Genomic DNA, 131,176 nt, shown 5'->3' with positions numbered 1-131,176 from the left:
CCTGCCTTCTCTCCTCTCCCCTTCTCGCCTGTCTGCTTCTTTTGCATCAGTGGTGCAGGGAATTACTTATTTGTTTCTCGCTGTTAACTTGACGCTGGCAGCTTCATCTTTGAGCCTTGTATCCTGATGAACCGTTGTATCGATCCAAGTTCCTTCTCTCTTACAATCTATCTCATTGTAGTACTACTTGACAGTCCCTGTCGTGACAAACACATTCCCACACACACACACTCACCCACACACTCACACATACACAATGACACCCTATTCCCTATGTAGTGCACTACTTTTCACCAGGGCCCATAGGGACGCAGCCAGGGACTGTCTAAAGCACTCAGAATGAATGGGGCTCAAGGGTGGGGTTTCACTGACTGCTGAATGATGTGGTTAAGTACATGGCCACCGGCAGTTACCTAAGCCAATGACATTACCACTAGCATTTTACTGTGCCGTTGTCAGATCTCTGTGTGGAGAAAGAGACATCGAGTGACTAGAGGGCTGCTCACATAGATTTTTAACTCAGGACATGTACATGACTGTAAGCAGACATAGTACATGCGTGTACACACACACAAAAAAGACTCATCACAATTTGTATACTTTTATTTATTTTTATTTATATAAAATGGACAATAACCTACTTTTATCAAACTTACTATACTTAACAATTTGCTATCCTATCTTATCTTGCTACTACTTCTACTAAATAAATCAGAGATTCACAGGAAGCCCATCTCTGTAGCCAACTCCAACACCCCTGGAATGGCTTCCAGCTTCTACATCAGTAAAAAGGTTGCCAGAGCTCACACACTGCTCGTATAACTCAGTCCTCACTCTCAACTAGGGCTGTCATGGCTATTAGGCTTCTTTCTCCAAGCTCTGATGCTGCTGCTTGCTGGTCATTAGTAACCTACCAAACTTGCTAATTGCCTGGTACTCAGCACTCTATTGTCCCTCTAATCACTCTGACATCAATGCAAATGTAATCGAAAATCTAATCAAATACTTTCTAATCAAATACTTTCATGAGAGCCCATGAGCTCATGATGCGCAACATTTCTATAGGCTATGCAATTGCGTGAGAAAACAGTGATGGCCTCTATTAAAAAGATGAGCATCCCATCAGCTTTCAATAGGCTAGGCATACTATATTTATTTCTCAACTTTCCTAATATTAAGCATATTGCTACGCTTTACAACAGGAGTATAGCCTACCTGGCTGGCATGAAAATGAACCACAGGAAAAGCGTCCTCCATTAACTATTTAAGTGCATAGGTGACATGTATTTTCATGTCATGGTCCATTCTAAATCAAAACAAATTTCACACATAATATTTAGTATATGTAAAGACAAGATTCAATCAAGAATAGTCTGATGGGTGACAATATTAGCCTGTCACTTGTGAATGATATATTATCACTTGTGAATGGTTCCCAGATTGTGTGCAGTAAGGCAAAAAACAACGCATGCCTCTTTTTGTTGCATACCGGTAGTCGCATGCCTCATGTAGCCTAGCCCATAGGCCTATATGTTTTGATAAGGTTTGTATCACAACTAAAGTGGCCAAATAGCTTCTTAAAATGAAGCACATGAATCCGCTTTACAACAGGTGTAGAGCCTAAATGGCATACATATGCAGCGCGTGAATTTAAAGTTTAGCGAATACATTTTTCACCATAAAATTACACCTTTATAATAAAAGCATTACATGCATAGTCACATTTGCGGTCACTTTTGAGAATGGTGTTTCCCTCTAATTGATTGCATTTTGGAACATTTGCACTTATATTACATTTACATTTAAGTCATTTAGCAGACGCTCTTATCCAGAGCGACTTACAAATTGGTGCATACACCTTATGACATCCATATCCTACTGCCATGTGTGCATTGCTGCACTTCTAATGTGAAGAAACACTTTAAGCTCAACGTTCTGATCTGTTGCGTCAGCCTCATTGCTTAAAAAATCATTTTGGATGCTAGTGGTTGTATTCATTTGGGATCTATCACATCCCACAACTGTCCCAGACTATGTTTGTAGTATTTATTTCTTGCACAGAATAGAATAGGTCAACATTTGTACTATGGGGGATAGTAGATTGATATAGGCAGCTTATGTCAATATACTATACCCCATAGTAAAACAGTTGATAGGCTTTTGCTGTTCGTTAGGCATACTCAAATTGCTGTCTGACGAAAAGTAAATGTGTTCTTCCAATTTTTAATTTAGCCTTTATTTAACTAGGCAAGTCAGTTAAGAACAAATTCTTATTTTCAATGACAGCCTAGGAACAGTGTGTTAACTGCCTTGTTCAGGGGCAGAACGACAGATTTTTATCTTGTCAGCTCGCGGATTTGATCTTGCAACCTTTTGGTTACTAGTCCAATGCTCTAACCACCAGGCTACTTGCCAATATGCACCTCGGAATTGGATAAGGAAAAGCGCAGTTGTGTCCCCGGTGTGTCTGTCTTGATTTGTAGCCTGTGAGAAAGACCCGATCAGGTGACCAGCATTGACTAATATGAATTGAGCTATCTGAGAGAGAGATTTGAGTGAGAGGTGCTTCGGAGCACGCAGCCGGGAGAAGGGAATTATAATGATTTTATTCAATCCAAGGGCACAAATGTATTTTTTAAATGTGCATGAGAGACTGATGAAGTGTGTACAGACAGTGCAAATAACAAAGCAGACATCATGCCTTTCATGCAACTTTTCATGCAGCCTTAGAATGTATTAAAAATCAAAACATATAGCCCAAAGTTTGTATCACTAAAGTTGCATAACTTACTCTATATTAATCATATAGGAGGATCTGTTTTTTAGTCAACCGCTTAACACAGAATAGCCGCATGTGCATCACTCCCTCAAATCGTTTGGACAAAATATACCTTTTATTTTATACAGCTATGTTCAAATGTATTCTTCATACTATAAAATAATATAAAATAATGCCACGGAATTCTAAGTAAATCTGCTAAATGAACTAGGGTAGCCCACATCCATTTGACATAGCCAGATCAGGACCAGAGCCAGATGACAACTCAGAGTATGCTCTTCTGTTCTTCTGAAATAGACTACATTTTCATATCATGTTCCTTTAGACCTGTCTAAAATAAATAACAGATTTATTGTGATGGTGTAGGCTATATTACATGGATTTATTGTGATGGTGTAGGCTATATTACATGGATTTATTGTGATGGTGTAGGCTATATTACATGGATTTATTGTGATGGTGTAGGCTATATTACATGGATTTATTGTGATGGTGTAGGCTATATTACATGGATTTATTGTGATGGTGTAGGCTATATTACATGGATTTATTGTGATGGTGTAGGCTATATTACATGGATTTATTGTGATGGTGTAGGCTATATTACATGGATTTATTGTGATGGTGTAGGCTATATTACATGGATTTATTGTGATGGTGTAGGCTATATTACATGGATTTATTGTGATGGTGTAGGCTATATTACATGGATTTATTGTGATGGTGTAGGCTATATTACATGGATTTATTGTGATGGTGTAGGCTATATTACATGGATTTATTGTGATGGTGTAGGCTATATTACATGGATTTATTGTGATGGTGTAGGCTATATTACATGGATTTATTGTGAAGGTGTAGGCTATATTACATGGATTTATTGTGATGGTGTAGGCTATATTACATGGATTTATTGTGATGGTGTAGGCTATATTACATGGATTTATTGTGATGGTGTAGGCTATATTACATGGATTTATTACATGGATTTATTGTGATGGTGTAGACTATATTACATGGATTTATTGTGAAGGTGTAGGCTATATTACATGGATTTATTGTGAAGGTGTAGGCTATATTACATGGATTTATTGTGATGGTGTAGGCTATAGAACATGGATTTATTGTGATGGTGTAGGCTATAGAACATGGATTTATTGTGATGGTGTAGGCTATATTACATGGATTTATTGTGATGGTGTAGGCTATATTACATGGATTTATTAGACTTTTTCAAATGTAGATGTTCCAAAGGTCTGTATCAGTGGCTTGTAGGCTACGTGTGGAAGCCAATAGATGCTAAATGGGTTTATGTTAATTAACGGTCAATTACCGTGAGATCGGCAGGTATTTGCTTGACAAGCACCGGTTGACAAAATGTCATGACCGCCACAGCCTTCCTATGACTCTTAACATTGATGACGATAGAATCTGATGGTCTTGCAGGAAGATGCTGATGTCCCTGTGCTGGTCCACTCCAGACGGATCACATCGCTGGCTTTAGAAGCTCATTGATTAGAGATGGTCCACTCCAGACGGATCACATCGCTGGCTTTAGAAGCTCATTGATTAGAGATGGTCCACTCCAGACGGATCACATCGCTGGCTTTAGAAGCTCATTGATTAGATCACAGACGGATCACATCGCTGGCTTTAGAAGCTCATTGATTAGAGATGGTCCACTCCAGACGGATCACATCGCTGGCTTTATAAGCTCATTGATTAGAGATGGTCCACTCCAGACGGATCACATCGCTGGCTTTAGAAGCTCATTGATTAGAGATGGTCCACTCCAGACGGATCACATCGCTGGCTTTAGAAGCTCATTGATTAGAGATGGTCCACTCCAGACGGATCACATCGCTGGCTTTAGAAGCTCATTGATTAGAGATGGTCCACTCCAGACGGATCACATCGCTGGCTTTAGAAGCTCATTGATTAGAGATGGTCCACTCCAGACGGATCACATCGCTGGCTTTAGAAGCTCATTGATTAGAGATGGTCCACTCCAGACGGATCACATCGCTGGCTTTAGAAGCTCATTGATTAGAGATGGTCCACTCCAGACGGATCACATCGCTGGCCCACTCCAGACAGATCACATCGCTGGCTTTAGAAGCTCATTGATTAGAGATGGTCCACTCCAGACGGATCACATCGCTGGCTTTAGAAGCTCATTGATTAGAGATGGTCCACTCCAGACAGATCACATCGCTGGCTTTAGAAGCTCATTGATTAGAGATGGTCCACTCCAGACGGATCACATCGCTGGCTTTAGAAGCTCATTGATTAGAGATGGTCCACTCCAGACGGATCACATCGCTGGCTTTAGAAGCTCATTGATTAGAGATGGTCCACTCCAGACGGATCACATCGCTGGCTTTAGAAGCTCATTGATTAGAGATGGCCCACTCCAGGCGGATCACATCGCTGGCTTTAGAAGCTCATTGATTAGAGATGGTCCACTCCAGACGGATCACATCGCTGGCTTTAGAAGCTCATTGATTAGAGATGGCCCACTCCAGGCGGATCACATCGCTGGCTTTAGAAGCTCATTGATTAGAGATGGTCCACTCCAGACAGATCACATCGCTGGCTTTAGAAGCTCATTGATTAGAGATGGTCCACTCCAGACGGATCACATCGCTGGCTTTAGAAGCTCATTGATTAGAGATGGCCCACTCCAGGCGGATCACATCGCTGGCTTTAGAAGCTCATTGATTAGAGATGGTCCACTCCAGACGGATCACATCGCTGGCTTTAGAAGCTCATTGATTAGAGATGGTCCACTCCAGGCGGATCACATCGCTGGCTTTAGAAGCTCATTGATTAGAGATGGTCCACTCCAGACGGATCACATCGCTGGCTTTAGAAGCTCATTGATTAGAGATGGTCCACTCCAGACGGATCACATCGCTGGCTTTAGAAGCTCATTGATTAGAGATGGCCCACTCCAGACGGATCACATCGCTGGCTTTAGAAGCTCATTGATTAGAGATGGCCCACTCCAGATAGTAAGTTTATGTCTAGTCTTGCGGTTGTTGCCACCAAAAGTGAGTTCCACATCAACACGGGTGCCTTCCAACCGAACATTCTAATATCCATCATTCTATTAAAGTTGCTCTTTTCAATTGGAATGTCATCATATTCCAGTGTAATTGTGGTCTTATGAAAGAATCAGACATTGTGTTTCAAATCAACACTGTTGCTCTAATCAACCAAACATTCTAAAATTAAACATTCTTCAACTTCAACTTTGGTTGATTTTGTATTGCAGAATTGCCATGACAATGAAAAATATTGAAATCAATGGATGTACTGTGCATCATGTAAAATCAGTTTTATTGAACACAACACGCAAATAAACTAATTACCCAGATATTTGTGATATGCAATCTGTTTCTGTGCTTTATTATAGAATTATAAAACATACATGAACACACATAGACGTGCGCTCACACCGACTCTCTCTCACACACACACACACACACACACACACACACACACACACACACACACACACACACACACACACACACACACACACATATACACACACACACACACTCTCTCTCACCATTTTTTATTTCAACCTTTGAACAAATGAAAGCCATTTTGAGTGATACTTAATTAAAATGTAAATGTTACCGCCCAGTGAGAAAAAGCAGTTTCTCATTATAGAGAATAGATAGGCTATTAGGATGAACCTCGGTGCTGCACTTATATCCTTTGTGTCTCATCAAACCATTGACTGAGGTGGCCTGAGGCCAGAGAGGAGAGGGAGAGACACAGACATGGAGAGAGCAGAAACGAGCAAGCAAGGAGGATGCAGTGTGTGTGTGGGGGGGAGATTTCCTTGAGGTACAGGCTGTTCATTCCCCTTTCAAATTGGTGGTGTGTTTAATAGCCTGATACACACACCTCACTAATACATTGTTTGTTAGACTATTCTGCCCATAGTGGGTGAAAACGTGCTTAGGTGATGACATACAATACATTTTACCAAGACAAATGGGACTCTTCATGTTCTGAATGGTTCAGTGGGGTCTTTCTCCAGCATATCATTAACATTATACCCAAAAAGTAGGATTTCGGAACCTAATACATCCGATAATAAACACCAGGCTCTGTCGCTCTGAGTGGTGCTGCGTTATCGCCAACATTTTTGAGGATTTTACATTTAGTGGCCATCATCTTCCAAGTTGTTTCCACTGGTTGCAAAATTAGCATGATATGTGCTGAATTCAGTTTAAAAGGATTTGGAGGAAAAAAAGCTTGGGGTAGGTTCAGTGCTCTGTTGACATTTCACAGAGATATGCTTGTTTTTGTGAAAAAGAAACTTCACAGTAACTTGAACAGCATACATGAAAATACTACAGTGAACAAAAATATAAACTCGACATGCAACCATTTCAAAGATTTTACTGAGTTACAGTTCAAAAGGAAATCAGTCAATTGAAGTACATTAAATAGGCCATAATATAATGATTTCACATGACTGGGAATACAGATATGCATCTGTTGGTCACAGGTACCTTAAAAAAAGGTAGGGGTGTGGATCAGAAAACCAGTCAGTATCTGGTGTGACCACCATTTGCCTCATGCAGCTCAACACTTCTCCTTCGCATAGAGTTGATCAGGCTGTTGATTGTGACCTGTGGAATGTTGTCCCACTCCTCTTCAATGGTTGTGCTAAGTTGCTGGATATTGGTGGGAACTGGAACACACTGTCGTACACGTCTATCCAGAGCATCCCAAACAGGCCCAATGGGGAACATGTCTGGGCTGTTTTTGTGTACAGATCCTTGTGACATGGGACTGTGCATTATCATGCTGAAACATCAGGTGATTGTGGTGGATGAATGGCACGACAATGGGCCTCAGGATCTCTTCATGGTATCTCTGTGCATTCAAATTGCAGAAATGCAATTGTGTTCGTTGTCTGTTGCTTATGCAACACATAACTTAACCCCACCACCACCATGGGGCACTCTGTCCACAATGTTGACATCAGCAAACTAGGATTCATCCATGAAGAGCACACTTCTCCAGCATGCCAGTGGCCATCGGAGGTGAGTATTTGTCTACTGAAGTCGGTTACAATGCTGAACTGCAGTTAGGTTAAGACTGGACGAACAACGAGCATGCATAGAAGCTTCCCTAAGACCCCAGGTGGTGAGGGTAGGCAACAACATCTCCACCCCGCTGATCCTCAACACTGGGGCCCCACAAGGGTGCGTTCTGAGCCCTCTCCTGTACTCCCTGTTCACCCACGACTGCGTGGCCACGCACGCCTCCAACTCAATCATCAAGTTTGCGGACGACACAACAGTGGTAGGCTTGATTACCAACAACGACGAGACGGCCTACAGGGAGGAGGTGAGGGCCCTCGGAGTGTGGTGTCAGGAAAATAACCTCACACTCAACGTCAACAAAACTAAGGAGATGATTGTGGATTTCAGGAAACAGCAGAGGGAACACCCCCCTATCCACATCGATGGAACAGTACTGGAGAGGGTAGTAAGTTTTAAGTTCCTCAGCGTACACATCACAGACAAACTGAATTGGTCCACCCACACATACAGGATCGTGAAGAAGGCGCAGCAGCGCCTCTTCAACCTCAGGAGGCTGAAGAAATTTGGCTTGTCACCAAAAGCACTCACAAACTTCTACAGATGCACAATCGAGAGCATCCTGGCGGGCTGTATCACCGCCTGGTACGGCAACTGCTCCGCCCACAACCGTAAGGCTCTCCAGAGGGTAGTGAGGTTTGCACAACGCATCACCGGGGCAAACTACCTGCCCTCCAGGACACCTACACCATCCGATGTTACAGGAAGGCCATAAAGATCATCAAGGACAACAACCACCCGAGCCACTGCCTGTTCACCCCGCTATCAAGGCAAGGTCAGTACAGGTGCATCAAAGCTGGGACCGAGAGACTGAAAAACAGCTTCTATCTCAAGGCCATCAGACTGTTAAACAGCCACCACTAACATTGAGTGGCTGCTGCCAACACACTGACTCAACTCCAGCCACTTTAATAATGAATTGATGGGAAATGATGTAAAATATATCACTAGCCACTTTAAACAATGCTACCTAATATAATGTTTACATACTCTACATTATTCATGTCATATGTATACGTATATACTGTACTCTATATCATCTACTGCATCTTTATGTAATACATGTATCACTTTAACTATGCCACTTTGTTTACATACTCATCTCATATGTATATACTGTACTCGATACCATCTACTGTAGAGCCTATGCTGCTCTGTACCATCACTCATTCATATATCTTTATGTACATATTCTTTATCCCCTTACACTGTGTATAAGACAGTAGTTTTGGAATTGTTAGTTAGATTACTTGTTGGTTATTACTGCATTGTCGGAACTAGAAGCACAAGCATTTCGCTACACTCGCATTAACATCTGCTAACCATGTGTATGTGACAAATAAAATTTGATTTGATTTGAAGACCATTTCTGACTATTTTTGCAGAAATTATTCAGTTGTGCAAACCCACAGTTTCATCAGCTGTTCAGGTGGCTGGTCTCAGATGATCCCACAGGTGAAGATGCTGGATGTGGAGGTCCTGGGCTGGTGTGGTTACCTGTGGTCTGCGGTTGTGATGCCGGTTGGACGTACTGCAAAATTCTCTACAACGACGTTGGAGGTGGCTAATCATAGAGAAATTAACATTAAATTATCTGGCAACAGCTCTGGTGGACATTCCTGCAGTCAGCATGTCAATTGCACACTCCCTCAAAACTTGAGACAGCTGTGGCATGGTGTTGTGTGATAAAACTGCACATTTTAGAGTGGTCTTTTATTGTTCCCAGCACAAGATCAGCTTCTTGATATGCCACACCTGTCTGGTGGAAGGATTATCTTGGCAAAGGAGACATGATCATAAAAAAACTACTGTAAAATGACAGTGAAAATAACAGTAGCAAGGCTACTTAGGATCTGAGGACCCATGACAAATCGTTTCAGTCTCATGAGGGGGAATAGGTTTTGTCGTGCCCTCTTCACGACTGTCTTGGTGTGTTTGGACTATTCTAGTTCGTTGGTGATGTGGACACCAAGGAACTTGAAGCTCTCACAGGAGTGATGGTTGCTGATAATGGGCCTCTGTACGCCTATGTAGATGTTTCATTAAAAATCTGACATTTCCAGCTACAATAGTCATTTACAACATTAACAAAGTCTACACTGTATTTCTGATCAATTTTATTTTATTTTAATGGACAAAAAGGGTGTTTTTCTTTCAAAAACAAGAACATTTCTAAGTGACCCCAAACTTTTGAATGGTAGTGTACATATTTTTGACATAGAAGTTTACATAATGGTTATGGCTCTAGATGAAAAGCTGTTTCAGGTATTTGAAAAATGAACATTTCGCTTACCACCCCCCCGGCCATCCTCCCTCACTTTGTGCCCCCTCAGGTTTTGGGGTGCATGACGCCCTTGGTGGCCAGTTTCTGCTCTGCTTGCTTGTACAACTCAGAGAAAGAGCACAACACGTCCTAACAGCAGCGGCCAAACAAACCCAACTGTTCTGAGGCGTCAGGATCGTTCTGAAGCACACATATGCACACATTCTTTTCACATAAAAGGCACTTTTCTTCTACCTTTTGCAGCATGTGTGTTGAGTCTCTGTCACTGTCATCTATCTCTGTGTTCTGTTTCCTTCAGGATTGAAGACCTACCTGATCTCAGGGAGAAAGGTGGAGCCGTGCTACTGTAGCTGTTCCCAGCTGGGCCTGGTTGGCCTGGAGCCTGGGGGGGACACCCGCTGTCCCACACCCCGTGCCCACACCCCAGATGGAGCCCCCAGAGCCCCCTCAGCCTGTGGCCTACCCCAGAGAGGGGCTCCCGACAGGGCCAAGGTGAGGACATGGTATTCTGCAGGGTAAAGGGGAGATGGGGGTCAGGTGTGTGCTCATTCCCCTCTTTGGTGGTTTTCTCTGTGTAACTTGGATAGACATATTCTTTGGTTGTAATAGCATACTGTACTTTGACTTCATTTAGAAAATGGTCATAGTGTAACACATGTTCAGCTCAGTAGACATGTCTTCAGAACATAATTGTAGGGCGGTGTGTTTTGAGCAGTATGTGACATGAGATCCTGTATTTTAAGCCTTATCCAGAAATTAAAATTACGCAAAAAATATAAGGAATTGTTTGAGGATGGTGTTGGACCATTTGACCTAAAAAGTTCATCAAAGTTTAAATGAAGGTTAAAATCCAAGCATGTTACATAATTGCACAAAACACAGGCCCTAACTTAACAAGATATCTACAGTTGAAGTCGGAGGTTTACATCTTTATCTTTATTTACATCTTATACATTTAAACTCAGTTTTTCACAATTCCTGACATTTAATCCTAGTAAAAATTCCCTGTCTTAGGTCAGTTAGGATCACCACTTTATTTTAAGAATGTGAAATGTATAGTAGAGAGAAGGATTTATTTCAGCTTTTATTTCTTTCATCCCATTCCCAGTGGGTCAGAAGTTTACATACACTCAATTAGTATTTTGTAGCATTGCCTTTAAATTGTTTAACTTTCAAAAACAAAAATGTTTCGGGTAGCCTTCCACAAGCTTCCCACAATAAGTTGGGTGAATTATGGCCCATTCCTCCTGACAGAGCTGGTGTAACTGAGTCAGTGTTTTAGGCCTCCTTGCTCGCACACGCTTTTTCAGTTCTGCCCACAAATCTTCTATAGGATTGAGGTCAGGGCTTTGTGATGGCCACTCCACTACCATGACTTTGTTGTCCTTAAGCCATGTTGCCACAACTTTGGAAGTATGCTTGGGGTCATTGTCCATTTGGAAGACCCATTTGCGACCAAGCTTTAACTTCCTGACTGATGTCTTGAGATGTTGCTTCAATATATCCACATAATTTCCCCTCGTCATGATGCCATCTATTTTGTGAAGTGCACCAGTCCCTCCTGCAGCAAAGCACCCCCACAACATGATGCTGCCACCCAGGTGCTTCACGGTTGGGATGGTGATCTTCGGCTTGCAAGCCTCTCCCTTTTTCCTCCAAACATAACGATGGTCAATATGGCCAAACAGTTCTTTTTTTGTTTCATCAGACCAGAGGACATTTCTCCAAAAAGTATGATCATTGTCCCCATGTGCAGTTGCAAACCGTAGTCTGCCTTTTTTATGGCGGTTTTGGAGCAGTGGCTTCTTCGTTGCTGAGCGTCCTTTCAGGTTATGTCAATATAGGACTCGTTTTACTGTGGATATAGATACTTTTGTACCTGTTTTCTCCAGCATCTTCACGAGGTCCTTTGCTGTTGTTCTGGGATTGATTTAATCTCTAGGAGACAGAACGCCTTGAAATACATCCACAGGTACACCTCCAAATGACTCAATGATGTCAATTAGCCTACCAGAAGCTTCTAAAGCCATGACATCATTTTCTGGAATTTTCCAAGCTGTTTAAAGGCACAGTCAACTTAGTGTATGTGAACTTCTTGTCAGGATTTGGCCTGGGTTGTTCCGGTTTTTGGTCACTATGCCCCCATTGTGCCTTTTGACCTTTTTGTTTTCCCTTGATCCCCATTATTATTTGCACCTGTGCCTCGTTTCCCCTGATTGTATTTAAACCCTTTGTTTTCCTCTGTTCTGTGCTCTGTGTTTGTATGTTAGCACCCAGCCCTAGTTCTCTGAGAACTCTTGTTGATCCCGGTGGACTCTCTTGTGGAATTTTTTTTTTTGTTCTTGTTTTTGTTTGTTTGTTTGTTTGTTTTTTGAGTATCTTTTGAGGCTTTTTGTGCTATACCTTCCACCTTGTGGATTTACCTTTTTTGTCTTGGAGGATTACCTTTGTTCTTGTAGGATTCCTTTTGAGGTTGTGGAGTTACATGTTTTCCTGAAGAACTTCACTTTTTACTTCATTAAATACACCGTCTCAAGTACTGCTGTGTCTGCCTCATCTTCTGGGTTCTGCCGACTATTCGTGGCTCAGTTGGTTAAGTGACTGTTTCTCACTCCGGAGACCTGGGTTCGTAACCGGGTCCTGGCACTTCTGTCCCACTGGAATTGTGATACAGTGAATTATAAGTGACATAATCTGTCTGTAAACAATTGTTGGAAAAATGTATTGTATCATGCTCAAAGTAGATGTCCTAACTGACCAAAATGGTAGTTTGTTAACAAGACATTTTTGAAGTGGTTGAAAAACGAGTTTTAATGACTCCAACTTAAATTGTACATTTCCGACCCTTGCTTATCCACAACGCATATAATGTAATATTCACCAACAGAGACAATTCTCTACTCTCTTACTGTTAATTGATAAGTGTAGGAGTGTTGACCTAGGATCAGGTCACCCCTGTCGATATAGTCTTATTCATTATGATCTAAAAGGCAAAACCTGATCCTAGATCAGCAAGCCTACTCTGAATACGGCCCATGTTGACATTAGTATAAATCGGTTTTGGTCCCTATGGTGAGTTTAGTGTCATGATGGATTTAGTGTCATGATGGAGTAATGAGGATCCATATAGAGACAAGATACAATACGTTCAGAACGTATTCAGACCCCTTGATTTTGTTACATTTTGTTACGTCACAGCATTATTCTAAAATTGATTAAATAAAGCATGTTCCTCATCAATCTACATACAATACCCCACAATGACAAAGTGAAAACAGGTTTTTAGAATTTTCTGCAAATGTATTAAAAATTGGAAAACTGATTGCATTTATGTAAATATTCAGGCCTTTTGCTATGAGACTCAAAATTGAGCTCAGTTGCATCCATTTTCCATTGATCATCCTTGAGATGTTTCTACAACTTGATTGGAGGCCGCCTGTGGTAAATTGAATTGATTGGACATGATTTGGAAAGACACACACCTGTGTATATAAAGTCCCACAGTTGACAGTGCATGTCAGAGCAAAAAGCAAGCCATGAGGTTGAAGGAATTGTCCGTAGAGCTTCGAGACAGGATTGTGTTGAGGCACAGCCTCCAAAACATTTCTGCAGCATTGAAGGTCCCCAAGAACACAGTGGCCTCCATCATTTTTAAATGGAAGAAGTTTGGAACCACCAAGACTCTTTCTAGAAGAAGTTTGGAACCACCAAGACTCTTTCTAGAGCTGGCCGCCCAACCAAACAATTGGAGGAGAACGGCCTTGGTCAGGGAAGTGACCACTAACCCTATGGTCTCTCTGACAGAGCTCCAGAGTTCCACTGTGGAGATGAGAGAACCTTCCAGAAGGACAACCATCTCTGCAGCACTCCACCAATCAGGCCTTTATGGTAGAGTGGCCAGACGGAAGCCACTCCTCAGTAAAAAGCACATGACAGCCCGCTTGGAGTTTGCCAAAAGGCACCTAAAGGACTCTCAGACCATGAGAAACAAGATTTTCTGGTCTGATAAAATCAAGATTGAACTCTTTGGCCTGAATGCCAAGCGTCATGTCTAGAGGAAACCTGGCACCATGCCTACGGTGAAGCATTGTGGTGACAGCATCATGCTGTGGGGATGTTTTTCAGCGGCAGGGACTGGGAGACTAGTCACAATCGAGGGAAAGATGAAATGAGCATTATACAGAGAGATCCTTGATGAAAACCTGCTCCAGAGTGCTCAGGACCTCAGACTGGGTCGAAGGTTCACCATCCAACAGCACAACAACACTAAGCACACAGCCAAGATACTGCAGGAGTGGGATCTGCTCTCCATCCAACCTGATAGCGCTTGAGAGGATCTGCAGAGAATATTGGGAGAAACTCCCCAAATACAAGCAGAGCTTGTAGCGTCACACCCAAGAAGACTCGAGGCTGTAATCACTGCTAAAGGTGCTTTAGTTAAGTACTAAATAAAGGGTCTGAATACTTGTTTTAATGTGATATATTCTAGAAACCTGTTTTTGCTTTGTCATTATGGGGTATTGTGTGTAGATTGATGAGGGAAAAAAGCTATTGAATCCATTTTATAATAAGGCTGGAACATAACAAAATGTGGGAAATGTCAAGGGGTCTGAATACTTTCTGACTGTAGCGTATATTTACTCTGCTGCTACACCTATATCCAGTATTCACTACTCTCCTCAGTCATACAGTACGCACACAGACTTGCTTTATAGATACCAATTAGCCCCCACAGTTCCACTGTAATCCTCCCGTACCACCACTACATCTGCCAGTGCTGGTCGTGGGGGTCTTAGGGAAAGGCGGATGAGAAGTGAAGAGGGGAGAGGAGTTTGGCAGGGGGTCTTTAGGGAAAGGCGGATGAGAAGTGAAGAGGGGATGAACTGCTGTGTCCTTGGCATTACATGAGGTAACACACGTGGAGAGATGTTAGAAAGCCCTTCACATGGACTCACACACTTCACTGGTACAAACCCTCACTTCATTGACTCTCTCTCACACACACACACACACACACACACACACACACACACACACACACACACACACACACACACACACACACACACACACACACACACACACACACACACACACACACTTCACTGGTACAAACCCTCACTTCATTGGCTCTCTCTCTCACACACACACACACACACACACTTCACTGGTACACCCTCACTTCATTGGCTCTCTCTCTCATACACACACACACACACACACACACACACACACACACACACACACACACACACACACACACACACACACACACACAATTCACTGGTACAAACCCTCACGTCATTGGCTCTCTCTCTCACACACACACACACACACACACACACACACACACACACACACACACACACACACACACACACACACACACACACACACACACACACACACACACACACACACACACACACACACACACACAATTCACTGGTACAAACCCTCACGTCATTGGCTCTCTCTCACACACACACACACACACACACACATCACTAGGTTGACGCCTCTTTGAATCCGTATCCTTTCTGTGGGCTTCTCATCCCTCTCAAACACTCACTTGTCCTCGGAGCCTGACTTGGCTGAGTGTGTGTGTGTGTTTTTCTCTGTGTATCAGGCTGTGTGTGTCGCCTGAAAGTGAGCCAGTGTTCACAGTATTGTCTGCCTGTCTGTTTTAAGTCTGTAGGTGTATGGGTGCGCACGTATACGCATGTGTGTCTGCATCACGATGTTACCAAGTACCTTGAACAATCCTTTCAGGGCCAGTGCCTAATCATCAGATGAGTGTATATCTGTCTCTGTCCATTCCTTCAGCCTTCCCCAGCCTCTTCTATGTCATCCCTATCTCCACCTCTATCACCATGGCCCTGTCTCTCATCCCTCTCTCCACATCTCCTCCTCTATCACCCTGGCCCTGTCTCTCATCTATCTCTCCACCTCTCCACCTCTCTCATCCCTCTCTCCCCATCTCCTCCTCTATCACCCTGGCCCTGTCTCTCATCCCTCTCTCCACCTCTCCTCCTCTATCACTCTGTCTCTCATCCCTCTCTCCACCTCTCCTTCTCTATCACCCTTTCTCTCATCCCTCTCTCCACCTCTCCTCCTCTATCACCCTGTCTCTCATCCCTCTCTCCACCTCTCTTCCTCTATCACCCTGTCTCTCATCCATCTCTCCACCTCTCCTCTATCACTGGCCTTGTCTCTCATCCCTCTCTCCACCTCTCCTCCTCTCACCCGGGCCCTGTCTCTCATCCCTTTATCCACCTCTCCTCCTCTATCACCATGTCTCTCATCCCTCTCTCCACTTCTCCTCCTCTCACCCGGGCCCTGTCTCTCATCCCTCTCTCCACCTCTCCTCCTCTATCACCCTGTCTCTCATCCCTCTCTCCACTTCTCCTCCTCTATCACCCTGTTTCTCATCCATCTCTCCACCTCTCCTCCTCTATCACTGTCCTTGTCTCTCATCCCTCTCTCCACCTCTCCTCCTCTCAACCGGCCCTGTCTCTCATCCCTCTCTCCACCTCTCCTCCTCTATCACCCTGTTTCTCATCCATCTCTCCACCTCTCCTCCTCTATCACTGTCCTTGTCTCTCATCCCTCTCTCCACCTCTCCTCCTCTCACCCGGGCCCTGTCTCTCATCCCTCTCTCCACCTCGCCTCATCCTGGCCCTGTCTCTCTATAGGGCTGCTATTGTGGTTGGTGTTGTATCCATTTAATCTGATTGTGTATCATTGTGATTCTAATTAGTGGTAAAATGCTGAAGTGCTGAGTTCGTGCTCTCTCTCTCACTCTCGCTTGCTCGATCTCTCTCTTGCTCGATCTCTCTCTTCCTCTCTCTCTCAATGGGTCCATTTATTATAATATTTTGTCTGTTTCTCTCCCTGTCTCACTCTCTCTGCCCTCTCTCTCTCTCTCTCTCTCTGTCCTGTTTCTGCCAAACAGTTTCTCTCATTCATTATTTCAATTTTTCTCCTCCCTCCCTCTACTCAACTCTCTTTATTTCTCTCCGTTATCTCTTCACCCTCAATTGACTCATTCTTTACCTCTCTCTCCTTCCCCACTCTCTCTCCCTCCCTTCCTCTTTCTCTCTAGCTTTCTCGCTTTCCACCCCCCCTCAAATTAAAATTGGAATAGAATAATAGTGAAGACATCAAAACTATTAAATAAATTAGTAAGCAAAAAAGTGTTATATATTTTAGATTTGAGATTCTTCAAAGTAGCCCCCCTTTGCCTTGATGACACTTTGCATTCTCTCAACCAGCTTCACCTGGAATGCTTTTCCTACAGTATTGAAGGAGTTCCCACATATGCTAAGCACTTGTTGGTTGATTTTCCTTCACTCTGCGGTCCAACTCATCCCAAACCATCTCAGTTGGGTTGAGATCGGGTAATTGTGGAGGCCAGGTCATCTGATGCAGCAATCCCTCAGTCTCATTCTTGGTCAAATAGCCCTTACACAGCCTGGAGGTGTGTTGGGTTATTGTCCTGTTGAAAAACAAATGATAGTCCCACTAAGCGCAAACCAGATGGGATGGTGTATCGCTGCCAAATGCTGTGGTAGCCATGCTGGTTAAGTGTACCTTTATTTCTAAATAAATCACTGACAGTTTCACAAGCAAAGCACCATTACACCTACTCCTCCATGCTTCACGGTGGGAACCACACATTCGGAGATCATCCGTTCACCTGCTCTGTATCTCACAAAGACACAGAGGTTGGAACCAAAAACCAAAGGACAGATTTCCACCGGCCTAATGATATTTCCACCGGCCTAATGTCCATTGTTCGTGTTTCTTAGCCCAAGCAAGTCTCTTCTTCTTATTGGTGTCCTAGTGGTTAGTGCGTTGGGCCAGTAACCGAAAGGTTGCTGGATCGAATCCTGAGCTGACAAGGTTGTTCTTCCCCTGAACAAGGCAGTTAACCCACTGTTCCCTGGTAGGCCATCACTGTCAATAAGAATTTGTTCTTAACTGACATGATTTAAGACATGAAGGTCAGTCAATGTGGAAGATTTCAAGAACTTTGAAAGTTTCTTCAAGTGCAGTTACAAAAACCATCAAGCGCTATGATGAAACTGGCTCTCATGAGGACCGCCACAGGAAATGAAGACCCAGAGTTACTTCTGCTGCAGAGGATAGCATTACCCGCCTCAGAAATTGCTTATTTGAGCTGTTCTTGCCATAGTACGGTCTTGTTATTTTACCAAATAGGGGTATCTTCTGTATACCACCTTGTCACAACACAACTGATTGGCTCAAATGCATTAAGAAGGAAATTAATTCCACTAATTCATTAACCAAGCACACCTGTTAATTGAAATGCATTCCAGGTGACTACCTCATGAAGCTAGTTGAGAGAATGTCAACAGTGTGCAAAGCTGTCATCAAGGCAAAGTGTGGCTACTTTGAAGAATCTTAAATCTAAAATATATTTTCATTTGTTAAACACTTTTTTTTGCTTACTACATGATTCCATATGTGTTATTTCATAGTTTTGATGTCTTTATTAATATTCTACAATGTAGAACATAGTAAAAATAAAGAAAAACCCTTGAATGAGTAGGTGTGTCTTTTGACTGGTACTGTATATATATAAACTCAGCAAAAAAAGAAACGTCCTCTCACTGACAACAACTTAAAGTGTAAATATTTGTATTAACATAACAAGATTCAACAACTGAGACATAAACTGAACAAGTTCCACAGATGTGACTAACAGAAATGGAATAATGTGTCCCTGAACAACGGGGGGGTCAAATCAAAAGTAACAGTCAGTATCTGGGGTGGCCACCAGCTGCATTAAATACTGCAGTTCACCTCCTCCTCATGGACTGCACCAGATTTGCCAGTTATTGCTGTGAGATGTTACCCCACTCTTCCACCAAGGCACCTGTAAGTTCCTGGACATTTCTGGGGGGAATGGCCCTAGCCCTCACCCTCCCATCCAACAGGTCCCAGACGTGCTCAGTGGGATTGAGATACGGGCTCTTTGCTCGCCATGGCAGAACACTGACATTCCTGTCTTTCAGGAAATCACACACAGAATGAGCAGCATGGCTGGTGGCATTGTCATGCTGGAGGGATATGTCAGGATGAGCCTGCAGGAAGGGTACCTCATGAGGGAGGAGGATGTCTTCCCTGTAATGCACAGCGTTGCGATTGCCTGCAATGACAACAAGCTCAGTCCGATGATACTGTGACACACCGCCCCAGACCATGACGGACCCTCCACCTCCAAATCGATCCCGCTCCAGAGTACAGGCCTCGGTGTAACACTCATTCCTTCAACGATAAACGCAAATCCGACCATCACCCCTGGTGAGACAAAACCGCGACTCTTCAGAGAATAGCACTTTTTGCCAGTCCTGTCTGGTTCAGCGACGGTGGGTTGGTGCCCATAGGCTACGTTGTTGCCGGTGAAGTCTGGTGAGGACCTGCCTTACAACAGGCCTACAAGCCCTCAGTCCAGCCTCTCAGCCTATTGCCGACAGTCTGAGCCCTGATGAAGGGATTGTACATTCCTGGTGTAACTCTGGCAGTTGTTGTTGCCATCCTGTACCTGTCCCGCAGGTATGCTGTTCAGCTGTACCGATCCTGTGCAGGGTTTTTTTTAGAGTAGAAAGATCTCTTTAGTGTCCTAAGTTTTCATAACTGTGACCTTAATTGCCTACCGTCTGTAAGCTGTTAGTGTCTTAACAACCGTTCCACAGGTGCATGTTCATTAATTGTTTATGGTTCATTGAACAAGCATGGAAAACCGTGTTTAAACCCTTTACGATGAAGATCTGTTATTTGTATTTTTACGAATGATCTTTGAAAGACAGGGTCCTGGAAAAGGGACGTTTCTTGTTTTGCTGACTTTTTATATATCATTGTTAGTAAGGATTGTGCTTTGTTGAGTTTGAACCAAATGTGGGTGTTACCCTTTTTGATCTGCTTTAGTGAAAGGTCCGTTTATACCATATGATCAATCCTCCCGAGTCACTACCCTGTTTTATGTCTTCATGTTTGAATGATGGAAGTAACATTTCCCTATAGCCTGGAGGACATTGAGTATCTATGACACCACGTTTCTAGAATAATTATTATGTCAAGACTTTGCTATCTTTAAGAATATCTGGGTTTGTGGTTTTAAGACCTAAGCTAGAAGAGTACAAGCCCTGGATATAAATACCTATTTAACCGTGAACATATGTTTGCATGTTTGTGAATGAAGAATAATAAAACTGTTTTGTGTTTGCGTGCGTGTGGTTGATGCACCCAATCAATACTTAGGCTAAGCACACTAACCACACACAACACAAGAGTGAATGTGTAAACTACAGTATGAGAATTTGTCAATGCTAGGATTGAAGAAACTGTAAATGATATAAATAGACAAATACCTCTCCTTCTCTCCAGTCTCATTGTCTCTCCTGCAGTGCGGCTGTAGTTCCAAAGGAGGATCAGGTTCTGGAGAAGGGCACGGTGCAGAACGGTTGCCATGACGATCACACGACCAATAGCAGCAAGGTTTGCCTCACTTTACCTCACTCAAGTAAACGTTTGACCTTTGAACCTGGCCGTAACCTTTACTCATCCCAACCTGACTGCACTTAAATCCAGCCCCAGTTCATAAAACCAGGCTTAGTGTTCATCATATTGTATTTCTGAAGTATTTATATCGCCATACTATACATGATGGAATGACGTGAACCTAGCCAAACGGAAATGTCTGATTCATTTGGCTTCACTAACTAAGTCACTAATCACTCTTATCCAAGACCTCAGGTCTAACACTTCTCACTCTCCACTTTCTGTTTCAGCACGCACGCACGCACGCACGCACGCACGCACACACACACACACACACACACACACACACACACACACACACACACACACACACACACACACACACACACACACACACACACACACACAGCTTCTCACTAGCCTCTCTCCTCTCAACTCCCCCAGGACACCTCATCTCTCAAATGTCCCTCCCAGGCCCCCTTAGGCTGCAGCCCTAAGGCCCTGAACGGTCTGCTGAGCCCCAGGCTGGAGGAGCCCCTGACCAACAGCCAGACGTCCCTGTGTGAGATGCTCCAGGAGAAGGAGAAGAAGTGGGGTGGAGGGGCCATGGGGATGGACCACTCTGCTCTCATCCCCCTGCGCTCCAAGAACTTCAGAGAGAGGAGCGACGCTCACTTTGTGGATGTTATCAAAGAGGACAGGTGAGGGGATGGATGGATGTTACACAAACTGATCTGGAACCAGGCTTGATGGCTGTGATGGAGCTTTTGGGGGAGTTGGCAGGACAGCACTAATAGATCTGAGACCAGGCTAAGGGAATCAAAGGATAAGATTCTGAATGCTGAAGGCAGAACTGTTATGTAAGAAGCAGACCCACACGTATCTGGTATCAATGTCTGTTTTGGTACAGTGTGTCTATTTACAATGTGCTTTATAGAACTAGTCTTACAGAGATTCCCTTCCTTTCCCTAAAATCCCCAGTTTTATAGAAATATGGGTTGGAGGATCTGGATTTCCTGCTTATTCCCCCTGATTCTGGGAATTCTCCAACTGGGATAAAGAAATATATATATACACTGCTCAAAAAAATAAAGGGAACACTTAAACAACACAATGTAACTCCAAGTCAATCACACTTCTGTGAAATCAAACTGTCCACTTAGGAAGCAACACTGATTGACAATAAAGGTAACATGCTGTTGTGCAAATGGAATAGACAACAGGTGGAAATTATAGGCAATTAGCAAGAAACCCCCAATAAAGGAGTGGTTCTGCAGGTGGTGACCAGACCACTTCTCAGTTCATATGCTTCCTGGCTGATGTTTTGGTCACTTTTGAATGCTGGTGGTGCTTTCACTCTAGTGGTAGCATGAGACGGAGTCTACAACCCACACAAGTATCTCAGGTAGGGCAGCTCATCCAGGATGGCACATCAATGCGAGCTGTGGCAAGAAGGTTTGCTGTGTCTGTCAGCGTAGTGTCCAGAGCATGGAGGCGCTACCAGGAGACAGGCCAGTACATCAGGAGACGTGGAGGAGTCCGTAGGAGGGCAACAACCCAGCAGCAGGACCGCTACCTCCGCCTTTGTGCAAGGAGGAGCAGGAGGAGCACTGCCAGAGCCCTGCAAAATGACCTCCAGCAGGCCACAAATGTGCATGTGTCTGCTCAAACGGTCAGAAACAGACTCCATGAGGGTGGTATGAGGGCCCGACGTCCACAGGTGGGGGTTGTGCTTACAGCCCAACACCGTGCAGGACGTTTGGCATTTGCCAGAGAACACCAAGATTGGCAAATTCGCCACTGGCGCCCTGTGCTCTTCACAGATGAAAGCAGGCTCACACTGAGCACATGTGACAGACGTGACAGTCTGGAGACGCCGTGGAGAACGTTCTGCTGCCTGCAACATCCTCCAGCATGACCGGCTTGGCGGTGGGTCAGTCATGGTGTGGGGTGGCATTTCTTTGGGGGGCCGCACAGCCCTCAATGTGCTCGCCAGAGGTAGCCTGACTGCTATTCGGTACCGAGATGAGATCCTCAGACCCCTTGTGAGACTATATGCTGGTGCGGTTGGCCCTGGGTTCCTCCTAATGCAAGACAATGCTAGACCTCATGTGGCTGGAGTGTGTCAGCAGTTCCTGCAAGAGGAAGGCATTGATGATATGGACTGGCCCGCCCGTTCCCCAGACCTGAATCCAATTGAGCACATCTGGGACATGATGTCTCGCTCCATCCACCAACGCCACGTTGCACCAGACTGTCCAGGAGTTGGCGGATGCTTTAGTCCAGGTCTGGGAGGAGATCCCTCAGGAGACCATCCGCCACCTCATCAGGAGCATGCCCATGCGTTGTAGGGAGGTCATACAGGCACGTGGAGGCCACACACACTACTGAGCCTCATTTTGACTTGTTTTAAGGACATTACATCAAAGTTGGATCCGCCTGTAGTGTGGTTTTCCACTTTAATTTTGAGTGTGACTCCAAATCCAGACCTCCATGGGTTGATAAATTTGATTTCCATTGATAATTTTTGTGTGATTTTGTTGTCAGCACATTCAACTATGTAAAGAAAAAAGTATTTAATAAGAATATTTAATTCATTCAGATCTAAGATGTGTTATTTTAGTGTTCCCTTAATTTTTTTGAACAGTGTATATAATCTTTTTTTAATGTTTTGAGAAAGTTACTGGAATGTTGCAATCCTATATACAACACACTGCGGTATGATCTGCTCCGTGCTATTTTGTTTGTAGTGATCCTTATGCTTCTGCCCACTGAATAAGCCCCTGGGCCCCTGGGTCAGGCACCAAATGGAAGAAAACATACATGATATATTTGATGGACTATCTGGACTTGTCCAGTAAGAAAAGCTCATTTTCATTTTCCATTGCAAAATGTTTGGTGCCTTATGAACACGGACGGCCCTGGTGGTATGATAGGTTGGTGTAACTCTCTCCCCGACAAGTCTGTCTTCTCTATACTGACTGACATCTGTTGATCTGCCCATCTCCCAGTCTGATGAAGGACTACTTTTTCAAGCCTCCCATCAACAAGCTGAGCCACACCTTCCTGGACAGAACCCTGGAGTCTGCCTACAGGACCAGCTACCAGGAAGAGGTGTGTATCCCTCCCTGTCTGTTACTCTGTCTCTTTGTCTGTGTGTGTCTGTCTGTATCTGTATTCCTCTTATCTGTCTTTTTGATGTCCCACTTCCTCTCTGTCTACTAGACTACACCTGGTCTGTCTTTCCTTGTCTGTCCCTCTGTCTCCCTATCCGTTTCACCCTGCCTGTCTAGCTCTTTCTCTCTCTGTGTGTGTGTGTGTGTGTGTGTGTGTGTGTGTGTGTGTGTGTGTGTGTGTGTGTGTGTGTGTGTGTGTGTGTGTGTGTGTGTGTGTCTCTGTGTGTGTGTGTGTGTGTGTGTGTGTGTGTGTGTGTGTGTGTGTGTGTGTGTGTGTGTGTGTGTGTGTGTGTGTGTGTGTGTGTGTGTGTGTGTGTGTGTGTGTGTGTGTGTGTGTGTGTGTGTGTGTGTGTGTGTGTGTGTGTGTGTGTGTGTGTGTGTGTGTGTGTGTGTGTGTGTGTGTGTGTGTGTGTGTGTGTGTGTGTGTGTGTGTGTGTGTGTGTGTGTGTGTGTGTGTGTGTGTGTGTGTGTGTGTGTGTGTGTGTGTGTGTGTGTGTGTGTGTGTGTGTGTGTGTGTGTGTGTGTGTGTGTGTGTGTGTGTGTGTGTGTGTGTGTGTGTGTGTGTGTGTGTGTGTGTGTGTGTGTGTGTGTGTGTGTGTGTGTGTGTGTGTGTGTGTGTGTGTGTGTGTGTGTGTGTGTGTGTGTGTGTGTGTGTGTGTGTGTGTGTGTGTGTGTGTGTGTGTGTGTGTGTGTGTGTGTGTGTGTGTGTGTGTGTGTGTGTGTGTGTGTGTGTGTGTGTGTGTGTGTGTGTGTGTGTGTGTGTGTGTGTGTGTGTGTGTGTGTGTGTGTGTGTGTGTGTGTGTGTGTGTGTGTGTGTGTGTTTACTGAGTAACCTGTAAGCACTGCACTATGTATGGCCTGTCAGGACTGCGGCAAAGACAGGGAAATCACTGCAGGACATCGATAGGAATGTCCTCTTAGCTTGTGATGCCCTCTGCTGGTACAGTGGGGAACTGCATGTTCAACTTCACTTCTGGATAATGTTTCGTTCAGTTTCATACTTATTACTTAATCACAATGAGACAATTGTATTACTGTTTTGTTAAGACTTCCATTCTTCATGCTTCTCTATTCTCTCCCACAACCTTTGTTCTCTCTCTTTTACCCTTTCCAAACCCTCTCGCTCTTTATCTCTTTACACTCTACAACCGGACCCAGGAACCATTCATTGCCATTGTGCCTTTAGTAAGGCACTTAACAGCGGCTAACGCTGTGCTGCTCTCAGCCTTGTGTGTCTTTGTGTGTGTGTGAGGTTGACTATTGTGACAGCAAATCAATCCATTTCTGTTGAAAAATGACAAAGTATCTATTCCCTCCCGTCCCCAGGTGGAGACCCAGGCAGCGGTACAGACCTTTGCCAGCCCTACCTTCAGCTCTTTCCTGGACATGGTCCTGTGTTGCTCAGTGTTTCTGGCCCTCTCCCTGGCCTGCCTCCTCCGGCCCCTGCTCTCCCTCCCTGGGGCCCCCCTGCCTGCCCCGGCCCTCGCCCTGGTTGCCGTGGCCACCCTGCTGGAGGCTCTGGCGCTGGTGCTCTCTATACGGTAAGACGGTTGAGGGAGAGAAGGAGAGGTGGAGAGATGGAGAGGAGGAGGAAAAAGGGGGAAGAAGTTGGGAGGGATGGAAGGAGGAGGGAGAAGAGGGGAAAGGGGGTGGGGGAGGGATATGAGGAGTGGGTTGGAACTGGGGAGGAGGGAGAAGAGGGGAAAGGGGGTGGGGAGAGGGATATGAGGAGTGGGTTGGAACTGGGGAGGAGGGAGAAGAGGGGAAAGGGGGTGGGGAGAGGGATATGAGGAGTGGGTTGGAACTGGGGAGGAGAGGAAGAGGGGAAAGGGGGTGGGGAGAGGGATATGAGGAGTGGGTTGGAACTGGGGAGGAGGGGAAAGGGGGTGGGGAGAGGGATATGAGGAGTAGGTTGGAACTGGGGAGGAGGGAGAAGAGGGGAAAGGGGGTGGGGAGAGGGATATGAGGAGTGGGTTGGAACTGGGGAGGAGAGGAAGAGGGGAAAGGGGGTGGGGAGAGGGATATGAGGAGTGGGTTGGAACTGGGGAGGAGGGGAAAGGGGTGGGGAGAGGGATATGAGGAGTGGGTTGGAACTGGGGAGGAGAGGAAGAGGGGAAAGGGGGTGGGGAGAGGGATATGAACTGGGGAGGAGGGGAAAGGGGGTGGGTTGGAACTGGGGAGGAGGGGAAAGGGGAAAGGGGGTGGGGAGAGGGATATGAGGAGTGGGTTGGAACTGGGGAGGAGAGGAAGAGGGGAAAGGGGGTGGGGAGAGGGATATGAGGAGTGGGTTGGAACTGGGGAGGAGAGGAAGAGGGGAAAGGGGTGGGGAGAGGGATATGAGGAGTGGGTTGGAACTGGGGAGGAGAGGAAGAGGGGGGAAGGGAGTGGGGAGAGGGATATGAGGAGTGGGTTGGAACTGGGGAGGAGAGGAAGGGAGAGAACTAAGTGAGGTGAAGTTTGAAGATGGGGAAAAGGGGAGGCCATTAGCCTGTTTTCAATGGGGTTGGATTGCAGTACATGTACTGTCTATCAGCCCTCTCTGAGCAAACCTTCTCTCCCAGGATGGCCTTCTACCTGGACAGCGTGATGAGCTGCACTAGAACCCTGCTGAGGGCCATCTCTGGCTGGGTCCCCCGTCACCTGATAGGGGCCGTGCTGGTGTCCCTGCCCGCTGTGTCCGTCTTCTCACACGTCACCTGTGACATGCACCTCTCCATACAGGTGAGTGTATTCTGTTCATTTGCCCTGGTCATTTCCTCCAGAGTTTGCTAATGCTAACGATGGTTCCTTCCTGTGTCTCTATCTGTGTCTCCCAGTTCACCATGCTCACCTGCTGTGCAGTGATCATTGCCATCATCCAGTACTGTAACTTCTGCCAGCTGAGCTGCTGGATGCGCTCGGCCATGGCCACGGTGGTGGGACTGGTGCTGTTCGCCCTGCTCTTCAGCCCGCCCTGCAGGTCAGACACCTTATAATGGATTCTATTTTTTAACACATTTATGGCCCTTTTTTGTTGGTCGGAAAGGACCTTAAAGGGGCATCTGCAGTTCAAACAATAACAACACCTGACACCCTGTCACTGTTTTGGTAAACAACTGAGGAACAGAGCTGGAGAAATGTAACCACCCTCAAATTTGTATATTACCCATTTAATCCACTACCAATGCACTCACTGAAGTTCGATAGGATATTGTATACAATATTACCACAATGTCATAATTTAGTATGACTTGTCCTTTGTGCTGACACTGTGTGTAATTTCATTTGTCGTGGACCCGATTAATCTCATCCGACCGTGTCTCGTGTTTTTGTCTCCTCTGTCTTCCAGTTCTGCCAACAGTATGTTATTTTGGTGAGTAGAATGAAGTTATCCATACAACTAAGATTATAAATATATCTCTCACTCCACCTTTCCTTAACTCCTTCCTTCCCTCTCTCTTTTTCTCCATCCCTCCTTCCTTCTCTCCCTCCCTGCCTACATTTCTCTCCATCTCCACCTCCCTACCTCATTCTCCAACTCTCCATCCCTCCCTTCTCTCCTTCCTTGTTTCTCCACCCTCTCTCTTTCCCCTTCTCTCTCCACCTCTCCCTCCCTTTCTCTCTCCTCCAGGTCTGGCGACGCCACCAACAACAGTAACCGCAGCAGTGTTGTACATGGTCAGCCTGAGCCCGCCGCTGACCCCGTGCCCCGCCTCCAGGACCTGCTGGGCCCCGAGGTGGGAGTGGCCTTCTTCCTGCTCCTCCTGCTCGTCTGGTTCCTCAACCGCGAGTTCGAGGTCAGCTACCGCCTCCATTACCACGGCAACGTGGAGGCCGACCAGCACCGCATCAAGATCCAGAACATGAGGGACCAAGCCGATTGGTTGCTTAGGAACATCATCCCCATCCACGTGGCAGAGCAGCTCAAAGTGACTCAGAGTTACTCCAAAAACCATGGTAATGTTGGTGTGATTTTTGCCAGTATCGTTAACTTTAGCGAGTTCTACGAGGAGAGTTACGAGGGCGGCAAGGAGTGCTACCGCGTGCTCAACGAGCTCATCGGTGACTTCGATGAACTGCTTCGCGAGCCGCCCTTCAACAACATCGAGAAGATCAAGACCATTGGTGCCACGTACATGGCGGCGGCTGGGCTGAACGCGCAGCAGTGCGCCGAGACGCCGCACCCTCACGGCCACCTGCGGGCGCTGTTTGACTTCGCACTGGAGATGATGCGCGTGGTGGACGACTTCAACAAGAACATGCTGGGCTTCAAGTTCAAGTTGCGCATCGGTTTCAACCACGGTCCTTTGACTGCAGGGGTGATTGGCACCACTAAGCTGCTCTACGACATCTGGGGCGACACTGTGAACATCGCCAGCCGCATGGACACTACGGGCGTGGAGTGCCGCGTGCAGGTGAGCGAGGAGAGCTACTGCGCCCTCAGTGCCATGGACTACAACTTCGACTACCGCGGCACAGTCAACGTCAAGGGCAAAGGTCAAATGAAGACCTTTCTGTTCCCCAAGAGTGCCGACAGCGGCGCCCCCGTGCCTCAGTACCTGCTCTCCGTCTCGCCAGAGATCCGGGTGCAGGTGGACGGGAGTATCGGGCGCTCGCCAACAGATGAGCTCTCTAATATGGTGCCTAGCTCCATCTCTGGTGTACCCAGTACCACCAGTCCCTCGCTCAGCTCTGGGGTGTCCACGGGTCTGCTGCGGCCTGAGAGGGGGGTGGTGGAGGCTGGAGATAGGCCAGACAGTCGGCAACAATACTACTGTAGCCCTACTACTACAGAGACCATCGCAGCCAGACGCTCCTCCTCATCATCCTACGTTGGTCTAGCCTCCCTGCCTATCACTAGTCAAGCTGGAGCTACTTTGAAAGTCAAACAACCAAATCTGTCCATCACTAATAAAGATGAAACTCCTTCAACCAGCGTCCAACAACCAAGTCTACCCGCCACTAGTCTAGCTGGAGCTCTTTTGACAGTCCAACAACCAAATCCACCCATCAATAATAAAAGTGAAACTCCTTCAACCAGCGTCCAACAACCAAGTCTACCCGCCACTAGTCTAGCTGGAGCTCCTACAACAAACGTCCTCCAACAACCAAAACCTGTGGTGCCTGCCTCCCTCCAGTCTCTCTCCCCTCAGAATGCCACAGCAACTGAGTCACGGAAGGAGGTGGAAAAAGAGAAAGAGGAGCAGGACGATGATGACATTATTGGCGAGCTAACGAAACTCTAAGACTGTTATGTCTGCGATAGTTTTTTGCATCAGCCTTCAGCCCTTTAAGCACGGCCTTTCTTGCATTCCTGCCAGTTGAAGCTTATTATGGAACAGTCATATGTGACGAGAAGGCATACAGGAGGGAGCACCTAAATGGCAGACTGTAAGAAACCAGTTTCTGGCTCCTCTGTTGTCAATTCCTCTCCAGGTTCGTGCTCATTAGGACACACCTTTGTTAATCTTTTTGCAACTGTATGCGAAAATGAGCGTTTCTTATTGAACAAGTTCAGATACTACGTCTGTTTTCTTCCCGTTCATGTCCACTGAACACGACCGATGTATCTGGTGGCCACAGTAAGAGTGAATAAGAAGATAGGGAAAGTACGATGGGCGCTATTACTGAACTTATGTTGCTATAGAAACCCAGCCTCCTATGATCTACTTGATTCTCACTAACATCTTTAGTCTTTTGTTGTTGTATGTTTTTGGCTTTTTTTTTCTCGCCTTTGTTTTTTATGTCTTGATTAAGTGCCTTTAGCACAAAATAATGTGTAGAACAAGCTGGTCTGGACGAGGAAGGAAGAAGAAGCAGAAAGGGGAAAGAACACTGGGAAAGACTGCTACACTACCAAACTGTGAACCTTATGTACATTTTAAGGCAAAAGCTTGGTTTCTGTCAGTTTGTTATAGTTGTCTTTGGTCTGTGTAGCTATGAAATTGCTTGTATTACTGTAGTTAAGGAGTTTACAAGAATCGGAGCAATAAGAAATGCCACAGTGAAGAGTGAATGATGGGTTACAAAGGGAAGCAAGATGGAGTCGTCTTTTCACAGTGAATCACTTTGTCTAAGAAAAGCACAGGCCTCGCACAACGCTCTCAGACAAACCCACAACAATATCGACAACATCAGTCGGAAGGCTTGACTGTGTGCTTGTGTCTGTGCGCTACACTACAGTAATAACTGCCATCCACGGCCTCATGCGGAGAGGTGGCTGTAAGTTGTCATTCTGCAACTGATGAAACCGTGGGGAGAAGGTGGGGAGTGTGATTAAGACATAATGAAATCCCTCTGGCTGATGTGGTATCTTTTCTCCTGGCCCTGGTTAAAAGTAAGGACCTCTGTCTTACTAGCCTCAAGCCGTCAACTAGACCTTGGTAATAGTAATTAGGGCTGAATCCTAACTCCCACTTAAGTCTGTTTTAAGTCAAAGTCTCCAATTGACATCAATGCATGACTAAGTGAAAATGTTTAAGTTAGGACTTGACCCTAACTCTTTAACATATCACTAATTAGCTTCAGCTGCACATTAGCTCTGCAAGTCTATAAAGCTAACTTTTAGCACCACAGGTTGGTTCATGTGCCATAACCTCTTCCTAGTATTTTACAGGAATGCAATCTGTTGTTAGGCTACCGTTGTTGAGTTTTGAAGTGCACCCCTCTAGGTAGGCCTCCTAATAGGTAGTTTCTATTGAACGTGCTGGTGTGCTTACAATACAGTTAACAATCTGCTCAAATTGTTACATGTGCGTCATGTACATATCATGTGGAATAGGCAAGAGCACAACCAGATCCGGGACCAGGCTAGTAGTCTCTTGTGACGGACCTGAGTTAAGATGTTGAGTGATCCAGTTTAACGGAATGGTAGATTGGTATATTGACCTTCAAATAGGACTTGATCTGCTATCGCCACGCCCCCCTCTGTTACTCTACCGTCCGGCTATTTAGAAATACATGCAAGGGGGAATGCCACCGATTCCTCTTGTTACAGCATTCCTGCCAAATTAGATCCTGGATAATAAGGGACGTTTCTAACATGTGTCATGTAAACAACATATACAAATAAACATGTAAAGTCTGCATGTTCAGTGCTACATATTTTCCTATTTGTTTTGTGTGGTTTGTTTTGTTGAAGTTGAGATCTTGTTGTTTTCTTTTTATATATATACATGTACTGTATGCATTGTTTTATCAGAACCTTTCTGGAGATAATTGAGTATGGTGAACTGTACAGTGCATATCCTCCAACTGCAAGTCTAATCATCCCTGTCACTTTCTCTCTGTTTTAGTGAAAGGGCTTGGGTGCTCGGGGGAAATAACAAAACAAGTCATGGTACTACTAGGTTTCCATCCAATTGGCAACAGATTGTCTTGTGAATATTCTAAAATCTACATGAAGAAAACCTGCGTATTTTTCCACCAGTGGTGTGTTTCCACCAAACGGACTTGTTGAGGATAAAAATCAGTGCAGGATGACAAAGTGCACACAAAATATACTTTTTCACTTTAGTTTTCACGTACCAAATAAAAATCTAAAGTTCAATGTGTTTCCATTGCATTTTCAACTCTACCAATAGTTTTGTTATAAAAAAAAACTGTTGGGTAAAATAGCAAAATTGCCTACTCTGGTCTTGTCACCAGAATCAGACCCTGGAGATTTATTGGAAAGGAGCATCACGATCACTGTGCACTTTCATCACCCTGTGAAGTTCTTCATAAGTTAGGCCTATTTCATCTGTAGCCTAATAAACTGCTTATCATCGCGTGACTCAAGGTCTACTTCGATATGATTATTATATGAATATTTACCTTTAAAGGCGTTTCCACTGCCATTTCTCGCATAATTAATAAAAAAATGACCAACACAGAAAGATCCCACCCCGTCGAACAAACAAATGATCTTTTGGCATTTATAAAATTGTACCTAAACTTCCTGTTTCCATCACAGATGTCGTGATTTTAAAAAATGATACGGTATGACCTTACTCACATAAAAACTGGGGATGGAAATGTCTTATATTATTTGTGACCTCAGACATACTTTGAAACCTCAAAGGTACAATATCAAAGCGTTCTGAATTAGGAGAATAACTTGGGAAGTAAATGTTCATAGTAAAAGACTCCAAAGCAACATGTTTTAGTTTAGTAAAGATGGAGATACTCAGGATATCCCAGCAATCATTTGGGTTTTAAGTGCATCTTTCAACTTTCAGTACTTAAGTTTCTCTTTTGTAGTGCCATAATTGGTTTTACTACAGGTTCCTTGTGTGTACTGCAAGAGTTTGCTAGTAGTGCCTTTTCAGTCATAGGGAAATCCTCTCTAAATCAACTCTGATATCATTTAATTAAGATTGCCATGTTTTGTTTCTCAAACTTCCTTGAATACACTTTTTTGTTGCTTTTTGACATGTGTACATATTTTTCTCATCCAAGTTCTTTAAAATGTTTATATGAATTTGACATGTGCCTTTTCTACTTCATAACCTGCTGAGCAATTGTTTCCAACATTTAGTATCACTGATATGAGTATGAAACTCAATATTGCAGTTCATTGTCACTTTTTGGTACACAGCTGCCACTTATTTGTTCTGATGTGGATTTAAAAACAGGGAATAACAAAAATGTAGTTTTGCTTTGTTTGACTGGATTTTGTTGTACTGTGTAGAATTGCTTGAATGGGGTTAGGCCCATTTTAAGTGCATTATTCTACAAACGGGATTGTTTTCAAATTGTTAAATGTATTCTTGCCGATTATGAGCGTGCAACCCTTGTTGTAACCTACCCAAATTGCATTGATTACAATAAAGGGACATATTGGAAACAATCAGTTGAAATCATAAACATCACACAGTGTTATGTTGCTAAATGTCCCAAGGAAGGAGAATCTGCATAATTGAGGTCTGGACACATGAAAGGAAGATAAAACCCAGATATTAGCTACAGCTTATCTTATTGCTTTTTAGAAACTCTGCTTATCAACCTATGGATTCCTGGTGTTTTATCGTGTTGATGCTGGATAAGTAGCGCTCTTTAGAAAGCGAAGGGAAATAAATAGTTGAATTTAAGGCTAACTCTTATAGAGTTGTTGGAGCTCAAATCTTGAGCCCAATTCAGTCCGAACCGTACTGTGATGATGGCTCTATTTTCATTTCACACTGCAACTGTGGTGAATGTGTTACTGAACCAGCTCAGTTCAGCTCGGTTGGGCTCAGGAGTGTGAAAAAGGAATTGTGTTCCCTACTTCAAAAAAAGCTTAGGGTTTTTTGTTGTACTAACTTGCCTTCGTGCAAAAAGGACTTCATGAATTGACAATGGGATGGAAACGTTGTGAACTAACAGAATGGCACATTGGGACTAGTTTTGATGCCAAATAGAGATGTTATTGATTGGATGTATGTTTGGCCTTATTTCCCCTCTTTAATTTGCCCGGTCTTGTCGTGCATATTGATGCCGGGTTGTTTCTATACTCACTAGTACGATATGTATGCAGTATCTATACATTTTGCACAAAGCACTCACTCTGTATGTATATATGCATTTTATATTTTGTATTATTTATACAGGTGCCATTGTTGAAGGGTTGAGGAATACATGGACGGTTAGATAAACGTTAGAACACTGTTACAATTACATCCAAATGTCATGTTTGCCTGCATGTATAGTATGTGTGTGTGTGTACCTACACTGTACGAATGTTTGTGTACCTGTATGATTGTGGGAGAGGGATGCTCTAACTTACCCCAGTAGGCCTAGGATTGTGTGCTGCCTGAACTTGTCCATTTCTTTCCACCTCAGTATGTCAAAGTCAATTTACATTTGAGTAATTTAGCAGACACTCTGATCCAGAGCATACATTTTTTCCCATACTGGTCCCCCATGGGAATCGAACACACAACTTGCCATTGCAAGCACCATGCTCTACCAACTGAGCCACATGGGACACTGACAAGGACCTGTAAGGACATTTTCCTGCCACCACTACTTCTTTATAGGCCTAGGCGACAGATCTCTCCATCCTAAGGGATCCCATGGTATTCCCCCATGAGTAGCCTGGTCGGTCTCAGATTGGTTTGTGCTGTTGGCAGCTCCTATGGTCAATGTAACAGCAAACAATGACCGTAGGAGTTGACGAGACTGTGCAAACAGATCTGGGACCAGGCTACATCATCAACACCCTGCAAGGTAAAATCACACTGCTAGATTTCTGTTCATGTTTTCAGACCCTGTTTCATATAGGCCTACTGATAGTTGTGGCTGGTAGATGTTTGGCCTCCCTCCCACTGTATTTTATATAGCCTATAGCACGCTGCATTTTTGGAGGGGTCTGCAAATGAAGGGAAAAAAAAAAAGAATAAAGTGATTTTTTTCCTGAGATTTGTTTGGATGGTTCTGTTTGCATTGCTTGATATTTACCCATTATTACAACTTTTGATGATGCATTTACAATTGACATGTAAACTTCTGTTGCTTGGCTCCTTAAATTGATACAAATGTAGTTGACTAGATGAATGCACAAGGGTGAAGTGCCCCAAAATGGTCTTATGAGGGTTGGTGACTTGGTGACGCATAATACACAATGTATATGCACAATAACTGCTCACTTGTACATTGTTCTGTAACACTTTAGGTTAGAAAGTGCTTTGACAGCTACTTAATTTTTTGGGTTATTCCACCCCTAGAGGCTTGTTGATGTACGTCCACATGACGCACGGCAGGGCATAGGTTTGCGTAGGGCGTGATTGCACAGCCCCTCCCCCCCACAGTCGAGCTAGAAAGAAAAAAACTTTTTGTATCGGAGGAATCAACAGCCGCCATCTTGACGCGGCTCAGAATCAGGATTTTGGGAGAGCATTATTTTTTAGACCGAAACGAGCCATTTAGACCGTGCTCAAACGGCTTTATTCTGCAGAAAATCGAAGTCTTTATTCCTTCGGAGAGAATTGTTGAGAAAAAACGAGGATTGGATCAGTTTTTGTCGTCTAGAGAGCCCCTCGTATATTTGATTTCCCCTTCAGAGAGCGCCGCTTCTCCGTATCTCCGTTCCGAGACGATGCATTTATCGAGAGACAGTATCGAGAAAAATACATCGGCGCATACAAAATATTTTTGGAAATTTCTTGTCTTTATTGGAGGCGAAAATTGAATTTAAGGCTGTTCATTTGGACCGGGAAAAGGCGCTTATTTAAAGATGCCCATCTAGGGATTTATGGAGAAAGGGACTTGAATCCACACTATATACTTTTTTTTGCTACTATTTTAATTTATTTTCCGTGAACCGAAATATTTTTTGGCCATAATTATTAACGATAATTATGTGGGTGTTGGGTGTTGGATTATCATGGGGTGATTGTCAGCGGCGAAGCGTGGCGCTGTTGCCTTTATTTTGAAACATTCTACTCGGCTGACTAGTGCAAGCATTTTTCTATCTTGCCAGCTAGTTGGTTAAATACCCCATACGTGGGGTGTGAGTAAGAAAGAAGATTGTTGCCATAAAAAAATCTAGCTGGAAGGAGTCGAATTTCATTTTGCATCATTATTTAGTGATCATTCTTACCGATCAGAATGGCTGAGAATTTGCTGGACGTCGGACCTCCCAACGCAAAGCGACCGAAACTCAATTCACCTGCGCTTTCAGCGTCAGATGGTCCAGGTAAGCACCAAGTAGGGCCTATTTGGTCGTCAGTCTATTGGTAAAAAAAAAATATGCTAACAGTGCATTAGTTATTTTAGTGATAATGAAAACTGTACTTTTATTGTTTGTCTGGTGTTGACTGCTTTCGCTCGTGCACAATGTTCCTCACTTGGAACTTTCATATGTCAGCTCTCGAGCTTTGCAGTCTAGTTGCTCGTGGTATTAAATTGTCACACCCGACTGTCACTGAATCTACAGTCACCCGTCTCTAGTAGCCAATCCCCCCCGCTGCTCTCTTCTCGACTTGCCCATATGCCTTGGTAGTAAAGTCAGTCTACTGGCGGTGTTGGTATTGCACCATGTGCTGATGTGTCTGTCGCTCCTTCTCGGTTTACTAGCTACGCCTCTAAAAACTTGTCACCCCTATGTTCCGGATAATGTCATTGTGGTGGAGTGAGTTGGAGCAGCGGTCCGAACGCAGACGAGACTTGTGATATAGCCGCCGCCGCGTCTGTTCAAAAGAAAAGTGCAACCTGTTGAATTTGGTTAATTTCAACACTGATAGACACTTGTTAACCTACCGGTATAGGACAATTGTATGAGCACAGACAACAGAAGTGTCAACATGAACTTGAAGGTAAGTTATAGAAATGCTCATATGGAGTGAAACCGATAGCAATTTTTTGGACGCTGCCCTTGAATAGGGGCCCTGCAGTGAAGTTTATGGACAGGTCTCCTGTGCTCATAAACCTAGCCTCCCAGACAATTACAATAGTCTACCACAGCGCTGCCTTGGTTGGTTTTTATCAGAGAGAGAACATTAAGTCTACCACCACACTGTACCCACCCAAACACTCGGGAAACAACAGATGGCGCACCCCCCTATCCACATTGATGGGACCGCAGTGGAGAAGGTGGAAAGCTTCATGTTCCTTGGCGTACACATCACTGACAAACTGAAATGGACTACCCACACAGACAGTGTGGTGAAGAAGGCGCAACCGAGCCTCTTCAACCTCATCGGGCTGAAGAAATTTGGTTTGGCACCTAAAACCCTCAACTTTTACAGATGCACAATTGGGAGCATTCTGTTGGGCTGCATCACCGCCTGGTACAGCATCTGCCCTCCAGGACACCTACAGCACCCGATGTCACAGGAAGGCCAAAAAGATCATTAAGGACAACAACCACCCGAGCCACTGTCTGTTCACCCCGCTATCATCCAGAAGGCGAGGTCAGTACAGGTGCATCAAAGCTGTTTTTCAGTATCTCGGTCCCAGCTATCTCAAGGCCATCATACTGCTGAACACCAATCACTAGCACATTAGAGGCTGCTGCCTATAGACATAGACCAGAAATGACTGGCCACTTTAATAAATGGAACACTGGTGACTTTGTTTACCTATCTGGCATTACTTATCTCTTATGTATATACTGTATTCTATACTATTCTACTGTATTTTAGTCCATGCCGCTCTGACATTGCTCATCCATATATGTATATATTATTAATTCCATTCCTTACTTAGATTTGTCTATTGGATAAATGTTGATAAATTGTTAGATATTTCTTATTAGATGTTACTGCACTCTCGGAGCAAGAAGCGCAAGCATTTCGCTACACCCGCAATAACGTGTATGTGACCAATACAATTTGATGTGATTTGAACCTGCACAACTTCCCCTGGCTCCTGACCTCATCGCTAGCCGCAGCTAGCCAACATATCGTTTAACATGGGTATTTAACAACCAGACATATTTTATGCTTAACATTCTATGACGTTGCTGTGGCAGCTGCACCACTCCCTGCCTCCGCACAATAGCTAAGTGATTAGTGCTTTTTAATGTCTGGTTCGGTTCAATTATTAAATTTTTAAAACTTTTTTTGGTTTCCATTATTTCTTTGACTATGCATTATGTGGGTTATATGCTGTAATAGAAAATAAAACGACTAGGGCAGTCCCTGTCAAAATCTTTGACAATAGTCACCTGTTCTTTCAACAAATTGATTGAAATGATAAAACATCCTATGTGTTTGAATCAAATCCATGATATGCACTGAGCTTGTCTTATGATTTAAGCGCACTGTTTGATGAAATAATTAAGACACAAAAATAACTAGAGGGAGTCCGACCGCAATTGATTTGCTTTTGCCAGGCCGGGCTCAGGCTTGCTGCTCTGTGTTAAAGAAAAATGACAGCGAGTGACTGTGTGACCAGTACCGGTTGTTTCTCTCCTCCCTGCTGCAGCGACCACTACAGAACATCAGCAGTGTTTATTGCGCTGTCCGTGTTGCAGAAGCTGCAACATAATTACAGTGATTTCTGACTGAAAAGTTCTGTTACCGAAATCCCACATTTGTTTAGTAAAAACATTCCCTCAACCCCTTGCTCTCTTTACAAGACATATTTATTCATCTCATGCACTTGACCAATAGGGTCTGACCTATAGCATATCATTATCACATCAATTAATTGGTTATAACAAACTCTGAAAACCGTAACACGATTGAGAGAGAGATGGATGCTGAGGACATGACAAACTCAAAACGGGGTAATGTTTACTGGTTACTTGGGACGGAAAAGTCAGATTTGTGGAATAAATATGACTAGTTGTGGAAAATACTGGAGATGAAGAAAAATTAGGTACGGGGCAAGCACTGCATATTGTGTGTGCCAAACAGCTGCTGTTAGATGACAAAATCATTGTTCCAAATAGACAAAAAAAAAACACAAATTATAAGCGTACCAGAGAGTCTGTAACGTTTAGCTTTTTTGGAAAGCCTTAATTTCAGCAAAGACCAAACGTGAATGCGATTTCCAAAATGAAAGTTTATTTAGCGTTTATGCAAATTATTCAATGTTTGATATATTTTATTTTAAAACTAAAATGCTTGATTGCATTTCAAATCATGAATGACTTGTACAAATTAATGATTGATTGCAGTTGCCTAGAAGTATTGAAATGTATGCCTAAGTAAGTTATGGTATAAGACTAAACAGGATGCGCTCTAACATGCTGACCGCACCACTCGTGTCGCGTGAGATGCTAAATTAATGTACACATGCATGTTATTCAATCATTGCACCCACACTGCTCGTGCTCCTCAGCGAGCATATGCATGGCCAGACACTAAAATAGAAGTAGGTTCTATTTGTGAAGCTCAATGTTCTGCAAGTCCGGCCTCTCAAATCTCCTTATTGGTTTTTGGAAGCGTATACCCACGTGGGTGGTTGAATGATGAACTGACTTCCACACTCCAGTCGGTTCTAGTAATGCCCTGTAAAGTTGGTTGCCAACCGCCATATAAAGTCCAAAGAAGAAAAATAAGCCTGTAGGAAGGAGTAGAGAACTGTAAACTAAATTTGTTTTTCTCGTCATCTGTGGATTCATTGTCGGAGTAGAGGACCTTGTGCATTTCAGGTAAAAAAAAACAACCCAATGTTTTATATCCCTGGACAAATTAGATAACAACAGCTAGCTAGCTAGATTGCGATAAATGTTCAATGCTTTTCGACCTGTCCACAAATTAATATAATTGGTTCAGTTAGTTTTATGTTTTAACCTGCGTGTCCTGTTAACTTCTGGTCTGGGTGCGTCCGCGATGGGGCGCATCCTGTTTGGTCAGAATGTTAGGCCTATAGCTCAATGGTGGTTATACAAGGCTGCTGTACTAAGCCTACTAATGATAATGCCATTACTTATTATAATGAGATCAAGAAAAGGGAGGGTTAATGTTTTTGACAATTTGGAACATTGTAAAAAATACCAGAGAGGCTGTTCTTAACTTAAGAAAGCAAAAATAAAGGCTTTATTACAGCATATCAAATATTAAAAACAGCCACATTTATGAAATTGTTATCTGGCATGTTGCGGTTGCATCAGGCTTGATGCTCCCAGAATTATTAGCTATTTAACAAACACTCAAACAGGCAAAAAAAGCAGGATCTGATTATATATAAATATATATATAAATAAATAAATAAAAACCAGGCACAATTAGGGTATTTCTAGGCCTATTTTTATATATATATAAAAAAATATATATGTGTGTGTGTAAAAATAAGTCTCTTGGTATCCAATTGGTAGTAGTTAGTCTTGTCGCTGCAACTCCCATACAGACTCGGCAGAGGCGAAGGTCGAGAGCCGTGCCTCCTCCGAAACCCAACCAAGCTGCACTGCTTCTTGACACAATGCCCATCCAACCCAGAAACCAGCCGCACCAATGTGTCGGAAGAATCACCGCTCACCTGGCGACCTGGTCAGCATGCACTGCGCCCTACCGGCCAAACCCTCTCTAACCCGGATGACGCTGTGCCAATTGTGCATCGCCCCATGGGCCCCCCGGTCACGGCTGGCTGCGACAGAGCCTGGACTCGAACCCAGAATCTCTGGTGGGACAGCTAGTACTGCGATGCATTGCCTTAGACCACATATGTCAGAGTCAAGGCCCGCGGGCCACATCCGGCCCGCGAGAAGGTTTTTTACGGCCCCTGGGATGATCTTGATTTATTATTAGAACCGGCCCGCAGACCGCAGCAAGCCGGCAGCCCGCAGATCTTTTACACGCACCAATACTACATTTCCCACAATGCAATGGTGACGCACCGAGCAGTAGGCTGCTTCATTTCAATATTTATTGGCACAGCAGTTGTCAGCATCACAGTAAAATTAACTTTCAGATACCCATCAAAAATGGCAAAACGGAAGGTGGACACTGAGAACCGGGGTTTCAAACAAGGTGGGAGTCGGAGTATTTGTTCACGGAGGTAGCTGGAAAACCTGTGTGTCTTCTGTGTGGAGAAAGTGTGGCGGTACTGAAAGAGTATAATCTGAGACGACATTATGAAACGAAACACGCGGACAAAAACAAGAATATGGACATGGAACAAAGGCTACAAAAGGCAGAGGAATTAAAACGAGGCCTCAAATCTCGACAGGCTCTGTTCAAAAAAGCCAAATCACAAGGCCAGGCTGCTGTCAAGGCCAGTTTTATTTTGGCAGAAGAGATCGCTAAATCAGCCCGGCCATTTACGGAGGGGGATTTCATCAAAAACTGCATGATTAAAGTTTGTGACGAAGTTTGCCCAGAAAAAAGGCAACTCTTTTTAAATGTGAGTCTGAGCAGAAACACCATTGCCGAGAGAGTAGACCAGTTGTCCATCAATCTAAAAGAGCAGCTTGTGAAAAAGGGAAAAGATTTCATTGCATATTCCTTGGCTGTGGATGAGAGCACCGACATTTCTGACATTGCCCAGTTGTCAATTTTCATCCGCGGAGTGGACTCCAGCCTAAGCGTGACAGAGGAGTTTTTGGCTTTACGTCCTATGCATGGCACAACTACGGGGCATGATTTGTATGAAGAGGTGTCAAGATGTGTAAATGAGATGGAGCTGCCTTGGGAAAAACTCGTGGGTTTGACAACCGACGGAGCACCTGCGATGTGTGGACACAGGAGCGGACTGGTGGCGAAGATACGGGAAAAGATGCAAGAGGAAAACGCGACAGGTGAGCTGACAGCTTATCATTGTATCATACACCAGGAAGCGTTGTGCGGTAAAGCCTTGAAAATGGAGCATGTAATGAGCATCATCACGCGCACAGTTAACTTTATCAGAGCCAAAGGTTTGAATCACCGCCAGTTCAAGGCATTTCTGACGGAGTTAGAAACGGAGCATGGTGATTTGCCTTATCACACAGAGGTGCGATGGCTAAGCCAGGGAAAGGTGCTTCAAAGATGTTTCGAGCTTCGTGAGGAGATTTGTCTGTTCTTGGACAGCAAAGGGAAAGACACAACACAACTCCGAGACTAAATGTTTCTGTGTGAAATGGCTTTTCTGTGTGACATTACGAGTCATCTGAATGCAATGAACTTGCAGCTGCAGGGTCGGGATCGTGTCATCTCTGATATGTACAGTACAGTGAAGGCATTTAAAACCAAACTGACTCTGTGGGAGACGCAGATGCGGAAAGAAAATTTGAGCCACTTTCCCAGCTGCCAGACCATGAAAGAGAAGCTCTCTACCAGTGCGTTCCCGAGCGCACAGTTGGCTGATAAAATAGGTATGCTTGCCGCTGACTTTCGACGCCGATTTGCTGACTTTGAAGCACAAAAAGCAGGTTGGAACTGCTCGGTAACCCATTTGCTGTTGACGTGGAAAGCTCACCACCAAACCTCCAAATGGAGTTGATTGACCTCCAATGCAATGATGCACTGAGGGCAAAATATGCGGCAGTGGGTGCTGCGGAGTTCGCCCGTTTCCTCCCCCGACACAATGCCCCAGCTGCGCATCCAGGCTGCTCAAACGTTGTCTATGTTTGGCAGCACATACCTGTGTGAACAACTGTTTTCTTTGATGAACTTGAACAAAACATCACACAGAAGTCGACTTACTGCTGAACACCTCCACTCAATTCTGAGGATTTCCTCAGCTCAGAGCCTTACCCCGAACATTGATGAACTTGTGGAAAAGATGGGACACCACCAAGTATCACCCTCAACCTCAAACAAGTGAACATTACTGTGCAATCACATATTTAGAGTTTTTACTCAGTTCAAGTTTAAAAGTTAAAGTTTAATATTTGTTTTCACTGCATGTTACTTCTCCTTAAACAAAGTGTTGTTTTTGATTAATAGATTTTTGCACTTTATTTTATTGTATTTCAATCCAATTATATTTTAAAAATATTTCAGTTGAGTGGATGATAGAAAATTGCTATTATTGTTTTTTTCTTTGAAGTAAATTTAGCCCACTTTTGCTAAAATAGAAAATATAGGCTACTGATGGTGCCTTGAATACCGGTTTCTTTCATTTAATGTTCATGTTATGGGGATTTTTATATAAAGGAAATTTGTCTTTTGTGTCTGTTGAAAATTAAAGATTACTGACAGAGCCATAAGAAAATATTGCTTTATTTATCTGATCATATTGGAATATATTTGTTAGGTTTTCAGTAGGTTCAATTAGGTTCACTAGACTATATGCGTCATTTAAAATTTTTTCAATGAACATTCGAACAGTCCGGCCCTCGGCTTGTAGCTAAATTTTTATTTGGCCCTCCGTCCATTTGACTTTGACACCCCTGCCTTAGACCAATGTGCCACCCGGGAGGCCCTCATTATAGGCCTATTTTAAGTTGGTTTCCGCTCCTCACTTTTCTTAGAGAAGGTAAGACCTGTTTTCTCATTTTCAATATGCTGTTTAACTTTGCTATTTTGCACATAGCAACATGGTCTTGGTGATTGTGCCAATTCGGCAGCACGCTGATGTGTTTCAGAACCGCGGAAAGCGATTATTATATCTCCAACGTGGGAGAGAGCGCGATAATGTTGCACTACTGTTCTGACTTAATATAATCGTATACCATTTCAGTAGCACATGTCTTGAAATGGACTGTGCCATCCCCACGACCTCCACAATGGTTCAGTCCACTCAATGCGAATCAGACAGGTGTTTTTTTTACTACTGCTCGGTTAAATACATCTCGGGCGACCAACAGCCTAACAATCGACCAGTCGACAAAATTGGGTCGGTATCATAAATGCACTATATTATGTGGGTTGACTGCTGTAAGTCCCATGATGGTGGTAACTGCCTGTTACTGATGATCACCTATTAACCACCATTTATTACCATTACTGTACAATATTTCAGTTGTCTATATTACATTTGTTTATTTGATAACTTTGTTATTTCATTCCAAGTCATATCATCTCTATACAGCTGCTGTTAATGCTGCTGCCTGTCCTGTTGGTAGTGCTGAGCAAAAAAATAATCTTCAGTTTTTAAACAACTAATTGACCGACATGTGTTCAAGTATTATTTTAATTCCATTTAGTTTTGTTTTTTTGTGAACTAATTTCGCACATTGCACAGTTTCTCTAGAGATAAATCAGATCAAGCCTGAACTGTGTTATGTAGTAGGGAGTTGTAGTTTCCAATAGGCCAATATTCTATGTAGTTTAGTGCATAAAATGTTCTAATTAACTACAATGGCCATAATCCATTGCGCATCTACTTGTCGGGTCTGTGTTTTACGCCTGCTATGGAAGAGAGAAGAATGCGCAATGGTGAGGTGATATAGAGAGCATCTGTTGCTTCACAAGGTATATCTACCTGAACATGCATGATCGACGGGATTGATAGATGGTATTTAGCAGTCATAAAAGTATGCCTGATTTACTTTGAAGAACTACTAAAATAGTGATTTTGACAGTCAGCATAGGCAGCAGCTCTATAGAGATGATTTTGGAATTAAATAATAAAGTCATCAAAAAAAAAGAAGTAATATAGACAACTGAAATATTTTAAATGAATGTGAATAAATTATGGTAAATATTTAATGGGCACTCACTACCATCATGGGACTTATTTATTTATATAAATAAAAGTATGCCGACCGATGTCAAAAAGCAGTAATCACTCAGTACTACCTGTTGAAAACTGTTGAAAAAATTACATTGCACAGTTCAGGCTTGATCTGATTTCTCTGCAGAAACTGCACATCGAGCTCACAGAAAACCCCAGAAATGTAACCGACGTTGGTCAATTAGTTAAAAAATGAAAAAAAAAAAACCCAACATTTCGGTTAATCTCTTAGCACTACCACACACATACACACACACACCCCTATGCTGCACATATGTCCTGAAGTGTGTGGAGTGTGTGGTTGGCTGTACTACACTTGGCTAAATTATATCCTGATAAGTTGAATTGACCCTAAGTGTTGGTGTTAACCCCAATCAGGACTTACTTACACCAAATGGTGGCTTTGGGGGGGGCTTCCTGGGTCAAGCAGTTTATAGAACATTGTTTTATTGATTTGGTGGCTCCTAAATAAATTGTCACTCACAACCCCAAAAAGTTAATGTTCCATTGTATTGTCCGGTAGCTCCGATGAAACGTGGTTAGGATACCCATGCCTGCCTGGAAGAGAAGTCGGCTTTAAACCCCTGCTACATGTTGAGTTGTTCCCAGGGGCGTGGCTGACTGCCTCAGAACCAGCTGCTGGTGTCTGATGTCAAAGCCAAGACTAGAGAGTAGCCTAAATGGAGGCCGGGAGTCTACGGGAGGGCTGCAAAGTTCAGAGGGCAATCTATAACCTTCAGTGCTATCAGATTATCTTGTCGCTGTAAAATGCACTTTAAATAATGTGCCTTAACCTGAGTGCTCTCTGACTTTAGTGAGGGCGCTTTGTTTTTATCTCTGTATTGTATATAGCAATGCCATGTGTACATCCATTGTAGAGTTGTGGTAGTGAATTGCGTTCGGGGTTCATTGTGCAGTCGGTAGTGAATTAATATTTCCATTGTGCAACTGTAAATTCTCCACCACTATCAAACGTTGGGGGGAAAAATGCAAACATCTCAAACTAGGCCAAGTTGGGTATTACAAGTTGGGTATCTTACACACACGCACCCCTCTAGTGAACTGCCCAGCTGACACAACCACACACACAAATCCTCTGATAGCCCAGCACTACACTCACTCACCAACTTCTCAGCGATACATGGCATAGTGTGCCACAGACCTGCTTTCCTTTGAAGTTGTGAAGCGGCACGGGGTCCTGAGTACACTGAGAAGATTTAGAGCCACAGATTGCAGATGGCAGCGGAGACAAAATAGGGGTTTGTTTGACTTGAAAAAGCCCAATTCCCAGAAATTCCTCAAGCAGACCTGTGAAAAGAGCAGATTCCTCTCCTCACTCCCACTCACTCCTTCTCGCTCCCACTCAGCCCTAGAAAAAATTATGCTGGGAGGGAGGGTTATGAGGAGCGAGTAGGAGACTGCTCTCTCTTGGAAGTGTTGAAGATGAATAGACAACCTGTATGAATGGATGTGTGAATGATGGGTGTTGCCTTAGTGTTTTTGACAGGTTTTGACTTCCTGATGAGAGTTCTAGTCTATCTAGCTAGACTGTGTCCAACACTCTGGATCTTTTTGTTTAGAGAACTATCAATGCTGAATCGCTTTTTCCTGCTTAGCCACAAATTAAACCATACACCTTCTTTCCCCCAATTTTGAATGTCCCGATTTAACCTATAGCAGTGGTTCTCAATCCTGGTCCTGGGGACCCAAAGGGATGCACATTATTGTTGTTGGTGAGTCGTGCTCGGGGAAAAACAAAAAATGTGCATCCCTATGGGTTCCCCAGGACCAGGATTGAGAACCACTGGCCTAAAGTAAATGGATTCACTGCATAAACGCATAGTGTGTGTTGTCATGGGTTTGGCTGGCTCAAGTCATGTTTTTGAGGCCCATTATTACTGTGGTAGACCGCAAACGCACGCTTTGCTCCACCCCAGCCCTTCAGAGCACCTTGCAGCCTGTCAGCCAGTGTAGGCGGGACGGCTGTCCCGGGTTTGATGTGAGTGTTAACCTCACTAGGGTATGTGGTACGCTAGCGTACCACCTCGTCAACGTCCAGTGAGATTGCAGAGCGCCAAATTCAAATACAGAAATACTCATTATAAAAATTCAGAAAACAAAACATATTTTACATAGGTTTAAAGATTAACTTCTTGTGAAACCAACCACGGTGTCAGATTTAAAAAATGCTTTCCGCCAAAAGCATACCGTACGATTATTTGAGAGCATAGCCCAGTAGACAAATCATTACAAACAGTAACCAGCCAAGCAGAAGAGTTAGAAAACTCAGAAATAGAGATACAATTAATCCCTTACCTTTGATCTTCATATGGTTGCACTCAGAAGACATTCATTTACTCAATAAATGTTCCTTTTGTTCGATAGTCTCTATATCCAAAAACCTCTGTTTTGTTTGTTTTCTTCAGTAATCCACAGGCTCAAACGCAGACAAAAAATACTAATTGTATCCGTAAAGTTCATAGAAACATGTCAAACGATGTTTATTTTCAATCCTCAGGTTGTTTTTAGCCTAAATGATCTATAATATTTCAACCGGACAATAACGTTGTCAATATAAAAGGTAAACAAGAAATGCACTCTCTCGGGATTGTGCATGAAAAAGCTCTGACACATCAGGGTCCACTCATTCAGACGGGTCTTACTCCCTCATTTATCAAAATACAAGCCTGAAACAATTTCTAAAGACTTGACATCTAGTGGAAGGCACAGGAACTGCAATTTGAGTCCTAAGCCAATGGATACTTTAATGGCATTGAATAGAAAACTACAAAACCAAAATAACTTCCTGAATGAATTTTTTAAAGGTTTTCACCTGCCAAATCAGTTCTGTTATACTTTACTCCCAGACACAATTTTAACAGTTTTGGAAACGTTTAGTGTTTTCTATCTAAATCTACCAGTTGTATGCATATCATATCTTCTGGGCCCGAGTAGCAGACCGTTTAATTTGGGCATGCTTTTCATCCAAACTTCAGTATGCTGCCCCCTACTCTAGAGAAGTTAATGTGTGACAGATTATGCCGTGTATGTTTGATCCATGGATGCCAGCCAATGGCTGTTTGTTTTGATCTGTACGCCAGTGGTTGTGTTCACTGTGTGTTAATGCCTGTCTTAAGAAATTGGCTCCAGACAAGTATTCTTCAGGCACATTGCTTACCTAGTGGGTGTTCTCCTCCGCCTGGGCTCGGTGAATGGGCACCAACCCCTGGGTGGGTGAGCATTATTCCACCCATGTTAGCATTAGTGTACATACAGCCAAGCGTAAAAACACTGCCTTCAGTTCCACCCGCTTCAGGGGAAACGGTCCCAGGCAGTGTGTACGCTGTGTGGGTTAATGTATCTGCTGAAGTGGAACTGATTAGAATGGGATGGAGGGGTGTGTGGGGTGAAGGGGGCACTACTGCAGATGTCCCCTCAAAATAGTAGTGGGACCAACGGAGCCCTGCTGCACAGTATGGGTGTGGGCGGTATCCAGATTTCCGTACCTTTTTTTATACAGTATTACCAGCGGTACACTCAAGGTGTGCTATTTCCCAAGCTATAGCCACCTTTCCATACCAAGTTAGCAAACCAATTGAATAGTTAGAGAAAATGTGTTTTCTCCATCTTAGATAACTTATAGATAGATTAACTTAAGATACTCAGTTGACAAACAGAAGGGGCCGCATTCAGTTTAAGAAATATGCATTTTCAAAAGAGACCATAAAAAAATCTGAATTTTAAAGCATTTCACCTGTGTTTTTATATTGAAAACCAAGTGTTTTTAAAAAAAAATATCAATAGAGCGATAAGGGGTGGGCAACTACTTTTTCTAAACACAAAATACATTAGTGCCACACATTTGACTGAAAATACTTTATCAGATGACAACAGAACTGCAATGCTATTTTATTAGCGATCAAATGTATTTATAAAGCCCTTCATACATCAGCTGATGTCACAAAGTGCTGTACAGAAACCCAGCCTTAAACAGCAAGCAATACAGGTGTAGAAGCACAGTGGCTAGGAAAAACTCCCTAGAAAGGCTAGAACCTAGGAAAAAACAGAGTGAACCAGGCTATGAGGGGTGGCCAGTCCTCTTGTGGCTGGGCCAGGTGGAGATTATAGCAGTACATGGCCAAGATGTTCAAATGTTCATAGATGACCAGCAGAGTCAAATAATAATAATCACAGTGGTTGTAGAGGGTGCAACAGGTCAGCACCTCAGGAGTAAATGTCAGTTGGCTTTTCATAGCCGATCATTCAGAGTATCTCTACCGCTCCTGCTGTCTCTAGAGAGTTGAAACGACCGGTGAACAGGTCAGGGTTCCACAGCCGCAGGCAGCACAGTTGAAACTGGAGCAGCAGCACGGCCAGGTGGACTGGGGACAGCAAGGAGTCATCAGGCCAGGTAGTCCTGAGGCATGGTCCTAGGGCTCAGGTCCTCCGAGAGAAAGAGAGAATTAGAGAGAGCATACTTAAATTCACACAGGATACCGGATAAGACAGGAGAAACACTCCAGATATAACAGACTGACCCTAGCCCGCTACACACAAACTCCTGCAGCATGAATACTGGAGGTTGAGACAGGAGTCGGGAGACATTGAGGCCCCGTCTGACGATACCCCCAGACAGGGCCAAACAGGCAGGATATAACCCACCCACTTTGCCAAAGCACAGCCCCCACACCACTAGTGGGATATCTTCAACCACCAATTTACTGTCCTGAGAAGGTATCACACACACTTCAGTAAATTAGCTAGTTTAGAATGTAACAGCTTGTTACTTTTTGCAATAACGATGGGTGGCCATCATATTTCTAATGTCTATCATAGAAAAAATGTAGCCAGCTACATTTCCTGATGTTTTGTCCGAAGTTAATCTAGCATTTTAACATTATCCCAAAAAGTAGCCTACACATCAGTCAGAGAGCTATCTGGTGATCTAATGATGGGCGCAAAGATATTTCCTTTGAATGGAGAAGTGCAACTGAAGCATGAAATTAGTCCTTTTACATTCATGCTTTGGTGCGAGCCCTGGCTAAAGCTGAGAATTTACAATAAGAATAATTTTAGAACTGCGTCTAGCAAGATTTCTTTCTGCATTTTATTTTCCCCTTTCTGGCAGAATCCTGTATCAACTTTACCCCAGATTAGTAGTGAATTTATCACGTTTGCTGTTACGTTTGCTCCATGTGCTCTTTGTGACTGGCTCAATTGAATTTTTGCGTGCTTAAAATCATACCGTTGGTATACTGCCCAATCCTCTTCCTCACCTCTATCCTTCCTTACCCCTCATCTCTTCCTCTGCCTCCCGACATTACCTCTCCACCCCACCTCTCCTCACCTCTGTTCTCCTCTGAACACTCTTGGTCTGCAGGGTGCTAATACTCTCTGATGTGAAACAGGCAGGATTTTGTCGATCAGCGTGGGCATTTTTCATTTAAACCTCTGAGTCTGTCTGTTAAAGGGCTGCGGGAGAAAAAACTGTCACCTCTCCAGCTGTCTGCAGCTCAGACCTCCTCTCAAAGACTGCTTAGTTTAACCCTGTCTCAGATTGTTCTCCCCTCATTTTTCTTGAATGGCTGGCTGTTTGTTCATAATGGCGATTCAGCAAATGGATTACAGTGCGCCACTAATTCTCCACATCTTGAAGTCATCACACCTCAGTCTTATAAGGTAGTATTACAGTTTTTACACCACAGTCTCTCTCAAATCAAAGCCGAACAAACCCGCCTCCTGGAATTAAATGTGATTTTAAAGCATACCAGACTGATGAGGTGTAGGTGTCCTGTTAAATTAGCTCTCATCTCACCGTGTGTGTGTGCGCGGTGTTGTCTTTTAACTGACACAAATATCCCAGTATCTCTGAGATTCTGACCATTGTAGCTGGTGATTGATTTGTTACTTGTCAGATGCATGGAAGAAATATACAAATTAAATCAATGACCATCTAATTTTATTGGTCACATACACATGGTTAGCAGATGTTAATGCAAGTGTAGCGAAATGCTTGTGCTTCTAGTTCCGACAGTGCAGAAATATCCAACAAGTAATCTAACAATTCCACAACTAACTAATACACAAATCGAAAGGGATGGAATAAGCATATGTACATTTAAATATATGGATGAGCAATGACCGAGCGACATAGGCAAGATGCAGTAGATGGTATAAAATACAGTATATACATATGAGATGAGTAATGTACGATGTGTAAACATTAACTTCTTACGGATGCAATCCCGTTAACGGGAGAGTGATATGACAACAGCGAAAATTGCAGGGCGCCAAATTCAAACAGGGATTTCATAATTAAAATTCCTCAAACATACAAGTATTATACACCATTTTAAAGAAACTTGTTGTTAATCCCACTACAGTGTCCGATTTCAAAAATACTTTACGGCGAAATACATTGCGATTATCTGAGGTCAGCACCTAGTCACAGAAAAACACAGCCATTTTTCCAGCCAAAGAGAGGAGTCACAAAAAGCAGAAATGGAGAAAATGAATCACGAGCCTTTGATCTTCATCAGATGACACTCATAGGACTTCATGTTACACAATAAATGTATGTTTTGTTCGATAAAGTTCATATTTATATCCAAAAATCTGTTTACATTGGCACGTTATGTTCAGTAATGTTTTCCTTCCAAAACATCTGGTGATTTTGCCGACACCCACATCAATTTACAGAAATACTCATCATAGATATTGATGAAAATAAGCGTTATACATGGAATTAAAGATAATTCTCCTTAATGCATTCGCTGTGTCAGATTTCAAAAAAGCTTTACGGAAAAAGCACACCATGCAATAATCTGAGTACAGCGCTCAGACACCAAAACAAGCCATACAGATACCCGTCATGTTATGGAGTCAACAGAAGTCAGAAATAGCCTTATAAATATTCACTTACCTTTGATGATCATCAGAATGCACTCCCAGGAATCCCAGTTCCACAATAAATGTTTGTTTTGTTCGATAAAGTCCATTTATGTCCAAATACCTCCTTTTGTTTGCGTGTTTAGTTCACAAATCCAAATTCATGAGGTTGCAGGCACACTTAGTCCAGACAAAAAAATACAGTTCGTAGAAACATGTCAAACGATGTATAGAATCCATCTTTAAGATGTTTTTAACATAAATCTTCAATAATATTCCAACTGGACAATTCCTTTGTCTTTAGAAATGAAAAGGAACGCAGCTAACTCTCACGGGCGTGTGCGATACTGAGCTCATGGTATTCTGCCAGACACCTGACTCAAACAGCTCTTATTCTCTCCCCCTTCACAGTAGAAGCCTGAAACAAGGTTCTAAAGACTGTTTACATCTAGTGGAAGCCTTAGGAAGTGCCAGTCGTACCATATTTCCACTAAGTTGGATAGGCAAATACTTAACCTACAAACCTCAGATTTCCCACTTCCTGGTTGGATTGTTTCTCAGTTTTATGAGTTATACTCACAGACATATAAACAGATCACAGTGTTTTCTATCCAAATCTACATATAATATGCATATCTTAGCTTCTGGGCCTGAGTAGCAGGCAGTTTACTCTGGTATATAGTATATGCATATGATTAGTATGTGTGGATAGAAAACACTCAGACGTTTATAAAACTGGTTAAATCACGGCTGTGACTATAACAGAACGTGCGTTTCATCGAAAAGTGCAGGAAAATCTGATCACTGAAAGTGGAAAAATATATCCATCCGCCACTTCAACCCATTGTTATGGGCGAACGACATTAAATAGGGCTGAGGTTGCAGTACCTACAGCTTCCACACGATGTCAACAGTCTTGTCATTTGCCAATTCTTTGTTTCTTGGTCAAACGAACAAGAGACAGGCTTTTTCTTCAGGTCTCCGACCGGATATTATTTGTGCGGTTTGTGTAGCGCCGACTATACTAATTATTTTGTTTACGTCCCCTGCGGGTCTTTTGGGGTGTTACATGCTATCAGATAATAGCTTCTCATGCTTTCGCCGAAAAGCATTTTAAAAATCTGACTTGTTGCCTGGATTCACAACGAGTGTAGCTTTAATTCAATACCCTGCATGTGTATTTTAATGAACGTTTGAGTTTTAACTAATACTATTAGCATTTAGCGTAGCGCATTTGCATTTCCAGAGCTCTAGATGGGACGCCTGCGTGCCAGGTAGGAGCAAGAGGTTAAAGTGGCCAATGATTCGAGTCTGTATGTAGGCAGCAGCCTCTGAGTTAGTGATTGCTGTTTAGCTGTCTGATGGCCTTGAGAGATGCTGTTTTTCAGTCTCTCGGGTCCCAGCTTTGATGCACCTGTACTGATCTCTCCTTCTGGATGGTAGTGGGGTGAACGGGCAGTGGCTCGGGTGGTTGTTGTCCTTGATGATCTTTTTAGCCTTCCTGTGACATCGGGTGCTGTAGGTGTCCTGGAGGGCAGGTAGTTTGCCCCCGTGATGCGTTGTGTGAACTCCAAGCCTAATTTCTTCAGCCACATGAGGTTGAAGAGACTCTGTTGCACCGCCTTCACCACACTATGTGGGTGGACCATTTCAGTTTGTCCGTGATGTGTACGCCGAGGAACTTAACTTTCCACCTTCTTCACTGATTGATGTGGATGGGGAGTACTCTGCTGTTTCCTGAAGTCCATGATCATCTCATTTTGTTGATGTTGAATGAGAGGTTATTTTCCTGGCACCACACTGAGTGCCCGCACCGCCTCCCTGTAGGCTGTCTCGTCGTTGTTGATCAAGCCCACTACTGTTGTCGTCAAGAAACTTGATGATTGAGTTGGAGGCGTGCATGGCCACGCAGTCATGGGTGAACAGGGAGTACAGGAGGGGACAGGAGAGACTGAGCACGCACCCTTGTGGGGCCCCATTGTTGAGGATCACCGGAGTGGAGATGTGGTTTCCTACTTTCGCCACCTTGGGGCGGCCTGTCAAGTTCAGGACTCAATTACACAGGGTGGGTTTGAGACCCAGGGCCTCAAGCTTATACACTTGAAGGACACTATGGTGTTGAATGCTGGTCAAATTGGTCAAATCAGGTGGTTTTTATTTGCATTAGTCTTAAACTTTATAAACAAATATAAGTTTATATTAGGCAAAAGTTTATTATATATTTTTCTTACGAGTCTTGGCCCACTGTTTACTCTCTGAGCTAGGCTAGCTAAGAGCTGTGTATGGTTGAGGTATTGGTAACACACGTCACTAACTGCAGTGTTTATCGCCCCTCGCCTGGTAACCTTTGGGAGAGAAGCGTGTGTGTGTGTACGCCTCTGTGTGAAGGAGAGGTCTTACCTAGGTTTGGAGACTCCCTTTGCTCCATCCCCTTTGACCGATGCTGAATGCTGCGCCGCCAGCAGCTAATTGGCCATTCAGGCATACGCTGTGGCAGTGGTGGTTTTTGCATTCTAAATTCTCCCGGCTGCGTGTAGTCTGAACCTTTTAAATCTAATCAGTCCCATTAGCGCCACGATCTATGTCTTTTTCTCCCTTCCCCTCCCCTGCCTGAGTCAGCTGTCAGGAGCTAGAGGAAGGAGTTTCCTGGCCCCTTAGGCACAGTTTACCCTCTCCAAATAACCATAACTGGTGGGCATGCCAAACTGCCCCCAGGTCAGTGTCAGTAGGGGCGAGTCAGGATCCATCAGAAGAGATGATACTGAGGGATATTGGCAGGTTCACAAACACACTGAGTCCTTCTGAACTCTCCTGATCAGAACAATGCATTTGAGGCCTCTCATTTCAGGCTTGGCTTCACTAGACTGTCTGCTGTCATATGCAACAAGGCTGAGGTAGACTAACTGTTTCAGTGAAGCTGAGCTAGAAAAGTCTCATTCTAACCCGGCCTGAGTCCAGGCAGCTCAGTAGGCAGGGCAAATAAAGCCTGTCAGTGGAGTACGGCTGAGGCTCAGTTGTTTTAATGGAGCTGTGGCTGAGGAGTGTCTCCCTCTCTCTGACCTGTCTGTGGACCAGAGTGTTTTCCTCTCTCCGACCTGTCTGTGGACCAGAGTGTTTTCTTCTCTCTAAACGGTCTGTGGACCAGTCTCTCCCTCTCTCTAACGGTCTGTGGACCAGTCTCTCCCTCTCTCTAACCGGTCCGTGGACCAGTCTCTCCCTCTCTCTAACCGGTCCGTGGACCAGTCTCTCCCTCTCTCTAACCGGTCCGTGGACCAGTCTCTCCCTCTCTCTAACCGGTCCGTGGACCAGTCTCTCCCTCTCTCTAACCGGTCCGTGGACCAGTCTCTCCCTCTCTCTAACCGGTCCGTGGACCAGTCTCTCCCTCTCTCTAACCGGTCCGTGGACCAGTCTCTCCCTCTCTCTAACTGGTCCGTGGACCAGTCTCTCCCTCTCTCTAACCGGTCCGTGGACCAGTCTCTCCCTCTCTCTAACCGGTCTGTGGACCAGTCTCTCCCTCTCTCTAACCGGTCTGTGGACCAGTCTCTCCCTCTCTCTAACCGGTCCGTGGACCAGTCTCTCCCTCTCTCTAACCGGTCCGTGGACCAGTCTCTCCCCCTCTAACCGGTCTGTGGACCAGTCTCTCCCTCTCTCTAACCGGTCCGTGGACCAGTCTCTCCCCCTCTAACCGGTCTGTGGATCAGAGTCTCAGCCTTCCTGCGTGCTGAAACCTGACTATTTTTACCTCCGGTTGGAGTGTGTCTAACGGAGGATGTTCAGCTTCAGTCGTAACAAAGACCAGGGTGAATCATCATGTCGTGGCCCAGCCGACACACTTCAGCTTATACAACCTTGAGGACTCTCAGGATTTTTGATGACTCAAAATGTCAAAGTATTTTCAAATCGTTCTACTTTTATGTCCCGCCTGGCTGCACTTGGCATTCTGCTGTCTCCTGGATGGGTTTTGGCTTCTCGCCCATGGAACTTTAAAAATAAATGGTTGTCAGATGGATGTGTGGTCTATCAGAATGCTGGTACAACAGCTGGTCTCTCTTTCTGTAAGTCACGTCTCCTGGTCTCACTCTCTAGACATGCTCAGTCTGTAACAGGACTGACTGCTGCTACTAGACGTGTCTGAGACAAAGGTGCTTGCCTTCATAGTATATGTGTATATTGTACAGACCAAGTAGACATATTTCTTCCCATTCAGGGATCCACTGTAGCTCAGTTGGTAGAGCATGGCTCTTGCAATGGCAGGAACATGGGTTCAATTCACGGGACCACCCATGTGACCTATGACTAAGTATTTTTGGACAAAAGCGTCTACTAAATGGCAATTACTGATATTATTATTATTCAGTGACTGCCAAATTAATAAAGGGGTTAAGTGGTGTCAAGCTCAACCCCTAAACTGACCGTATATCTTCATTTGAGTTCTCTGACAGCACTGGTCTCACCTCACTAACAGACTATCCCATTACAACCTGGCAACCTGTTCAGGCGCTCCCATTCTGGAAGAGGGAGGATCTCCGACTTGAGAACCTGACAGTCAAGGCACTGCGCTGGGCGTGCGACGGTTTGCCTCTCATGCCATTGTTATCTTTTTCTGAGCGTGCACACACACCCTTACGTGCAGGACCTTGACATGAGCATGTGATTTGGACTCTAGGCCTCATTAGTGCTCTCTCTATTTGCGTGTGTGTTGTGTTTACTCAGCGCTCAGAGTTCATTCCTCCCAAAGGCCCTAGCCAGCCACAAGAATGCTCCCTGCTGCTCTGGAGACTGGAGAGGGAAGCCCAGAGCCCAGGCTCTTGTGTCAGTCACCCTTCTCTGCATACACGCACACAATTATTCTTGAGTTCCCCTCAACGCTCTGGTCAGTCCAGCTTTGGGCCGGGTTCACTTGGACGAAAATGCTCCAACTGAGTGAAAGAGGGAGGTGCTTTATGGACTTGTCCAATATGTTTTTTATTTTTAAAAAAAATTCATTTTTTATTGAATTTATTTATTTATATATATATGTAGAAATCAATAAAAAATTTGGAACTTTATTTAACGAGGCAAGTCAGTTAAGAACACATTCTTATTTTCAATGGAGGCCTAGGAACAGTGGGTTAACTGCCTTGTTCAGGGGCAGAACAACACATTTTTACCTGGTCAGCTCAGGGATTCGATCTTGCGACCTTACGGTTAACTAGTCCAACGCTCTAACCACCTGTCTCACGAGGAGCCTGCCTGTTACGCGAATGCAGTAAGAAGCCACGGTAAGTTGCTAGCTAGCATTAAACTTAAAAATCAATCATTCATAATCACTAGTTAATTACACATGGTTGATATTACTAGTTTATATAGCGTGTCCTGCGTTGCATATAATCGATGCGGTGTGCATTCGTGAAAAAGGACTGTCGTTGCTCCAACGTGTACCTAACCATAAACATCAATGCCTTTCGTCAAATCAATACACAGAAGTATATATTTTTAAACCTGCGTATTTAGCTAAAAGAACAGTTAGCAGGCAATATTAACCAGGTGAAATTGTCACTTCTCTTGCGTTCATTGCCGTTTGGGCCGCCTGGCTCATTGCGAACTAATTTGCCAGAATTCTACGTAATTATGACATAACATTGAATGTTGTACAATGTGACAGCAATATTTAGACTTAGATAAAATACTGAACGGTTCCGTATTTCACCGAAATAATAAACGTTTTGTTTTTGAAATTATAGTTTCCGGATTCGGCCATATTAATGACCTAAGGCTCGTATTTTATCGTTATTATGTTATAATTAAGTCTATGATTTGATATTTGATAGAGCAGTCTGACTGAGCGATGGTAGGCAGCAGCAGGCTCGTAAGCATTCATGCATTTTGCCAGCAGCTCTTCGCTGTGCTTCAAGCATTGAGCTGTTTATGACTTCAAGCCTGTCAACTCCTGAGATTAGGCTGGTATAACCGATTTGAAATTGCTAGTTAGTGGGGTGTGTGCTAATAGCTTTTCAAACGTGACTTGGAGTGGTTGTTCCCCTTGCAGAGGCTTTTGTGGAGCGATGGGTAATGCTGCTTCGAGTGTGGCTGTTGTCGATGTGTTCCTGGTTCGAGCCCAGGTAGGGGCGAGGAGAGGGACGGAAGCTATACTGTTACACTGGCAATACTAAAGTGCCTATAAGATCATCCAATAGTCAAAGGTATATGAAATGCAAATGGTATAGAGAGAAATGGTCCTATAATTCCTATAACAACTTCAACCTAAAATTTCTTACCCGGGAATATTGAAGACTCATGTTAAAAGGAACCACCAGATTTCATATGTTCTCATGTTCTGAGCAAGGAACTTAAACGTTAGCTTTTTTACGTGGCACATAATGCACTTTTACTTTCTTCTCCAACACTTTGTTTTTGCATTATTTAAACCAAATTGAACATGTTTCATTATTTATTTGAGGCTAAATTGATTTTATTTATGTATTATATTAAGTTAAAATAAGTGCTCATTCAGTATTGTTGTAATGTTCATTATTACAAATAAATATACAAAAATTGTCCGATTTAATCGGGATCGGCTTTTTTTGGTCCTCCAATAATCTGTATCGGCGTTGAAAAATCATAATCGGTCAACCTCTACTTTTAATAGATCGCAAAGCAGCATACAACCGGGCTAAACGTTTGGAAGAAGTTCACTTTCTCATCCATAGCCTAAAAACTCATATCAAATGCAAGTTAGCTGTTTAGCTCCCATCTGTAGGCTGGGGGCATTTAGGATGTCTTCTACTGCGGATCGCTGGAATAACCTAATGATTATGATCACACTTCTTCAATTCAAATATTATGGCAACACTATACCAAAGATGGTTTGGTTTAGGAACTTGGGAACCAAGCTGGAGTTATCAGTGTAGCCTGTCATCGCCTGGACTTGTTGAAATATCTCCCCTCCTAGAGAAAAACTTCTGTTAAAAAACAAGTTAAAATTACAGGTGACAGTTTGGGGGAGAAACATATATCCAATCGTCCTCTGGAATAATGGGCATTCTGGGTTATTAAATACATAACCAATGTTCTCTGGTTATACTTGGTCCTGTGCAAATAGCAAATATTATTCACAAAATGTAGGCAAAAAAATGCATCTTTAGAGAATGCAATGCTCAGATACGATCTGTAGAAAGGCTATCTTCAACATAAAAGCTGATTTGAGTGTTTCAACACAATATGCATCGAAGCCCAACTGAAACCTTATTAGAAACACGTCGGGTCGTTTTCACAGCCTTTTCTTTGCAACTGGTCAAATTGTGCACATTTTTCAAATGACATCAATCTTTGTTTTTTCTTTCTGCTTTGTGTTTTCTCCCCAGGCCCTAAACGTCTTTGCTCCGCGAAAGAAGACCGAGAACTTTACCGTCGTTAACTAGATTTGAAGCATTAATTCTCTTTATATATTAAATTATTCTTGTTGAGCAAGAGTTTATTTAGTCTTCTAGGGCAACATATGTCTATAATTAGATAAACGTAGCTTCTCTTTTGTCAAGGTGACTAACAAATAGCCTACCAAATTGTCTAAATCAGGAAAAACAATATCCTGCACTCGTTTTGCAGTCTGACTGTAGCCTCGAGTGCATTTTCCTATACAACCCTAACACGTGTTCGGGTTGGGCGTGGGCCTCAGATTTTCACTGTATCACATATAGTCGGGTGGTTGCGGATGGGTTATTAGCGATGTTGAGCGGGTGAACAAACAGCGGACCCGTGCACCACTAACACGCACAGTTTACAGAACCTAAGAAGAACATTCAATGGGACAGTGCGAGAGCTGCTGCTTCAACTCCAACGTATCGTTCGTTGCTGCTGGAGTGCAACATGGTTTTAGAAGCCCAATCATTGCCCAACAATTCTAAGTACAATTACTTGTTAAAAACAGTTTTAATGGCCATGGTTTGAAAATATATACGATGGTAATTGAAGCACGCTTTTCAATTCGCCATTGAAATGCACAGGCAACGATAGGCAGGCTTCAAGTGCATCACATAGCACTTTGCAATGAGCATTGCAGTATGCTTTTTGAAAACGTACTTCATTGTTTGAAACCTGACCGTTTTATGAGGCATGTCTTACCTTGCTTCAAAGTACACTATAGTGTAATTTCACCTCAAAATATATTATATTTAATGAATGTGGCATTTGACCCAAACTGTTTTTGTAACAATGAGTTAGACATGATGAATCCAATGAAATGGTCCAAAGTCACCTCTGGACCCCCCCCACACCCCTTGCCAATCCCCCCAACAACGAGTGTATATGATCAGTTCTCTGTCAGGCAAGTAGTATGGAGCTGCGGCTTGGAATATTGCCTCATCCTATGTAATGTATTCTCAGTAAAAACATTTTTTTAGATACTGGAAAGAAATTAATTATTGATATCGTTAGGTTTATTTTTGCGTCATACATCCTTATATTACCACCTAGATGGAGTTGTTCCTGCTATTAGTTGAACACTGAGATGTATTCTCATTGAATATAATTTATTTTCTCTGGTGAGAGAGATTAGTAATGAAGTTGTTAGGTTTATGTCCCATCCGACATCCTGGTATGACAAGGTTCTGACCTCTGACAGATATCATTCTGAGCACCGTGGGTTGATGACCTAATTGGGTTATGCACCCAATGCACATGGGTCCGGTAAATTTAAAAAATGTTAGGCACATGTAAAATGCTGCCAGTCAAATGTCAGGCACCACATTTCCCCAGTGGAAACCCAGGTACATGGCTAGGCTATTTTTAGGAATTGCCTTGGGACCTCTATGCAGTGAACAAGGGGGAGCAGAAACCCCCACACACACCCAGTCTTGGCACAGCTTCCAAGCAGACTGCAGTTCTTCAGTCCTAGATTAGCATGTGGGCTACACTCCAGCAGCAGAGAGAGGAAGGGGTAGATTAAGCTAGCATATCCAGCAGCTGGGATTGTGTGTCGGTCTGTGTAGGTTGTGTGTGTGTGTGTAGATTATGTGTGTCGGTCTGTGTAGGTTGTGTGTGTCGGTCTGTGTAGGTTGTGTGTGTCGGTCTGTGTAGGTTGTGTGTGTCGGTCTGTGTAGGTTGTGTGTGTGTAGGTTGTGTGTGTGTAGGTTGTGTGTGTGTGTGTGTGTGTGTGTCGGTCTGTGTAGTTTGTGTCTGTGTGTGTCGATTGTCTGTGTGTGTGTAGGTTGTGTGTGTCGGGTCTGTGTAGGGTGTGTGTGTGTGTGTGTGTGTAGTAGAGCTCGACCGATGTAATGGTTTTCATAACAATTGGAAATCTGTATTTTTGGGCGCCGATTTCCGATTTTTATTTTTATACCTTTTTTATTTAACTATGCTAGTCAGTTAAGAACACATTATTATTTTCAATGACTGCCTAGGAACAGTGGGTTAACTGCCTTGTTCAGGGGCAGAATGACAGATTTTCACCCTGTCAGCTCAGGGGTTCCAATCTTGCAACCGCACAGTTAACCAGTCCAACGCTCGAACCATTGCACTCCATGAGTAGCCTGCCTGTTAAACGAGTGCAGTAGAAGCCAAGGTAAATTGCAAGCTAGCATTAAACTTAACTTATAAAAAACAATCAATCATAATCACTAGTTATAACTACTCATCCAGTTTAGCAGGCAATGTTAACCAGGTGAAATTGTCATTTCTCTTGCGTTCATTGTGTGCAGTGTCAGGGTATATGCAACAGTTTGGGCTGCCTGGCTCATTGCAAACTAATTTGCCAGAATTGTACGTAATTATGACATACATTGAAGGTGTTGCTATGTAACAAGAATATTTAGACTTAGGCATGCCACCCGTTAGATAAAATACAGAACGGTTCCGTATTTCACTGAAATAATAATCGTTTTGTTTTCTTAATGATAGTTTCCGGATTCGATCATATTAATGACTAAAGGCTCGTATTTCTGTGTGTTATTATGTTATAATTAAGTCTGATTTGATAGAGCAGTCTGACTGAGCAGCAGCAGGCCCGTGATCATTCATTCAAACAGCACTTTCGTGCTTTTTGCCAGCAGCTCTTCGCAAGCACAGCGCTGTTTATGACTTCAAGCCTATCAGCCTAATGGCTGGTGTAACCAATGTGAAATTGCTAGCTAGTTAGCTGGGTGCGCGCTAATACTGTTTCAAACATCACTCGCTTTTAGATTTGGAGTAGTTATTCCCCTTGCGCTGCAAGGGCCGTGGCTTTTGTGGGGCGATGGGTAACGATGCTTCGAGTGTGGCTGTTGTCGATGTGTTCCTGGTTTGAGCCCAGGGAGGGGCGAAGGTGAGGGATGGAAGCTATACTGTTACACTGGCAATACTATAGTGCCTATAAGAACATCCAATAGTTAAAGGTATATGAAATACAAATGGTATAGAGAAAAAGTTGTATAATTCCTATAATAACTACAACCTAAAACCTCTTACCTGGGAATATTGAAGTCTCATTTTTGAAAAGGGAACCCCAACTTTCATATGTTCTCATGTTCTGAGCAAGGAACTTAAACGTTAGCTTTTTTACATGGCACACATTGCTTTCCTCTCCAACACTTTGTTTTTGCATTATTTAAACCAAATTGAACATGTTTCATTATTTACTTGAGGCTAAATGGATTTTATTTATGTATTATATTAAGTTCAAATAAGTGTTCATTCAGTATTGTTGTAATTGTCATTATTACAAAATAAAAAAGTAAAAAATTGACTTATTTTTAAAATCGGTATCAGCATTTTTGGTCCTCCAATAATCGGTATCGGCTTTGAAAAATCATAATCGATCGACCTCTACTGTGTAGGTTGTGTGCGTGCGTGTGTTGTGTGTGTCGATCTGTGTAGGTTGTGTGTGTGTTCTGGTCTGTGTAGGTTGTGTGTGTGCCGGTCTGTGTAGGTTGTGTGTGTGTGTCGGTGTGTGTTCGTCAGTACTAAATGTGACTTTCAGTAAGGGCGTGTTTGTGTATTGTGCAAAGTCAGGACTGTCGTCCGTTCTGTTCCTGGACTATATTTGGTAACTTTTGACAGCCACGCTAACAGTCAGGCAGGCTGATGGTAAACTGGCCTAAGCCTTTATCTCACTCTGACTGCCGTTTTGACTATCTGTGAATTGGATACTATTCTGTTCTGTGGGGACTTTCCCTTCATTTTAATGTTGACAGCAACCATTTGATTTTGACACTGCAGTTTTATTTTTTGCAAAGCAATGCTTCTGCCCGGTTGGAGTATGACAGGTACAGAAGGTGTTTGTAGTGTAGAAATCGTTTGATGGTAATTTGTTCATTTGTATGAGTGTTTTTTCCTCTGGACAGTTTCTTGTCAAACAAGCACAACAGACAAGTCATTACTGAAAGTTACTGAGAGAACAGGTGTAGAAACCACGCCTTCTAAACTACATTTTTCTCCCATTAGACCTGGTGTCGCTGTTCGACCTGGAGAATGACCTCCCAGACGAGCTGATCCCCAACGGGGACCTGGGTGGCCTGATGGGCATGCCCTCCAACGGTGCCCCTGGTGGGGGGGGAGGAGTGCCTGGAGGAGGTCCCCGGGGCCTGGGCTCCATGGTCCCTGATGCTGCCGCCAAACACAAGCAGCTGTCTGAGCTCCTGAGAGCGGGCGGTGCTGGGTCCGGTGGCATGGGCCCCATGATGGGGAAAGTCCCCATGGGCCAGGGCTCGCCCAACCAAGCCCAGAAAGGAAGCCCCGCCAGCGGACAACAAGGCAACGGCTCCATGGCGGGCTTCAACCAGGCTATGATGAACAGCCATGGACACGGGATGCCGGGCCAGGTGATGAACGGGGCCCTGGGGCCGGCAGGACGGGGCAGGCTGGGGCTGCAGCAGTACCAGGTCCAGGCCATGCAGGGTGCTGGGGGGGGCGTGGGGCCGGGAGGCAGCAGTGTGCTGGCTGAGACTCTGGCTCAGGGAGGAGGGCAGATGGGAGCTCACAACACCATGAACGCCCAGCAGGCGAGCAACATGAATAAGGTGAGTGTTGGTGCATGTACTGTCTGTTTACTGTCTGGCTTCACTCGGGACCGAGGGTTTTGACTAGTCTGGTCAGGAAAACTCATTGCCATGGCCTATGATTTGTGATTGTAAAACTGGAGTAAATACATTGGTCATTTATATATACAGTACCTGTCAAGTTTGGACACATTTACTCATTTGAGGGTTTTTCTTTATTTATACTATAGAATAATAATGAAGACATCAAAACTATGAAATAACACATATGGAATCTAGTAAACAAGAAAGTGTTAAACAAATCAAAATATACTTAATATTTTATATTCTTCAAAGTAGCCACCCTTTGCCTTGCTGACAGCTTTTGCACACTCTTGGCATTCTCTCAACCAGCTTCACCTGGAATGCTTTTTCAACTTTCTTGAAGGAGTTCCCACTTATGCTGAGCACTTGTTGGCTGCTTTTCCTTCACTCTGCGGTCCAACTCATCCCAAACCATCTCAATTGGTGTTTAGGTCGGGTGATTGTGGAGGCCAGGTCATCTGATGCAGCACTCCATCACTCTTATTTTTGGTCAAATAGCCCTTACACAGCCTGGAGGTGTGTTTGGTCAATGTCCTGTTGAAAAACAAATGATAGTCCCACTAAGCGCAAACCAGATGGGACGGCGTATCGCTGCAGAGTGCTGTGGTAGCCATGTTGGTTATGTGTGCCTTGAATTCTAAATAAATCACTTACATTGTCACCAGCAAAGCACCATCACACCACCACCTCCGTGCTTCATGTTGAGAACCACACATGTGGAGATAATCCATTAATCTACTCTGCATCTCACAAAGACACGGCTATTGGAACCAAAAATTGGACTCATCAGACCAAAGGACATATTTCCACCGGTGTAATGTTCATTGCTTGTGTTTCTTGGCCCAAGCAAGTCTCCTTTTCTTACTGGTGTCCGTTAGTAGTGGTTTCTTTGCAGCAACTCGACCATGAACGCCTGATTCATGCAGTCTCCTCTGAACAGTTGTTAAGATGTCTGTTACTTTAACTCTGTGAAGCATTTATTTGGGCTGCAATTTCTGAGGCTGGTAACTCTAATGAACTTATCCTCTGCAGCAGAGGTAACTGGGTCTTCCTTTCTTGTGGTGGTCCTCACGAGAGCCAGTTTCATCATTGAGCTTGATGATTTTTGCGACTGCACTTGAATAAACTTTCAAAGTTCTTAATTTTCTGTCTGAAAGTAATGATAGTCTGCCATTTCTCTTTGCTTATTTGAGCTGTACTTGCCATAAGATGGGCTTTCTTCTGTATACCACTCCCGCCATCTCACAACAACCGATTGTCTCAAACATTAACTTTTAACAAGGCAAATCTGTTCATTGAAATGCATTCCAAGTGACTACCTCATGAAGCTGGCTGACAGAATGCCAAGAGTGTGCAAAGCTGTCATCAAGGCAAAGGGTGGCTACTTTGAATAATCTCAAATATAAAATAATTTTTGGTTACTACATGATTTCATAGTTTTGATGTCTTCACTATTATTCTACAATGTATGAAATGGTACAAATAAAGAAAAGTTGTCAACTTTTGACTGGTACTGTATATTTATCTTTTATTTCATTATATTCATCCAGGCTTGACACCGATGGGAGTGGGAAATGATGTCCTTGCTTTACTGTGTCCCACAGTCTTCCCGTGCTCTGGGAGCAATGCTTTCTAACTGGCTTGTTCATGGCATCATGGCTGTCTGTTTCATGCGTGCTTTGCATCAGTACATCTGTCTGTCCAGATAGGAAGCTTGTTGTTGGTTTGGTGACAGAATCGTCGGTACAGCTCTGGTTTCCCTGCTCATATCACTGTTGAGCTATGAGATTCAAAGTCATGTCTCCGTTTGGAACAGGGATTCCCTGCTCAGTGTGAGTGTGCATTGTTCTTGTACCGATTGAGCGCTATAATCCCTGTTGGTCAGTACATGTACACATGCATCTGTTGGGTCTCTCTCTCTCTGATGCATCCTTGTCTCCCACCCACCATATGCACATCCTGTAATCTTACCCTGGGATTTTGGGAGGAACATGACACCCAGCTGGAGTGTTGAATACATCCCTCCAGGACAGCAGAAGTGACCTTTCATAGCATGTTAGGTGCACAGGCTGACCTCCGAACAGTCTTTTCCAATAACGGGATTTTTCCTGTAGCTACTGTAGTCAACGTTAGCATTGATCCGCTATGGAGAACTCTATCTACTGGATTCCCTTGCTTGGCTAGCTGGTTGGAGCAACTGGAGTCAGCCTGCTGTCTGCTCTGAGGTCAGTGTATTGGGTGAATAGGTGTTCCCCTGCCTGTCTCGCTTGTAGGTAAGGCTGAGGCTAAAGCATGGAGAGAGAGGCCCATATAAATATATTTAATTTGAATTCTATGGTTAGGCCTGTAACTTGATTCTAGCTTGATATTTCATTAGTATCCCATAGACTTAGGCCTACTATTGACCTGCTTTGAGTTGTTTTGGAATGTGGATATAGGTGGGTGAAGGGAGATTGTTTCCTTTGCAGAAACGTACTGATGACAAGTCTGAGAAAGCATAGTAGTGTTTAGAGAAGGACAGCTCTATCTGTTGATTTGTGAAAAGTGTGTAGTAGTTGTGTGGTAGTGCTAGTTTCAGGGATGTCTACGGGTTTTCTCTGCTACTGTTGTGGCTTGACAGGAAACTACGGGGAAACCAGCTTGCTAGTTCATACAGACTCGACACATGCAGGCCGTCACCACATAAAACAAACCCCCGGGCTCGCTGACACGCGTGACTGTCTGGCGTTGCTTTCTTACACAGTACTGACAGGGATTAACATCATGTCTCCAGTTCTCTGCGAATGTTCCATAGTTAGGCCCCAGCAACAGTAGCAGGGTCAACCCTGGGTGTATCTTCACCATCTAACCTACTGCCAGGAGAAAGAGGGATTTCAAACTGTGGAGGATAGTGTGTACATGCCATGGTACGTTGGTTAGGCTGTGGTTGCTAGATAAAAGAGCTGGCTCTGGCAGTATTGACATTGCACAGCTGCCACAAGACTAACGCATGCTGCTGAAGTGTGGCAGACACCAGAGTGTCAGCCCAGCGTTCTTAGTATCTGTCTGAATCAGCATCAGGTTTGGGGTCAATTCCATTCACTCAGACAGTAGACCAAACAAAAATCTTCATTCCAAATGTTTCTAATTGAAGAGAAAAGTCATTTCAGTGTACTTCCTGAATTGAAATAGAATTCATCCCCACCTTGATGAGCAGACGTGCTTTACATACAGCACCCCCGCTAGCTAGAGTACACCTACTGTTTTCATTCACAGAGATGTGGTGGTCTGTGAGAATCAGTAGGACGGTTCAGTATGCACAACATGAGACAACTTCTAGTAAAAAGAGGAAGGGAAGTGCTGCTAAGGTACACAATAGTAGATTTTGGAAGACAGAAGGTGCTCTTTGGTTAACATCTTGGAGCCACCCCCCTACTTTTTTCAATTTCCGCCTGAAGACATACCCAAATCTAACTGCCTGTAGCTCAGGCACAGAACCAAGGATATGCATATTCTTGATTTAATTTGAAAGAAAACACTGAAGTTTGTAAATGTGAATTGAATGTAGGAGAATATAACACAATAGATCTGTTTTAGATAATACAATGAAAAAAACATCTTTAAAATGAACAAGACAAAACAAACATTCAGATATGATGATGGGGACAATTTCAGTGAAAAGTATGAGGGCAACAGTACTTGTGCAACGTTTCAGAATGATAACTTCCAAAATGTGTGCTACATGACATTTATCATGAAGTCACCCAGGTGTCCCACACAAGTAGCCCAAATGTACCCAAGTGGCCAAATTGGTGAAGTTATACATTTTGAATGGAATAACTATACAAAATACCAAAATGGTATTCTAAATACCAATTTTTTTTGGAGAAAAAAAAACTTTTTTTTTTAAATAATACATTTACAAAATAACACTTTCAATATTTGGAAGACCCTCAGTCCTCTACACAATATTGTGCTGCTGATGCCAGGTGCCACAGCAGTCTCTTTCTGCTGTAAAGCAGAGGGTCACCAAGCTTGTTGTGCAGGTGATGGGGGACTTCATTTTTGCAAAGAACACAGCGACGCCTCCATGCTGTGCCCTTTTGGCCCTGAGGCACATCCATGCCTGCAGAAATAAATTTGGCAGGAGCTGGATGAACCAGCTTCAGTGGGGGATGGACACCTTGGCACTGGGGGCTCCCATTCGGAGTCAGTGTCACTGTAAAATAAAATGTTCAGTTAGAATAGTTTCACATATGAGCCCTGTATCAAAAGGTATAATAAACAGATATATATAAAGTACAGGGAACATAAGGTTGAATATATTATTATGACCTGCTAGATCTACTGTCTATTTTATATTATGACATTTCAGCTAGATCTACTGTCTCTATTATATTATGACAGACCAGGTAGATTTACTGTCTTTATTATATTACAACAGACCAGCTGTATCTACTGTCTCCATTTCACTTTGGCCATTGTTGTGGGCCTGCCCTCCCCTCAACAGCCTCAAATAGGCTATTTCATTTCACAAATAATATTTTACATTATTAATTTCAAACAACGGCATTGGCATGAGAAACTTACCAGTCCAAAACGATGTCCTCTCCGTTCAAAAAATATTCCTCCATTTGGGAATCGCTAAATGAATCGTCCTACAACAGTCTGTCTCATTTTCCCGATCAATTTCTTCTAAAATTGTGTGTACATCTGTATATCTAGACTCCAATTTAGCGTTCCCTGACTTAGTCGCCATACTGATTGATATATAAACAGCTGAAGATGCGCTTTACCAAAACAAAGTTGTGCGTAACATGCGTTGCTCCTTCCGGTATGAAACTTCAATGACCCTCTTTACGCCAGAGTTTACTACATGGATTGGTCTTCCAACACATAAACATTACATATTGCCGTTTACCTCAGCTCATTGGCTATCTACCCAGCTAGATTTCAAGATGATCAGTGGTCATTGGGTTAAAATACAGTCAATCAACGAAACAGCGGTCATATCATTGGTGCACAATGATGTCATTACTTGTTGTCTTCAAATCGGTTTCTTTCAGTCAATACATCCCGCGAAATGACCCATCAGGTTTGGTTGTGTTACAAACAAACCAGTTGATTGCAATGAAACCAAACATGACTGGAAAAGTCACGTTCTGTGTGGGTTATTTACCTGGAATGTGTCGTCAAAAATGGAATGAGACGGAATTCACGACACAAGCGGTTCACAAAATGTTTCGTGTTAGGCTATAAAAATGGATTTGATCAAATAAAAGACCATTGTGTAACAATGAGCATTGGGATTGCAAACAGAGGAAGATCGTCAAAGGTAAACAATTTATTTTATTGCAGTTTGATTGTTACGCCTCTGCTGGTTGAAATAGTTGTTTTTTATGGGGCTCTATCCTCAGATAATCGCATCGTATTCTTTTGCAGTAAATACGTTTTTAAATCTGACGACGCAGTTGGATTAGCAAGATTCTAGGCTTTCGACCCATGTGAAACACTTGTATTTTCATGAATGTTTAATATGACTATTTTTGTAGCGTTCACCGTATGTTGTCGAATTTCAGCCCGCTAACGGGTTCGGTGCGCAGAGAGGTTAAAGGGGCACATTGGTCATCAAAAAACGAGGAGGACCAAGGCACTTCATATAATGAATTAAAATGCCTATCTGTATGGCATGTTCAATGGAAACTAAGTTATTTCTGACGCATTTCCTCTGCATGGTCTTCCTCAGGGAGTACAAAGAAATGATAATATCCTCTTTTGAACAGCTTTTCCAGTCATCTCTGATTTGAAGGGGGAGTGTTTACAGAATTCATTGGACAACATCTAGTAAGCTTTACTATACACATTAAAAAGTTAAATACTTTACATATGTAATCAATAAATTCAACTCCAAGCAAGAAGCATCAGAATGCCTAGAAAGGTAGTTCTAACCTTAAATGTGACTGGGCAAAGTGTCAAGAATAGGAGAGCTGTCTATTCCATAGTACACTGGAACACATCAAACATGGACAACAGTCTAAACATAGCTGAGGGCAATAGAGCAAAATGTCCACTAGACAGAAAATGGACCTCTCACTACCTTACAGGAAAGGTGAAATCCCTATCTTCATTTAAACCAGGGTACTTAGTAGCATGTAATTTGTAAATCCCTATCTTCATTTAAACCAGGGTACTTAGTGGCCTGTAGTTTGTAAATCCATATCTTCATTTAAACCAGTGTGCTTAGTGGCATGTAATTTGTAAATCCATATCTTCATTTAAACCAGTGTGCTTAGTGGCCTGTAGTTTGTAAATCCCCAAACTTTCCCTTTGGTTTATCTGTTTAAGATGGTCCCCTTTTCTAATTGAGGCCGGAGCATGATCAATACCCACAACTTGTAGGGAGGCAGGGTTGCCATGGTGTAAGGACTTGTAGTGCCTTGCCATGGGGTCGTCTTCGTTGCCTACCCGTATGCTGTACTTGTGTTCCGCTAAGCAGTCTTGAAGGCGTCTCTTTGTCCGTCCAATGTAGAACACCTTGCACTGTGGACATTCCAATCTGTAGATGACATGAGTGGTTTTACAGTTAATGAAGTGCTTGACTTGATACTCCATTTTAGAAGCTGTCAACAGAATACTTTTCCTGTGCAATAGTTCTGCAATGGTGGCACTGGTTGCACGTAAAAGAGCCTTTGGGTTTGTGGTCTGGCCATGAGACAACCTGGTATACTCTCAGGTCTGTCGTTGTTTCCGGTAGCTACAGTACTGCTACCAATGCCATTCAAAGAAATTCAAGCGGTACACCCCTGGTTTGGCATAGGGCATGTGAACTCTCATTCTCTATTTTTGTTTTCTTTCTCATTCATTCTCCGTGAGTCCTCTTTCTCTCTCGCTGTCCCTCTAACATTCTCTTCCTCTGTCTAGTTTACCTTCATTCTTTTTCTTTCTTTCTTATTTTCTTCTTTCTCTTCCAATTGTGTGTGTGTGCTGGCCCTCCCTGGCCCCTTGGCTCATAATGGAGCTGTAAATCATGTTAAGGGGACGTGTGTGTGGAAGGAGAGAAAGGAGGAGGAGGGAGGGATGGAGAGGGGGAAAGCGGCTATTTCAGAGGCCGTCTCCACATCTGTCTGGGGTGTGTTTTGAATGTATTACTTTTAAGTGCATGTTCGCTCTAGTTAGAATTTGGGAGTTGATTCCCCTGCGCTGTACTGTATACTGGAGTATTTTGAAATGCCAACTGTATAATCTTCAGTACCGGTATGATAAAAAGAGTGTGTGTTGGGGCGTCCTAAAGCTCGGGGGGCTGTTGTGACTATGGAAGATGTGCTAAATAACAGCTCAGGTAGGAAGGAGTGTGTGTCGGAGCTCGAGGGAGAGCCAGTCTAGAGTTGGCCTGCATGTAAAAAGTTCAAGCTTGAAGTGTGTCAGCTAGTCAGTAAGCCTGTGCTAGCCCAGGCGCGTGAGACTGTTTGTTTGTGGGAGACTATAGTGAACGTGAGGCAGAGAGGAAATCAGCACGTCAGAGCTCCACTGTATGTAGGGGGTGGGGCAGACTAGAGCTCAGCTGTTGAGCGTGGCTACACGGCTGCTGGTCTCCGGCTCTTTCATCTGTCTGCTGGAGCGCTGACAACGGCGGGAGAGCCTCCTCACCACTAAGCACAGCGGAGCACAGTAGAGGAGCATGCTGCTAGAGCAGAGCAGGCAGGGCTGTGTACACTTGCACACCAGGAGAGGGATGGACTAGAAATGGGGATTAGGTCATTATGCTCGATTGCTAGTCATCCAACATACAGAAGTGGCAATCAGCAGTTGAAACGATAACAAATGATCTCCTTGCCCCTGTTTCGGTAAAAAGCTGAGGGATTGGGCTGGGGAAATGTAATCACTCTCCAATTCAAAGACAGAGCTATGGATGCAAGGACTGTCTTTGATATCAAAAGTATAGTTTTAACAATGATTTGTGGCTAAACAGTGTTTGTTTACAATTAATTTGTTTACAAACATTGGGGTAAAACAAGCTTATATTTTGGGTTCTGATGGGGTACGACATTGTAAGCTGGTGAGGTATTTATTGGGTACATATCCATATCATAAAGTCCAAAAATGGATGAGGTAACTGCTGATTGACACTTGAAGACCTGAGCTATACACTGACAAAACATTAGGAACACCTGCTCTTTCCATGACATAGACTGACCAGGTGAATCCAGGTGAAAGATATGATCCTTTATTAATGTCACTTGTTAAATCCACTTCAATCAGTGTAGATGAAGGGAAGAGACAGGTTAAAGAAGGATTTTTAAGCCTTGAGACAATTGAGACATGGATTGTGTATGCGTGTCATTCAGAGGGTGAATTGGGAATACAAATGATGTACAGTCCATGTGTAAAGTATTCAGACCCCTTTTCCACATTTTGTTACGTTACAGCCTTATTCTAAAATGGATTAAATAAAAATCTTCATCAATCTACACACAATACCCCATAATGACAATGTGAATTTTTTTTCTTAAAATTTTAGAAAATGTATTTTTATTTACATAAGTATTCAGACCCTTTGCTAATAGACTTGAAATTGAGCTCAGGTGCATCCTGTTTCCATTGATCATCCTTGAGATGTTTCTTCAACTTGATTGGAGGCCGCCTATGGTAAATTGAATTGATTGGACATGATTTGGAAAGGCAAATACCTGTCTATATAAGGACCCACAGTTGACAGTGCATGTCAAAGCATAAACCAAGTAATGCGGTTGAAGGAATTGTCCGTAGAGCTCTGACAGGATTGAGTCGAGGCACAGAGTGGCCAAACGGAAGCCCCTCCTCAGCGGCAGGGACTGGGAGACTTGTCAGGATTGAGGAAAAGATGAATGGAACAAAGTACAGCGAGATCCTTGATGAAACCTGCTCCAGAGAGCTCAGGACCTCAGACTGGGTCGAAGGTTCACCTTCCAACGACTCTAAGCACACAGCCAAGACAACGCAGGAGTGGCTTTGGGACAGTCTCTCAATGTCCTTGACTGGCCTGGACTTGAACCCGATCGATCATCTGTGAAAATAGCTGTAGCGCAACGCTCCCCACCAACCTGACAGAGCTTGAGAGGATCTGCGGAGAATGGGAGAAACTCCCCAAATACAGGTGTGCCAAGTTTGTAGTGTTTTACCCAAGAAGACTCAAAGGCTGTAATCGCTGCCAAAGGTGCTTCAACAAAGTACGGAGTAAAGGGTCTGAATACTTTTGTAAATGTCATCTTTCAATCTAAACCTGTTTTGCTTTGTCATTTTGGGGTATTGTGTGCAGATTGATGTGGGGGGAAACAATTCTATGCATTTTAGTATACGGATGTAACATAACAAAATGAATACTTTCCGAATGCACTGTAAAGGCCTTTGAATGGGGTGTTTGCAACGCTGCTGTGGTTTTCACGCTCAACAGCTTCCCGTGCGTATCAACATCCAGCCGACTTGACACAACTGTGGGAAGCATTGGACTCAACATGGGCCAGCATCCCTGTGGAACGCTTTGGACACCTTGTAGAGGCCTTAGCCTGAATTTGTCAGGGCATGTGGAGGGCAAAAGGGGTTGCAACTCAGTATTAGGAAGGTGTTTCTAAGATTTGGTATACTCATTGAAGTTGTCACAATTGCATGTTTTAAACCTTATTGGTCATATTGCAAGATCAAAATGTGTTTTTTTATTTATTCTAAAGAGATTGTAGCGGCGCATGCCTGCAGCAGATCTTGCACCACCCATTGGCTCTGAAATAGTGTATTTTATGTGTTCAACTCACATTGAGAAGCTAGTCAAGGAAGTTTAATGATGGTAGATGGATAGATAAATGGATGGGATTTGGCAGCCACTCATGGGTAAATGTTTCTTTCATACCTCTGTTTCCTTATTTGCCTGATTTTGCAGTTTGGCAGTTATAACGATGGGGGGGACAAAGACCTGTTGAAATAAGTCACACTGCATCTGACCGCTCTCTCCTATTTTCATCCATTTCAATGAGCTCCTCCACAAGATCCGACATGTATAATCATCTACAAGTAACTTGTAAGACATATATTCATATCTATACCTAGCCTGTGTTAGTAACCAAGGGAGCACCTAAACCTATCACATGTTGTGGTTGAGAGATGGCGTGATTTGGGGAGGCCTTGTAACAGGGACCACTTCCTCTTATCTCAACCACGGAGAGACAGATGTCAACCGCCAGACCCGCCATTGCACGCCATTCTCCCCTTCTAGACAATCCCCACAGAATCAGTGCTAAAATACCAGGCTCTTTGGTATTGTGTGCAGTAGGGAAACCTGTGGCTGGGCTTTGCAGTGTTGGGGCCCAATTTCGTTTGAACCCAATAGGTTAGTTTCACGGTTTTACAGTCCCAAATCATACATGGTCCTGGTCCTTCTTGACCCATTTTGAAACTCATGAACAGAGACCTGGTTCACCTCAGAGATGGTCCTAATCCCTTGTCTCTCTGTAGATGGGTATGGCTGGCAGTCCTTTTGGGCAGCAGTACGGTCAGGGCGGGGCCCAGCAGCAGATGGGGGTGAATGCCCAGCAGCAGCTCCGGAACAAGGCAGCCCTTGCCAACAGCCTGCCCCCCTTCCCCAGTGACCTGAAAGGGGCCAACAGCCTGCCCCCCTTCCCCAGTGACCTGAAAGGGGCCAGCAGCATGCCAAACCTGGTAAGTTCCTCCAACTTTGTAGAAAAGGAGAAACGCAAACCTGCGGTAAGTTTACACGATGACCTAAACGGAGGGTTCTGGGAAAGATCTGTTTCCATTTGGATCTCGAGCCTCTTCGTCTCGCCCCCTTAAACAGTTGGATTCCGCTAGCTGTCGGGGGCCACAAAAATCAGCTCTCAGATCTGATGTGGTCCCCATGCCTTTGTGTTTCAGACTTGTTACCTTGCCCCTACCCTCTTGGTGTTCTCACATATGGAAGTACTGACTATACAAAAGATATGTTGGAATCTCCACTCAGTTTATCAGAGAGTTAAGTGAAGCCATCATCATATTAATGTGCACACCTACCTAGTCCTTTCAGATGTTTGAACACTGAAGAGATTAGATTAGGCCCTAGTTAGAGGACTGGTCTCTAAAACCCCTATCATTGACCCCTAGATCCTACGTACTATGAGAGGATTGGTTGAAGCAATACGGTGAAAATTACCCCCAGCCTATCAAATCCTTTCAGATTTAGTCTCGCGTAGTGACAACTCTCCTGAAGTCCATTAGTCTCTGCATTGACTTTGAATAACGCTGCTGTTCCCAATGCCACAGTATTGGAACAATTATTCTGACACATTTCTCTTCCATCTCCAAAAACCAGGCCTGGAATGCAGAATGAGAGATTGTTGGAAGGGGGAAACATTTGTTAAAAGGCACTCCACTCAGAATATTGTTGTACAGAGAGAGAGAGAGAGAATGAGGGAAAGAGGAAGAGAAAAAGAGAGGGGTCTCTTTCAAGCACTGAGTAAATACTGCATGCAAATCTCTCTCCCAGGAACAGGAAAAGGGCCTAATGAACTCATTACAGAGGAAATAGTTGTGTTTCTATTTTGGTTAAAGGTTAATGGAGTCTTATGTGAAATAGTTGGATGTTTACCAGGCCTTTTGGGGGGGGGGCTTTTCTTTCTTTTTTGATTCATTCACTGGCTGCCTCCCATTATTCTGTCTGGGAATCGTTCTTTCTCCGTTCACCACTCTTCCCCTGCCGCTCTTTGTCTTTCTCACACAAATGTTTTCCCTCTTTGTCCCTAATCAAACCTCACCCCGTTGATCTCGGCATAAATGTGTTGTAGATCAGCTTTTCTTTTTCAAATTGTGAAAGTAATGTACTTGTATAAGTAGGCTTAATTACAGGGTTTGGGTGATTCCATTTCAATATAAAGGGATCCAATTCAAGCAACCCAGTTCCAATTCAAGTAATTGGGTTCAAGCTAAGTTTCAAATAAATCCAGTCTGCCTCACTTATTTGTTGCGTTTCCCTCCCAAGGCCCAGATGCAGCAGGTATCCTCCATGGTCCCTGGCGGTGGGGTGTCTGCAGCGACGGCGAGCCACACGGCCGACCCAGAGAAGCGCAAGCTCATCCAGCAACAGCTGGTCCTGCTGCTCCACGCCCACAAGTGCCAGCGGCGGGAGCAGGCCAATGGGGAGGTGCGGGCCTGCGCCCTGCCACACTGCCGCACCATGAAGAACGTCCTCAACCACATGACTCACTGCCAGGCCGGCAAGTCCTGCCAGGGTGAGTGTCTGGGGAAGGGGGGTTGTGGTGTTGGTTGCTGGTTAAGTGTTGGGGGCCTGAGCCTGTGTGAATATGAGCACACACTCGTTAATGTCCAACGGGATATCGGCTTTACTCCATTTAATGTAAGAAGTCAAGTTGGTTACCTTTCTCTGTGCTGCTGTGTCCAAAGCCCCTCTCTCCTCCTTCTCCATGGCTCAATCTGAATGGGTCTTTCTGCTATTCCTGGCATCCTATCTGCTCAACTACTTCTCAACCGTATTGGAGGAGAAGGTTGAAGGTCCCTGCCCTCTGACCTTCTCTGTGTGTTTTGAGGAGGAAGTGAAGAGAGGATTTGCAGAATTGAGGAAAGATTCACTTGGAAAGAACCATAGTCTTCCATTCCCTCCCTCCTGTTTGCCCCGGTGACTGACTGAAATCCCGCTCCAGCCTATATTAATAGTGAGGACACCAGCAGCTATTAATCCCGGGGCTTGTTTTAAAAGCCTGTCTGGGTGCTTAGGCCTAATGTAAATACTCGAGTGGCTTTAGTCTCCACACTGAGTCTCTGTCTGGGTGGCTACGGTGCTTTCCTCCCGCCCGTGCTGCTCTGGACATTAAAGGGTGTCTCTAGGTCGATGGCCTCTGACTTTTAACCCCTGAGGTGCCAGTCATATTGGTAATTTGTTTTCATGGCTATGGGGTCAAATGAGGATATATGATGTTCTAGGTCTCATCCGGTTTTAGTTGGGTTGTGCTGTTTACGTGTTTTTAAAATGGCTTATATTAGTGATTATTTGTTTAAAATTCCTTGTTGTTGTTTGGGTTTGCCGGTTCCAATGTTGTATTTGTTTTAACATTTTGTGGTGTAATATCTCATGTACCGACTAGCCCTGTGGGATAGCCCGCTAGCAATTCAAATAAATGATCGTAATATTAAACATTTATGAACGTACAAGTATCTTATCATTTAAAAGCTTAAATTCTTGTTAATCTAACTGCATTGTCCGATTTACATTTGGCTTTACAGCGAAAGCATACCATGCAATTGTTTGAGGACGATGCCCCAAAACATATTTTTCAACCAGCACAGGTTTCATGAAATCACAAATGGCAATTAAATAAATCACTTACTTTTGAAAATCTTCCTCTCTTTGCAATACCAAGTGTCCCAGCTACAACATGAATGGTTGTTTTGTTAGATAAAATCCGTCTTTATATCCCAAAAGGTCTGTTTAGTTGACGCCATCGATTTCAGTAATCCGCTCTTTCAACATGCAACTCCACTCTTTCAACAGACAAAGGAATCCAAAGACCTACCGATAAACTTTGTTCAGACAAGTCAAACTACGTTTCTATATAATCCTCAGGTACGCTAAAATGTAAATAAACTATAATTTTTCATACGGAAAGAAGTTTTTTCAATAGAAAAGTGAAATTGGCAGGCGCGTGTCCTCTGTCTCGCGCAAACAAATTGATTTTCTACTGAGACTCTTTGTGCTAAAACTCCTAATTCTTACTAATTTTGTAAGAAACAAGTCTGAAACCTTGAACAAAGACAGTTGACGTCTAGTGGAAGCCATATGAATTGAAATCTGGGAGCTAGAATTGCATAGGACCCATAGCTTTCCATTGTAAGAGCCTGGGACATAAAAATAATAATAATTATGGTTGGTTTTTCTTTAGATTTTCCACTACCGTATCAGTTGTGTTATAGTAGCATACATTATTTTAACATTTCTACAAACATCAGTGTTTTCTATCCAATGCTACTTATATGCATATCCTGGCTTCTGGGCCTGAGTAACAGGCCGTTTACTTTGGCCACGTCAGTCAGGCAGAAATTCAGGAAAATAAACCCTAGCCCTAATTATTAATGATAACTCAAATACTTGAGGCTTTTCTTTAATTAATATAAACTCTGGGATGAGACTTATTTGATGTTCGCAGGAGTAGAATGACCTCTTTTATACTCTTGAAGGGATGAATGTTAACTTCCACTTAAGTTAATGCATTGATATCAGTAGGATGTTCACCACCGTGTGTCTCTAATGCCCCTAATCATGCTGTTATTGGAGTCTTCCTCCTGAGCAATCACAACCATTTACTTCCATTCCCTGGGTCTAAATCAAATCTATTACAGAAATGATCTGACTGTGTGAATACAATGGTACCTTTCTGTTAGTCCACAGGGCCCATTAGGCAACAGTCACATTAGGCTTGGAATAGTTACTAACTTTTGATTTCTGTTGTTTTTTTCTTTGGCTCTGTGATTTACTGGGCAAAAGCATATTTTATGTGCCCGGGTGTTTATTTGCCCAGCTTATATGGTGTCTTGGACAGGAAGTGGTCATCTTGTCACAGCTACTGTATGTGTTTTTCAATGACTCTTTGCCTTCTCTCTCCTCCTTCTGTCATCCCTCATCTTTCTTGTCTTTTTCTTTTTCTGTCTCTTTCATTCATCATTCTCTCCCCTCTCTCTCTTCCTCTCCCTCTCTTATCCTTCTATCCCCTCAGTGGCTCACTGTGCATCGTCCAGACAGATCATTTCTCACTGGAAGAACTGCACGCGGCATGACTGTCCCGTCTGCCTGCCGCTGAAGAACGCCAGCGACAAAAGGAACCAGCAGCGTGAGTACCTGTTGTTTTACCCTAGGACCCGTAGTCCGTCACACGTGTGTGTGTGTGTAATGTTGGGGTTTGTGTAATATCCTCCCACACAGGTGTTTTGGCATTAGCATAGCCATTCAAGTAGATACAGTGCATTCGGAAGGTATTCAGAACCCCTTTTCTACATTTGGTTACGTTAGAGCCATATCCTAAAATTGATTCAATTGTTTTGGTTCCTCATCAATCGACACTCAATATCCCGTCATTTTTGCAAATGTATTTTAAAAACATAATGGAAATATAGCATTTACATAAGTATTCAGACCCGTTTATTCAGTACTTTGTTGAAATACCTTTGGCAGCGATTACAGCCTTGTCTTCTTGGGTATGACGCTACAAGCTTCGCACACCTGTATTTGGGATGTTTCTCCCATTCTTCTCTGCAGATCTTCTCAAGTGCTGTCTTGTTGTATGGGGAGTGTCGCTGCACAGCTATTTACATGTCTCTCCAGAGATATTTGATCGGATTCAAGTCCGGACTCTGGCTGGGCCACTCAAGGACATTCAGAGAATTGTCATGAAGCCACTCCTGCGTTGTCTTGGCTGTGTGCATAAGGTCCTTGTCCTGTTGGAAGGGGAACCGTCACCCAGTTTGAGGTCCTGAGCTCTCTGGAGCAGGTTTTCATCAAGGATCACTCTGTACTTTGCGCTGTTCATCTTTCCCTCCATTCTGACTAGTCTCCCAGTTCCTACCGCTGGAAAAACATCCCCACAGCATGATGCTGCCACCACCATGCTTCATTGTAGGGATGGTATTTTCCAAGTGATGAGTGGTGCCTGGTTTCCTCAAGATGTGGCGCTTGGCATTCAGGCCAAAGAGTTCAATCTTGGTTTCATCAGACTAGAGAATCTTGTTTCTCATGGTCAGAGTCCTTTAGGTGCCTTTTGGCAAACTCCAAGTGGGCTGTTATGTGCCTTTTACTGAAGAGTGGCTTCTGTTTGGCCAATCGACTATAAAGGCCTGATTGGTGGAGTGCTGCAGAGATGGTTGTCCTTCTGGAAGGTTCTCCCATCTCCACAGAGGAACTCTGGAGCTCTGTCAGAGAGACCATCGGGTTCTTGGTCACCTCCCTGAACAAGACCCTTCTTCCCCAATTGCTCAGTTTGGCCAGGCGGCCAGCTCTAGGAAGAGTCTTGGTGGTTCCAAACTTCTTCCATTTAAGCATAATGGAGGCCCCTGTGTTCTTGGGGACCATCAATGCTGCAGAATGTTTTTGGTAACCTTCCCCAGATCTGTGTCTCGACACAATCTTGTCAGAGCTCTACGGACAATTCTTGCTCTGACATGCACTGTCAACTGTGGGACTTTATATAGACAGGTGTTTGCCTTTCCAAATCTTGTCCAATCAATTGAATTGACTAAAGCTGGACTCCAATCAAGTTGTAGGAACATTTCAAGGATGCGGGTGTTGTCTGTAGATTGAGTTAATGCTGTAAAGTAACAACATGTGAAAAAAGTCCAGTGGTCTGAATACTTTCCGAACGCACTGGAGATAAACCGGTTGTTGTCGCCCCTCAGCCAGTTTTCATCCAGTGTTACATCTGCCACATTACATTTCATTTAAATGTATTTACATATTGTTGGCACAGATACAAAAACTGACACATTTCATTTAAATGTATTTACATATTGTAGGCACAGATACAAAAACTGACACATTTCATTTAAATGTATTTACATATTGTGGGCACAGATACAAAAACTGACACATTTCATTTAAATGTATTTACATATTGTAGGCACAGATACAAAAACTGACACATTTCATTTAAATGTATTTACATATTGTAGGCACAGATACAAAAACTGACACATTTCATTTACATGTATTTACATATTGTGGGCACAGATACAAAAACTGACACATTTAATTTACAACAGATGCATTCCACACTATAACACACAAGCTATAAATTATTTGCGATGTAAATCTAATTGAATTAGTCACATGCGCCGAATACAAGTGTAGACCTTACAGTGAAAGGCTTATATTGTTGATTAAGGGCTTGTATGTAATTTAAAAAATTTAAAAAAAAAACATTTTTACAATGTAACTGAATTGTCAACAGAGAAGCATGCTGAGCTGAGAGCATAAAACCCTAGAGTGAGTGAGTGAGCGAGTGAAGTTTTCAGTGGCGCCACCTGCAGCCGTATCCCTAGCTGTGCTCTGTGCTTGTTCTGTGCTGGCTGTGAAAGATTCCTGTAGAATGCTGGGCCTGTAATCTGACACCCTGGGGGAGGGGCTCCGTATTTTCTATCTGTGGGGGAGGAGCTCAGGGGGAGAAATCTCTCTGATTGGCCAGAAAACCGGTGACAGATTTAAATCCCCCACAGAGGCAACCTGCATATTCTCTCTGCCGGTCAAAGATCAACATACAGTAAATAATAGAGCGGTAGTAGGATCTTTGGGTGGAAACAGATAAATATTATTTTAGATCATAAAAAATATAGGCTTTACAATTTTGCTTTGTTTAACAACTTGAGTTTTTTATGACTTCTATGAGAGAAATAATTGACTTAATCTTTGCCAATCAGTAGATTGCTTTTCATCAAACGTAACATACGGCAGACCTTTTCTGGAAGGGCATACTAGTGATTTATTAACATAGGCCCAAGCCAAGTCCTAACTGTAGTTCTGTTTGAAAACTGGGGGAGATTGGTGGGTTATGTGCAGTTGCGTTTCATCGCAAGTGTTCATAATTACTCATCTCCTCTCCACCCACCACCCTCTTCAATTTGATACAAAAGTTATTGTATTGCCAAAGCAAATGTTTCAAAAATGTATCCTCTCTCTCTCCAGCCATGCTGGGTTCGCCCGGCGCCAGCCTGCAGAGTGCCATCAATGCCACGGTGGGCACAGGCCCTCCCGGTAGCTCCCCGGGTTCCTCCATGAACAGTGGCGGGGTCAGCAGCGGGCACATCGACCCCAGTTCCATGCAGCGGGCCTACGCTGCCCTGGGCTTGCCCTATGGTAACCAGTCCCCTGCTCAGGGACAGGGAGGACCTGGAGGACAGAACACAGCCCAGGGAGGGCAGCAGCTACGCTCCATCAATGCACTAGGTAAGAATGTTGCTTGGTCTCATTGGAGTTTTAGGCTAGGTTACTGTAAAGCACTTGAGGACAATAGGATAAGAGCATCTGCTGAAGGACTCAATTATAAATGTAAAAATGGGTTGATAGGTACGATTGATTCAACTGAATTGAATTTTGGGTTTGCAAATATGCACAATTTGAAATCCCAGACACATGAAATAGTTATTTAAAACCAATGATTGGTTTGTTTGATTGGTTGACTCGTTAAATCATTTTGGTATAGTTCTCTGTATAAGGGTCTCGTGTGATGAGTCGAAGTGGTATAGTGAGGGTATCGGTCATTGTTTTGGTGGTAATGCTGCCTCTGGTTGGCTGTGTTCTCTCCCAGGCACTAACATGAACATGGCCGGAGGAGGGGTGGGCGTGCCCTCAGAGACCGGCATGCTCTCGGACTCATCACTCCCCTCGTCGCTCAACAAGTGAGTCCGCTCACCCATTTAGATTGTCTCTCTTAATTCTGTGCCCTAGATCACTCCAACTGGGCCCACTACAGTACTCACCATTTTTACAATGAGCTCCGAAAGTATTGGGAAAGGGACCATTTTTTGTTTTGTCCCTGTACTCCAGCACTTTGGAATTGAAATGATCAAATGACTGAGGTTAAAGTGCGGACTGTCAGCTTTAATTTGAGGATATTTTCATCCATATCAGGTGAACCGTTTAGAAATTACAGCACTTATTGTACATAGTCCTCCCTGTTTTAGGGGAACAAAAATAGTAGGACTAATTCACTTATGTGTATTAAGGTTGTCAAACGTATGTTATTTGGGTCCATATTCCTAGCTTGAAATGATTGCATTAAGCTTGTGACAACAAATTTGGTGGATGCATTTGCTGTTTGTTTTGTTTGTGTTCTAGATGAGTTTGTGCCAAATATAAATTAATGGTACGTAATGTATTGTCACTTTTGTAAGTGAGAATAGAATATGTTTCTAGAGACTTATACATTAATGTGGATGCTAATATGATTACAGATAGTCCTGAATGAATCGTGAATAATGATTTGAGAAAGTTAGTCGCACAAATATCATGCCTTCTTGACATGCCAACCTCTCACCATACAATAACAGGGGAGGTTAGCATTTTATATCATACCCCCAAGACATGCTAACCTCTCACCATTACAATAACAGGGGAGGTTAGCATTTTATATCATATCCCCAAGACATGCTAACTTCTCACCATTACAATAACAGGGAAGGTTAGCATTTTATATCATACCCCCAAGACATGCTAACCTCTCACCATTACAATAACAGGGAAGGTTAGCATTTTATATCATACCCCCAAGACATGCTAACCTCTCACCATTACAATAACAGGGAAGGTTAGCATTTTATATCATACCCCCAAGACATGCTAACCTCTCACCATTACAATAACAGGGAAGGTTAGCATTTTATACCATACCCCAAGACATGCTAACCTCTCACCATTACAATAACAGGGGAGGTTAGCATTTTATAGTGGGGGTATGATATTTGTGCATCTAACTTTCTCACTAATCGTTATTTACAGTTATTATATTCTTATTTACAAGTGACTCCAAAATGACACTACATTATTTACCATTTTATTCAGACCCCTTCACGTTTTCCACATTTTATGTTCCAACCTTATTCTAAAATGTATTAATTAAAAACATTTCCTCATCAATCTACACACAATATCCCATAATGACAAAGTGAAAACCATTTTTTAAAACTTTTAGTATTCAGACCTTTTTGCTATGAGACTTGAAATTGAGCTCAGGTGCATGCATCCTGTTTCCATTGATCATCGTTGTTTCTACAACTTGATTAGAGTTTATTTGGAAAGGCGCACACCTGAGACACACACAATAACTATATGTGCCTGAAGACATACCCAAATCAAACTGCCCGTAGCTCAGGCACAGAACCAAGGATATGCATATTCTTGGTACCATTTGAAAGAAAACACTTTGAAGTTTGTGTAAATGTCAATTGAATGTAAGAGAATAACACACAATAGATCTGGTTTAGATAAAACAATAAAAACAAGTTTTTTTTTATTTTTGTATCGTCTTTAAAATGAACAAGATAAAACAAACATTCAGATAGGCTGATGGGGACAATTAAAAAAAAAAAATATGAGGGCAACAGTAGTTGTGCAAAGTTTCAGAATGATAACATCCAAAATGAGTGTGGTACATGACATTTATCATGAAGTCACCCAGGTGTCCCACAAAGTAGCCCAAGTGGCCAAATTGGTGAAGGTATACATTTTGAAACAAATAACATATACACAATACCAAAATGGTATTCTAACAAATATTGAAAAAAAAAATATATATATACATTTACAAAATAACATGGGTAATTATTTACACACTTTCAATATTTGGAAGACCTCAGTCCTCTATCAAATCAAATCAATTTATATAGCCCCAGCCTAAAACCCCAAAAAGCAAGCAATGCAGGTGTAGAAGCACGGTGGCTAGGAAAACTCCCTAGAGGCAAAAACCTAGGAAGAAACCTAGAGGTGTACCAGGCTATGAGGGTGGCCAGTCCTCTTCTGGCTGTGCCGGGTGGAGATCACAGTGGTTGTAGAGGGTGCAACAGGACAGTACCTCAAGAGTAAAAATGAACAGTTTAGGGTTCCACAGCCAAAGGCAGAACAGTTGAAACTGGAACAATGCAAGGCCAGGTGGACTGGGGACAGCAAGGAGTCATCAGCTCAGGCCCTCCTCCAGAGAATTAGAGAGAGCATACTTTACACACAGGACACCGGATAAGACTCCCATTCGGAGTCAGTGTCACTGTGAAAGAAAATGTTCAGTTAGAATAGTTTCACATATGAGCCCTGTATCAACAGGTATAATAAACAGATATATATAGAGTTGAAGGTTGAATATATTAGGTTGAATATATTATTATTACCTGGTACATCTACTGTCTCTATTATATTATGACAGACCAGCTAGATCGGTCTTTATTATATTACAAAAGACCAGCTGTATCTACTGTCTCCATTTCACTTTGGCCATTGATGTGGTCCTGCACTCTCTTCAACAGCCTCAAATAGGCTATTTCATGTGGGTTGGGGTGGGGCGGCAGACACACGCATCTCACATTTCATGACATGTTTTATATATTGCTTCTAAATTATTTTATATTTTTATATATTATTAATTTCAAACAAGGGCATTAGCATGATAATAACTTACCAGTCCAAAACGATGTCCTCTCCCGTTCAAATAATATTCCTCCACAATCGCTAAATGAAGCGTCCTACAACAATCTCTGTCTCACCTTCACAATCAATTTAGTCTAAAATTGTGTGTACATCTGTTCTAGATTTAGCTTTCGCTGACTTAGTCGCCATAATGATTGATATATAAACAGCTGAATCTGCGCGTTCACCAAACAATGCAGTGCGTAATAATAGCTTTTTCCGGTATGAAACTTCAATAGCGAATGACTCACAAAGTTTACTACATGGGTTGGTCTTGATACACATAAACTTGCCGTTTAGCTCAGCTCATTGGCTATCTACCAAGCTAGATTTCAAGACGATCAGTGGTCATTGGGCTAAAAGACAGTCAATCAACAAAACTGGGGCAAATCATTGGTGCACAATGTCATGACTTGTCTTCAAATCGGTTTCTTTCAGTCAATATGTCCTGCGAAATGGCCCATTTTGATTGTGTTACAAACAAACCAGTTGATTGCAACCTGGAATGAGACGGAATACACGATTCACAAAATGTTTAGTGTTAGGCATAAAAATGGATTTTTATCAAACAAAAGATCATTCATTGTGTAACAATGAGCATTGGAATTGCAAACAGACGAAGATCGTCAAAAGGTAAACGATTTATTGTAATGCAGTTTGTGATTATGTTACGCCTGTGCTGGTTAATTTCTTTTTTTATGGGGTTCTATGCTCAGATAATCGGATCGTTAGTAAATCCTTTTTAAATCTGACAACGCAGTTGGATTAGCCAGATTCTTTTCGACTCATGTGAGACACTTGTATTTTCATGAATGTTTAATATGACTATTTATGTAGCGATCAATGTTGTGGAATTTCAGAGCTGGTTCCGTGCGCAGAGAGGTTAACACAGGTCTCAGAAACAATCTCTCATGCACAAGCCCACGTGTTAGTGAGTAGCCAGCTAATATATTTTATATTTCAAGTTTAGCCAACGTGGATCTACTTGCTAGCTAACAAGGTAGAACAGTTGAATTGATATGAACACACCCTTCTGTCCGTCTCCAACTGTTTGAGCAGCATGTTAGCCTGTCCACTTCGTTCAAATGTTGAAATCAAGTGGCCTACCTTATTTCTCAGAATGAGAGCGATTTGCTAATTCCTTGTGTTTTTTATACTTATTGCAAGTTTATGGAACATACTAGACAGCTAGTATAATTGACTGACTAAAGTGTTGCTAATGGTACGTGGTACCCCAATGCCGCGCACATCAAACTGAGCATTCATTTTCCTGACTCTGTGTTCAATGAACAGTAGTGTCTGCTCTGCAGGAGTAGTTGAGACATAAAAGGATATTGTTAGAAATTGAACTTCATTATTCCCACAGAGGAGCAGACAAACCAGACAAAAATACAACACGAGAACTAGCGGACATAAATGCTCATAAAAACAAAAAGAACCCAACCTTCATCCTTATACAGGCATTTGGAATAGCATTTTCAAATTAATTTGATATACCGCCCAGCCATAAGAAGGGCCTTGGTCAGGGTGGTGACCAAGAACCCGATGGTCACTCTTACAGAGCTCCAGAGTTGGAGATTTGAGAACCTTCCAGAATAACAACCATCTATGCAGCATGTCTTTCCCCACGGAAGCTACTCCTCAGTAAAAGGCACATGCCAGCCCTTAGCAAAAGGCACAGGGAGACCATGAGAAATTTCTGGTCTGATGAAACCAAGATTGAACTCTTGGCCTGAATGCCATGCACCACATCTTGAGGAAACCAGGCACCGCTCACACTTGGACAATACCATCCCTACAATAACATGGTGGTGGCAGCATCATGCTTGTTTTTCCAGCGGAAGGGACTGGGAGACTAGTCAGAATGGAGGGAAAGATGAACAGCTTAAAGATTCTTGATGAAAACCTTACGCTCACCATCAGACTGGGGCGACGATTAACAGGACAACAGATAGCCAAGACAATGCAGAAGTGGCTTCAGGACAAATCTCTGAATGTCCTTGAGTGGCCCAGCCACAAAAGTGAAGGTCTGAATACTTTGATGAACAGCGATATTATGAAAATTCCCAAATGAAAGCTGACAGTCTGCACTCTAACCTCAGTTATTGTATAAAAGTGTGCCAGAGTACAGAGCCGAAACAACAATGTGTCACTGTCCCAATGCTTTTGGAGCTCACTGTATATTCTATTTAAATAGTAGCTTTCATGATGAAGAAAACAAATCTGCATAAAAACTGTTTTTGGCTTAGTAGTTCTAGTGAAACATGTAAATTCCGGTCTTTATTCTAAAAGTTAGAACGTTTTGATCTGGCTCTTTTTACCCTTAGCGGTTCTACTCTACCATTTGAAATCGTGACGTAGGGGCGCCTTGAAGGTGCCTCGACATCATCTCAAAGGGAAGAGTTTGGTATGAAATCCACTCCCTTGTAGATGTGCTGGGTTGGTACCACCTCGAGGCTTACTATAAAAGTAGGTGACCGCGTTTTTTATTTGGCGATGGTCTTGATGAGGGGAGTGTGCCAATCAATATATTTTGCGTGACTCTTCCTTGACTAGACCACTATTCAAAAGGCAGTAAGGCACATTTCCGCATATGACCAAATGAAATGTTATTGCTTACTGTTTCATACACATCTACATGATTAACCAAGAAAAGTTATACATGTGGGCTATGAGGATTATACTTGTATATTCATAGCTGCATGTATCGTAATAAGAAATGGATGACTATGGTCATGGCAACTCATCATTTTGTTGCTATGACTGGTGGCACAGTGTGCTATAACAGTTAGGTCATATTTCAATGGTTGAGTTGTAAATCCTACATGTGGCAGATATATTTATAAATCCTTTATTTACAATGTTCATCCCGAGTTCTGAGAAGTGATAGCCTACCTGTGAGACTGGTTGGCCTGGTAGTAGTTGTAGGTTTTTATACACTACCCAAGACCAACCTGAGAGTTAATTTGATCATTGGTATAATAGTTACTGCAGTGCTGATTGAATTGAGCTCCATATATTAATTTTCAATGTGATGATTTTCCCAACACAATACTGAAAAAAAAAAATAATCCACATTTCAAATATTTTTTTTACGCCCCATGGGAAATTGGAACTTACTCCACACACGCCGATTGATGTCAGGAACTCCCCACCTTACCACTGAGTTAACAATGCAGATAGATGTCACCACCTTACCACTGAGTTAACAATGCAGATAGATGTCACCACCTTACCACTGAGTTAACAATGCAGATAGATGTCACCACCTTACCACTGAGTTAACAATGCAGATAGATGTCACCACCTTACCACTGAGTTAACAGTGCAGATAGATGTCACCACCTGTTACCACTGAGTTAACAGAGCAGATGTTACACTGAGTTAACAGAGCAGATGTTACCACTGAGTTAACAGAGCAGATGTTACCACTGAGTTAACAGAGCAGATGTTACCACTGAGTTAACAGAGCAGATGTTACCACTGAGTTAACAGAGCAGATGTTACCACTGAGTTAACAGAGCAGATGTTACCACTGAGTTAACAGAGCAGATGTTACCACTGAGTTAACAGAGCAGATCCACCACAGAGCAGATTACCACTGAGTTAACAGAGCAGATGTTACCACTGAGTTAACAGATGTTACCACTGAGTTAACAGAGCAGATGTTACCACTGAGTTAACAGAGCAGATGTTACCACTGAGTTAACAGAGCAGATGTTACCACTGAGTTAACAGAGCAGATAGATGTCACCACCTTACCACTGAGTTAACAGAGCAGATAGATGTCACCACCTTACCACTGAGTTAACAATGCAGATAGATGTCACCACCTTACCACTGAGTTAATAATGCAGATAGATGTCACCACCTTACCACTGAGTTAACAATGCAGAAAGATGTCACCACCTTACCACTGAGTTAACAGAGCAGATAGATGTCACCACCTTACCACTGAGTTAACAGTGCAGATAGATGTCACCACCTTACCACTGAGTTAACAGAGCAGATGTTACCACTGAGTTAACAGAGCAGATGTTACCACTGAGTTAACAGAGCAGATGTTACCACTGAGTTAACAGAGCAGATGTTACCACTGAGTTAACAGAGCAGATGTTACCACTGAGTTAACAGAGCAGATGTTACCACTGAGTTAACAGAGCAGATGTTACCACTGAGTTAACAGAGCAGATGTTACCACTGAGTTAACAGAGCAGATGTTACACCAGAGCAGATGTTACCACTGAGTTAACAGAGCAGATGTTACCACTGAGTTAACAGAGCAGATGTTACCACTGAGTTAACAGAGCAGATGTTACCACTGAGTTAACAGAGCAGATGTTACCACTGAGTTAACAGAGCAGATGTTACCACTGAGTTAACAGAGCAGATGTTGCCACTGAGTTAACAGAGCAGATAGATGTCACCACCTTACCACTGAGTTAACAGTGCAGATAGATGTCACCACCTTACCACTGAGTTAACAGTGCAGATAGATGTCACCACCTTACCACTGAGTTAACAGTGCAGATAGATGTCACCACCTTACCACTGAGTTAACAGTGCAGATAGATGTCACCACCTTACCACTGAGTTAACAGTGCAGATAGATGTCACCACCTTACCACTGAGTTAACAGTGCAGATAGATGTCACCACCTTACCACTGAGTTAACAGTGCAGATAGATGTCACCACCTTACCACTGAGTTAACAGTGCAGATAGATGTCACCACCTTACCACTGAGTTAACAGTGCAGATAGATGTCAGCACCTTACCACTGAGTTAACAGTGCAGATGTCACCACCTTACCACTGAGTTAACAGAGCAGATGTCACCACCTTACCACTGAGTTAACAGAGCAGATGTCACCACCTTACCACTGAGTTAACAGTGCAGATAGATGTCAGGAACTCCCCACCTTACCACTGAGTTAACAATGCAGATGTCACCACCTACCACTGAGTTAACAATGCAGATAGATGTCACCACCTTACCACTGAGTTAACAGTGCAGATAGATGTCACCACCTTACCACTGAGTTAACAGTGCAGATAGATGTCAGGAACTCCCCACCTTACCACTGAGTTAACAATGCAGATGTCACCACCTTACCACTGAGTTAACAATGCAGATGTCACCACCTTACCACTGAGTTAACAGTGCAGATAGATGTCACCACCTTACCACTGAGTTAACAGAGCAGATAGATGTCACCACCTTACCACTGAGTTAACAATGCAGATGTCACCACCTTACCACTGAGTTAACAGAGCAGATAGATGTCACCACCTTACCACTGAGTTAACAGAGCAGATAGATGTCACCACCTTACCACTGAGTTAACAGTGCAGATAGATGTCACCACCTTACCACTGAGTTAACAGTGCAGATAGATGTCACCACCTTACCACTGAGTTAACAGAGCAGATGTTACCACTGAGTTAACAGAGCAGATGTTACCACTGAGTTAACAGAGCAGATGTTACCACTGAGTTAACAGAGCAGATGTTACCACTGAGTTAACAGAGCAGATGTTACCACTGAGTTAACAGAGCAGATGTTACCACTGAGTTAACAGAGCAGATGTTACCACTGAGTTAACAGAGCAGATGTTACCACTGAGTTAACAGAGCAGATGTTGCCACTGAGTTAACAGAGCAGATGTTGCCACTGAGTTAACAGAGCAGATGTTGCCACTGAGTTAACAGAGCAGATGTTGCCACTGAGTTAACAGAGCAGATGTTGCCACTGAGTTAAGATGTTGCCACTGAGTTAACAGAGCAGATGTTGCCACTGAGTTAACAGAGCAGATGTTGCCACTGAGTTAACAGAGCAGATGTTGCCACCTTAACAGAGCAGATACCACTGAGTTAACAGAGCAGATGTTGCCACTGAGTTAACAGAGCAGATGTTGCCACTGAGTTAACAGAGCAGATGTTGCCACTGAGTTAACAGAGCAGATGTTGCCACTGAGTTAACAGAGCAGATGTTGCCACTGAGTTAACAGAGCAGATGTTGCCACTGAGTTAACAGAGCAGATGTTGCCACTGAGTTAACAGAGCAGATGTTGCCACTGAGTTAACAGAGCAGATGTCACCACCTTACCACTGAGTTAACAGAGCAGATGTCACCACCTTACCACTGAGTTAACAATGCAGATGTCACCACCTTACCACTGAGTTAACAATGCAGATAGATGTCACCACCTTACCACTGAGTTAACAATGCAGATAGATGTCACCACCTTACCACTGAGTTAACAGTGCAGATAGATGTCACCACCTTACCACTGAGTTAACAGTGCAGATAGATGTCACCACCTTACCACTGAGTTAACAATGCAGATGTCACCACCTTACCACTGAGTTAACAATGCAGATAGATGTCACCACCTTACCACTGAGTTAACAGAGCAGATAGATGTCACCACCTTACCACTGAGTTAACAGAGCAGATAGATGTCACCACCTTACCACTGAGTTAACAGAGCAGATAGATGTCACCACCTTACCACTGAGTTAACAATGCAGATGTCACCACCTTACCACTGAGTTAACAGTGCAGATAGATGTCACCACCTTGCCACTGAGTTAACAGTGCAGATAGATGTCACCACCTTACCACTGAGTTAACAGAGCAGATGTCAACACCTTACCACTGAGTTAACAGAGCAGATGTCACCACCTTACCAATGAGTTAACAATGCAGATAGATGTCAGGAACTCCCCACCTTACCACTGAGTTAACAGAGCAGATGTCACCACGTTGCCACTGAGTTAACGGTGCAGATGTCACTGAGTTAACGGTGCAGATGTTGCCACTGAGTTAACGGTGCAGATGTCACCACGTTGCCACTGAGTTAACGGTGCAGAACTGAGTTAACGGGTGCAGATGTTGCCACTGAGTTAACGGTGCAGATGTTGCCACTGAGTTAACGGTGCAGATGTTGCCACTGAGTTAACGGTGCAGATGTTGCCACTGAGTTAACGGTGCAGATGTTGCCACTGAGTTAACGGTGCAGATGTTGCCACTGAGTTAACGGTGCAGATGTTGCCACTGAGTTAACGGTGCAGATGTTGCCACTGAGTTAACGGTGCAGATGTTGCCACTGAGTTAACGGTGCAGATGTTGCCACCAACGGTGCAGATGTTGCCACTGAGTTAACAGTGCAGATAGATGCCACTGACCTGTTGCCACTGAGTTAACGGTGCAGATGTTGCCACTGAGTTAACGGTGCAGATGTCACTGAGTTAACGGTGCCCCACTTAGTTAACGGTGATGTTGCCACTGAGTTAACGATAGATGTTGCCACTGAGTTAACTTATGTTGCCACTGAGTTAACAGATGTTGCAGATAGATGTCCACTGAGTTAACGGTGCAGATGTTGCCACTGAGTTAACGGTGCAGATGTTGCCACTGAGTTAACGGTGCAGATGTTGCCACTGAGTTAACGGTGCAGATGTTGCCACTGAGTTAACGGTGCAGATGTCACCACCTGAGTTAACCAGATGTTGCCACTGAGTTAACGGTGCAGATGTTGCCAGAGTTAACGGTGCAGATGTTGCCACTGAGTTAACGGTGCAGATGTTGCCACTGAGTTAACAGATGTTGCCACTGAGTTAACAGATGTTGCCACTGATTAACGGTGCAGATGTCCACTGAGTTAACTGCAGATGTTGCCACTGAGTTAACACCACTGAGTTAACAGATGTTGCCAGAGTTAACGAGATGTCCACTGAGTTAACTGCAGATGTTGCCACTGAGTTAACGGTGCAGATGTTGCCACTGAGTTAACGGTGCAGATGTTGCCACTGAGTTAACGGTGCAGATGTTGCCACTGAGTTAACTCCACGGTGCAGATGTTGCCACTGAGTTAACGGTGCAGATGTTGCCACTGAGTTAACGGTGCAGATGTTGCCACTGAGTTAACGGTGCAGATGTTGCCACTGAGTTAACAGAGCAGATGTTGCCACTGAGTTAACAGAGCAGATGTCACCACCTTACCACTGAGTTAACAATGCAGATGTCACCACCTTACCACTGAGTTAACAGAGCAGATAGATGTCACCACCTTACCACTGAGTTAACAGAGCAGATGTTACCACTGAGTTAACAGAGCAGATGTTACCACTGAGTTAACAGAGCAGATGTTACCACTGAGTTAACAGAGCAGATGTTACCACTGAGTTAACAGAGCAGATGTTAGAGTTAACAGATGATGTTACCACTGAGTTAACAGAGCAGATGTTACCACTGAGTTAACAGAGCAGATGTTACCACTGAGTTAACAGAGCAGATGTTACCACTGAGTTAACAGAGCAGATGTTACCACTGAGTTAACAGAGCAGATGTTACCACTGAGTTAACAGAGCAGATGTTACCACTGAGTTAACAGAGCAGATGTTACCACTGAGTTAACAGAGCAGATGTTACCACTGAGTTAACAGAGCAGATGTTACCACTGAGTTAACAGAGCAGATGTTACCACTGAGTTAACAGAGCAGATGTTACCACTGAGTTAACAGTGCAGATGATTCACCACTGAGTTAACAGAGCAGATGTCACCACCTTACCACTGAGTTAACAGAGCAGATGTCACCACCTTACCACTGAGTTAACAGAGCAGATGATGTCAGAGACTCTTACCACTGAGTTAACAGAGCAGATAGATGTCACCACTGAACAGAGCACCTTACCACTGAGTTAACAGTGCAGATAGATGTCACCACCTTACCACTGAGTTAACAGAGATAGATGTCACCACCTTACCACTGAGTTAACAGAGCAGATGTTACCACTGAGTTAACAGAGCAGATAGATGTCACTCACCTTACCACTGAGTTAACAGAGCAGATGTCACCACCTACCACTGAGTTAACAGAGCAGATGTCACCACCTTACCACTGAGTTAACAGAGCAGATAGATGTTACCACTGAGTTAACAGAGCAGATGTTCACCACCTGAGTTAACAGAGCAGATGTTACCACTGAGTTAACAGAGCAGATGTTACCACTGAGTTAACAGAGCAGATGTCACCACCTTACCACTGAGTTAACAGATGCAGATGTCACCACCACTGAGTTAACAGAGCAGATGTTGCCACTGAGTTAACGGTGCAGATGATGTCCACCTTACCACTGAGTTAACAGTGCAGATGTCACCACCTTACCACTGAGTTAACAGAGCAGATGTCACCACCTTACCACTGAGTTAACAGAGCAGATGTCACCACCTTACCACTGAGTTAACAATGCAGATGTCACCACTGAGTTAACAGAGCAGATGTCACCACCTTACCACTGAGTTAACAATGCAGATGTCACCACTGAGTTAAACAGAGCAGATGTTACCACTGAGTTAACAGAGCAGATGTCACCACTGAGTTAACAGAGCAGATGTTACCACTGAGTTAACAGAGCAGATGTCACCACCACCACTGAGTTAACAGAGCAGATGTCACCACCTTACCACTGAGTTAACAGAGCAGATGTCACCACCTTACCACTGAGTTAACAGGTGCAGATAGATGTCACCACCTTGCCACTGAGTTAACAGGAGCAGATAGATGCACCACCTTACCACTGAGTTAACAGTGCAGATAGATGTCATCACCTTACCACTGAGTTAACAGAGCAGATGTTACCACTGAGTTAACAGAGCAGATGTCACCACCTTACCACTGAGTTAACAGAGCAGATGTCACCACCTGAGTTACCACTGATGTTACCACTGAGTTAACAGAGCAGATGTCACCACCTTACCACTGAGTTAACAGAGCAGATAGATGTCACCACCTTACCACTGAGTTAACAAGCAGATGTCCCCACCTTACCACTGAGTTAACAGAGCAGATGTTGCCACTGAGTTAACAGAGCAGATGTCACCACCTTACCACTGAGTTAACAGAGCAGATGTCACCACCTTACCACTGAGTTAACAGAGCAGATGTTGCCACTGAGTTAACGGTGCAGATAGATGTCACCACCTTGCCACTGAGTTAACAGTGCAGATAGATGTCACCACCTTACCACTGAGTTAACAGAGCAGATGTCACCACCTTACCACTGAGTTAACAGTGCAGATAGATGTCACCACCTTACCACTGAGTTAACAGTGCAGATAGATGTCACCACCTTACCACTGAGTTAACAGAGCAGATGTCACCACCTTACCACTGAGTTAACAGAGCAGATGTCACCACTTTACCACTGAGTTAACCTCTTGCTCCTACCTGGCACGCAGGCGTCCCATCTAGAGCTCTGGAAATGCAAATGCACTACGCTAATAGTATTAGTTAAAACTCAAACGTTCATTAAAATACACATGCAGGGTATTGAATTAAAGCTACACTCGTTGTGAATCCAGGCAACAAGTCAGATTTTTAAAATGCTTTTCGGCGAAAGCATGAGAAGCTATTATCTGATAGCATGTAACACCCCAAAAGACCCGCAGGGGACGTAAACAAAATAATTAGCATAGTCGTCGCTACACAAACCGCACAAATAAAATATAAAACATTCATTACCTTTGACCATCTTCTTTGTTGGCACTCCTAGATGTCCCATAATCACTATTGGGTCTTTTTTTCCGATTAAATCGATCCATATAGCCTAGATATCGATTTATGAAGACTGTGTGATAAACGTAAAAAAATAGCGTTTCATAACGTAACGTCATTTTTTAAATTCAAAAAGTCGACGATAAACTTTCACAAAACACTTCGAAATACTTTTGTAATGCAACTTTAGGTATTAGTACACGTTAATAAGCGATAAAATTCATCAGGAGGCGATGTCAATTCTATAGGTGTCTGTTTCGAAAAAATGTCTTGGAGAGAGCTCGACCAAAACATCCGGTCGGAGACCGGAGGGAATAGATTCCCTTGATTCGGTTAGACCAAGAATCAATTGCAAATGAAATGACAAGACTCTAGACAACGTGTGGAATCTGTAGGCACTGCAACCTCGGCCTCATTTAATTCGATTCACTTTGAACAATTCCTTGAAGTCGCGGATGGATATTTTTTTCCATTTTCAGTGATCAGATATTCCTGCACTTTTCGATGAAACGCACGTTCTGTTATAGTCACAGCCGTGATTTAACCAGTTTTATAAACGTCTGAGTGTTTTCTATCCACACATACTAATCATATGCATATACTATATTCCTGGCCTGAGTAGCAGGGCGCTGAAATGTTGCGCGATTTTTAACAGAATGTTCGAAAAAGTAGAGGGTCGACTTAACAGGTTAACAGAGCAGAGCCATATTTGCTCGCAATGCACACATTGTTATCAGAGCGTGCCAGTGGATTTCTGGTAAGTATACTTTAGTGAGAAAGTGTTGATCGGGTACAACTATGTTTACCCACCCCCAAAATGAATATTTATGAGCAATTCCCCACCACTTCTCACCTGAATGCGTTGTTTGAATATATGAAAGGGTTGGGCAAAGGCTGAAATTGGGGTTAAATTCCTGATAACTACAATGCCACTCTTTCTACTCAGTTACCTGACACAGCATTACACAAGTTATTCTCTCATAGTTACCTTGGTGTTACTCTTATGATTACATGTTTCCTAAGCGGTCTTGCTCTCCTCTCTCCGTCCTCCAGTCAGTTGATGCCAGACGGGTTGGGCATGGGGGGCATGGGCAACCTGCCGGGCGCCAACCCTCTCTCTGCCTCGGGGGTGAGGAAGACGTGGCACGAGCACGTCACTCAGGACCTACGCACCCACCTGGTGCACAAACTGTAAGTACCACCAAGATGCTTGCATTCTCTTCCTTCAATGTTTTTTCTCCTCAATGACTCAATTAATGTACCGGGGTTTAATAGGTGGACAACCCACATGGTTTTGCCACCGTAGGGCTAAAGGTATAGGAGTTGGTTTGGGACGGTCCCACTGTGTTCACTTACCTCGCCCGTTCAGATCAGTGTTCTGAAAGGAAAAGCAATTTTGTGATTGGCGTTGCCGCTACTCCAACTCACTGTTTAATTGTCCCTTTGTGCTGTCCCTCTTTCCCTCCACCATCCCTGCCTTCTCCCTGTCCTCCTCCAGAGTACAAGCCATATTCCCCACCCCAGACCCCGCAGCACTGAAGGATCGGCGGATGGAGAACCTGGTGGCGTACGCTAGGAAGGTGGAAGGGGACATGTACCAGTCTGCCAACAGCAGGGTAATTAACTCCAGTGGAGGCTGCTGAGGGGAGGACGGCTCATAATGGCTGGAACCGAGTGAATGGAATGGCGTCAAACACATTGAAGCTATGCGTTTGATGTATTTGATACCATTCTGCTCCAGTCATTACCAAGAGCCGGGCCCGGGCCAGCCAATCAGATTGAGTTTATCCCCAAAATAGGGCTTTATTACAGACAGAAATACTCAGTTTCATCAGCTGTCCGGGTGGCTGGTCTCAGACGATCCCGCAGGTGACGAAGCCGGATGTGGAGGTCCTGGGCTGGCGTGGTTACACGTGGTCTCCGGTTGTGAGGGCGGTTGAACGAACTGTAAAATTCTCTAAAACGACAGAGGTGGCTTATGGTAGAGAAATACATTTTCAATTCTCTGGCAACAGCTCTGGTGGACATTCCTGCAGTCAGCATGCCAATTGTACCCTCCCTCAAAACCTGAGACGTCTGTGGCATTGTCTTGTGTGACAAAACTGCACATTTTAGTGACCTTTTATTGTCCCCAGCACAAGGTGCACCTGTTTAATGATCATGCTGTTTAACTTCTTGCGTCGAGCCATCCCGGATCCGGGATCGTGACTACAGCCTCAAGCCCATTACCATAACGCAACGTTAACTATTTATGAAAATTGCAAATGAAATGAAATCGATATGCTAGCTCTCAAGCTTAGCCTTTTGTTAACAACACTGTCATCTCAGATTTTCAAAATATGCTTCTTAACCATAGCAAAACAAGCATTTGTGTAACATTATTGATAGCTAGTGTAGCATTTAGCTTAGCATTTAGCGTTAGCATTCAGCAGGCAACATTTTCACAAAAAACAGAAAAGCATTCAAATAAAATAATTTACCTTTGAAGAACTTCAGATGTTTTCAATGAGGAGACTCTCAGTTAAATAGCAAATGTTCAGTTTTTCCTGAAAAATGATTTGTTTAGGACAAATCGCTCCGTTTTCTGCGTCACCTTTAGCTACGAAAAAACCTGTATCCAGTATTGTGTAAATCTATCCGCAAGCTCATTAGCATAACGCAACGTTAACTATTCATGAAAATCACAAATGAAATGAAATAAATCTATTTGCTCTCAAGCTTAGCCTTTTGTTAACAACACTGTCATCTCAGATTTTCAAAATATGCTTTTGAACCATAGCTAAACAAGCATTTGTGTAACAGTATTGATAGCCTAGCATAGGATTATGCCTGGCATTCAGCATGCAACATTTTCACAAAAACCAGAAAAGCATTCAAATAAAATAATTTACCTTTGAAGAACTTCAGATGTTTTCAATGAGGAGACTCTCAGTTAGATAGCAAATGTTCAGTTTTTACAAAAAGATTATTTGTGTAGGACAAATCGTTCCGTTTTCTTCATCACGTTTGGGTAAGAAAGAAAACGAAAATTAAGTCATTAAAACGCGAACTTTTTTCCAAATTAACACCATAATATCGACAGAAACATGGCAAACGTTTAGAATCAATCCTCAAGGTGTTTTTCACATATCTATCGACGATAAATCATTCATGGCAGTTTGGTTTCTCTTCTGAAGAAAATGGAACGCGCATGGACCTAGAGATTACGCAATAATTTCGACGGAGGACACCGGGCGGACACCTGATAAATGTAGTCTCTTATGGTCAATCTTCCAATGATATGCCTACAAATACGTCACAATGCTGCAGACACCTTGGGGAAATGACAGAAAGGGCAGGCTCATTCCTGGCGCAGTCACAGCCATATAAGGAGACATTGGAACACAGCGCCTTTAGAATCTGGGGCATTTCCTGTATGAAACTTCATCTTGGTTTTGCCTGTAGCATTAGTTCTGGGGCACTCACAGATAATATCTTTGCAGTTTTGGAAACGTCAGAGTTTGTCAATTACATGCATAGTTGAGCATCTTTTCGTGACAAAATATCTTGTTTAAAACGGGAACGTTTTTTATCCAAAAATTAAGAGCGCCCCCTATCTCGAAGAAGTTAACCAGCTTCTTGATATGCCACACCTGTCACATGGATGGATTATCTTGGCAATGGAGCAATGGTCACCAACATGGATCTAAACCCATTTGTTCGCAAAATTTGAGGAAAATAAGCTTTTTGTGTGAATGTAACATTTCTGGGATCTTTTATTTCAGCTCATGAAACATGGGACCAACACTTTACATGTTGCCTTTATATTTTTGTTCAGTATACGTTATTTCTAATCTGGTGTTGTCAATTTCTGCAGGACGAGTATTACCACTTCCTGGCGGAGAAGATCTATAAGATCCAGAAGGAGTTGGAGGAGAAGAGGCGCTCGCGGCTCCAGAAGCAGCCTGGCCCCATGGCAGTGGGGGCCCAGGGGCCCAGCAGCAGCCTGGCATGCCCCCTCAGCCGAACTCCATGGGTCCTGGCCAGTCCCCACGGCCAGCCAGTGAGTACCCTTCTCCCTGGACCTCTGGAGACCCCTCTATTGAAGGAGGGAGCAACATAATCACTTATGTTTATTATCATCCTATTACCATGTGTGGGGCCAACCCTTCTTTTTATCAGTCATGCATTGACGGTGGAAATTTGACTATAGCATTTGGGCCTATAACAGAATAATGTCATGTTTGGTTAAAGTCGGTGTTTGAGGCTGTAGTTAGCTCATTTGGAAGCTTTGGTATATGACATGTTGACCACCTCATCCTCCTCTCTTTCAGATGGATCTGTGCCTATGCCCAACGTGCCAAATCAGATCATGCCCCGCATGCAGGTGTCTCAAGGTACCAGTCCTTCTCCTACACTTGTTTCTCATCCTCCTTTCATTCAGTCAACTGCTCAGTGACTGTCAACCCCCCTGGTGGCCAGTTGATTATATACTATAATCACTAACATAGTAAAGGGTAAATACTCCCAATACGCAAATAGTGTAAATGTTTTTTTCAGGAACTGTTTCTCTGTAAATGTTTATTTATATAATTAGAGCCAGTGTTTCCCCTGTATTCATTTAAGAAGCTAAAAGAATGAAATCAATAAAATAAACAATGAATTTTGGAGTACGCCTGGAATGGCTGAATTACTGAGCGGGCATGCGGGGCATATGCCCAGGGGCCCAGATTTTTGCATAAGAACACAGAATTAGCCATGGCAAAATTAATAGAATTGCAAGAAATTAGCTTTCACACTGCAACATTTTTTTTTGTCAGCTCCATGACAAAATGTGTAGATTGGCTGAAAAAATTGCTTTACAATTGTACATTTTTCTCTTGGCTCCATGGGGGAAAATGAACCACTTTTTGATCCAGAAAAACCCTGCTTATTGCTAATAAAACACCTGCCTGATAATATGGAATGGTGCCATGTATATGTTTTTAACAATATGCTATTGGGCTCATCATGGTGTCTAAACACTTTTGGAGTAGAATGTATTTTTAATGTCACTGTAAATGACATCAGTCATTCTACAAAAAATATCCTGGGGTGGCACCCCCCCGCCCATTTTACTTTATTCACCGTGGCAAAACAAATTATAGTGGAAACACTAACAGGAAATGTACAAGTTAGTGAAAAGTTATGATTTAGCGCCTAACTGACTCAGTGGCTCCTTCACCTGCTCATCAGAGCATAGGATTATTAATTACAACATCTCATGTGTATTGTAGACAACAGTAATCCTGTGTGTGTGAACTATATGTTTGTGTGTGCTTCTCCTCTCCCACATAGGAATCAATCAGTTCAACCCCATGGCAATGCAGAACGTGCAGATGTCCCAGGCGCCCATGGGGGCCCGCGCCGCCTCGCCCATGAACCACTCGCAGCAGATGAACATGAGCTCTGTCCCAGCGGTGAGACCTCCATGCTCCCTCTATGCCCCAGTTAACTCTTTCCTTCCTTCTGGATCTCCTTCTCTCCCTTTCTCCTCTCTCACTTCCTCGCTCTCACTTCCTCTCCCTGTCTTGCTTCCCCTCTCTCACTTCCTCTTCCCCTCTCTCACTTCCTCTCCCCGTCTTGCTCCCCCTCTCTCACTTCCTCTCCCTGTCTTGCTCCTCACTTCCTCTCCCCGTCTTGCTCCCCCTCTCTCCTTTCCTCTCCCCATCTTGCTCCCCCTCTCTCCTTCCTCTCCCCGTCTTGCTCCCCCTCTCTCACTTCCTCTCCCCGTCTTGCTCCCCCTCTCTCACTTCCTCTCCCCGTCTTGCTCCCCCTCTCTCACTTCCTCTCCCCCGTCTTGCTCCGCCTCTCACTTCCTCTCCCCGTCTTGCTCCCACTTTCACTTCCTCTCCCTGTCTTGCTTCCCCTCTCTCACTTCCTCTCCCCGTCTTGCTCCCCCTCTCTCACTTCCTCTCCCCGTCTTGCTCCCCCTCTAACTCCCTCCCCCTTGTCTTGCTCCCCCTCTCTCACTTCCTCTCCCTGTCTTGCTCCCACTTTCACTTCCTCTCCCCGTCTTGCTTCTCTCACTTCCTCTCCCCACCTCTTGCTCCCCCTCTCTCACTTCCTCTCCCCGTCTTGCTCCCCCCTTCCTCTCCCCGTCTTGCTCCCCCCCGTCTCACTTCCTCTCCCCGTCTTGCTCCCCTTCACTTCCTCTCCCGCTTGCCCCCTCTCTTCCTCTCCCCCGCACTTCCTCTCCCCCCCGTCTTGCTCTCTCACTTCCTCTCCCCGCCTTGTCTCCCCCGTCTTGCTCGCACTTCATCTCCCCGTCTTGCTCCCCCTCTCACTTCCTCTCCCCGTCTTGCTCACCCTCTCACTTCCTCTCCCCGTCTTGCACTTCCTCTCCCCCGTCTTGCTCCCCCTCTCACTTCCTCTCCCGTCTTGCTCACCCTCTCTCACTTCCTCTCCCGTCTTGCTCACCCTCTCTCACTTCCTCTCCCGTCTTGCTCACCCTCTCTCACTTCCTCTCCCGTCTTGCTCCCCCTCTCTCACTTCCTCTCCCGTTTTGCTCCCCCCCTCACTTCCTCTCCCCGTCTCGCTCTCTCACCTCCTCTCCCCGTCTCGCTCTCTCACTTCCTCTCCCCGTCTCGCTCTCTCACTTCCTCTCCCCGTCTCGCTCTCTCACTTCCTCTCCCCGTCTCGCTCTCTCACCTCCTCTCCCCGTCTCGCTCTCTCACCTCCTCTCCCCGTCTCGCTCTCTCACCTCCTCTCCCCGTCTCGCTCTCTCACCTCCTCTCCCCGTCTCGCTCTCTCACCTCCTCTCCCCAGTCTCGCTCCACTAGTGTCTATAGAAAGTCTTCACCTCCTTGAGGGTTTTAAACATGGATTAAATGAGATTTTATTTCTACACAAACTACTCCACATTTTCAAAGTGAAAGAAAGTTATAAAAAATAGCTGAAAAGTAAAACTGTGGCGGGTTGTCCTTAACTTTTTACCTGGGCTTTGGTCCTTTCATATTTATTTTGATCCTGACAAACTCCCCATTCCCTGCCGGTGACAAGCATACCCGTAACATGATGCTGCCCCCACAATACTTCAAAATGGAGAGGGTTTCACTTTTGGATTTGACCTAACCCCGTAGTTTTAAATTTAGGCTAAAAAGTGTTGTCTTGCAATATTATTTTCAGAATGGATGATTAGGAATGGATTTAACACAGGCTTCTTCTCACTTTGTCATACAGGCCAGTAATATGGAGTGAATCCAATGTTGTTGATCCCTTTGTGCGTTGAGTATTGAGGTGTCAGCATACTTGTATGGGTAATGGTTATCAGCAGTGAAAATAAATATGGAAGGAGCAAAGACCAGTTAAAAAGTTACATAACTCACCTCAATCCTCTGAAAACCCTGGGATAAGGTTTTGTTTTTCTGTGGGATAATTACACAGATTTTTATGCAAAAGACTCACCAAAATGGCATTCCAAGAGGGTTTGTGAGTGGTGTAGTCTGTCCTGACTTGAATCTGCTTTTAAAAAATCTGCGACAAGGTTTGAATATTGCTGTCCGTGTTGTAGCTTCGACCCTACTTTACATCACATGAGGTTTTTGTGTTGTGCCTCCATCGGTTAAGAACATCAAATCAAATGTATTTATATAGCCCTTCGTACATCAGCTGATATCTCAAAGTGCTGTACAGAAACCCAGCCTAAAATCCCAAACAGCAAGCAATGCAGGTGTAGAAGCACGGTGGCTAGGAAAAACTCCCTAGAAAGGCCAAAACCTAGGAAGAAACCTAGAGAGGAACCAGGCTATGTGGGGTGGCCAGTCCTCTTCTGGCTGTGCCGGGTAGAGATTATAACAGAACATGGCCAAGATGTTCAAATGTTCATCAATGACCAGCATGGTCAAATAACAGCACGGCTAGGTGGACTGGGGACAGCAAGGAGTCATCATGCCAGGTAGTCCTGAGGCATGGTCCTAGGGCTCAGGTCCTCCGAGAGAGAGAAAGAAAGAGAGAATTAGAGAGAGCATACTTAAATTCACACAGGACACCGGATAGGACAGGAAAAGTACTCCAGATATAACTAACTGACCCTAGCCCCCCGACACAAACTACTGCAGCATAAATACTGGAGGCTGAGACAGGAGGGGTCAGGAGACACTGTGGCCCCATCCAATGATACCCCCGGACATGGCCAAACAGGAAGGATATAACCCCACCCACTTTGCCAAAGCACAGCCCCCACACCACTAGACGGATATCTTCAACCACCAAATTACCATCCTGAGACAAGGCCGAGTATAGCCCACAAAGATCTCATTTCCTTTAGCCCGCCTGGAGTAACAGGTTGGTGGGGTTTGCACTTTTGTGACTTTTCTATTGGTTCCATTTCACCCGGCAACCTCAATTAAGCACAGCTGAAGTTTAAAAAATAATTAATTTGAAATAGTATTTGAACCAAGTTCTGATCTCATTTAGATGCGTAGTTATTCTTGGCAAGGCCTCAATGCAAGATAGAGGTTTCCTCTCTATAACGTGTCTGTTTTTTTCTTCTCCTTTCCCCAGATGGGCATGTCCCCATCCAGGATGCCCCAGGTGCAAGGCATGATGGGACAGCACGCCAACAGCATGGTGGGACAGACAGCCAATCAGAGCCAGTTCATGCCCCAGAGCCAGTTCTCTCCCAACACCGCCCCTGGCGGGGGTATGATTATGAACAACCTGGGCTCCCTCGGCCAGCCGCAAGCACAGGCAGCTGTCACTCAGGTGAGGAGGGAGACACTCACACAGATGGGGCTTGTGATCTGTTGCATTGATAATCTCTGCTGTTGGTTTGAAGAAGCTGCATTGTATGTGTTCATGGTTGTCAATATAAGTGTAGTGTTAGTATGTACGTGTCTGAGTGGGTAGGTTTGTAACTCTATGTGATTATGTAATAGTAGGTGGAGCTCTAACTGTAACTTCTGTATCCCAGCCGCCCCTGCCCCGCGGCACCCCTCCACCCAACGCCTCGGCTAACCTGCAGCAGCTCCAGCACCCCCACTCCCACCCACCTCCCCAGGCTCAGCCTTCACCGTCCTCCACCCCCACTCATGTCCCCAGTGGCGGCCTCCCCGCCCGACCCCCCTCGACCCTGGGCATGCAGTCCCCTGCTGCCCCCTCCCAGCCGCTCACGCCCCTGCAGCATCAGCAACCGGGGACCCCCAGCCAGACGCAGCCCAGCTCAGTGCAGCCCCCCAGCACACCGGTAAAATACCTGCTTAGGATCCACAACACTCTTATAGGGAGTTATCCTGACCTGGTGAACTGACGAGCATAACTCATGGCTAGTTCTTTCACTTGGGCCCAGAGTATTTCCTGCTTAGGTCATGTAGTCAGGAAATAAATCATGCTCTTTTTAAAGCAGCCTTTGTTACGGGCACAGCACCTCAGTGCTGTCATGCTGTTCCACATTTAAAAAGGTCTATTGAAGGAGCAGCATGATTGGAGTGATACTAAAGCTTTATTAACAATATGGTGTTTCTTTCACATGCCAGCTCTTAATGACTTGTTGTTGTGCCAGTCAACAGTTATAGCCAGCACCCAGCCTTTGCTTTGAAGGGTCATTCTCAAATGTTTCCCCTCTAGCTGTCCCAGGCGCCAGCCAGTATAGATAACCGCATGCCCACCCCAGGCTCGGTGGCAGAGGTCCACTCCCAACAGGCCCCACCAGACGTGGCCCAAACGGAGCACAAAGCCGAGCTCAAAGACGAGGAGGACGACGACTGTGGCTCGGGGAAAAAGCAGCCCAGCGACTTCAAAATGGAGGTGAGGATCAATATTGACTACAAGACACTTGACCAACCAGAGCTTTCTATTTATATGTACATTATGAATGCAGGTGCTCTTGGATGGAAATATTACAATTCATATGAAGTCATCTTGTTATCTGGTACGGTGGCCATGTTGCCCTCCATCTTTCAAAACGTAGTGTCCTACAGAATGATCTAAGTGCACCCTCTAAATGTAGCTGTGACCCATAGCAGGACGAAGACCAAAAAGACACCAAACCCCTCACGGTCAAGGAGGAGGAGCCAGACGGGGCGGAACCTAAGCAGGAGCCAATGGAGACAAAGGAGGAGAAGAAGCCGGAGATTAAGAATGAACCCAAAGAGGAGGAGGAGGGCGGGGTCAACGGCACTTCAGCGTCCACCTCCCCCACCCAGAACCGCAAAAAAAGTGAGGACCTGGTTTCTAGAAAACTAGCCAGGAGTTTATCCAATGACTAGTAGTTTTTCCCCAGTTGGTCCTATCTTATTGCAGCTCTTTCCTCAGTTATGTCAGTCCTCACCTTTACCCTGTTTAGTTTATTAGGATCCCCATTAGCTGCAAATGCAGCATCTACTCTTCCTGGGGTCCACATGAAACGTACAAATACATGACAAAATACACAACCGTAATAGACTAGAACAACCGAAGGTATTACAATTACTAAAATAACAGTTTGATATTGGAAAGATGCTAAGAGACAACACATACTATATTCTTATATCCAGTTAAGTGAGCTCTTTAGAGGAGAGGTGCTGTGATTCAATATGTTCCACTATGAGACGGCTCTATGCATAACTGAGCGATGCATTCAATGTCTTTTTGGTTTGGGTGCTGTGAAGAAACCCATGGTGGTATGTCTGTTTTGTAGTGGTATGTATGCAATAGATTATACTAGTGGATAGGCATTTTCAACACGTTTCTTAAAAAGACTAGAAGATAATTAGTACATTTCTCCTGAAATGTAGACTATCATGCATGTTGTTGATATTTGTTCTGTGTGTGCTGCTCTGAGCCAGCTGCAACTTTGCCAGGTCTTTCTTTGCTGCACTGGACCGTATTACCGGACAGTAATCAAGATGAGACCAGAGCCTGAACAACTAGGACAGTTGACCTTTGTGTAAAAAGATGCTCTGTGTTTTTGACAACACATACCTCTCTCCCCATCTTCACAACAACTCTGTCAATATGACTTGACCATGATAACTGACCCTGTGATGACACTGAAGCTTTCTGAATGTCAGATAGAAATGGAATAAATAGTCTTCACGATGTCCCTTTTCCACATGACAGATTATACTTTTTGTTCTTCATGATAGATTTCTATGATGTTGTACATGATTCATTTGAATAGAGCCCTGACCGCTCTGTCCTTGCTGCAGTCTTTAAGCCAGAGGAGCTTCGCCAGGCCCTGATGCCCACACTAGAGGCCCTCTACAGACAGGACCCAGAGTCTCTGCCCTTCAGACAGCCTGTCGACCCCATGCTGCTGGGCATCCCCGTGAGTACACACATACTCATGTACATACACTTAGATAGTCGTACACCCTGAGAGTCTCTCTCTTGATTGGTTATGCCTAGTCATGTATTGATATGAAAACAAATGACAAATTAACTCGTTACTCAGTTCTATACAGATTTCATAGATATAGCCGAGGCTCAATAAGGATTAAGGATCTCTCTCATAACCATGTCCATATCATTCTGGTCAGAGCTATCAGTGAAGCTCTCACAATATCAGTGAAGCTCTCACAATATCAGTGAAGCTCTCACAATATCAGTGACGCTCTCACAATATCAGTGAAGCTCTCACAATATCAGTGAAGCTCTCACAATATCAGTGACGCTCTCACAATATCAGTGACGCTCTCACAATATCAGTGACGCTCTCTCTAACAGCCACATTTCATTGATTGTCCTGAAGCTTGATAGCGAATGATAAGGCACTCTTAACTCGGTACCACAACTCTCTTCTAACCATCCCCCCCCCCCCTTCAGGACTACTTTGACATAGTGAAGAAACCTATGGACCTGTCCACTATAAAGCGTAAGCTGGACACGGGTCAGTACCAGGAACCCTGGCAGTATGTGGAAGACATCTGGGTCATGTTCAACAACGCCTGGATCTACAACCGTAAGACGTCCCGCGTCTACAAGTACTGCTCCAAGCTGGCCGAGGTGTTTGAGCTGGAGATAGACCCCGTCATGGTCAGCCTGGGCTACTGCTGTGGCAGGAAGGTGAGATGATGGGAGGGAAGGAGGAGGGATGTTAGTGGAGGAAAGAGAAGGAGTAGAGCGGGAGGTTAGTGGTGTTTGAGCTGGAGATAAACCCCGTCATGGTCAGCCTGGGCTACTGCTGTGGCAGGAAGGTGAGATGATGGGAGGGAAGGAGGAGGGATGTTAGTGGAGGAAAGAGAAGGAGTAGAGCGGGAGGTTAGTGGTGTTTGAGCTGGAGATAAACCCCGTCATGGTCAGCCTGGGCTACTGCTGTGGCAGGAAGGTGAGATGATGGGAGGGAAGGAGGAGGGATGTTAGTGGAGGAAAGAGAAGGAGTAGAGCGGGAGGTTAGTGGTGTTTGAGCTGGAGATAACCCTGTCATGGTCAGCCTGGGCTACTGCTGTGGCAGGAAGGTGAGACTGAGGGAGTGGAGGAAGAGTAATGGAGGAAGGTGGAAGGGAGACTACAAGTTTTGTGATCTGGAGAAACTCTCAGCTCTAATTGTAGGTTATCGTTAGGGCCAGGAGAAACTCTCAGCTCTAATTGTAGGTTATCGTTAGGGCCAGGAGAAACTCTCAGCTCTAATTGTAGGTTATCGTTAGGGCCAGGAGAAACTCTCAGCTCTAATTGTAGGTTATCGTTAGGGCCAGGAGAAACTCTCAGCTCTAATTGTAGGTTATCGTTAGGGCCAGGAGAAACTCTCAGCTCTAATTGTAGGTTATCGTTAGGGCCAGGAGAAACTCTCAGCTCTAATTGTAGGTTATCGTTAGGGTCAGGAGTTACCTAAATAGGAAGAACTTGTGTCCCTTGATATACGGGCTTGTTAGCCAGGTTTGGGCTGTTGACGCCCTCAAGGTGGGAAACCATGGCACATTGCTGCTGATGACCCACAGTGCATTCGGAAAGTTTTCAGACCCCTTTTCCACATTTGAGATGTTTCTACAACTTGATTGGAGTCCACCTGTGGTAAATTCAATTGATTGGACATGATTTGGAAAGGTGTATATATAAGGTCCCACAGTTGACAGTGCATGTCAGAGCAAAAACCAAGCCATGAGGTCGAAGGAATTGTCCGTAGAGCTCTGAGACAGGATTGTGTCGAGGCACAGATCTGGGGAAGGGTACCAAAACAATTCAGTGGCCTCCATCATTCTTAAATGGAAGAAGTTTGGAACCACCAAGACTCTTCCTAGAGCTGGCCGCTCAGCCAAACTGAGCAATCTGGGAAGAAGGGCCTTTTGAGGGACGTGACCAAGAACCCGATGGTCACTCTGACAGAGTTCCTCTGGAGATTGGAGAATCAATCCATTTTTTAAATTAAAAATAATAATAATTAGCCAGAAGCTAATGTCACAACATCAGCTGATGTCACAACGTGCTGTACAGAAACCCAACCTAAAACCCCAAACAGCAAGCAATGCAGGTGTAGAAGCACGGTGGCTAGGAAAAACTCCCTGGAAAGGCTAGAACCTAGGAAAAAACAGAGTGAACCAGGCTATGAGGGGTGGCCAGTCCTCTTGTGGCTGGGCCGGGTGGAGATTATAACAGAACATGGCCAAGATGTTCAAATGTTCATAGATGACCAGCAGGGTCAAATAATAGTAATCACAGTGGTTGTAGAGGGTGCAACAGGTCAGCACCTCAGGAGTAAATGTCAGTTGGCTTTTCATAGCCGATCATTAAGAGTATCTCTACCACTCATGCTGTCTCTAGAGAGTTGAAAACAGCAGGTCTGGGACAAGGTAGCACTTCCGGTGAACAGATCAGGGTTCCATAGCCCCAGGCAGCACAGTTGAAACTGGAGCAGCAGCAAGGACTCATCAGGCCAGGTAGTCCTGAGGCATGGTCCTGGGGCTCAGAGAGGAGAAATACTCCAGACATAAGACTGACCCTAGCCCCCCGACACAAACTATTGCAGCATAAATACTGGAGGCTGAGACTGGAGGGGTCGGGAAACAATGTGGGCCTGTCCGACGATACCCCCGAACAGAACCTTCCAGAAGGGCAACCATCTCTGCAGCACTCCACCAATCAGGCCTTTATGGTAGAGTGGAAGCCACTCCTCGCTAGACGGAAGCCACTCTTCAGTAAAAGGCACATGACAGCGTGCTCGGAGTTGGCCAAAAGGCCTCCCAGACCATGAGAAGCAAGATTCTTTGGTCTGATGAAACCAAGATTGAACTCTGGAGGAAACCTGGCACCATCCCTACAGTGAAGCATGCTGGTGGCTGCATCATGCTGTGGGAGTGTTTTTTAAAATTTTCAGCGGCAGGGACTGGGAGACTTGTCAGGATCGAGGCAAAGATGTACGGAGCAAAGTACAGAGAGATCCTTGATGAAAACCTGCTCCAGAGAGCTCAGGACCTCAGAGTGGGGTGAAGGTTCACCTTCCAACAGGACAATGACCCTAAGCACAGAGCCAAGACAACGCAGGAGTGGCTTCAGGACAAGTCTCAGAATGTCCTTGAGTGGCCCAGCCAGAGCCTTGATTTCAACCCGATTGAACATCTCTGCAGAGACCTGAAAATATCTGTGCAGCGACGCACCCCATCCAACCTGACAGAGCTTGAGAGGATCTGCAGAGAAGAATGGGAGAAACTCGCAAATATAGGTGTGCCAAGCTTGTAGCGTCACCTAAGACTGAAGGCTGTAATCGCTGCCAGAGGTGCTTCTACAAAGTACTGAGTAAAGGGTCTGAATATTTTTATAAATGTGATATTTTTTTGCAAGAATGTCTGAACCTGTTTTTGCTTTGTCATTATGGGGTAGTGTGTGTCGATTGATGAGGGGGAAAAACAATCTATTTTAGAATAAGACTGTAACATAACAATGTGGATAAAGTCAAGGGGTCTGAATATTTTACGAATGCACTGTACTGTCATTTAAGAGGATACAATGCCCTGCAATTCTAATCAAGTTTTACTGGTCACATACACATATTTAGCGGATGCTTGTGTTCCTAGCTCCAACAATGCAGTAGTATCTAACAATACACACAATCTAAAAGTAAAATAATGGAATTAAGAAATATATGAATATTAGAGCAATGTCGGAGTGGCATTGACTAAATACAGTAGAATAGAATACAGTACATACTGCTTTTCTCCTCTCATATGTATGTAATCATTATTTGAACTTGATTAAAGTGACTAGTGTTCCATTATTAAAGTGGCCAGTGATTCCAAGTCTGTAATATAGGGCAGCAGCCTCTAAGGTGCAGGGTTGAGTAACCGGGTGGAAGTCGGTTAGTGATGGCTATTTAAGTCTGAAATGACACGACAAGAAACATCCCTAACTAACCCCTCCAGACATGCATAACCATGTGCTGCTGTGTTTACTGTGTGACAGACAGCCACCTGTATGACCCTATGGCTAGATGGGCCTTATAAAGATTCAAACACTTGACTTAACATGATGAGCCTTTTGACTTCCTGTCCTACTTGTGACACTGAGGTGCTTCCCAAATGGCACTCTATTCCCTATGTAGTGCACTATGCCCTATGGGCCCTGGTATAAAAAAATAGTATACTACATAGGGAATAGAGTGCCCTTTGGGATGTAAGCCTGAGACTATTACGTACCAGTGAAAGGGGAACTTTCAGAGGAACACTAGGTTTTAATTTGGGAGAATCTGTGGACAGGACTGACCTGTCTGAATGCTAGACAGTGTAGAAGTGGATTCACTAACCCTTTCTCCCTGTGTTCCTCCACAGTTTGAGTTCTCACCCCAGACCCTCTGCTGCTATGGCAAGCAGCTGTGCACCATCTCCAGAGACGGAACCTACTTCAGCTACCAGAACAGGTAAGTCCACACTCCGGGTGGGTGGGGTTTGTAAGTAGGCAGGGCAGGTGAAGGAAAGGGGGAGATGGAGAGAGAAGGGGAATAGGATTGTGCTCTCACAGTACATTGTAACGTTAGTTCAGGTACATGAAAAACAATGAATAATTATGATGAGAGTATTCTAAGATGTTATTTGACCAGAGAGTTGGTGCGTACTAGATACTGGAAGGGTTACATGTTGTTAAAAGGAGTATAGCCTACATTGACAGGATCTTCAGGTTTCCCTTCAAGCCCGATGTGCTGCAATATCAGCACCACTGCTCCCCCTGCAGTTCACAACTTGCTATTGCACTTCAGTAGCTCAAAATATTGCATCCATTCGGATGCATTGCAGTTGCATGTAGTTGAGTTCATCTGAACTCAGCGCAGTGAAGCTTGTTAGGGTTAACTACTCTATCCCTTCTGGAAGCACATTGATGCATTTTACACTAGTTATTTACCCACATTTTAAAAAGTAATTTCAACAAAAATTGTTATGAAAAGTTCCAAAGACAAGCAGAGGTGATCCATGTGTCTGTGTGTTCTGGGTGCATCCCTCTCTCCCCTACATCACCAGCGCTGGCATTCACTCCAACAGTCTCCCAACCGACATGATCATATCAATCATATCATATGCCTGCGCATTACGAAAGCTTTACGTGGAGAAGTAGTGGAACTTAGTAGTTCAGCGAAGTGGTTATACTTATTAGTATGGATATTCAAATGTACTAATGATTTACTTTTCTTATATTAACATTCATGCTCCTCCCATCAACATGGTTAGCGTTCCTGTGTCATTTCAGTATGCTTGTATGAGAAGATGTGTGAATGACTGTCATGACCATTCTCATGGTGACTAACCTGTGTTCTATCTTCACTCTGCCCTGTCCTCTTGTCTCTGTCCTCTTGTCTCTGTCCTCTTGTCTTTCTGTCCTCTTGTCTCTGTCCTGTCTTTCTGTCCTCTTGTCTCTGTCTTTCTGTCCTCTTGTCTCTGTCCTCTTTCTGTCTCTCTGTCCTCTTGTCTCTCCTGTCTTTCTGTCCTCTTGTCTCTCCTGTCTTTCTGTCCTCTTGTCTCTCTCCTGTCTTTCTGTCCTCTTGTCTCTCCTGTCTTTCTGTCCTCTTTTCTCTCTGTCTTTCTGTCCTCTTTTCTGTCCTCTTGTCTGTCCTGTCTTTCTGTCCTCTTGTCTTTCTGTCCTCTTGTCTTTCTGTCCTCTTGTCTCTCTGTCCTCTTGTCTCTGTCCTTTTCTCTCTGTCCTCTTGTCTCCTCTGTCCTCTTGTCTCTCCTGTCTTTCTGTCCTCTTGTCTCTCTGTCCTCTTGTCCTCTGTCTGTCCTCTTGTCTCTCCTGTCCTCTTGTCTCTCTGTCCTCTTGTCTCACTGTCCAAATTGGCCTTGTCCTCTTGTCTCTCTGTCCTCTTGTCCTCTTCTGTGAGAAGTGCTCTCTGTCGAGATCTTGGCAATCTGTCCCCTGGGAGTCTCTCTGTCACTTGTCCTCTGTCCTCTTGTCTCTCTGTCCTCTGTGTCTAATGTTTTCTGTCAATACATTGTCTCTCACTGTCCTCTTGTCTCTCTGTCCTTTGTTTCTGTCCTAGTTCTCTGTTTTGTCTCTTTTTTGTCTCACATTCTGTCTTTCTGTCCTCTTGTCACTTCCTCTGTTTTCATCAATACATGACTAAGTGAACATTTTGTTAGTGGAAGTAACCGCTCTTAAGTCTCCACTGATTCCATCTTTCCTTAGTGGATATCCTTAGTCCATGATTATAAATACTGGTCCAGAAGTGGTAGGCTTAGCTAATTATAGTCAAAGCTTATGAAAAAAGGGAATCTGTATTCATACGAGTGGGCTGTGTGTTGGCTGTAGAGTATCAGAACTGATTCTAACTGGTCATCCGTTGTCTCTGTCCTCCAGTATGATATCTAAAGACCAGTTTGAAAAGAAGAAAAATGACATGTTGGATCCAGAACCGTGAGTATTGGTGTACCTTACCGTCTCAAACTGTTTACGTTTGATGGGGTTTTAGCTCTTTTCATTCTGCTTTAAAGCTTCTAAATACGTTGGCGATGAGCCGTCATGTACAGTATGCATCACAGTATGTACAGTATGCATCACAGTATGTACAGTATGCATCACAGTATGCTGTACAGTATGTACATTATGTACCACAGTATGTACAGTATGGTCATCACAGTATGCATCAGTATGTCATCACAGTATGCATCACAGTATGTACAGTATGCATCACAGTATGCAGTACAGTATGTACATTATGTACCACAGTATGTACAGTTTACGTTTGATGGGGAATGTACCAGTTATTTTCATTCTGCACAGTGTTGGCAGTATGTACCACGTGTGTACAGTATGCATCACAGTATGTACAGTATGCATCACAGTATGTACAGTATGCATCACAGTATGCTGTACAGTATGTACATTATGTACCACAGTATGTACAGTACGTACCACAGTATGTACCACGGAATGTACCACAGTATGTACCACATTATGTACAGTATGCACAGCAGTATGTACACTATGTACCACATTATGTACCGTATGCACCACATTATGATGTACAGTATGTACCACAGTATGTACATTATGTACAGTATGTACCACAGTATGTACAGTATGTACCGTATGTACCACAGTGTGTACCGTATGTACAGTATGTACCACAGTATGTACAGTATGCTCTGTATGTACCACAGTGTGTACCGTATGTACCACAATATGTGCAGTATGTACCACAGTATTTACAGTATGCTCCGTATGTACCACAGTATGTACCGTATGTACCACAGTATGTACCTCAGTATGTACCTCAGTATGTACCTCAATATGTACAGTATGCATCACAGTACTGGCTTTATTTGGACCATTTAAAAACACCAATCAGCCACACTGCATTTAAAATACCGGAGGATGAAAGTATTGTCCTGAGCTGAGAGATCTGTCAAACAAAGAAATGAAAATGAATAACCATTGATGGTGAATAGTGTATGAGCCTTGTCTCTTGCACCTGTCCCTCGCTTTTTCCATTCGATCACGGAGCGTGAGATGACCGCCCCAAGTACATGGGCAATGGTGGCTGCAAAAGTGTTTTGAATTAGGTGACAATTCTAACTGATATTTTACGTAACTAGATTCATTACTATCAGTCACTGACATTTACCACTACATTTTTAAAGGGTGTATACCAAGGTTCGGGGTCAATTCCATTTCAACTGCAAATTTTAATGAATTGAAGTCACTTCCTGAATTGACCCCTAACTCTTGTACATACAGTTATCCAACGCATTAGTATTTTGTCTCACGCCCATATGTCAGTCAACTGTTGTATCTATTACCCACTCTGCAGTATCTGTGAACAAGCAAGTCTCTTCTTGGAGACCGAGGTGTTGGTGTACCTTCTCTGACCAGCCTTCTCTCTCTCCTCACACAGGTTTGTTGAATGTAAAGACTGTGGACGGAAGATGCACCAGATCTGTGTGCTGCATTATGATGTCATCTGGCCATCGGGGTAAGCCTCATGTACCCTGAACAGACGAACGGCCCGTGTGTCTTCTGATCACTGTTCCTGACTGTCTATTTGACACTTCCACTTTCCCTCAGCTTCATTTGCGACATCTGTCTGAAGAAGTCCGGCAAGACGAGGAAAGAGAACAAGTTCGCTGCCAAAAGTAAGTTTGAGATTGTGTTGAATAATTGTGTCGATCCGAGTGGATCCACCATTGTAGACGTGTGATGGAAGTTATTCCAGTAACTCGTGGTGAGGATGTGAGGTTTGATGTGACCTGCATCTGTATAACCTGTAGGACAACTGAAGTATTGGATGGTATCTGTCTCGCAGGGCTACAGACCACGAGGTTGGGCATGTACATCGAGGACCGGGTGAATAAGTACTTGAAGAGGCAGAACCACCCTGAGGCCGGGGAGGTGTTTGTACGGGTGGTGGCTAGCTCCGACAAAAATGTTGAAATCAAACCTGGCATGAAATCTAGGTAAGGAAGGACTGCAGCTGCTCCAACAGTGAAATGGCCCCTTATCAATACTTTTTAAACTAGTTTATTGAACATGTAGAGAAAGCTGTTCATTGAGGATTATTCTAATAAAGTTGTCTTCCAAGAGTTGCCCCAATATGTTTTTCATCTTCAGTTTGCTCCTTTGTTCATGCACCTTGGTTGGAAAGCGATGGCGCGGTAGTGTTCTTGATAGTGCTGAGGAGATTCTGTGGCAGAAGGCGTCTACACCGTTAATGATGAGTGACGTTCCATGTGGTTGTGGATGTGGAGATTTCTCCCGTACTAGTAAAAGCACTATATAAATGTTTAGTTCACTAATGAATTGATTAACTGTGTTTGTCTCCCCAGGTTTGTGGACTCGGGTGAAATGCAGGAGACCTTCCCTTACAGAACCAAAGCACTTTTTGCATTTGAGGAGATTGACGGTGTGGACGTGTGTTTCTTCGGTATGCACGTCCAGGAGTACGGTTCTGAGTGCGCCTTCCCCAACACCAGGTAAACACTTTATAACGTAGTAATAACACAACATAATACACTTCTTAACAGTAATACACTCGTTCCCAACACCAGGTAACTGACACTTACGAACGAGGATGATAATATAAACTCAGCAAAAAAGAAACATCCTCTCACTGTCAACTGCGTTTATTTTCAGCTTAACATGTGTAAATATTTGTATGAACACAACCAGATTCATAAACTGAACAAGTTCCACAGAAATGTGACTAACAGAAATGGAATAATGTGTCCCTGAACAAGGGGGGGTCAAAAGTGAAAGTCAGTATCTGGTGTGGCCACCAGCTGCATTAAGCACTGCAGTGCATCTCCTCCTCATGGACTGCACCAGATTTGCCAGTTATTGCTGTGAGATGTTACCCCACTCTTCCACCAAGGTACCTGCAAGTTCCCGGACATTTCTGGGGGGAATGGCCCTAGCGCTCACCCTCCAGTCCAACAGGTCCCAGATGTTCTCAATGGGATTGCGATCCAGGCTCTTTGCTGGCCACGGCAGAACACTGACATTCCTGTCTTGCAGGAAATCACACACAGAACGATCAGTCTGGTGGCATTGTCATGCTGGAGGGTCATGTCAGAATGAGCCTGCAGGAAGGGTACCACATGAGGGAGGAGGATGTCTTCCCTGTAATGCACAGCGTTGTAATTGCCTGCAATGACAACAATCTCAATCCGATGACGCTGTGACACATCGCCCCAGACCATGACGGACCCTCCACCTCCAAATCGATTCCGCTCCAGAGTACAGGCCTCGGTGTAACGCTCATTCCTTTGACAATAAACGCTAATCTGACCATCACCCCTGGTGAAACAGACACCGCTGTCTGGTCCAGCGACGGTGGGTTTGTGCCCATAGACGACGTTGTTGCTGGTGATGTCTGGTGAGGACCTGCCTTACAACAGGCCTACAAGCCCTCAGTCCAGCCTCTCTCAGCCTATTGCGGACAGTCAGAGCACTGATGGAGGGATTGTGCGTTCCTGGTGTAACTCAGGCAGTTGTTGTTGCCATCCTGTACCTGTCCCGCAGGTGTGATGTTCGGATGTACCGATCCTGTGCAGGTGTTGTTACACGTGGTCTGCCACTGTGAGGACGGTCAGCTGTCCGTCCTGTCTCCCTGTAGCGCCGTCTTAGGCGTCTGACAGTACAGACATTGCAATTTATTGCCCTGGCCACATCTGCAGTCCTCATGCCTCCTTGCAGCATGCCTAAGGCACGTTCACGCAGATGAGCAGGAACCCTGGGCATCTTTCTTTTGGTGTTTTCAGAGTCAGTAGAAAGGCCTCTATAGTGTCCTAAGTTTTCATAACTGTGACCTTAATTGCCTACCGTCTGTAAGCTGTTAGTGTCTTAACGACCGTTCCACAGGTGCATGTTCATTAATTGTTTATGGTTCATTGAACAAGCATGGGAAACAGTGTTTAAACCCTTTACAATAAAGATCTGTGAAGTTATTGGTGTTTTTACTAATTATCTTTGAAAGACGGGGTCCTGATAAACTCAGCAGAAACATCCCTTTATGAAGTATTATTTTAAAGAGTAGCGTAATGACCTCTTCTGAACAGTAGCCTACATACTGGACTATTGGAAGACTTAAGAGTGGAAGGCTTGAGATTCTATGCAAGGTGGGCCATCTTAGCGATAAAACACCTAGTTAACCAGCTTAGCAATAGTTACTTAGTGTAGAATTCAAATTAAATTAAGTTGTTGAAGTGTTTCCATTACCCATTTAGGCAAATTGCGCATTAGGCCTAATAAATTGGTGACAGGCCCGCAGGTGTGATGTTCAGATGTACCAGGTTAGCTATAGTTGTCAGTGTAACAGGCCTGGTTAACCAGGTTAGCTATAGTTGTCAGTGTAACAGGCCTGGCTAACCAGGTTAGCTATAGTTGTCAGTGTAACAGTGCTTGGCTAACCAGGTTAGCTATAGTTGTCAGTGTAACAGGCCTGGTTAACCAGGTTAGCTATAGTTGTCAGTGTAAAAGGCTTGGTTAACCAGGTTAGCTATAGTTGTCAGTGTAAAAGGCCTGGTTAACCAGGTTAGCTATAGTTGTCAGTGTAACAGGCCTGGTTAACCAGGTTAGCTATAGTTGTCAGTGTAACACACCTAGTGTCTTCTTCTCTCCAGACGGGTTTACATATCGTATCTGGACAGTATTCACTTCTTCAAGCCCCGGGCGTTGAGGACGGCAGTCTACCATGAGATCTTGATAGGGTACCTGGAGTACGTTAAGAAACTGGGGTAGGTTTTCAATACCGGTGACAACACTTCCATTCAATCATTACACTGCTTTTCCAGGCTGGTTTCCTGTACACAGATTAAGCCTAGTCCTGGACTAAAAAGCTATTTCAGTGGAGAATATCATGCTTCTTAGTCCAGGACTAGGCCTCATTTATGTCTTTAAAACCGTTAGGCAGGCAGGTTTAGGAATAGCTAAATCTTGCAAACTCATTTTGAAATAATTTCTTAAAAAGAATATTACCAAATTATATTTGTCTCAGTACCTTGAAATGCATGACGTTGAACCTAAAAGCTGTCCTCTCCATCCCTGGTCCCATGCAGCTATGTGTATGGTCATATCTGGGCGTGCCCCCCCAGTGAAGGGGACGACTACATCTTCCACTGCCACCCGCAGGACCAGAAGATCCCCAAGCCCAAGAGGCTGCAGGAGTGGTACAGGAAGATGCTGGAGAAGGCCTTCGCAGAGAGGATCCTCCATGATTTCAAGGTGAGACATGAAGGGGACCGTGGCTGTGATCATTAGGCACCAAACAGAAGGCAAAGGATTGGAACTGGGAGGGACTCGTCTGGAATTGGTACAATAAGAAATAGTATTTTTAAGTGGCTTCTGTCTTAGGCCCATGTTTACTTTTCTTATTAAATGCTGTTTTGAGTGTGGCATTATCCCACACCATAAGCCCCATCTGTGCAGTCCAAGTAACAGGCGTCTTTTCTCCAGGACATCTTCAAGCAGGCCACGGAGGACCGTATTACCAGTGCCAACGAGATGCCCTACTTCGAAGGGGACTTCTGGCCCAACGTGCTGGAGGAGAGCATCAAGGAGCTGGAGCAGGAGGAGGAGGAGAGGAAGAAGGAAGAGAATGTGGCCTCCTGTGAGACCCCCGAGGTAAGACGGAGTGCTTTGTACGATGGAGGGGTGGACCCAATCCGACCCCTAGACACCATGTCCTATGAATTTGTAGAGGTCCCGGAGGATTTCATTGGTATAAGCAGTACTGTGAAAACGTCTACCTATCAGAGGAGAGGGCAGATGACGGTGTCTGTCCTCCTGTCTTTCGACAGCCACTTGGTCAAAGCATGTCACAGACCTATTCTTCTTTTGCCATTTATTTATGTCCATGTGTCCTCCATCGCCTCTGTTAACAGCTCTTTGACCCCCCCCTCTCTCATATCAGCACACTGCTGACAGCAAAAACGCCAAGAAGAAGAACAACAAGAAGACCAATAAAAACAAGAGCAGCGTGAGCCGAGCCAATAAGAAGAAACCTGGCATGCCCAATGTAGCCAACGACCTGTCCCAGAAGCTCTACTCCACCCTGGAGAAACACAAGGAGGTAGATGTCACTCACTCCACCCACTCATATAACATACACTGTAAAGCCCTGTTACCTTCCTCATCTCTCACTCCTTTAGTTGATCACAGTTTTGTAAGGACTTCTGTAGTCACAGTATCTGTAGAGGCTCAGATCCAACACTAACATATCACTTAGAATGAAGCCATGCATTGAATTTGCATTCTAACTGGTGTACTAGTGAGGATATTGAAACACAACCACTTCTAGCTTGTGACTTCCTGTCCTCTCTTTTGTCTGATAATCTGACTCATGTCTCCCTCTCTACCTCCCTCTCCACCTTCTCCCTCAGGTGTTCTTTGTGATCCACCTGCACGCGGGACCCTCGGTCAACACCCTCCCCCCTATCATGGATCCAGACCCCCTGCTGACCTGCGACCTGATGGACGGCCGCGACGCCTTCCTCACCCTAGCCCGGGACAAGCACTGGGAGTTCAGCTCTCTACGGAGGTGCAAGTGGAGCACCATGTGTATGTTGGTGGAGCTGCACAACCAGGGCCAGGACCGCTTCGTCTACACCTGCAACGAGTGTAAACACCACGTGGAGACGCGCTGGCACTGCACCGTCTGTGAGGTAAGCCAGGGGGTGATGGTGCTGATTCATCACACATACACCAACACACGCTCCGACAGGATATTGTCAATTCACTTTTTTAAACTGGAAGCAAAGGAAGTATTTTATTGTATGTTTATTTCACTTAAAATGTGTGCTCTTGCAAGATCATTGATAAATTGTCAAATGATTTTAAAGGTCTAATGCAGCCGTTTTTATCTCTATCATATCTTTTCTGGGTAACAATGAATTACCTTAATGTGGTGGTTTCAATATAAATGGTCAAAAAAGAAGCTTAGCAAAGATACATTTCTCAAGTAGGATTTTTGCTCTGACTATCTGGGAGTGGCTTGGGTGGCGAGGGTGAAACTGAAAATGGGCTGTTATTGGCTCGACAGGTTTGGAATGCTTTTACTTATTGATCTATTAACTCATTTACCGCCTGGTTATGTCACCATGGAAGGCCAAAACTCCATCCCACCAAAACAGGCAGAAATATCAGGTGGTCTTTTCAAACTGCTCTTACACTAAAAGGGCCGTTATCCTAATTTGAACAATTTCACAGTTTTATTCCAACCTCATAATGTGGAAATCCATAAAACACAGGAAAATCACCTTTTTGACAGCGCTGGACCTTCAATACATTTTGTGATTAAACGTCATCACAGTTGTAACAAATTGGTGTGTGTGTGTGTGTGTGTGTAACCATAGAAACATTATGAGTGGAACTGTGATATGTGGTGTTTTCTCTCTCGCAGGACTTTGACCTATGCATCAACTGCTACGCTGCCAAGGGCCACGAGCACAAGATGGTTAAGTGGGGCCTCGGGCTGGACGACGACAGCAACGGAGCGGGCGGTGCCGGGGGCGAGGCCTCCCAGAGTCCGCAAGAATCCCGCCGCCTCTCCATCCAACGCTGCATCCAGTCCCTGGTCCACGCCTGTCAGTGCCGCAACGCCAACTGCTCGCTGCCCTCCTGCCAGAAGATGAAGCGTGTGGTGCAGCACACCAAAGGTTGCAAGAGGAAGACCAACGGCGGCTGCCCCGTGTGCAAGCAGCTCATCGCCCTGTGCTGCTACCACGCCAAACACTGCCAGGAGAACAAGTGTCCCGTGCCCTTCTGTCTGAACATCAAGCACAAGCTGAGGCAGCAGCAGCTCCAGCACCGCTTACAACAGGCTCAGATGATGAGGAGAAGAATGGCCACTATGGCCGGGCGTGGAATGGCACCTCAGAGCCTGCCGTCGCCACCTACCTCAGCCACCCCCGGCACCCCCACCTCGGGCGGACAGACCCCCAGCACACCCACCCACACCCCCCAGGCCTCCTTACCCATCAGCCAGCCCCAGCAGCAGCCGCCCCCCAACGTGACAGCCGGCATGGCCCAGCAACAACCCGGCTTTCCCAACAACGGGCGTACCAGCCAGCCGCCAACGCCGGTTCCACAAGGGGGAAAGCCGGGGCCCCAGTCTTCCCCCCTACATCAGGTGCAGTCGCCCCTGCCCAACATACCCAACATGACCCCCCAACAACAACAGATTCCCCAACAACAACAACCGCCCCCGCTGGCCGCTCTGAAGATGGCCCGGCACATAGAGATGGTGGCCAAGGCCAAGCAGCAGCAGCAGCAGCAACAACAGAACTACAACATGAACATGCCCAATGGTGTGCCCATGAACCACCCCCGCATGGTGGGGCCTATGCAAGGCCAGATGGGGCCAGGGCAGATGCAGCAGATGATGGGGCCCCGGGGCCCCCAAGTGATGCAGGCCATGCAGCAGGGCCAGTGGGGCCCCCAGGGGGGGATGCAGCAGAACCCCCTCCAGAACCCCCAAGTGGTCCAACAACAGCAGCAAGGCCTACCCCAGCAAGGTGGCCCCATGGCCCCCCAACAGGCTCAGGGAAACTCCACTCAGTTGATGCAGCAGCGGCCCATGATGCAGCAGCAGCCCGGCCTTCAGATGCCCGGGGGGGTCCACATGCCCCCCCAGGGTCCCCCTCAGCAGCAGAGCATGACGCCACAGCAACAAGGGGGCATGCCCCGGGGCATCCCGGGAAACATTGCCCCCAATGCCCTGCAGGACCTCCTGAGGACCCTCAAGTCGCCCAGCTCTCCCCAGCAGCAGCAGCAGGTGCTCAACATCCTCAAGTCCAACCCCCACCTCATGGCCGCCTTCATCAAGCAGCGCACAGCCAAGTACCAGGCAAGCCAACTACCGGGCCAGCAGCAGCAGAACCCCCAACAACAACAGCAGAACCCCCAGGCGATCCTGGGAGGCCAGGCTGGGATGCAGGCCATGGCTGCTGCCATGCAGGCTGGGGCAGTGCAGCAGAGGCCGGGGGTGGGCATGCCCCCCCAGCAGCAGCAGCCTGGCCCTCAGCAGGTTGGTGGCCCCCAGGGTATGGCCGCCATGGGCCCACAGGGACAACAGCTGATGAACGCCGCCGCACACAACGGCAACCCCCAGCTCTACCGCAGGCAGCTGCTCCGGATGCAACAGATGCAGCAGCAGCAGCAGCAACAGCAGCAACAACAACAACAACAACAACAGCAAGGAGCCATGCCCCAGGGCCTTCCAGGCCAGTTCCCCCAGCAGCAGGGAGGAGCAGCCAGCTACTCCCAGCTCCGCATGCAGCAGCAGAGGGCCATGCAGCTCCCCCCCATGGCCCAGATGGGGCAGCCCGGCATGGGCATGGACGGGCCCCAGGCACAGAACCTCCTCCAGCAGAGGATGCTCCAGCAGCAACAGCAGATGCTGAAGCAGCAGATGGGCTCTCCAGCCCAGGCCAACTCCATGAGCCCCCAGCCCCACATGCTCCAAGGACAGCCTCAGGGAGGAGCTCACCTGCCTGGCCAGGCGATGGGCAATGCCCTGGGCAATCAGGTTAGGTCTCCAGCCCCGGTGCAGTCGCCCCACCCTCCCTCACAGCAGCCCCCACATTCCAGCCCCTCCCCCCGGATACAGCCCCATCCCTCACCCCAGCACACCAACCTCCACTCCGGTTCACCCCACCCCAGTCTGGGCGGCCTCATGCCAGGCTCCATGGACCAGGGACACATGGGCACGCCCGAGCAGAGCGCCATGCTCCCGCAGCTCAACACGCCCAGCCGTGGCAGGCTTAGCAATGACTTGAATATGGTGGGCGACACCACAGGAGACACACTCGAGAAGTTTGTTGAAGGATTGTAGCATTTTGTGACGAGACTTGTTTGGGTTTTCTCGGTTTTCCACAAATAACTTTTTGTACTGACTGCTATGTAAAGAGATGAGGCCTAAGGACTGTGAACCTTTCCTTAAACCAAGGGACTGCTATTTCTTCCAACAAAATGGAGGAATTTGAATAATTATTGCTGTTTAAAGAGGAGAATGGGGGGAGGAAAACACATATTTTGGGGTTCAGACCAGCCATGAAAATAATTTTGTTTTAATTTGTATTATTATTTGTTTTATGTCTCTGGTATGTACTTTTTTTAATGACACCTTCTCAAAATGAGTCTTTCATTTTATTTTTCAATGTTTTTATTTTGTACCTTTGCAAAAAAAAATCATAGCGTTTTTGTGTTGAGAAGATTGTAAAATAATTTTGTCTGAACTTTTTGTGCCAGGTTTTGCATCTTTGCTCCCTCTTCATTCCTGGCTAATTTATTATTATAATGTACCATTTTTCAAAAAAGGGCACATGCCTTTAGGTGAGACTTATTTACTTTCCGTACTGCAGAAGAGTCCTTGTGGGATATTAACGTATTTGTATAGAGCTAGGAACTATCGCACACCCAAACACCACGTTCAGGTGTGAACAACTGACTCTCTCAAATGCTCCTTCATCCACAGCTGCCGGAATGTTAGTTTTCTACTGGCTTGGAACCAGTATCTCTGTCCTCCAGATGTTGGACATCTTTGTTTCTTTGTTTATCCTTCAATCTGAAGTCTTGATTTCCCCCCGGCTTAACTGTGGCGTGGGGTGTACCTTTTGGACTGCTTGCTGATTTGTGATTGGAGAGCGTTCTGTGCATCTTTTTTCCTCTTGCATTAAACTTGAATTGAGGTGAAACTGTTCACTGTTGTAAATCATGCAGGTTGACAATGTAAATATGCAGAAAAAGAAGAATGAATCACTGTACAAACTGGTTAAAAATGACTCATTTCGTACTTATATACCATATTGTTAAATAAACTGTGTGCAAACAGACAACAATGGTGTTTGTATATTTGACATGTATTGTGTGCATGGCGATGGTGCAACTTTCTGTACTTAAGCATCATGTAACGGTTTACCAAAACATGACTTTATTACTTACAGCAAAACGTGCCATATTGGTGGTTGCAGACATACTGTAAATTAATTGATTGCTGCACAGTTAACCCCTAACAGTATACACAACAATGACCTTCAATCAAAGGTAAATATTGGGACGTTTGGAATTGACAACTTTATACATGTTTTTCTGTCTTGCATTGTAGATTTGTCTTAATGCAAATGTAGCTTATGCTGGGAATGGGGTTTTTCATTTGCACCAAAGTCTTCTGTCTAATTCCCGTATTTTCAGTTTTTTCGCACATCTCTCTAAGCAGGCAATATGCTAGTAGCTTGAATTACGTAATCTTTGTGCGACTGTGAGAGGTCCTACTTGTGCTTGCAGTTGTCGCACTTCTGTTTAACGTGTGTTGAATAGGTCAAACGACCTCTTGCTCTGTCAAAGATGTCTCGGTGCCTGAAATTGTTCAAATTCGCTTTGAATTCTTCTCGAAGGGCCAACTCCAGACTCCTGTCTTCTGGACGAGGATTGGGTAGTAGGACTGTAGGACCATTCAGTGAAGGTAAGCCGCTCGCTAACGTTAGTTAGCTAGCTAAAGCACTGCAGTTATATGAGCTAACTAACGATAGCGTGCTGACGTTATATTAAACAGGATCAGTCATATGCAACATGAACAAGTCGACGACTGGAATGCGGTGTTTATTGACAAATGTGCCATCCAACTATTTTTGTTTGAGCTAGCTAGCATATGTTGATATTTGGCATCAGGTGAATGAATTACATATGTGACCTGACCATTGTATATAAATATGGGGACAGTTGCATGTCTGCCTCGTACCGCAGCACAGACGACCAGTATCTTTACCAAGGATAATCATAATCAAATCAAATTTATAAGGATGTATCCTTGACCTAACCTACTATATTGTAAACTTGCATTCATGTTGCATCAGATAAATCAAAGGCAAGGACGTTCTAAAAGCGAACCATGACCACTGACACTCAATGCGTTTTAATATTCAATATGATGATTGCATGACCTTGCACCCCACCTATCCCCTCCTGTCAACAGATGCCCATGTCAGGCAGCAGCAGAAACATTGGTCCAGAAGTGGCATGTGGAACCCCAGCCACCCAGGCCTTGGTCTCACCCAGTGTTCCTACTACAGCACCAAGGAAGCTGAGAGAGTCCCTCAGGATACAGACAAGGATCTAGAAGCTGAGAAAGCTCCTGCGACAGAGAAGGTTGAGGAAGTAGAGAATATTCAAGAGGCAGAGGATAAAGCTCCTGAAGAAGAACCCCTGCACACAATCATCCAAGACACAGAGAATGTCCAAGGTGATATGTTTTCTGACCTCAGACCTGTTAGCTAACATTCTCAGTTTTGTGCTATAACAATTGAAACCTCAACATCACTAGCCAGTGATTGTCATAGTATTATGATTTGGCAACATTAATGGACACTGGATAGTTGTATGTGTAGCTTATGATACACTTTAGTCCACATCCTGTGTCCTTAGCATGCTAAACTAATGAAGTTAACAGTTTTCAATCTGATTTGTCCAGGCACCTTTTCCAAGCATGAGTTCCAGGCTGAGACCAAGAAACTCTTGGACATTGTTGCTAGATCTCTGTACTCTGAGAAGGAGGTGAGGGAAGGTCTGACCAGTCACAGCAACTTGAACTGATTGAATGTATATAAATGACTAACTGATGGACCAGTGATAATGTGCTTGCTGTATCTAGCTAGGTATTTCAGGAACCTTACGCTAAGATATTCTGTGTTTTTAACCTTTTCCATCCTGACCCATTGCTCAGGTGTTCATCCGTGAGCTGATCTCCAATGGCAGTGACGCCCTGGAGAAGCTGCGCCACAAGCTGATAACAGGAGGGGGAGACACGGCCCCCATGGAGATCCACCTACAGACGGACCAGGCCAAGGGCACCTTCACCATCCAGGTACGCCCAAACCAGGTCGAGGGAGTAGGGTGGCCGTGGTAACTGCTAACATGCTTTAAAGAGTTTATTTACATTTTTATCCTATCTTTCTTATAATTATTTTAGTCATGAATCATCATCAAATGCTTATTTGATTGACTTAAAATGCACATAATCACTGTTAATGTTTCTGTTAATTTCAAAGTTCTGTATAGCACATTCTGCCACCTGGTGGATGAAACAGAACTTGCACAGTTATAAAACTTGCTGGCTGTAGTTCTGACAGCTGGCTGTAGTTCCAAAGATAGGGAGGAATGTATTACCAAATGGTCCTTTGCTCTTGGTGATGGCTTAACAGCAGCGTATTTATCGTAATATACCTTCCTCTTTTAGGACACAGGAGTTGGGATGAACCAAGAGGAGCTGGTGGCCAACCTGGGGACTATCGCTCGTTCTGGATCCAAGGTAAACCTAGCTCCCTTATCTTTGTTACATCTCTTACATTTCCCCATTATCTACCTTCCCATTTCATTCATGTTTTAATTCCAATGACTTGAGGAATATTTAAAAAATCAATTATGGGCCTGTGATAATACCAGTATTACAATATTCTTTCCATGGCAAAAATGAAAACACGAAGCAGGCAAGTCTTTGGTCCTTTTAAAAACCTGCTGTATGTAAAATATTGTGCCTTAGCTTGTAAAATAATGACATGACTCTGGATGACAGCGTACTGTTTGTTTCCAACAGTAGGGCTGTTTTCATAAAGAAATGAAATTCAATTTGTGGGTTGTTTCTTTACCACGTTACTAACGATTGGTCACCATCTCTGTAACGATCTCTGGTATCGTCCCTCCCCAAATTCATTGTTATCTATTTACCTACCTCATCCCAATACTGTTTATATTTATTTACTTTTCTGCTCTTTTGCACACCAGTATCTCTACCTGCACATGACCATCTGATCATTTATCACTCCAGTGTTAATCTGCCAAATTGTAATTATCCGCCTACCTCCTCATGCCTTTTGCACACAATGTATATAGACTCTCTTTTTCTTTCTACTGTGTTATTGACTTGTTTATTGTTTACTCCATGTGTTGTTAGTCTGTTCACACTGCTATGCTTTATCTTGGCCAGGTCGCAGTTGTAAATGAGAACTTGTTCTCAACTAGCCTACCTGGTTAAATAAAGGTGAAATAAAAAAATAAATATACAATCTCATTCAATTACAATGTCAGGGCATAAGCTTTCTCGTTTCATCAATTTGCTCACATTTGTTGGTGTCTCTTTACCATTCAATTCACATTTGACCCCTGCTTCCTCTTTCTATCCCCCATCCCTCCTTCCTAGGCTTTCCTGGATTCTCTGCAGAGCCAGGCGGAGGCCAGCAGCTCTATCATTGGTCAGTTTGGTGTGGGCTTCTACTCTGCCTTCATGGTGGCTGACCGTGTGGATGTCTACTCTCAGTCAGCCGAGCCCAGCAGCCCCGGATACAAGTGGTCCTCTGATGGGTAGGAGAGGAGGGCGGGATGGAGAGGGGAGGAATTTGATCAGTGTGAAAAGAGGAAGGGATGGTAAGAAAGAGGAGGATGAAGAGGGAGAGAGAAGGATGGAGAGGTGACAGGTATGTCGATGGATTGTGCGAGAATAGGGCGTGATAGCGAGGTGTGTCTTAGTAACACATTTTAATATGTTTAATGTAAAAGATATAGACCACAGTGTGTGATCTCTGTGCTCCCCAGGTCTGGAGTGTTTGATGTAATAGATATAGACCACAGTGTGTGATCTCTGTGCTCCCCAGGTCTGGAGTGTTTGATGTAAAAGATATAGACCACAGTGTGTGATCTCTGTGCTCCCAGGTCTGGAGTGTTTGATGTAATAGATATAGACCACAGTGTGTGATCTCTGTGCTCCCCAGGTCTGGAGTGTTTGATGTAAAAGATATAGACCACAGTGTGTGATCTCTGTGCTCCCCAGGTCTGGAGTGTTTAATGTAATAGATATAGACCACAGTGTGTGATCTCTGTGCTCTGTGCCCCCAGGTCTGGAGTGTTTGATGTAAAAGATATAGACCACAGTGTGTGATCTCTGTGCTCTGGAGTGTTTGATGTAATAGATATAGACCAGGTCTGGAGGTGTTTTGAATGTAATAGATATAGACCACAGTGTGTGATCTCTGTGCTCCCCAGGTCTGGAGTGTTTGATGTAAAAGATATAGACCACAGTGTGTGATCTCTGTGCTCCCCAGGTCTGGAGTGTTTGATGTAAAAGATATAGACCACAGTGTGTGATCTCTGTGCTCCCCAGGTCTGGAGTGTTTGATGTAATAGATATAGACCACAGTGTGTGATCTCTGTGCTCCCCAGGTCTGGAGTGTTTGATGTAAAGATATAGACCACAGTGTGTGATCTCTGTGCTCCCCAGGTCTGGAGTGTTTGATGTAAAAGATATAGACCACAGTGTGTGATCTCTGTGCTCCCCAGGTCTGGAGTGTTTGATGTAATAGATATAGACCACAGTGTGTGATCTCTGTGCTCCCCAGGTCTGGAGTGTTTGATGTAATAGATATAGACCACAGTGTGTGATCTCTGTGCTCCCCAGGTCTGGAGTGTTTGAGATAGCTGAGGCAAGTGGGGTCAGACCAGGCACTAAGATAGTGCTGCACCTCAAGGATGACTGCAAGGAGTTCTCTGCTGAGGACAGAGTCAAAGGTATGGACCATACAAGACCCCTTTGATTTTATAGACATTCCACATATATAGTAGACATTCAACATGCATAATCGTTCCTGTAAGATTCATGTCAGAGTCTGTGTCAGGCTTGGAGGCTTGCTGCTTGTCCAGGCAGGACTAACAGATGTCATCTGTTGTTGCAGAGGTGGTGACCAAATACAGCAACTTTGTCAGTTTCCCTGTCTTCCTGAACGGACGACGACTCAACACTCTCCAGGTGAGCACCTGGCCCACTCTTCTGGTTCTATCCACTTCTTACAGGGCTGAGATGGACCACTCTGATTGTTATGGCTTAATGTCCTTCATGGGGTTGTTGGTGAGGATTAGTTGAATTGCTGGACTTATCGATTAAGTGGCGTCCACATGGATTCTAATAGAGGGAATCAACTTATCTGGAAACTAAGTCAAGACACAAACTGAATGATACATTAATTGGCCGTGACAACTTATTGGTTCTGAAAACTTGTTGGACTGATTCCCAGTTATTAATCCTATTTTGTAGTGTGCGCCTGGCTGTCTGTGCAGTGAGAGTGTGTACCTGCCTGCCTGCATGCTCTGTGTGTAACAGTGTATCCATCCGGTATATTAACGTCCCTCCCAGGCCCTGTGGATGATGGAACCCAAGTCCATCAGTGAGTGGCAGCACGAGGAGTTCTACCGCTACGTGGCTCAGTCGTATGACAAGCCCCGTTACACACTGCACTACCGCGCTGACGCCCCCGTCAACATCCGCTCCATCTTCTACGTCCCAGACGTGGTGAGGAGGGGGGGGGGTTGGGAGCAGAGGGCTAGGATGGGCTGGGGATAGAGGGTTAGGGGGCACTGAGGGGTAGGGGGCACCAAGGGTATGACTGGGGAGAGGAAGGGAGCAAAGATACTTGTTGAGGAAAAGAGGAACTAATAAGTGATGTTAAAGGCTCTGTGACAGTTGTAAATGTTGACGTCCCGGTATGTTCACGACTGCCTGTAATATTACTGTGTGTCAATGTGTGAGCAGAAGCCGTCCATGTTTGACGTGAGCAGAGAGATGGGCTCCAGTGTGGCTCTGTACAGCAGGAAGGTTCTCATCCAGACCAAGGCCACGGAAATCCTGCCAAAGTGGCTGCGCTTTCTTAGAGGTCAGTCTTTACTCAGTACCTCCTCAGCTGTGCCCATCTTAATGTCTCCCTTCATCTTTCCCCTCACATCTGCCCTCTGGTGTGTTTCCTTGTCTGTCTCTTTCTGGATCCTTTGTTGATTATAAATGCTAGTGTTACAGTATAACAGTGTGTGTGTATTTGTGTATACAGGTGTGGTGGACAGTGAGGATATCCCATTGAACCTGAGCAGAGAGCTGCTGCAGGAGAGCACCCTCATCAGGTGAGACTGGAGCCCTACAACATCAGCTCTTTCCAGACAATGACACTGCTATGTCAAGTCTGTTGTACACATCACCCCTCTTTTAATACAGTGTCTTTCTACTCCTTCTCCCTTACATCCACGGCTCTCTCACTCCCTTTTATTCTCTCATGATCTCCGTTTTTCTACCTGTCATGCTTTCCATCTCTCTCTCTCTCTCTCTCTACAGGAAGCTGAGGGACGTTCTACAGCAGCGTATCATCAAGTTCCTGATGGACCAGAGTAAGAAGGAACCTGAGAAATACGCCAAGTTCTTTGAGGACTATGGCCTGTTCATCAGGGAGGGTATCGTCACCACGCAGGAGCAGGACGTCAGGGTGAGACTGGGGGGCTGGGACAGGGGAGAGCAGGACGTCAGGGTGAGGCTGGGGGGCTGGGACAGGGGAGAGCAGGACGTCAGGGTGAGACTGGGGGATGGGAGAGGGGAGAGCAGGACGTCAGGGTGAGACTGGGGGGCTGGGAGAGGGGAGAGCAGGACGTCAGGGTGAGACTGGGGGGGGAGAGCTGGGAGAGGGGGCTGGGACGGGGGGAGAGCAGGACGTCAGGGTGAGACTGGGGGGCTGGGACGGGGGGCAGAGCAGGTCGTCAGGGTGAGACTGGGGGCTGGGACGGGGGGCAGGACGTCAGGGAGACTGAGGGCTGGGACGGGGGGAGAGCAGGTCAGTCAGGGGGACTGGGACAGGGGAGAGTCAGGGTGAGGCTGGGACAGGGGAGAGCAGGACGTCAGGTTGAGGCTGGGGGGCTGGGACAGGGGAGAGCAGGACGTCAGGGTGAGACTGGGACAGGGGACAGCTGGGGTGGAGGAATGGAGGTGTGAAGAATAGAAAAAATGGTATGCGTGTAGGTTTTTTGGGGAAGGGAGCAAGAGGATCATGTCCTAGGAATCAGAAATGTGAATTATGTCAGTCATGTCCCACACTCATTATCACTCTGTCTCTTCCGCTGTCTTTGTACAGGAGGACATCGGCAAGCTGTTGAGGTTTGAGTCTTCAGTGCTACCCCCGGGCCAGCAGACCAACCTGAAGGAGTACGGCTCCCGTATGAAGGCCGGGACACGTAACATCTACTACCTGTGTGCCCCAAACCGACACCTGGCTGAACACTCCCCCTACTTTGAGGCCATGAAGCAGAAAGACATGGAGGTGAGTTGTTGTCAGATAGCCTGCTACCAGATCTGTTGGCTGTCTTGCTAACTCCTATGAGCATTGTCATGTCAAACAACGACCACAGATCTGGGACCAGGCTAGTTTTCAGATGGGAATATAAGACAGAAGTGATGGTGGAGCATAATGTCTGTTACTTCATCAGTGGTGGGCAGGATTTCATCATTACTCCCTCTAGTTGTTGTCAGTCTGTTTTCTTTCTCTCCTTTTCTTCGTCTCCAGGTGCTGTTCTGCTATGAGCAGTTTGACGAGCTCACCCTCCTGCACCTCAGAGAGTTTGACAAGAAGAAGCTGATCTCTGTGGAAACAGACATTGTGGTGGACCACTACAAGGAGGAGAAGTACCAGGACAGCAAGCCTGGTAAGACCCATCTCTCTCTGACCATGTCACTGAATGCTGCGGGAATTTACATTCGAGGGGAAATCCTTGCTTCCACTTATGTCACATTTTCACCTGATCATGGATATCAATAACCGGGTTTCCATCCAACCTGTTAATGCGAGTGAAGTTCGTCAGATAAAAAATGTAATGACAGGCCTGAGGGAAACAGCTTGTCAGTAAACTTTCCAAATGTCGACAAAACAAAATATGATGGACAAATATTTTTGTGTCTGTAAAATGAATTATGTGGGAAATGCCGGTGGATACGCATTTATGTGTAAG

General features: G+C 44.4%; 3 protein-coding genes and 3 long non-coding RNA genes across 10 annotated transcripts; 5 read left to right on the top strand and 1 right to left on the bottom strand.

The window, feature by feature from the left end:
• The first annotated feature begins 3,142 nt into the window (after nt 1–3,142).
• Nucleotides 3,143–4,082, top strand: LOC127919633 (uncharacterized). 2 transcript variants are annotated; one of them, XR_008103541.1, is made up of 3 exons: nt 3,143–3,601; nt 3,635–3,733; nt 3,846–4,082. It is a non-coding gene; the product is annotated as an uncharacterized LOC127919633 (long non-coding RNA). The 2 variants fall into 2 exon arrangements; XR_008103540.1 differs by having other exon boundaries at nt 3,813–4,082.
• Nucleotides 4,083–7,832: 3,750 nt separating this feature from the next.
• Nucleotides 7,833–31,400, top strand: LOC118376346 (adenylate cyclase type 9). Its single transcript, XM_052503375.1, has 10 exons — nt 7,833–7,851; nt 10,452–10,687; nt 20,609–20,719; nt 21,167–21,423; nt 23,734–23,836; nt 25,225–25,439; nt 26,460–26,619; nt 26,715–26,857; nt 27,227–27,250; nt 27,509–31,400. The coding sequence occupies exons 1-10, from the start codon at nt 7,833–7,835 to the stop codon at nt 29,121–29,123; spliced, it is 2,883 nt and encodes a 960-aa protein (XP_052359335.1). The 3' UTR covers nt 29,124–31,400.
• A 3,260-nt stretch (nt 31,401–34,660) lies between these two features.
• Nucleotides 34,661–123,216, top strand: LOC118371725 (histone lysine acetyltransferase CREBBP-like). Its single transcript, XM_052503372.1, is given in 32 exon segments — nt 34,661–35,533; nt 62,167–62,741; nt 73,266–73,469; nt 74,782–75,031; nt 77,528–77,641; nt 80,482–80,742; nt 81,104–81,194; nt 95,585–95,722; nt 96,030–96,147; nt 98,388–98,507; nt 98,510–98,573; nt 98,845–98,907; nt 99,848–99,969; nt 103,055–103,255; nt 103,464–103,736; nt 104,117–104,296; nt 104,515–104,707; nt 105,679–105,797; nt 106,295–106,534; nt 110,227–110,315; nt 110,496–110,502; nt 112,152–112,297; nt 113,778–113,855; nt 113,948–114,015; nt 114,186–114,336; nt 114,706–114,852; nt 117,001–117,114; nt 117,436–117,601; nt 117,833–118,000; nt 118,290–118,448; nt 118,759–119,040; nt 119,778–123,216. Coding segments are annotated over 32 exon segments (7,422 nt in total). The 5' UTR covers nt 34,661–35,445; the 3' UTR covers nt 122,211–123,216.
• Nucleotides 87,201–90,371, bottom strand: LOC127919632 (uncharacterized). The gene is made up of 3 exons (XR_008103538.1): nt 90,327–90,371; nt 90,141–90,292; nt 87,201–87,277 (listed from the first exon to the last, which is right to left on the bottom strand). It is a non-coding gene; the product is annotated as an uncharacterized LOC127919632 (long non-coding RNA).
• A 435-nt stretch (nt 123,217–123,651) lies between the features above and the next one.
• Nucleotides 123,652–131,001, top strand: trap1 (TNF receptor-associated protein 1). The gene is made up of 14 exons (XM_052503374.1): nt 123,652–123,839; nt 124,350–124,616; nt 124,845–124,927; nt 125,097–125,237; nt 125,610–125,681; nt 126,570–126,730; nt 127,821–127,930; nt 128,095–128,168; nt 128,553–128,708; nt 128,949–129,069; nt 129,241–129,310; nt 129,519–129,666; nt 130,306–130,491; nt 130,735–131,001. Exons 1-14 carry the CDS (start codon nt 123,722–123,724, stop codon nt 130,984–130,986), a joined length of 1,959 nt encoding a protein of 652 aa, XP_052359334.1. The 5' UTR covers nt 123,652–123,721; the 3' UTR covers nt 130,987–131,001.
• LOC127919631 (uncharacterized) lies at nt 126,740–127,814 on the top strand. Of its 4 annotated transcripts, none has more exons than XR_008103534.1 (4): nt 126,740–127,020; nt 127,079–127,196; nt 127,409–127,526; nt 127,644–127,813. It is a non-coding gene; the product is annotated as an uncharacterized LOC127919631 (long non-coding RNA). The 4 variants fall into 4 exon arrangements; XR_008103537.1 differs by having other exon boundaries at nt 127,409–127,585; XR_008103536.1 differs by having other exon boundaries at nt 127,409–127,643; nt 127,703–127,813.
• Nucleotides 131,002–131,176: the final 175 nt, after the last annotated feature.

Source organism: Oncorhynchus keta, unplaced genomic scaffold (assembly GCF_023373465.1).
Source record: "Oncorhynchus keta strain PuntledgeMale-10-30-2019 unplaced genomic scaffold, Oket_V2 Un_contig_17287_pilon_pilon, whole genome shotgun sequence".
Taxonomy (NCBI): Eukaryota; Metazoa; Chordata; class Actinopteri; order Salmoniformes; family Salmonidae; genus Oncorhynchus; species Oncorhynchus keta.
Note: the sequence above shows the minus strand (reverse complement) of the source record. Positions and strands in the feature narration are given on the sequence as shown.

Coding starts and splice junctions, on each gene's coding strand:
- trap1 (XM_052503374.1), top strand. CDS start 123,722: ATGTCTCGGTGCCTGAAATTGTTCAAATTCGCTTTGAATTCTTCTCGA. Junction 129,070..129,240: donor GTGGCTGCGCTTTCTTAGAG/GTCAGTCTTTAC, acceptor TTGTGTATACAG/GTGTGGTGGACAGTGAGGAT. Junction 129,311..129,518: donor CAGGAGAGCACCCTCATCAG/GTGAGACTGGAG, acceptor CTCTCTCTACAG/GAAGCTGAGGGACGTTCTAC.
- LOC118376346 (XM_052503375.1), top strand. Junction 21,424..23,733: donor GATGTTATCAAAGAGGACAG/GTGAGGGGATGG, acceptor CCCATCTCCCAG/TCTGATGAAGGACTACTTTT. Junction 25,440..26,459: donor GCGCTGGTGCTCTCTATACG/GTAAGACGGTTG, acceptor CTTCTCTCCCAG/GATGGCCTTCTACCTGGACA.